At 53.1% G+C, this 120,674-nt stretch overlaps 8 protein-coding genes across 12 annotated transcripts; 4 read left to right on the forward strand and 4 right to left on the reverse strand.

Moving 5' to 3' along the window:
• Positions 1–21,858: 21,858 nt before the first annotated feature.
• TMEM59L (transmembrane protein 59 like) lies at positions 21,859–27,308 on the reverse strand. Its single transcript, XM_050910682.1, has 8 exons — positions 27,159–27,308; positions 25,661–25,766; positions 25,274–25,368; positions 23,256–23,402; positions 23,036–23,144; positions 22,584–22,695; positions 22,316–22,433; positions 21,859–22,045 (listed from the first exon to the last, which is right to left on the reverse strand). The coding sequence occupies exons 1-8, from the start codon at positions 27,306–27,308 to the stop codon at positions 21,884–21,886; spliced, it is 999 nt and encodes a 332-aa protein (XP_050766639.1). The 3' UTR covers positions 21,859–21,883.
• A 5,502-nt stretch (positions 27,309–32,810) lies between these two features.
• CRLF1 (cytokine receptor like factor 1) lies at positions 32,811–40,546 on the forward strand. The gene is given in 10 exon segments (XM_050910626.1): positions 32,811–32,883; positions 37,123–37,401; positions 38,067–38,196; positions 38,584–38,753; positions 39,050–39,207; positions 39,292–39,460; positions 39,745–39,934; positions 40,083–40,180; positions 40,183–40,235; positions 40,238–40,546. Coding segments are annotated over 10 exon segments (1,497 nt in total). The 3' UTR covers positions 40,415–40,546.
• A 353-nt stretch (positions 40,547–40,899) lies between these two features.
• On the reverse strand, positions 40,900–43,320 carry REX1BD (required for excision 1-B domain containing). The gene is made up of 5 exons (XM_050910785.1): positions 43,303–43,320; positions 42,713–42,795; positions 41,956–42,160; positions 41,764–41,852; positions 40,900–41,462 (listed from the first exon to the last, which is right to left on the reverse strand). The coding sequence occupies exons 1-5, from the start codon at positions 43,318–43,320 to the stop codon at positions 41,390–41,392; spliced, it is 468 nt and encodes a 155-aa protein (XP_050766742.1). The 3' UTR covers positions 40,900–41,389.
• Positions 43,321–43,564: 244 nt separating this feature from the next.
• Positions 43,565–48,719, reverse strand: UBA52 (ubiquitin A-52 residue ribosomal protein fusion product 1). 3 transcript variants are annotated; one of them, XM_050910496.1, is made up of 5 exons: positions 48,696–48,719; positions 44,249–44,351; positions 44,054–44,140; positions 43,844–43,946; positions 43,565–43,730 (listed from the first exon to the last, which is right to left on the reverse strand). In XM_050910496.1, exons 2-5 carry the CDS (start codon positions 44,349–44,351, stop codon positions 43,637–43,639), a joined length of 387 nt encoding a protein of 128 aa, XP_050766453.1. In that variant the 5' UTR covers positions 48,696–48,719; the 3' UTR covers positions 43,565–43,636. The 3 variants fall into 3 exon arrangements, with proteins under 3 accessions (XP_050766453.1, XP_050766451.1, XP_050766452.1); XM_050910494.1 differs by lacking the exon at positions 48,696–48,719 and having other exon boundaries at positions 44,249–44,368; XM_050910495.1 differs by lacking the exons at positions 44,054–44,140; positions 48,696–48,719 and having other exon boundaries at positions 44,249–44,368.
• Positions 45,288–47,442, reverse strand: KXD1 (KxDL motif containing 1). 2 transcript variants are annotated; one of them, XM_050910493.1, is made up of 5 exons: positions 47,383–47,442; positions 46,938–47,038; positions 46,690–46,842; positions 46,121–46,167; positions 45,288–45,735 (listed from the first exon to the last, which is right to left on the reverse strand). In XM_050910493.1, the coding sequence occupies exons 2-5, from the start codon at positions 47,030–47,032 to the stop codon at positions 45,500–45,502; spliced, it is 531 nt and encodes a 176-aa protein (XP_050766450.1). In that variant the 5' UTR covers positions 47,033–47,038; positions 47,383–47,442; the 3' UTR covers positions 45,288–45,499. The 2 variants fall into 2 exon arrangements, with proteins under 2 accessions (XP_050766450.1, XP_050766449.1); XM_050910492.1 differs by lacking the exon at positions 47,383–47,442 and adding an exon at positions 47,306–47,366.
• FKBP8 (FKBP prolyl isomerase 8) lies at positions 48,110–53,445 on the forward strand. Its single transcript, XM_050910491.1, has 8 exons — positions 48,110–48,447; positions 48,622–48,791; positions 48,971–49,059; positions 49,368–49,585; positions 49,658–49,830; positions 49,941–50,018; positions 52,340–52,477; positions 53,074–53,445. The coding sequence occupies exons 1-8, from the start codon at positions 48,174–48,176 to the stop codon at positions 53,158–53,160; spliced, it is 1,227 nt and encodes a 408-aa protein (XP_050766448.1). The 5' UTR covers positions 48,110–48,173; the 3' UTR covers positions 53,161–53,445.
• Positions 53,446–54,769: 1,324 nt separating this feature from the next.
• ELL (elongation factor for RNA polymerase II) lies at positions 54,770–110,510 on the forward strand. Of its 2 annotated transcripts, XR_007767687.1 has the most exons (13): positions 54,770–54,904; positions 81,014–81,061; positions 86,571–86,692; positions 86,988–87,151; positions 90,086–90,339; positions 93,276–93,400; positions 96,811–96,907; positions 100,004–100,499; positions 103,423–103,489; positions 105,498–105,669; positions 106,587–106,631; positions 107,663–108,313; positions 109,131–110,510. XR_007767687.1 is itself a non-coding variant. In XM_050910688.1 (12 exons), exons 1-12 carry the CDS (start codon positions 54,770–54,772, stop codon positions 107,765–107,767), a joined length of 1,830 nt encoding a protein of 609 aa, XP_050766645.1. In that variant the 3' UTR covers positions 107,768–108,795. The 2 variants fall into 2 exon arrangements, 1 of the variants encoding a protein (XP_050766645.1); XM_050910688.1 differs by lacking the exon at positions 109,131–110,510 and having other exon boundaries at positions 107,663–108,795.
• Positions 110,511–115,835: 5,325 nt separating this feature from the next.
• Positions 115,836–120,460, forward strand: ISYNA1 (inositol-3-phosphate synthase 1). Its single transcript, XM_050910689.1, has 11 exons — positions 115,836–115,889; positions 116,726–116,850; positions 116,937–117,098; positions 117,303–117,432; positions 117,515–117,708; positions 117,803–117,952; positions 118,040–118,255; positions 118,341–118,505; positions 118,579–118,692; positions 118,791–119,008; positions 120,188–120,460. The coding sequence occupies exons 2-11, from the start codon at positions 116,737–116,739 to the stop codon at positions 120,402–120,404; spliced, it is 1,680 nt and encodes a 559-aa protein (XP_050766646.1). The 5' UTR covers positions 115,836–115,889; positions 116,726–116,736; the 3' UTR covers positions 120,405–120,460.
• The last annotated feature ends 214 nt before the right edge of the window (positions 120,461–120,674 follow it).

Below are 120,674 nucleotides of genomic sequence, written 5' to 3' on the forward strand. Positions count from 1 at the left end.
GCGGGGCCAAAATCTCCAACGAACATTGGTGTCCCCACACTACAACTACCCCAGAGTCCACCCTGACCTTGACTTCAACCACGAGACTGCATCACAGTTGCTTATTCTTCTCACCACCTATCCTGACTGCAGCTGTTAGATACTCTGTACCGTCCAAGGACAGCCCTGCTAGCCCTATTTGATCCTTTCCTTATGCCTGACCCTCACGAGAAGAGAAAAAGCAAAATATTACATAGCACTGGCTGCTCTAAATAACGTCAACTGTTTGAACTGCACTGTAAACAGTCCCCTCCCAGTGTAAATATTTCCTTGGTTTTCCCAATGCCTCTCACACATGTTCCCCAGTGCGGAGAACATAATTCTTAGATTCACTTGGCCTCAGATGCACTTGTCAGTGAGAATGCTGCATTTGGAGGTGAACATCAGCAGTATCTCTGCACAAGTGGAAAAGACTATTAGATGCTCTGTGCTCCTCTGAAAATAACGACAGTTATGCTGCAGATTTCCTGAGCAAGGCGACAGTGGGCCAGCACGCCCTGCCCAGCAAACGTGGGTCCGCTCACGCCAACAGAAGCATGAAATCCTAAATTCATTTGCAAATTTAATCCCACTCTGAACTACTTTTCAGGGTCAAGATCTGAGTCCTTCTGGGAAGAAAACATGCACAAGAACCAGTATTCAGGATGGGGTTTATGTTTTCAGAAGCATCCTGCTGTTTGGTCTCTGCCTTTTAAGAAATATTTTATGGAAGCGTGACATAAAAATTCCGAAGCAGATCATACTGACTCTGGAAAGCTGCATTACTTGCTCCCAAGTCCACAGTGGGAGAGTGCAGTTAGTACTGTACTTAAAGGGTATTATTATTATTATTTAGATAGAATATACCAACAAAGCCAAAAAAAATAGTACAGAGACTAGGTCCCAGTGTGCTAGGGGCTGTATAATCCCATCGTTTGCTAACAACTGTCCCTAAGATTTCACTACCTAAACAACAACAAAAGCCACACACAATGGATGAAACAAGTAGGCAAGGTCAGAGAAGAGTCAGGGAGATGGGATAACAAAAAAGGGGATGTAAACAATCCTCAAACAATAAGGAACAATGGACAGGACTTGCTACTTGCCTAACTTATCGGATTGCAATTTCCTGCAAGCTTTACAGAAGAGGCGAGTTAGGGGAAATCTGTGATGTTCATCAGAGCACTGAGAGGGCAGCCGCTTTGTGCGAGTAGCTCTAGAGCTCTTTGGGATGCTGCAGGATGCAGATATCATATCTTTGCAGTCTGTTTCAAAACTCCTCAGGCTTGGGAACGCGCCTCAAAATTCATAGAGTTCCTACTGGGATGACTGATACCGGTCAGCTGTGCTTCTTATAGCACAGATCTGAAATTCCTACCTTAAAGTCAAAGCATACTGAAAAGTCTTAGTTCAGAGAGTGGAGTCCAGCTACAACATCCTTCCTATAATAAAAAGGATTAGCAAAAAGTCAGTTGCTGACAAGACCTTTATCCATTACTCCGCGAGCCAAGAAACGTCTATCCACTCCAGCTCTTCCCATGGCGAAAGAGGAAAGAGATTGGAGGGAACGAGTGCATGAATATTCATCACATCAAACTCATTTTACTCTCCTCTCTGGAACAATGGCTTTGATTCGCTGGAGTCAAAAGGAGGAAACATCGAGCATAAGCAAGGAAATGATCTTGCCTCTGAACACAGTATCGTTCACCGAGCAAACCCATTTTGCTTCACGCTGGACAGGTAAAATACACACAGGCAGCTCCGGCGGCTCATCTGGGAGATGGTAACTCCTAAGTTTACCGTAACTTCGTTAGACTCGATCTCCTGCAGGATTCTTCTCATGGGAATGTTCTTCAGCGTTTTTTTCAGACCAATTTTAAATATTCTTTTTCCCAGCCTAAGGGCTTACCCATATATGATTGCTTTCACTATATCCACAGCCCTCCCAGTGTGGGTGCCTCTTCAAACAACAGCTTTACCTGAACAAACATTCCTTTTTTTTCCCTTTTTCTCAATTAACTTTTACCGGCACTGTTAATAACCAGAGTGTAAGTTTAAAGTAGATGGAGGACTAAATCTGGGCAGGTAGATATTTCTGTGCTGGAATAAATGTGTTTGCATGTGTGATTCACTTCAATAAGTAATTGTGAACAGCTACCCCTGAAAAACTCCCTGTACTAGTTCCTTTGTCTATTTACAGCTATAGAATAAAAGGATCCAATGATTACACAATCCTCCAGGGGAGGAAAAAAACAGACAAAACAAAACAAAACCTAACAGTAAGAGAAGCATAAATAATGTCCAGTTTTCTTCAGTCTGGAAAAAAAGAATTTTTAGAAGAAACACACAAGCTGGAAGCAAAATAAAATCCACACAAAGCATGAGAAATCAAGTAAGAGACTTTACAAAAAACAAAGCGGGGTGAGGAGAGGTGAGAAGACAGCAACAAACGCTGTTTGCACCGCGGTTAGTAAAAAGGGATTTGTGATAAAAGCAGGCTTGGCTCAAACCAGGCTGCCGTACCGCGGGGCACACCGTAGCAGCGGCGTGCATTATGCTGCACGGCCTTGCTTGCCACTCCTTGCGCTGCATTAGGAACAGAGGAAGAAGAGAGGCAGCAGTTGGATGTCAGGGACTAGGGGGAAAAAAAAAAAGGCACAAAAGGAAGCCTTGAACATCTGAAAGTGCCTTTGTGAGGCCGTCCCTATCTTATTTGAGATCTGAATATGCCGTGTACTTGTTGCTTAACAATTTGTTACAGGAGAAGCAGCCTTGCAGACAAACTTTGGAAGAGTCGCATCTACTCCTCAGCAGTTCAGAACATGCCTTCAAGATAAAAGCCTTTCATCACACAATAGTGAGAAAGTGTTTATTCCACTCCTTCCCCCTTCCCTTTCTGATGGAGGCAGGGCTGGACAGCTTCTGGAATTTTCCTCGGGTTTTGTCTTTGTCCTCGAAACGACAAGCACTGAGTGAAGTCCTTCCCCGGCCGCAGAGCTTTGCGGAGGTTTCTGTGGCCGGAGCGTCCTTCGGCAGGGGCCGAGCACGCTAGCTCGGTGCGGGCTGCACCCAGTCAAATTTATCCTTTGAAAAAATGTAAAGCATAAAAATCACATTCACATCAAGCAGCACTTCCACAGCATGTCCCACGGGCTTCACAGTGATCTGCAAGGGGATCTGAAAATGTTTACATGATCGGGGCCTCTAACATGAATATATTGGTATAAAGGTGACTTTACAGGAACAGAAATCCCACTTTCCATATGGAAATAGCTGCAGCAGTGAAAGGCAGCTTTATATTCATGTAACTGCATCCATCGCATGAATGGTGGGGGCAGCTGGAATTCAATAGACACGTTGATTCAGAAGGGCGATCCATTTTGGGCAGCAGCCTCAAAGACTCCGATAACATCACTGGTACCCGATTTTCAAAAAGGGCTGCCAGGGAACAAGTAATGGGATTGAGGATTTGTCTCCAAGCCGCTGCTCTGAAGCCAGATTGCTTTCAATCCTCTCCAGTCACTGCAGGATAAGAGTTCAGCATGGTATACGTGACCGTAGCTTGGGGTAAATCAACCCAAAGCCGTACGCACGTCGCAGGCTTGTAAAAATGTTAAAGCAAGGGTTAAGGGAGTGGTTCCAGCCAGACAGCAGGCAGGTAAGGCAAACAAGCCCAGAAATTCTCCTTCGGCTGCTGCACCTATTGCAGGAGCTTGGCCATGTGCTCATCCTTGCCTCAAGCACGCTGACCACATCCTTAGCTCACATGTTCCTGAGCAAGGACTGCTTGATTTTTGACCTGAAATAGATGCAGTGAGGAGGCATCTGAAGGCAGGCTGGACACCCAAGAGGCCTCTAAAGCTGGCGGGCTGAGAGATATTTAAGGGCCATACTTCAAGAATCAGTTCAGATGAGGCACAAAGAACATCCCAAAGAACAACCATCCCCTGTCTCTGCCTCCTCGATTCTCCACAACATCACATGTAATCCAAGATGCGTTTCAAGCTAATGAATCATTTTTACCAAATCTGTACTGATGATTAAAAACATCAAAGCTGGAATTAAAGGCTTACCAAGCATGAGTTCATATTTCAGCATGTTTGCAACTACTGCACAAGTACAAATGGAGAGAATTATACCAGGCCAGATTATAACATTTCAGTGATTGAATTAAATAAGAAAAATCTTGTGCTACACAACTGCCTGTCCTCTTCCTCCTCTTCTTTTATAACATGGTCCTTCTTGGAAGGAGGGATAGTTCGCTGCTAGCGAGGCTCGCTCTCCATCCCAGTTCAGCATCCTTGCTAATATCCACCCACGTTTTCCCACTCTCTGGGCAGGTGGTGCTTGGTAATTTTTCATACAGGAGAAACTCAAGGGGGTTGGCAAGATTTCTAAGCAGGGCAAACTTCCAACAGCCAGCCTCTACAGTAAACACAAGCTCTAAAGGTAGGACCCCGCGGGGCATGGCTGGGGTACAAAAGAGGAGGGAGGCAAAGCAGCAGCGTGTGTGTGTGTTCGCATGCATCAAGTACGTAGTGCCACAGCTTTTCTGTGGATAAACAAAGGACTTGGGATTGCAAAATAGCCAGCGAGGCACCTTCTGAGCACTCAAGCCTGCAAGAAATTTTTTATGGTGAGAGCAGCAGAACTAACATAAAGCTGAAGAGTAACTTTATTTAGAACATAGGGTATGAATATTAAGGACCTTCTTTAAGAACCTTTGAAAGGCAGCATTATAGATATTTTAATAATGCAAATCATTTAATGCCTTTAGTTTCATGCCTAAGTAAAAAACACATTCAGATTCTGATTTTTAAACTACAATTAAGACACTTAAAATCAAAACAAAAGTCAAACTCCCTCAGATAAGTCACTGGTAGCCATGGTTACTGTAATATTTCAGATCCTGAGGCTTTATATCACATGCCCAAATGATGAAAATGATTTTTCAGCACCTCACGCTAACAAATGTTACGTTAGGGCAAAAAGGCTAAACCCTTTACTGTAGATTTGCTGCTTCACGGACTCTTGTCGGGACTTTTGGACAACGCTCCCGTGGCCTTTGCACCCCCCTACGAAAAGGCATCGAGAGGTTTCCTTGAAGTTTGGGTGCAAGGAAGATTAGATGCTGCCAGGCAATGAGACTTAAAAATACCTGTCCTGTTAACCTACTTACATTCCCAGCAGCAAGCAAGATTGTCACCAGCACCCCATCAGAAACAACATTTACCATCGCTTCCCTGTCCAAATTAGCAACAACAATAAGCACTTAATGATCAGCAACTAATTAAATATTAACACATTGAATGAAGGGGATGTTTTCCAGAGAAACATAATCATCCTTAGGAAAGATATGCGAGCAAAATCATTTAATCGATTTCTTTGTTCCCTTTTCCACCTCCTTCCCTTAATTTCTCCTATTTCTCTCCTCTGCCTCCACTCATTTTCCTCTCCTGACACCCTCTCTTTCATCAAAAGCAATAATACAAGTAGAAAGCCTGAGACTAATATCTCTATTTAAAAGTGACTGGCAATTTGGAGTGCTCAAATAAAGAGATTATAAATGGGTCTGGGTTTTGGAAGGAGTAATACTCTGTGTGAAAAAAATGGTCTCCTGTAAATGCCTGACGTTGAATAGTGAAGTTTGAAAAGTCTCGCCTTTTATCTTTTACACTTCGAGTCTCAAAATTTAAGGAAAGTTAACATTTGGCAAAGGGAGAACAAGTAACATTCACTATTTTAAAAAAAGAACAAAGCCCAACAAGCCAAGCTTTTTTATTTGTATTACAGGAACCCAGTAGGCTTGTCCCTCTCACAAAGAGGGAACTGAGGTCTCCAAAGACGGGCTGCCCGCCGCTGGGATGGGACTGGGCACCACTGAGCTTCCACGCTCTCCACTGCCGGACAACCCACGCCTGATTCAGCCTTGCATTTAGTGAAAATGGCAATTAAAGACATATTTCACAGAAGCCAGGGGGTACCTTAATGTTTCATTTTTAAGTGTTTTCTGAGTCAGGTCCTACTGACCCCCTTATTTGCTTATCTGCATCCCACTTCTCCCAAGCTGGAACCAAGGAAACCCTATAACCCAAAGGTAAGGCAGCAAGTTGAAGCAAGAGGCTTTTCAATTTTTTTTTTTAAATATTATTTTTTGTCCCCTGAGAAGTCCCAGACACATTTCCAAATTTCTGTTTTTCTTTTTTTCCAAGCTGGGCTCACACGGGGCCCAGCAGACACACACACACACACACAAAAATATATTCTGCTCCAGGCTTCAATCGGTAGGTTGTTTGCAAGCCAAAGGAGGTGGGATTTTGGTTTCTGCTAAAAGCACTAATAAAACTGGGTGTCTGTCAAAAGCTGGCTGGCCTGGTAAAATGGAGCATTGGAGCAACAAAAAAGTGGAGGGTGAAATATCTGAACACGTTAAACTCTGTGCCACCTCATGGAGTTTCAACGTGAGGGACTGGTCAGTACATGCTGTACCTGGGACAAACTGGGGAGGGGAGGGAGAAAGAACAAGATTCTTAAAAATGTTTCTGTCAGAGCCAGAGTCATCTTTATGCTGGTGCAGGGACAAATGGGAAAAGCAGTTTGGTCCTCTTCATTCAGCAACCGAAGTGGCCAATGCAGCTCTCAGGTAAGGGCTCCGTGAGCCCAAATTTGCACACTGGTAGCATTAAGGTCTTGGAGGGGCACAAAATGTCAGGCTGAGAAGATCATTTACCAGGATCTGCCATTTCTTTTCTCTCTACCCATATGCAGAGCTATCGCAGAGGATCTTGTCCTGTACGGGGATTTTCCTGGGGCACCCTCAGTCCCGCCCCAAACCTCCTCTGGCAGCAGAGAGCACGGAGCAGGCGCAGGCGACACACATCACCCATCACTAACAACACCCTGCCCTTCCACAATCTCAACCTGTATTTTTACAATGACCAAGAATGGGAAGATACTACCCCACCCCCCAAACTTTACCATGATTATATTCTTGTCAGCCCCAAACCTAATCCCGCTGAGCCAGGAACAAACTGAGCAAATATAAAAATCACTCTAAGCATATAAATTACTCTGGCAGCCACAGGCAGTATCACAGCAATGAAAAAGTCAGCTGCTCTCTGTTGCTCCCGAGCTCAGCCAGCCACACAAGGACCCCCAGAAGGACGGTGGATTTTACACCACGTAAAATTTGCCGGTGTATCCACGGTACACGGCTAAGTACAGGCTCTTTATACACTCGATACTCCTGCTGACAGCACTGCCTTAAACAGTTCCACGTTTCCCCCACCATATGCCCATATGGTCAAACCCTGCCAACCCCCGGCTCTAGAAAAAGAAAAGCTACAGTGATGCTGGATCAAAAAAAAAAAAAAGAGGCAAAAAGCAGATCCATCCTTTTACAACGCACCACTGCAGTCGTTTTAGCAGCCAGAAGCCACGGCGGGTATTTTCTGCGCCCGCCATCCCCCGTGCACCTCTCCCAGCAGCACCCGTGGCAGAGCCGCTGTGCAAAGGCCGAGAGGCACCTAGTGGTGTCGGGAAGCACAGCAGAGCCACCAAGGCCACCCCAAAAGTGACACCCAGCCCAGTCCCAAGCACTGCTTTGCTGCTGGCCTTCTAGATACCACCCTGCTCTTCCCTCCACCCCACTCCAGCATCACGTTTTCACCTTTGGAAACAGAGCGAAGCTGATCCGTGGCACAGCTACCGCCGCTTTCAGCCAAAAATCCGTCGGGACCTGTCTCAGCTTCCTGGATCGTCACAGGTCAGCAATGGCGGGGTCGCATTCCCGATGGGGACAGCTCGTTTCAGCTCTGCTAGCAGCTCCCAGCAGGGCAGAAAGTTCCCCCCTACCAAGCAAATCACTCTGCGACCTTCTCCCACACAACCATACCGGGCCCTTCGCTCCACGCCTTGGAAAAACTTAGAAAAACTTCAAAATCAGACTACCAGGTACTTGGAGCAGTGTTTGTCTCAGCCTGTTTCTGTGGCATCCGATTGCATCGTCTGGGCAGTGTTGCAATAAAAACGACAGGACTAGTTACACAAAGAGTAGGTACTACAGCATGCAGTGATCCACAGCACGCCTCTCCTCTCCCTGTTCCTCCACCCTCCAGATTATTGCCTCGGAGCAGCTAGGGATCTCAAGCAAAAGCAACATAAAATGATGAAACAGCAGACAACAGAAGAAAAACCCACCATCCCTTTAACGCAAACTAAAGAAATCATGTTTTCCAGCAGATGCGAGCAGCTGCCCCGGCACTTGGCATCGTAGCATCAATTCCAATTCAGTTCCAGGATCAAATCCTCTTACCGCCACGGCTGTTTGTAGCCCGTTTCCCTCGTTACCTAAATCCTCCGCACTTACCTTCTGACAGGCTTGCGCCCATCCTAAACATCATTATGTTTCCCAGCTCCTGGGGCAGTTCGGTTCTGCACAGGCTTCATGCCACCCTCACTGAGTCACCTGAACGGAATAACCCAAGACCACCAGAAGTGCAGCAACAGCTTTTCTTAAAGGTCACTGATTTCTGTGCAAGTTCAGCATTTATCTTCCATGTAAATGAGAAACTGGAACAGACACCTTAGCCATCGTCCCATGATGCAAGGCTCTTCCTTACAAAGCTGTTAATGCTACGCAACACTTGGAGGTAAGACAGAAACCTTTAAAGAATCAGTGAAGTTTATTTTTGGTCTAAATAAAACCTCCAGCTCAGAAGTCTCCCAGTGTTGAAAAAGAAAGCAGCAGTTATTTTTACAGTGATTCAATTAGAGTGTAAACATTTACACCACGTCTACCAGATCTAACAACTAAATCTGTTTTAAAATTGCCATGTGGCAGAGCATAGAACATAGAAACCACACAAAACTAAACTTCGAACAGTTTCAAAAGGGAAAAAAAAAAAGTCTAATTGAACGCTGAAGCTCTATGAGATTACAGGAACATGAAACCAAGGCAGACTCACAGCCCTTATCATTATCTTCCCCCAACGCAGTTTTACTCCATCCTCCTGTACATGTGCTCTCTCTCCCACCACTTTCTTCAGAAGAAATAAGGTTAGGGGAGTTCAGGTCAACCTTCTCTTGATGTGAACCCAGACATATGTACTTTTAGATAAGGAAGACCTGCAGGTCTCCCTCGCCCATTCATTCTGGTTTTGACAGGTAGGACCGCTTTCAGCAAACACACCAGCGTGTGACAGTATTAGGGAGGTTTTTTAAAAGTGTTTTGGCTGCCTTCCTTTCTTCAAGGGATTATTCCCAATTTGAGAGACACACAGCTCGCCTCAACAGCTTGTCTGGACACCACAATTAATTCCCGCTTAAATGCCTGCATGATAACATCCTCTCCAGCATCTGAAAAGATGTTTTTCCTAGATCTTTGTCACCCTGCTTTGTACAACCCTACCTCACTAACCAGGCAGCAGAGTTCACGCGCCTCACTGTCTAAAGCAGAGAGCTTCTCTTACTAAGGGTACCGATGGATTTCACCGTTTCCTCTGTACTTACTTGCTCACCAATCTCAAAGCATATCTTCAGGAGCAGCACAGTATTACAGAGTGAATTCTGTAGCCTGAAACTCTCCCTCCACATGATATGGAGGGCTGGGAGTAAAATATGAAACCCATTTGTAACTCACGAAATTCTATCCATAGAGGAAGGGAGGGGGGGAAAGCAAGTTTATTTCAAAATAGAAGATTTGGGCCGTTGCTTTTCAATGCACAGCAATGGCCTTATCTCACGCGATCAGTGTGTCGAAAGCCTTTTGTCTATACCACCTCGCACAGCGTGTTCCTTATCGAATGAAAGCACAGGATCCCCAGCAGATAAGTTAATTTTCTTGCTTTGGGGAAGCCAGCATACTTACGGGTAACGAGCATCAGCCATGCGGTAGCAATTCCAAAGATGGAAATTCTGTCCGTGCTGTTTGAGTAACAGTGCACCAACGAAATGGCATGTGTGTAACACCAAGAGAAGACTTTGTCCTTTTGCCTTAGAGAGTAAATACTCAGTAAGTGCAAAAAAGTCACACGGGGAAGCACCTAACAAGGAGTCATTGTTGACAGGGAATGCCCTTGAAATTCTCTATAGAGACGACGCGGCATGTGCAACGTCCCCCATCAGGTTTCTCCCCTGTATTCTCCAATAAATCCATCCTTTAAAACAAAAGACTAACGACCAACAAGAAGCAGTATCGAAACTTCAACGGGCTTTACTTTAAAATTAACAAAGAAAATAAACACGCAGCAATAGGGAACACGACGGAGCTACAGCTCAGGGAACAAAACTGCTGCAGCTCCAGTCTGGGTGATTTATCACAGCCCTGAAACAAATTACTTCCATTTCTCACTGCTACACACCCAGCACCGAGAAACTCCCGAGCGCCAAGCGAGCGGCCCTACCGACATCTGTGTGAAAGAAGTGCTGCCGGTCCTGTTCTGAGAGGGAAGGAAAAGGAAGTGCAGAGAGATAAAATGAAATGCCCCCAGCAACACACCATATAGTTTACACAGGTGGTCATTAGAAAAAAAAAAATTATATATATATATAAGGTGAGAATTCAGACAGGCTTCTCCAGCGCTGAACAATGACTGTAAGAGCTTCCCTCTCCGCGGCGTGACATACAGGAGCGAACACAGAGAGAGTTAAGTTGAGGATAAATGATGCTTTGAAGCGAAGTGACAGGTTGACAGCGTAACATCCGAGAGACAGACAACACAACTTTCTGAACACTGACCAACACGGTAACTTTTGGACGACGACAGACAGAAAAGCCCTGGGAACAGAAACTCCTCCACGAACAGGCACCAGCTACAACCGTGCACCCACCACCACATCCTCCCAGGTACCACCACCAACTTTGTGCTGCCTTCGAAGCCTGAGTGACCCTGTAGGGACCAAAACCAGTGACCCAAGGGGGGTCTGCAGCCTGGGGGGACGGCAGAGGGGACGGGGCGCAACAGAATGGCCCTGAAACACCAAAAACTTGGTGTCTCTGTAAACCTGTAAACCCAGTGTCTCTATAAACCCACAAAGCCGGTGGCTCTACAAACCCTAGGTCTAGGTGCGATTTACAATATTCTCTATTTTAGAGCCTCCCTCCTCATGAAGTCCACCAGAGAAAGCGTTATTATTAATTATTATCGTTATCTTTCAGAGGACCCTCAGCCGCCGGGCCCTGCTCAGGACACCCCCCCCCAGGACACCGGGCCGGGCTCTCTGCCTCTCCAGGACCCCGGGAAGCGGCAACGCCGAAAATAAAGGGAAAATAAATTAATACAGGGACACTTCTCGGCGCCGGAGGAAAGGCGGCGAAGCGCCGCGGCCGCCGCCGGGCCCACCCGGCCCCCGCCCGCCACCGTGGCCCAGCCGGGCCGGCCCCCGCGCCCCGCCCCGCCGCCGCCCGCCCTCGGACCCCCGGCCTAGGCCGCGCCCGGGCCCCGCTCACCTGCTCGGCCGCTCCGCGGCGAACTCGGCCCCGCCGGACTCCGCCATCTTCGCTGCGCCGCCGCCGCCGGGCCCCGAGCTGGGAGGCGGCGGGAGCCGCCGCGTTAAAGGCGCAGGAGCGAGCGGGGCCCGCGGCGGGCGGTGGGGACCGGGGAGCTGCTCCGCTCCCGCCGGGCCTGACACCGCCCCGCCGCCCCCCGGGGCCTGTCACCGCCCCGTGGATGAGGGGGCCCGGGGCTGTCGCTGCCCCACGGCCGCGGGGTCTCCGGGGCGGGCTGTCATCACCTCACAACTGAGGGGGCCTGGGAGTCTGTCACTGCCCCACGGCTGAGGGGGCCCGGGGGGCTGTCACCGTCCGATGGCCACGGAGCCCAGGGGTCTGTCACCTCCCCATGGGCACGGGGTTGCTGAGGGCTGGCGTTGCCCCATGGCTGAGAGGACCTGGGGTCTGTCCCCGTCCCTTGGCTGAGGGGTCCCAGGGCTGTCGCTTCCTCATGGCTGAGGGGACTTGGGGCCGGGGGGGGTCTGTCACCGCCTCACAGCTGAGGAGGTCTAGGGGGATCTGTCACTGCCCCATGGCTGAGGAGTCCCAGGAGTCTGTCACCACCCCACAGCTGAGGGGTCCCAGGGGTCTGTCACCACCCCCCAGGCCGCCATGGGCCTCCTCATGCCAGCACCCTCCAGGCGACCATTATCCAACAGCAGCCGACGGCCCCTGCCTGCGGCCTGCGCCCAAGCTTTTAACGCCTTCCCTCGGGATTTCGCATGCAACTCATTAAATGTCTCCTGCAGGGACCATCGTGTGTGCAACCGGCCCGGGACTGCGGGGACAACCCTGCTCCCCATCACCCTGGGGACAAAGCCTCCCGCCCGCGCCATCTGGACGATTATGGACCAGGTTTTATTGCCATCAGCGCTTTGTGCAAGAGCAACAGTACCCTCCAGAGGGTGCAGTCTTGTCGTCGGAGATCGCAGCGCTCCGGCTGCGCCGTCGTCTCGGTGCCAAAGATGCCTTCGCCACCCCGCGTCCCCACACATGGTCCGCATCAGAGTCGCTCCCGGCTCTCCCCAAAAGCGACCGGTGGAGACGAGGCCAAGCGTCGCAGGGTCCGTGTAATTTTTAAAGCCGGCACGCATCTGGAGAGAGCGGACGGTCTAGAGGGCATTCCAGTCATCAGTGGAAATCAGGAAATTATTCATAGCGGTGGCTCTGCCAACGACCGGGGGTAAATTTCTTTGATTTCCCATGCCTCGGTGTCCACATCTGTATAAGGGAAAGGGGGAATTCGTACATGAGAATAAACGCACTTGGAAAGCCGTGAAAATACTCTTTCAAGTCAGCCTGATGAAAACTTCATGTTCTGGAGCCCTCTGCTTCAAGGAAAGCAATCTGTTTCCGAGGCAAAGCTGTGTATTTTTCTTATTTAAACCTTCTAAATCTGCTGGAGCATTAAAAATATTTGGCATTTCCACAGCACATTTCATTCCCAGCTCCAAATGCGTTTTACAGACATTCATTAATTAAGCCTCATAAAACCTTTGGGAGAAAGGGAAGCAGTACTTATTAATTTGCTATTTGTATTGCTGCAGCGCACGGAGACCCCAGCCAGGACCTCGGGGCCCTGTTATTTTAGACCCGACCTACACAGAAGAGGAGATGTCAGCGTGCCGAGGCACGGGGAGAGCGGGAGGAGGCGCGGGAGAGGCAGCGGATGAAAGTTAATGCCGTAAGTCATCGGCGTTTCACCACGATGCCCTTTCCACCGGGCAGTGCTGCCTGCAAGACAGAGCTGCGGGAGCAAGTGTGGCTCCCACCCCAGCTCTCCCCCCGCCTCTCTGGTTTGCGTTTTGCTGGTGTTTGGGGCTCCTGCCCCTCCTTACCAAGCCCTCGCGCTTGTCCTGCTTCCTCAGCCACCAGCTCTGCTTCATTTGATACCTTCCACTTTCTCCTGGGGCCGCTTTCTGTAGCTTTAGCTTTGCAGCACACCCCGCTCTTTAAAAGGTTTGAAGTAAACGCTTTCCTTTTATTATTTTTAGGTCCGTATAGATATTTTAAGTCCATCTATTTCAGTTCAATAAATGCATAGCAATAAAGCAGCCCTGCTGACGGCTAGCCCGGCCGGGCTGCCCGCTCGCTGCGGACCTCTCCGTCCCAGGTGGGTCAGCGGATGGGAGCTGTGAACGTTACACCTCTGCTTCCCCTGCAGGAAAAACCAGGCTGTGCTGCATGCTGTAAATGCCTTTCACATGTTCCCCAGATCCCAGTTAAATCGAACCCCAGAAGGTCTCTCAAAGCATGAAAAATGCATTTATAAGACGCTGGAAGGAAGATGTATTCCATAACTACTCTGGTGACCAGGCGTGCTGACTTGTGTCATGCAGAGAAGGAACCAAAAGGGGGTATTTCGTGTTATTTCATACCGCTGATGGGATTTTATCTCTCACAGCAAATCCAGGAACTTTTTAGTTACCATTATTGTTTGATTTTATGGGCCATCTGATATTTATTTTTATTTCTATTCATTATTTGTTGAGTGCACTTAGCCCCTTCCCCAAGGAGCCTGCCTTATATCTAAGGTGATTTTTACAACCAGTGTTAGCACAGCATCTGAGCAACTCGCACAACTTTAATATATTTATCCCGCACACACAGTATATCACAGCAGTCCTGGTATTCCTACTGTGGAGAGCGGTGGTCTGCCCGTAAAATCACAAGTCTAACTTACTGGGTTAAAAAAAAAAAAGAATAAACTCCAAACTATTTACATTCTTCTTCTTTCTGATCTTCATTTTAAGCCATCAGGATGTATTGGAGTCATATTTTCACTTTTTCCCCCCCCCCTACAAAACATGAGGTCTAGCAATGTACCTTTTACTGCAAGCCAAGCTCTCGCATATCCCACGACTCCCACAGCTGGGGCTTTAAAATCTGCGTCCAACACTGTGAGACTAATGACAAAATCATGAGCTGGCAGCGCTGCCTTTTCCTCCGACCTTTTCATTTCATCCTGCAAGCGCTCAGAAACAGGAATTCCTCACAGCTCGCAGCACTGTCGGTCCACGCGGTTTGTGTTGGGTGGAGGAGGCGGACAGCTGGCCGCAACGAGCTTTTTTTCCCAATTCTTGCTAGATTTTCCCCAGCACAACAAAGCCTCTCCGTTCCTTTATTTGCTATTGTTATGGAGGAGTCTGCGAGTGACCTCCCTCTCGCTCCCTGCCTCCGCACAGCATCAGCAACGAACGCTGCTGCATCTCCTGCTTGTCATGCGTGTCCGGAGGGTGCTGTGAGCTTTTTCGGTGCCTGTGCTTCTGGCTGGTTTTATTCCCTCTCGATTTCTGGTAGACTGCTCTCTGCTAATCCCCGTGTAATCCCGGGAAGCGTGTGAGCCCGGGGAGGGGTCGAGCATGCGGGCTGGGGTGCGTCTGCGTGTGCTGGCGGAGCCGGGGCTCTCCGTGTAAAGATGGGCCACGGCATCGCGTGAGCTGGTCCTTCTCCTTCCCTTTTATTTTGCCCCGTCAGGGTACCCTGCCTGCATCTCCCCACGGTCGCGTTCAAGCTTGGAGATGTTTTAGCACGCTGAGACATTATCGGTCTCTCCTGGGAGGCTGGTGAAGGTGAGATGCTCTCTCCTTCCCCCCTTGAGCACCACCTCTGCCAGTTGCCACCGCAGATGACTCCGTGGCCGAGACCGGCCGCCAGCCCCGGGGGACGTGGGACTCCCAGCAATGCGGTGGTACCCGAGCCCCCCGGGCAGGATGAGGTCTGTCGGACTCCCACCCATCCTGGGGTGCAGACCAGCCCTGCAGGTCCCCGATCTCCTGCTGCAGAGCCGAACCGACACAGCAGCCGCTGCCGAGGTTCGGCACGACCCACCGCCAAGCAGCATCCCCTCCCTGCCGGGATGGAGATGACCCGGCTCTTCGGCCGGGCTCCCACCCCCAGGCAGCGTTACCCACCCCGTGGAGCAGCGGTGCCGTCCCATCCAGCGCAGATAACGCAGGCGTGCGCGTACGCCTGTGCTGGGAGGTGCAGGTATTGCTATGCCCTGCGCCGAAGGGCAAGCGGGAGGAGCAGGCGTGAGCGGGAAGCAGACAGCAGAGCCACGCGGGGTCTGGCTTGGGGGAAAGCTGAACACCTTCTGTTATGAATCTTGGGCTCCTTCCACTCCCACACACACAGCGGGGCGAGCTGACGCACGCGGCACCCACGGGAGCCGGCTCCCACGCCAGCTGGAGGCGTTGGCCGTCCCCAGCGCCATTCGGCACCGGTGCGAGGCCACGGTCCAGCAAATCCCCTCTGCACGTGCTGCGGTGTTAAGCGCACGTGTCGTCCCCGGGAAACCGGCGGGATGGCTCCAGTGCCTGAAGGTGAGCAGGTGCTGCGCCGCGCCGCCGCGTCGGCACTGAAGGGAGCCCGATTCCCACCCGCCCGGCCAAACCGCAACCATACATCCCTGCTTTCCCTGACCAGCTTGGCTGCGCTCCTCACCTGGCAAAAGAACACACGGCAGCGAAAATAAACACGGAGGGAAGCGAAGCCCCTCATGGCCCGGCGAGCGAGGTCTGCGTTCCAAGAAGTAATGAAGCCCAGGGAATGGAAAATGCATGTCACTTGGCGGCGGGCTGGATGCGCGCAGGCGCTCCGTGCCGGCTGCCGAGAGGGTGCTTCGCCTCCACACGGCATCGCCACGGCACAGCAGCTGCGCCAGGTCCGGCCAGCGGCACCGTGCTGAACTCTGACATTTGAAGACGGAGAATAATTTGGCTTCATTAGCCTCCCCTTCCCCCCCGCCTCGAGCGGTCCCTCGAGCCGGGCTGGAATGTGCGTGGTAGGGACAGAACCAATCCCATTAGCACGAGGAGATTGTTTTTCGTTTGGTTTTGTTGTTGTTGAATCACCCGTGGCTCCGCTTCTTTGGGGTAGGTCGTCGGAAGGACGACGGGGAGAGGAAACCCATGGATGTGTTTTCCCGGGTGGCCGTCCACGGCACGGCGTTCCCCTGCCAGCCTGGCTGCCTGATTTCGGCAGCACCGTGAGGCTTCCATCTTTGAAGGCCACGTGAGCTTTGCTGCTGGCTCCAGGATGGTGCCCGGCGTGGTTCGAAGGAGCATTTGTAAGGGCAAGGCCTCAGCTCCCACGCACGAGGTCGGGAAGGTGCTGCGAGCCAGCGGCGCTGCCGGAGCTCGCTTTGAACCCCTGTCCAACTCCCCACCCCGCATCCTCATCCTCGCTCCATCTCTGGATGAAGACTTACCTCCGTTGGGGTTAAAGCTGAATTTACAGCTCTGTGTGTTGGTCAGGACAGCACCAGATTGCAGCCATGCGCTCGCAGGAGCCGGGCCAGGGGCAGCGAGAGGCAGCTGGAGCAGCTAGGAAATATCCTTGCCCCAGCTGAGATAGGAGCCCAGGCTCTTTTTCCATCATCTTCTAAAGCCCTGCTCTGGCAGGGCCCAAAACCGCTGTTTCACCCGATTGTGCTTTCTCATGAAAGACCCTCGTTCCTCCAACACGAGACAAGAATAAGAAACCTCCCCCTGGCTGCTTTGCATCCAGCAGCATCTCCCCGGGACGTGAGTGGGAAGGGGCTAAGGGGAGCAATGGGTCCGCACCCCGGTGAACCAACACCGTGTCCACTCCGAATTGGGAGAATCGGTCACAAATCATGAAAACGGGGGTTGGCACGCCTGTGTGCAAGGCAGGGACTTCTCGGAGTCCTTCCCCACCCTGCTGTCCCGGTCCTGGGCTTTCTGCCCTGCGTGGCATCCCTGAACCATGAACCCTAATTCTCTTCCCAAGCAGAGATGTCCCGACAGGACACGGCACAGGGCTCTGGGCACCCGACAGTGGGACAAGGAGCTGCGGGGGCTCCTGAAGTCATCCTCAGCACGGGAGAGCGCGATGAGAAATAGGGGCGAACGACGCCGTTGGGAGCAGACGGCAAGAAGGGAGGGAAATCCGTGCGCAAATGCATTCGCCGCGTGGCCCGGCTCCTCAGCTGGAGTGTGCGAGCGGCGGTGGAGCCGGGCCAGCTCCCGGCAGCTGAGATTTCCAGGGAGGGGGGAGAAAGGAGGGGGCATTTTCCAGAGGTGAGAACAGCAGCCCAACGCAGCCACAGAGAGAGCGGCCGGGGGGGGCTGCTGACCCCAACCGCAGCCGGCGAGAGCCCCCCCCCCTGCCCCCCGCAACCCTTGGCACCCGCTGCTGGCACGGAGGCCGAGCCACGGCATCTCACGAGCGGAGAGATGCTGCGGGGGTCCGTGGCGGAGGCGTGGGGGGGCAGCTTGCTGGCCTCCCCCCGCTTTTTGAGGCCGCTTCTTGCCGCAGCGTGGCTAACAGTCCCCACCTACCGGTCTGCGATTTCTTGCTGACCTGTGGCTGGACGCGCGGGAGGCGAGCGTGGGCGCGCAGATGCTCGCCGGGAGGACGTGACCCGCCATGGGCTCCTGGTCCCCTCGCCGCCGGCCATGGGCTGGAGGGTGCGATTCCACCGTGGGCTGGCTTGCCCGTTGCCGATGGGGCCACACACCATGAATTTTGCTTCCCCCGTGAAAAAATAAAAGAGGGAGCGAGAAGGAAAAGGCATCGGATGGAAAACACCCCGGCTGCCTGCTGGGGGGAGTGGAACCAGCTAATTTCATGCGTCTCCTTCTTGTTAGAGTGGGGTCCCTCCTCACCTGCTCCTGGGCATGGTTTCCTGCACCCCGAGCCAGCAACAAGGAATCTGACTCCAGTTTAAAGGCAAGGAGCTTGTCCACGGTTTGTAGCCCGGCTCCCAGCCCAGGAGGGGACCCGCTCGGAGCCGCTGCCCGCGGCGGGCAGGGTTTACCAGCTGTCCGCACCCATCTCGTGCCTTGCCACCTCCCTCTGCACCAGCCCGTGGCAGGGGGATGCAGAGAGCCCTGTGTTGGGGGTCTCACCTCCAGGCAGCACCATCCCGGGGCTTTCCCTGTTTGCTCCTGCTTGCACCCAACCGCTGCTCCGTCACCGCAGGGTGTCTGGGGGCGAGTGGCTGCCAGCACCCTCGCCCAGCCCATAACGGGGCTCAGCGCTGATGCCCTGGGCTACGGACGGAAAATGCCGGAGAAAGACACCCCCGGACATGCCATCCGGGGGGCACTCGGTGGCTTGGCCCTGGCCGGGGGGCTCTTGCCTCTAGGTCATCAGCTTGCACCTACCCCAAAGGCTGCTCAGCACGGGGCTCCCATCTCTCAGCCCTTCCCTCTTGTCCTGTGTCCTGGTTTTGGCTGGGATAGAGTTCATTTACTGGCTGGGGTTAAACCACAACATCCTGCCAGCCCCCGACACCCCTCTGCCCACCCTGGAACCCCGAGGCACCCAGCTGCCTGCTGAGGACACCGCGCAAGCCCCCACATCCCATCGCCCGGGCAATGCGGCCATGGCACACACTCTGCCTCCCACGCCGGCCCGGCACAGCCAGGGCTGCCCGGAGCATCCTCCGCACGGCTCCCTGCCTGCTGCACAGGCAGGGCAGGCAGCGAGCTGAAAACACCATCCCTCTCCTCTCCGTTTAGCGAGCTGAGCCCAGCCCGCAGAGCACAGCATCCCCCTCCAGCACCCGGCATTGCCGCACTGCGTGGGGGTGACGTCGCACCCCCAATTTAGGGACAGGCGGGGGCCGTGCTCCGGCAGCAGAGGCTGCTGGCAGGCAGCGGACCGGGCTCTTCGTCCCTTTTGGAGATCCTTCTTTGGCTGCAACTCATGTCGAGCACCCCAGCATCCATCTGCAGCCCTCCCCGGGGGTCGGCCAGCACCTCCTCGTCCCTGGCTCTGCATCCCAGAGAAAACAAGCAGCTGAGGCCAGCACCAGTCCCGGCTCCTCGGGGGCCCCGCGCTGCTGCTGGCTCCGAGGACGGGACCCCGCTGAGCTACTGAAGAGCTAAAAACGAGCCTCCAGGCCCTTGCGTGAGCTTTTGTGTCGTGCTTGGCATGGGGAGAGCTCGACTGTGGTGTGGACGCGGGCGCCGCGCCAGGAAAAACACACGCCGCGGGGGAAAGGTGGGTGCGTGCACGTGCGAGCGCGTCCCAGCCCTCGAGCCCGGGCGGCCGCAGCACGTCACGCTGACGTGTCGCGCGCGTGCACGGCCCGATTTACGCTTTCCCTCCTCGAAATGGGCGCCTGGGTGTCGGCGGGCGATTTTCAGTGGGAAAAGCCCTCGTCCCCCAGCCCTTCTTTATATGCACGGGCGAGCACGTGCATGCGGTCCTCCCCACTGCTGTCTCAGCCTCCTCCTCCTCGCAGCTGACGGGTGGACGTGTTGGGGTGCGCAGCCCCCTACCCACCCCGTGCCCTCCCAGCACCCACCGAGCCCACCCACCCCACGGGCGTTGGTACCAGCTCCCCAGGGAACACAGCATCTCCTTTTACGCTTGATGCTGAATCTCTCGATCCGGCAAATCTGCCAGCCCCGCAGCCTGCAGAGGAGCATCGCATCGCTCCGTGTCCGTGCAAAACAGCCCAAGCAGGGGATTTCTCTCCGGTTTGCCGGAGGTTTCATCCTGGCTCAGCTTGCAAAGACGGGACGGCAAGCTGGGAACAGACCTGTGTCCTCCCGCCGGCCCCATGCGGGGGCTCAAACCTGCTCCCCAGCTGGTGACGGGCACCCCGTGAAGCCACCAACTCATCCGGGTCTGGTACAAACCTTTTATTTCCCCTCCACCCGTGCTGCCCAGCCAGCTTGGGGCTGGGTTTGCCCTTTGGAAGCGAAGCCGGGGGGGGGGCTCCTTGGCCGCCCTCTCCCCCGAGCTCACGGCCCGGTGCGGTTGCACCCCGGGGCCGGGGAGAGCCGCCGTGGCCAGGACAACACCACAGACTCCACCGAGCTTTACACTGAGCCGAGTGGCCAAAAAGCGACAACAAAAAGTGTACCCCAAAATGGACACGAGACCCCCTCCCGCCCCCCCCAACCCAGTTCCCCAAACCCAGATATGTTGCACGGGTGAAAGTGATACGGAGCAGCACAAAACCGGCGGGGATGGGGACGAGAACCCCCCGCCCCACCACGCCACGGCCCCCCGAGACCGCTCAGCGCCAGGGAGCGGCCGGCACACGGAGAGAGCCTAAAAACCCAAGGGTGGGGAGTCGCAGGTAATAAGTTAATCTGTACAGACGTGTTAGGTGGACGCGGGGATGGCAGGGACCGCTGCTGCCGAGCCGTCCCTCCCGAGCGCAGGGGTGTCCCCACGGGGCGCCGGGAGCCGATGAACCACATGCCGGTGCAAATCAAACCACGAAACGATGCATGAAGTCAAGTGATGGAGAACGGCGGGGAGATGGGGAGATGCCCTGGCTCGCACCGAGCCCGGCTGCGGGAGCAGAGCCCTGTGGAGCAGGGGGAGGGAGGGGACCCCTCCACGCCGAGAGGCTGTGCCGGGGCGAGCCGAGGGGGTCCCCGCTTGGCTGAGATACCAGGGCTTGCCCCCCACTTCCAGGGCAGCGCTGTGAGCCCCGGGGACCCGGAGGCTGGCTGCTGCTAGGTCCTGCCATCAGCTACAGCCCCGCAGGCTGAGCCGCTCCCGGCATCGGGCAGGGATGCTGAGCCCAGGACAGAGGCGTCCCGGCAGTTCCCACCTCCTGCCCGAGCTGGGACGTGCCGCAGCAGCACGAGGCAGGGAAATGCCGCCTCGTCCCCTGCTCGGTCCCACCAGCAACCCGTCGCCATCGGGGCCAGCCGCCCCAAAGGCATCAGGGAGCAGGGAGGGGAAGGAGCCATCCCGGGGCCCCTCCGCAGCTCCGGGAAGGGGCCGGCTGGGTCCTCGCGTGGGCACGGAGGCAGCGAGATCCGCTCCTCTCTCCGGCTGCCAACGCCAAATCCATTCGCCACGTTTCGGTTCCCCAAGGCAATCGGCTCCGGCCGGCGGAAGGGAGTTCCCAGGGCCGGAGACGGCGCCTTGGAGGCTCAGCCCAAGGTGGGAGGCCGGGGATGTGCCGAGCCAAAGCCCAGAACACTGCAGACACTCTCCATCCCCCACCGCAGCCGGCTCCCTCCTGCCCAGCGCTGGACCCATGCCCGGAGGGCTGCGGGGCCCCGGGGGCTCCGGTCGGGAGGAGACGGACCGCCCTGCTACGAGGACGGGCTCCCCCCGGCCTCCCTGCTCTGGCAGCTCCTCTTTTGGCTCTCGAACGCTGGAAACCAGGATCCCAGCAAACAGCACATCTACGGAGGAGGCAAAGCCACTGCCCGGCTCCCGGGAGCCTCCTCCGCAGCGGCCGTCCCTGGGGAGGAGAGCGGGACGAGGCAGATCGTACCCCCGGTCCCCCCCGTGCCAGAGCCAGAGATGCCCTCGAGGAGCCGGGGACATGGAGTAGCCGGAGGGGCAGCGGAGCAGGACCGGGGACGATGCCATGGGGACGGTGACAGGGAGGTGGCATGGAGGTGATGGGAAGGGGTGGGATCGCTACAGGACGGTCTTGTCCAGGTCGACTTTGAGGGGCAGCGGCCCCGCGTCCTCGCCACCGTGCGCGGGGCACAGGGTGACGGCGATGACGGGCGGCAGGGGGAAGGCGCCGGGGCCGTCCAGGTCCTCCAGGTACTCCTTGTCCCCATTGATGCTCAGAGGCTGGAAGAGAAGCAGAGGGGACCGTGCAGCCCCGGAGCAGGGGACAGGACCCCCTTGTCCCCAGAGTGGGAACGCCGCAGGGCTGGCTGGGGACGTACCGCACAGCGTGGACATGCCGGCGAGCCCAGCACGGTGGCCAGGGACCACAAACCCTGTACGGCCACGTCTCAGCCCCGCAAGGCTCACCAGCAGTGACAGGGAGACCCAGGGTGTCGGGGACCCCTGTAGGACCCCCCCCCCGGGCTGCGCTGAGCACCGCTCACCCCATACCTGGGTCTTGACGTGCTGCTCGGGGGCAGTCACCAAACTGGCACAGCTCAGCCACAGCATCACCATGATGGAGAGGAAGAGGCAGGCAGCCAGGATCCAGCGAGGAAGGCCCGAGCGCCTGTAACACCCCACCACCCCCCGCCAAAGAAAAAGGACGAGTTTATGGCAGGGCACGGGGTGGGAATTGGAGGCGGGGGGAGCATCTGCTCCGGCGTGTCCCGGCAGGTCCAGGCCCCCCCGGACCCCCGCGCAGCCCCGCTGCACCTACTTGGACATGCAGCCGAGGAAGTCGTGCTCCGGCGGCGGGGAGTCTGGGCGCTGCGCCTTGGCTTTGCCCTGCGGCTCCTTCACGGGGGGCTTCTCCCCCTTGGCCTGGGGGCCTGGTGGGGGAGAGGCGATGCTGAGCCCCGGCACCCACCGTGGACACGCCTGCCCCGCTCCCCATGCCCTTGCCAGCACACGATCAGGCACAGGGGTGCCGGGTGGTCCCCTCTTCCCTCAGGGACCCTCTGCCTGCTGGGGGGGCACAGAGGATCCTGGCAGCTTCTTGGAGCGGGTCCCGAGGCCGGACTCACCCCCTCTGCGTGGGTGTGGGGTGTGGGAAGCTAATCAGACCCGAGAAGCGGGTAATTTGTTTAGCTCTGGAGAAATCGGATGAGAGCCAGGAGGGCTCGGAGGCTCCCGGCTCCCCCCCGCCAGCAGCCCGGACCCCCCCCACACCTGTGTGAGGCTGGGGGATGCGGGGGCTGGACCCCGGTCCCGGCTGCGCCGGCCGCTCCGGCTGGGTCTCCGGCACCTCAGGTACTGGATACTCCATCTCGGGCTGGGACTGGTGGGTCAGCAGGGAAAGAGGAAGAAAGCGGTGAGCAGGAGGGTGCCCACCCCTCTCGGCACCCAGCAGAGAGGGGACAGGGGACACCCCCACCTCAAACACCCCCACCTGAAACACCACGACTTTGCCGTCGTCCACCTGCAGGTAGAAGGTCCACGTGGAGGAGATGAAGCTCTGGGCAGAGCTGACGATGCCGTTGCAGAAGGTGGAGACCAAATCGAACAGGGAGAATGACGGCGCCTTCGTCTCCAGGCTCTGCGAAGGAGCGGGGACATCGTGCCACCACCGTTCCCTCGTCACCCACCCCAGCAGACAACGTCCCAACCCGAGGATGTGGCCAGGTTGAGCCGGGCGCTCAGGTCTGGGGCTCAGCCTGCTTCTCCCAGGGATGGGGATGTACAGGATCTGTGGTCCGGCCCCAGGAGGGTCCGGTCCTCAGGGCCATCACCCAGCCCCAGGGCCATCACCCAGCCCCTCCGCAGCCCCGCACTCGCACCAGCTCTTTAAACAATAGGAGCGGAGCGGCCGAGATGCCGAGGGCGTTTCTCTCCTGGCAGCCTCTCCGTGCCCTGGATTCTTGGCCGTCGCGGCGGTTTGTTATTTTTAAAGCATCCCTGCTGGAATCCGCTTGGCTGCTCCCTGCCACTGGCTTCGAACATTTTCCGACAGCCCCTTGCACGGTCAAACCAGCAAACAGGAAATAAATAGGTCAGATTCTGTATCTAATTATTATGCTAAATCTGCTTTGCCTGCTTGTCTGGGAACCCGAAGGAAAAATGCTTTGGGTGGGTGAAGGGGGTGACGGCCCTCCCCATCAGCCGGTTGCCCCCCGATGCTCATCCCCGACCTCGGAGAGGGGCTGGGAAACGGGATCAGACACCAGGAAGGTCTTAAAAACAGGCTGCCAAGCCGTTTTTCGAAGGAGCCGCAGCTTTCTACAGCACAAATTCATCTTCGTCTGCACGTGTACAAAGCCAAAAGCCTCTACCTTGGGCCAAAGTCTAATTTAATTAATTGGGCAAAAGCTGAATTAATTAAATGTAGGAGGAAAAAGCGTTGCTAATTGCTGGGAAGGATAACAGATAACTGCGGGAACCTGCAACAATCACCGGTCAGAACCTCTCACCCCGGGAATTCGGCGTAATAGCCCTGCCTGGCCCAAATCTGCAGCAGCCCGGGTCGAGCCCAGTTAATCTGCTTTTTATGCTTTGGATGAAGCAGCGCGACGGGCCGGCGGCGGGCTCGTATCTCCCCAGCACGCCCAGAGCACCCGTCCGCAGGGGCATGTATAACAGGGGACATAAAATAAAGCAGGATGCAGCAGGCATCCCGCAGCGTGGGTTTCGCCGGGCAGTGGGAGCGTATGGGGAGCATGCCTGGTCCCAAATCCACCCTGGAAAAGCACCGAGGGAAGCCGGGTCCCGGCGCTGGGGCTTGCCGAGCCACGAGGCTGCTGGCGGGGGCGGCCGGGAGGCAGCGAGGGGAGGGATGGAGCTGGATGCTTGTGCTGGGGAGGGAGGGAGGGATGGAGGGATGGATGATGGATGGGCTGCACATGGGGGGTGTTACAGCCTCCATCCCCAGGGAGAGGAGGGACTGGGCTGAGCTCCTGCAGGAGGAAGGGGTCCTTCCTAAAGTGGGACCCAGGGGCCAAGCCACCACATCCCAGCGTCCCCCCGTGGGGTCCCGGGCAGGGGGTGGCCGGTGGGCTCAGCAAGGTCTCCATTGCACTGGCGTTGCCTGCTCTGCCCGGCAGTGGGACAAACTTTGGTCCTTGCCATGCCCAGGGTGACCGAGACGCCCCATGTCCCCACGCTGGGGGTCAGGCAAGGGCCGAGGTGGCCGGAGAAGCCACCCCGAGGGCAGCCCCACGGCTCTAGGTGCCTTGAGGAGGCGAATGCCTTCCCTGGCTGGTCCCCGGCAGTCCCACGGGGTGACAGCACAGGGACGGAGCAGCCGGGGTGCCCCGGGGGGGGCACATCCAGCCCGCACCACCTCCTGCCCACAGACCCTTTGGGGAAGGAGCCAGATGCAGGGAGAGGGCAGAGCCATGGCCAGTGGCACCAGGGACAGGCTGGGCGGGTTCAGGGGGGGAATGGGGGCTCCCCATCTCCCCTGCCCCTCACCTTCTCCTTCCTGCTCTCCACCTCGGGCAGCTGCTTGCGGCACCCCGTCACGCAGCCAAACTGCTCCTCTGCGTTGCTGTAGGCTTCGGCGCACGCTGCGAGGCAGGAGCGGGGGGGTCAGGGTTAAGGGGTGCTCAATTCCCCTGATGAGCCCCGCACCCCCAGGGCCCCCCTACCCCTCCCGATTTACACGCAGCGGGTGTAAATCTGCACCCCGCTTGGTCTGCAGCGGGGTCTGGATGCGGCTCTGGGGCACAGCGTGGGGCTGAGCGGAGGCAGGATGCTCGGGAAGGTGGAAGGTGTCGCGGTGGTGCCAGCGGTATGAGGGGAACCCCCCCCCGGGATGGTGTTTGGGGCACGGGGGCTGCTCGGCCGCTGGCTCCTCACCTGCTTCGCACTCGGCTCTGGTTGTGTTCAGCTCGGCGCTCGCATCCACGAAGTGACAGATGGAGAACAGCCGGCAGCCCCGGTAACAGGCGTTGAGAACAGCATCCTGCAGGGAGGAGGAGGAGAGCGTGGAGCTGGCACAAAGCTCAGCCCGGTGGCTGCGCCGGACCCCCACCGCGGCCCCCCCGCACCCAGTTGGGGGGCACTGGGAAGTGCCACCCTCCTGGAGGACCACGGCCAGGGCTGGCACCCCAAACCCGGGGCGATGGCATCCCCAGGGGAGGGAGAGCTGCCTTCGTCCCCTGGTTTGCACCCGATGGTGGGATTTGCATGTGGCCTCGTCCCCATTGAGGACGTGGCAGGTCCCCCCATCTCTGTTGGGGTGCTTGGCACCAGCCGGGCCCCAGCATGGACTGGCAGGAGGTGGTGGGGTGTGTGCATGGGGGGGTGCATGCATTGGGGGGGCTGGGAACACACTGGGGGGGTGCACGGGGGGGCACTGAGCCTACGCAGGGGTCACTGCATGCATCTGCATGTGCAGGCTTGGCGGGAAGCGGGTGCCCCCACCCACGGGGTTCTGTGCACCCGCGGGGGAGTGCGGGCAGGGCTGGGTGCTGGCAGGGAGGCAGCTCAAGCCCAGATGGGAAAACAACTCCAACCTCAGCCCCGGCAGCAAAGGCCGCATGGGCTCCTGCCAAGGCGCTGGCCTAGATACAGCCCTGCCACCGCGGGGGCTCGGGGACGGTCCCGGGTGCCACCGCGTGGCCCCTGGCACGGCACGGCTATGGCAGCTCTGATCCGGGACTTTCCGTGATGCTCCGGGTCCAGCAACCAGCACTTGGCAACCCGCGCTCGGCTCCATCTCAATCCCCGCTTGCCGTGGCTCGGTGCTGGCCCACCCCGCCGCCGCGGTGTCACTCGCTCGCCCCGGCCATCCCCAGCCCCGCTGGCCCTGTGCCACCGCTCCCGGGGACGGCTCTGCCACGCTGCCGGTGATGGGGTGCGGGAGGGCGGCTGGGGGGACAGGGCGTCACCAGTGGCACCCCCAACCTGGGGCAGCTGCCACCACCGAGGGCACCCCAGACCCAGTGCGGGTGAGACCCGGGGGGCACCCCAAAGCTGGGATGGGCGAAACCGCTGTGGGCACCCCAAACCGGAGCAGATGCCCTCACTGGGAGCACCCCAAAGCCACACTGGAGGAGACCACCAGCGCTCCCCCGGTGCCCCCCATGGTGCTCCCGGTGCCCCCACGCTGCTCCCCGCGGGGGTGGCCCGGTGTGGGGCTGTGTGGCAGCGATGCCCGCGCAGGGCGGGCTGGTGCACCCGCTGCTCCCGCTGCTCCCGGTGCCCCCGATGCTCCCAGTTTCCCCTGGTGCTCTTGATGCCCCTGGTTCCCCCCGATGCTCCCGGTACTCCCGATGCTCCCGATGCTCCCCATGCTCCTGGTACCCCCGATACCCCCGGTACCCCCCCCCCGGTGCCCGGCCGGACTCACGGCGGCGGCTCGGCGCGGCAGGCTGCGGCCGCACTGCCCGCGGCAACCGGCGGTGTCTCCCAGCTGGGGCGAGAAGGGGTCGGTGGCGGCGGCGGCGGCGGCGGCCAGGGCCAGGCCGAGGGCGAGCAGGGCCCGGGGGCGGCGGGCCGCCATGGCGGGCGCGGGGCGCGGAGCGGCGCGGAACGGAGCGCACCCACCTCCGCCGCCGCCGCCGCCGCCGCCGCCGCCGCTGCTGCTGCTGGCCCCGCCGTGACGCGCCGTACGCCGGGCGGGGGCGGCGGGGGGGGAGCCGGGGGCGGGGGGAGCCTCCGCAGCCTGCCGCAGCTCCGCCGGCACCGGCACCGGCAGCCCCCGCCAGCGGTACCGGCGGGCAGCGCGGACCGGGGATGCTGGGAGCGGGGGGGGGGTTGCGGAAGGATGGGGGGGTGTACGGGCACCGGGGGATGCGGGAGGATAGGGGGGGTGCCCAGGCACCGGGGGGGTGCAGGGGTAACCCCGGGATGCGGGGGGGGGCGGGCCCTGAGGACGAGGGGATGCACGGAGATTGGGGGATGCGTGGGCACCGGAGGATGCAGGGGGACCATGGGATGCGGGAGGATGGGGGGGGGAGCTGGGGACCGGGAGATGCTCGGGCACCGGGGGATGCAGGGGGACCGGGAGATGCTCGGGCACCGAGGGATGCAGGGGGACCGGGAGATGCTCAGGCACCGGGGGATGCAGGGGGACCGGGAGATGCACAGGGACCAGAAGGTGTAGGGGGACCAGGGGCTGTAGGGGGACACTGAGGGATGCAGGGGACCAGGGGATGCACAGGGATCAAAGGGGCACAGCAGGACAGGGGGATGCAGAGGGATGGGGGCAGCAGCAGGACTGGGGGCCGCGCTGACACCAGCAGCACAGAGGGACTGGGGAGAGCCGGGGGAATAGGGGGGACATGGGGACGGGGGGACACATTGGCACTGGTGGCACACAGACACAGGGGCGCAGAGGAACGGGGCTGCCCTGGCGCTGGGAGCACATCAGCACCAGCGAGCAGCAGCACTGGAGCCTCACTGCCCCCCGGGCCAGCACCCCCACAGGGACCGTCCCCCCAGGGAGGGGACGAGCCCCTTGTCCCCAACCAGCGTTTGACCCAGATGTGGCAATCCCCGTGGCCCTCGGGGCCTCCCCGAGTCGCCTTCGTGCATCCCAGCCGCACCCTCGCTCCACAGGGCCCCTTCCCAGCCGGGGCGTTGGGCTCTCCCTGACACCCCAGATTTACAGCTTTGATTTCCCAGGGTTTAAAAGACATAAAAGGCGCAGGCTTGGCCCCGCGCTCGCCGCCTCGCCGCTGCCCTGCCCATTAGCCTTATTTATGGCAGCACCCCAAAGCGGGCCCGGGGAAGGAGGAGGAGGAGGAGGAGGAGGAGGGCTGGGGGCTTCACTAACCTCCAGCCCTAATGGGGAACACATGGCAAGACCCCGGCACGGGGAAGGGGGGGGTGTCTCCCCATCCCAGCTCAGGATTGAGGGGTGCTCCACACCCTGGGGCAGGGCGAGAGGAGCGGGGGTGGCCGGATCCCCTCAGGGAGGGCTGGGGGAGCGTAGACCCGTGCCCCCCCCGGGAGCAGGGAGTGGGGCCTCTCCTCGCCCCGCTGCGCTCCGCCAGCTTATTCATCTTGTTAATCAAACCAGGGCCGGGAGAAAATGTGCTCCGGCCGGGCTGGCGGGGCTGCCAGGTCGGCTCCGCTCCCCCCTTCCCCCTCCTGGAGCCCATCCAGCCCCTCGGCCTCGTGTCCGGCACCGATGACTAATGGCCAAGTAAATGGGATAGATTGGAGGCTGTCACCGTAAATCACAGCACCGTGCCGCAGGTGAGGTTTCCATCGGCTGGGAGGGACAGAGCCAGAGCCCCGTCCCCCCAGAGGGACCGAAACCCACCGGATCGAGTGCCGGGAGCGCTGGGAACGCCGTGCCGCAGGCTGAGCAGCCGGTGGGCAACGCTCCTGCCGCACCTGCCCGCACTACACCGGCCCATACTCCATCCGCTCACCTTTTAATAGAAAAACCCCTTCCCAGGCAATAATATTCAAGTTGGCAAATATTTACCGCCCTCCCTCCTCCCCTCTCCAGAAACACTCGACGCCTTTTGCATTTATCGCTACCGACCCACATTTTTTTTCTGGAGCTTTTTGTGAAGCCGCAGGCTCCTCACACGCTGGCCGGGGTGTCCCCGCGGTCCCCCCATGGCCCGGGGACCCGTCACCCCATGTCTCAACCCTGCAGAGCCCATCCCTTGTGCTCAAGCACCCCCTCGCCATCAACCGCATTTTTTTCCCCCCTCTTAGAGATCAGCAAACTCCGCCGTGGGACTTTTTGTGCTTCCCAAAGCAAACAGAGGCGGGAAGGTGCGGCCGCCCGCTGCGAGGATGCTCTTGAGCGAAGGGGTTGTGCTGGGGGGTGGCAGGGAAGGGGTTAAGCGGGTTATAAATTACCCATGGATGTGGAAATGTGACTGAGAGGAATATAAAGAAAACTCTGACTGCTGGATTCTTTGCATTTCTAGCCTCTTTATTTTTCCCCCAGGTCACTTTAAAAGGATGCAGGCAGTCAGAGGCAGCTCCGCTGCGCCTCTCCTCCCGCTTTTTCTGGGTTTTTGGGTTTTTTTGTTGTTTGTTTTTTACACCCTGGCCCTTGAGCCAGATGCTGTCTCTGTCCAAGGACTTTACGGAGCGAGCTCTGGCTGGGAAATCAAGTAATTAGATTAATTCAGGATAGATGTTCTGGGCCCGGCCCCGGTGACACATGATGGAGGGCTGGCAGGAAGGTGATGGCTGGTGGGAAACCGGACTGGGGATGCTCAGCCCAGGCTTGGGGACATCGCCAGGGCCACCCCAGGGTCCTGGATCTGTCCGGGGGGAGTCACATCCCGCCTGGGCAGAGCAGGGAGCTCGTGGCTGTACGGGCTCTGCCCTTTGGGAGCTGGGCCCCACGGCCAGATCCTGCACCGCAACAGGGCAAAGAGGCCCTGGGAACGGAGCCACGCCGGGGGGGGGCAGCCGGACCGCGCCAGCCCCGGGGGACCACCGCGCTGACGCCGACAGCCCGGTCCGGGGGTCAAAGGGGGCTGCCGGGCCGGATCCTGCCTCCCGGCTGCCTGTGGGAGCCCGGCCGGTGCCTGCGAGCGCGGTGGCTCGTGGGCAGGAGGGAGCAGCCCTTTAAAGGTCACTGTCAAAGGGCAGCGCTGACCACATCTGCCTGCTGACCGCCGCGCTGACTCAGAAAGCGGGAGAGCGGCTCTGTCATCTCCGGCTGCTCCTCAGCGCTAGCTGCCAGCCGGATCCTGCCACCACCCCGGCACTGCCCGGGTTTGGGGACCACAGGCACAGCAGGGCTCGCTCAGGGCTGGCTTTGTCCCCATCCCATCGGGTCTGGATGCTGCCGTGGGTCGGGGAGGGTGAACGTCCCTGAGCCACCTGGGGTGACACTGTGGGCACATCCCAGGTGACACCAGTGGAGACCAATGCTCCCCTCTCCTCCCAATGCCACTGTCCCCACACCTTCCCCCTGACCCCCCCAGCAAAGCCTCAAGCCACCTTCTGATGATGTCTTTGCCAGAGGTGGCCATGTCCCATCTGCCAGCGCCAGGACGGGTGTCACCCCCCTGCCAGGAGCCCACCCATCCCTGCTTCCGTGCTAAATCCCACTTTATCGTGGGCTCCGGGTGGAAGCTGAGGGGCTTGGCGGGGGGAAGGAGAAGGCAGATGGGGGAAGCAGTGCAGGCAGGCAGCCATGCAGGCAGGCAGCTGTGCAGGCAGCGCAGGTGGGCAGCTGGGGCAGCTGCTGGTCCCGACTCCGGCTCCAGGGGGGCAATTTCTCATTGCCACCCCCCACCACCCCCCCCCCAGCACCCACCGCTGGCTCCCACCCCAGGGTGGCTTCCCGAGGGGGATTCAGGCGGTGGGTCGGGATCGCGGGCGGCCGCCAGCCCCCAGGGCGGCCGTGATTCACTCGGCCAGACTGCGGACGCTGGGGCTGAAGTTTCTCAGGCTGGGTGGCTCCCGGAGCCTGACATTTTTGGGAAATTTCAACAAAAACAGTTCAGAAGCTTCCAAAAAACAGGATGATGGGAAAAGGCATTGTGTTGTCTCCCTCCCGCTCGCTTTTTTTATTTTATTTTCTAATCTGTGCAGTCCCTTCAGCCGGTGCCCAACACCTCGGAGCCCCACAGCGACTCCCACGCAGTGTCACCCCCCCTGTCCCTGCATGGCCGCGGGGCTCAGCCCCCCTCAGTGCTATGGGGCAGGGGCTGACTCATGGTGTCACCCCTTTGGGAGGGGGACCCGAGGCCACCCAGGTGTCCCCTGCCACCCCCGGCTCTGTCCCCCCACGCTCCATCCCCTGCAGGGAGCGATGTCCCTGTCCTCGCAGCTGAGGGGATGCAGGGCGCAGAGCTGGGACGGGGAGCAAAGGGACAGGGAAAGCCACCGGACAGTGTCCCCATGGGCTGGAAAAGGCCCCCCCAGCTGTGAGCCCCCAGAGTCACCCACAAACTTTGGCCACGGAAGTCGAGGTCCCACGGCCTCGGGGCTCCCAACCCCATCCCAACCTCAGGGTCAGGGCCACCGGGTCCCTCCGTGTCCCCTCTGCTGGAGGGGAACACGACCCAGGCACCCCCTGGCATGGGGTGCTCTCAGGGCACCCCGCTGCGCCCCATCCCGCACCCCAAGGCTCAGGCAGATCTAAAGGACACACGGCCAGGGACAGCCCACGCTTGGGGACAGTGGCCTTGCCACAACCAGGACCTGCTATCCCAGGGCCCTGCCACCCACCCGGGGGTCTGCGAAGCTCTTGGTGCCACCGAGTCCCGGGCAGGGGGACGGGGGGAGGCACCGGGACGGGAGGAGGCACTGGGATGGGGGTGTGATGCCCGAGCGGACGGCTTCGCCGCGGTGCCGGCGGCACAACTGGATGTGCCACCACTGCTGAGCTGCCCGGGACCCCCGGGAACAAACGCAGCCCCAACCCGGCGGGGGCTTGAAGCCCCTTGGGGCGTTTTTCCCACCTTTTTGGGTTCTTTTGGGGGGAAAAAACAGAGATGTTGGGTTCGATAGAAAACATCGGGATTCACGGCAAGATATTCCCATTTTCACCCCCCCAAAAATGTAATAACAGGATTTTGGTCTCCTAAAGAGACCTTTGATGGAGCGGGGTGGGGGGAGGCCCCCGGGGGGGCCCGGCCCGGCCGCGCGTGCAGCCCCGGGGGCACGGGAGGGTCCGTGGAGGCCGCGCATGAGTCACCCGTGGGAAGGCGGCCCCGGGGCGGCTCTTACTCACCTACCGCGGGGCTCGGGGGGAGCGGGACACCGGCCCCGGGGCGGCGGGGGGGGGCGGTGTGTGTGTGTGTGTGCGCAGCATCCCGCGGCAGCACCGGGAGCCGCCGGCCGAGCATCGCGTGTCGAGGGTCGGTACCGGAGCCGGTACCGGAGCGGGGCGGTGGGGCCCCGGGGCCGGTGCCTTTCTGCCCCCCCGGGGGCGGGCCCGGGCCGGGCGGGGCGGGGCCAGGGCGGCATTTAGGGCTTTGGTAACCGGGGGTTGCTCAGACTTGCTCGGGACTTCCCCGGACGTGCCGGTGCGCTCCGCCGCCCCGGGCACCGACGGGCACCGGAGCCGGCCATGCCGCCGTTGCCGCTGCTCCTTTCCCTGCTCCTGCTCTGCCTGCGCCTCCTCCGCGCCGAGCCGCTCGCCTGTGAGTACCGGGAGTACCGGGCGGCTCCCGCAAGGTGGGCGCGGGGGGGGGGGGGTGGGGGGTGTCGATGCGGGGGGTCCCGTCGGGGCCGGGGCGGGTGCTGCGCGGAGCCCCCCGGGGCTCCCCCGTTCCTTGTGGTGCTGGTCCATGGGGGGGGGGGGTTTGTCCCCCCGGCCCCGGGATGCGGAGCGGCCCCGGGAGCGGCGGGGGCATCGCCGGGCGCACCTCGGGGCTGCGCGTCGCAGGGTAACAGGGACACCACCCCCCCCCCCTCGCCCCCCGGCAGGCAGCCGGGACCCCCTCCCTCCCTCCCCGTGCCCGCAGCCCAGCCGGGACCCCCCCCCCCTCTCCCCGCAGAGAACAATAGAGGAACCTTTTTTTGTTCCCCCCATCCCCGAGAGCAGCAGGGACCCCCCCCTCCTCCCCTGGGAGCAGCGAGTGCCCCCTCTCCCCATGGACAAGAAGGACCCCCCCCCGCTCCCCGGGAAGGGTCGGTGCCCCCTTGTCCCGTCCCCCCCCGCCGTGCAGACCCCCCTCCCGGAGAACAATGCGGCTCCATTCCCCACCCAGGACAATGGAAACCCCCGTCCTCCGTCCGGAGAACAATAGCGAGCCCCTTCCCCACGCGACCCCCTCCACCCCCGGGAGCTATGACCCCCTTTTCCCCCGCCTTGAGCCTCTGAGACCCCCCTCCTCCTGCTGAGAACAACGGGGACCCTCCCTTCCCCCCCCCCCCCCCCGGAGAGCTGTGCCCCCCCCCCGCCCCAGAGAACAATGAATCCCCTTTTCCCCACCCAGAACAATAGGGAGCTCCCTCCCCACGGAGAACAATGAATTCCCTCCTCCCCCACCCCCCCAAATACCCTTGGGGGGGCTCCGCAATAATGCCCATTTGGGGGTCCCACCCAGCGGTGGCAGGTCCGGGAGGTGCCACCTGTGGGCTGAGCTGTGGGCAGCCTCAGCCCCGCGGGGATCGGGGTCCCCCCTCGGCGTGGGGGGACACGGGAGAGCTCCCCCTGCTCCCCACAGAGCCCTAAATCCGAATTAGCCTCCGTCCCACCCGTCGCCTCGTTGCTTCCCCTCCGGCCCGAGCGAAGGGGAGGCGAGAGCCTGTTCCCCGCAGCAGGAAGTTTGGCTTCCTCCCTATGATGGGAATTTCTCAAGGCGATGGATGTTCGCTCCGACGCGCAAACGGGTCCCACCAAGAAAAGCCACCGCTCGGCAGCTCCCGCCTCCCCGGCACCGGTGATGCCACGGGGTCCCGGCCACTCGGGTCTCATAGCCCCTGACCCATACGTGTCGTTAACGGGGAAGTCTCAAAGAGCAATAATTAGGGCGGGAATTGCAGAAGCAGTGAAGGGGGGAGGAAAAATACTCCAAAAATCCCTTTAGGAGCCGTTAACAAGAGCCTCCGAATCAAGGCGGGTTTCGGCGTGCCCACCCCGGTGCCTTCCTGGGGGCCGGAGGGGTTAATCCCACCGGGGACAACGTGGGGCCGTAGCCGGACCCCCGTGGGGGCTGACCCCGCACCTTTCGGCTCACCCCAGTAAGAGGATGCCCAGTGCCACTCGCAGCCAGTTTCACACCCACCCCCCCCCAGCCCTGGCCCCCGGGACCCCCATTTTCCGCCCCCATCGGGGTCCGGTAGAGCCGAGCGGGGCGAGCGCTCGCCCCACGGCCCCTCGACGTGCGGCGCTGGGGAAAGGCGAAGCCAAATCTCCTTTTAGAGAGCGAATGTTTCCCCTCGGTTCAGCTCGGTCGCGCTCGCTGGAATGCCTGGGCTTTTTATAAATCCCTCCTCGAGCTGAGGGATGGGCACGAGAAATGCCAGTTGGAGACGAGAAGGAGAAAAAGATAGCGGAGAAGAGGGATAAAGCGTTTTCGGGTGCCATGTCCGCCTGCAAACCTTGTTGCTTGAGCTTTAGAAGAGCTCTAAATGTGTATATATATATAAAATTTATTTTTCTTGCAGAATTCAGGGCTACCCAAATTTCCTTTTGTTCTTCAGGGCAATTATTTATATTTTTCTTTAACCTCCTGCACGTCTTAATAAATCTTTTTTAACTGCGTGATCTCCGACACTTATCGGAGGGTTTTTTCTTTTCTTTCCCAACTCCTTAAAACGTTGATATAAAAATAAAATGAAATCCGGCCCTTCGGAAGAAAAGCATAAACGTTCCCGACACCTTGGAAATGTGGTTTTACTTTATAGCATTACTTAGCACCTGATCAGCATTTTTTTTTTTAATAGGAAAGCCATAAAACCCCCAAGCAGGTATTTTCGTTGCGACTTGCACATTCCACAGGCTGCCTGCGTCTCTCCGGCCCTTTCCTCTCCGATCTGAAAACTTCACACTTTTCCCTTTTAAAACACATGTTCGGCGCTGTGTCTGCGCAGAGGGGGGAAAAAAAATTGTAGGGGGAAAAAAGAAAATAAATATATGTATGTAAAATTGGCCCCTCCAGAGACTCCTGCTTGGAGGAGGAAAAAAAAAATTGCAAGAGGGAAAAAAAAATAATATATAAAATTGGCCCCTCCAGAGGGTCCCGCTCGGAGGACGGGAAACGTGTCTGTTTTACGGCGCTCGTGTGTGTTTCTGGTGCTGTTTAGATTAAGATTTAGGAGAATTAGGGCCTGGAGCGCCGGGTCTGTTATCGGCAGAGCTGGAGCAGCCCCGGCTCGGCTAATGGAGGAGCGGGTGCCGGGTGGGCTCCTTGGCAGAGCCGGGGATGCTTTTTTTTCGGAGGCCTCGTTGGAGGATGGGGCGAGTCGGGGGCTGAACCCCCTGGGGAAGGGTTTGCTTTGGGGGTGGGTGGGATGGATCTGTGCCATCACCCACGGGTGCTCGGGGTACCCCGGGGTACCCGGCACCGACGTGTTCCGGATGCTTTTACACCCGGATGCTTTTACACCCACCCCAACAGCATCCCCTGAGCGACGGGAGGCACTGCTAATTAAGATATCTCCAGGGTAACGAGGATTTTGGAGCATTAATTGCACCGGGGTGGGAGCCGGAGCGGCCGGCGGGCGCTGAAAGCCGATAGGGGCCAGGAAGGTCGGAGGGGAGAGGAGGTCGCGGCACTTTCCGGGAGGTAATTTGGGATATTAGCCTGGCGCGTGCGGATGGAGCCGATAAGGCTGATGGACACGGAAAACCCCGGAGTGGGGTCAGGGGAGCCTTTTCTTTGAAGCCTCGTGGCGGAGGGGGTCTCAAAATAAAGCAGCGTGGGGGGCTTTCCCATCACGGAGGGGCTCCCCAGTGTGGACCACCCTCAGGGAGGGGGGGGCCCTGTGCCGGCTCCCGGGGCGGCCTCTCGGGGTGTCCTGGCGCAGAGACCACGCGCCGAGGTGCGAGCGATGGGTTTTGGCAGAGCCCGGCGGCACATGGTTGGGATTAGGCGGGTGGTCAGTGCCAGTCTCAGCCAGGAAGCGCTGTCCGGCCCTCGGCGGCGTGCTCCGGGGGGGGGGGGACTGCCGGCCGGCGTCGTTGGAAAAGGGGGGGGGGGGGGGAATACCCCCCAAAAACTTTCCATAGTTGCTTTTGAAATCCTTTTGTCGTGAAAAATTTACGAAGCCACGACCCAGCCCCCACCCAGCCCTGGAAAAACCACCGCCTCGCCGAGCCCCCCCCAGCCTCGCGCTGCAGAGCTCCCCAAAGGCTGTCGGCGCTTCCCGGCTTGAACCCCCCCAGCTCCGCCGAGGAGCCCCTGAGCTCGCGGGGAGAGAGCGGCCGAGCCTGGCGCCTCGTGTGCTCCTGCCTCCGCTTCAGAGGAGGGCGAGCACTGCTGCGAGAGGCTGTGCCGTGATAAATAAACATATATATATATATTAAAAAATATATATTTAAGTATATATAAAATAGATAGAAAATATATTTAAATACATAACAATAGATATAAAATATATAAATAGATAGAAAATATATTTAAATAGATAGAAAATACATTTCAATATATTTAAATAGTTAGAAAATATATTTAAATATATAAAATAATTTCAATATATAAAAATAGATATAAAACACATTTAAATAGATATAAAATGCATTTAAATACATTTAAATAGATATAAAATATATTTAAATATATAAAAATACATTTCAATATATAAAAAAGATTTAAAACACATTTAAATATATATAAAATAGATCTAGATATATAAAATTATATATAAAATTGCCTTTTTTTTTTCTTTTTTTTTTTTCTTTTTTACCCCCCCTTTTGTTTCTCCGGCTGCAGACCCCGCAGTGATTTCCCCCCAAGACCCCACCCTGCTGATCGGCTCCTCGCTGGTCGCCACGTGCACGGTCAGCCCGGACTTTCACCTGAAAGCCGAGGACCTGTACTGGACCCTGAACGGCCGGCGCCTGCCCGCCGCCTCCTACGCCGCCCTCGGCCCCACCACGCTCAGCGTGGCCCTCGCCCGCCTCAACGGCTCCAAGCAGCAGTCGGGGGACAACCTGGTGTGTCACAGCAGAGACGGCGGCATCTTGGCCGGCTCCTGCCTTTACGTTGGACGTACGTCGGCGGCGCCGGCGCGGTTGCACGTGCCGGGTTCGATCCGGCGCTGCCGGGATGCCCTCGCCGGCCGGGCTGCGCCGGTTCAGTGGGGAGAGCCAGGGCTCCTGGCGGAGCCGTGGGAGGATTTGGGGATCCCCGCGGGGATTAACACCCCGGTTCTTGCCAAAACGTGCCATGAGCCTGCAACGGTTGCTTGCGGCTGCTCAATTTCAACCTCCGCGGTTTGTGCCCCAACCCGCAGCCGCAGCCTCGGGCTCGCAGGAGTGCACAGCAGAAAAGCTGTTTTGGCAAACCCTCGGTAAAATTACAGTTGTCCGAATCAATAATCGTAAGATTTTTATCTCGGGCTATTTTAAGGACGATGCTACGTCCTACGAATACAGAGGCTTAACTGGGAATGCAGCTTGGATTTGTTTTGTGGGTTGCTGTTGCTGAAAGAAAACAGCTCCGGAGCTGGGTGCAGGCAGGGGCGGGCAGGAGCCGGGTGCAGGCAGGAGCTTAAACCCCTCCAGCAAACATGTTTGCAGCCGCGGGGCTGGAACCTGGGGACCGTGGTGGCATCACCCGCCAGGACTGCGAGCTGCGTTTCACTGCTGTGCCTTTTCATCCCCCTCCTCCTCTTATTTTTCTTTTTTTTTTTTTTTTTTTTTTCCCTCTCCCAGTACCCCCAGAAAAACCAGTCAACATCACCTGCTGGTCCAAAAACATGAAGGACCTCACCTGCAAGTGGGCGCCGGGGACAGAAGGGGAGACCTTCCTGCACACCAACTACACCCTCAAATACAAGCTCAGGTGGGGTGCCCGCCTTCATTCCTGTTATTCTTAAAAACACCGGCACGGGATTTAAAGGCTGGTGGGGAATGGGGAGCCCGACGCCTCCGGGCTGGCCCCTGTTTGGGGATGGTGCCCGGTGCGATGAGTTTCCTCGGGTCTCAGCCACTGCAAGTGCTGGCAGGCAGCCATGCCCCGTGCGTGCCGAGGAGGAGGAGGGTGAGGAGAAGCGGCCGTGGGGCCAGTAACCCAACACCTTGCCAGCGCGATGCTGGCGGTGTTGAGCGGCAGATAAATGAGGCACGGTGCCTGCCGGGAGCGGCCGTTTCCTCTGGGGATGGGTGAGCATCCCTGGCTCGACCGCGGCAACCGGCAGTGCCGGTACCCGCACTCAGCGCCCGCCCGCAGGTGGTATGGCCGAGACAACACGTGCCAGGAGTACCACACGGCCGGGCCCTACTCCTGCCACATCCCCAAGGACCTGGCCCTCTTCACGCCCTACGAGATCTGGGTGGAGGCGTCCAACCGGCTGGGGGTGGCCGTCTCCGACGTCGTCATGTTGGACATCCTCGACGTGGGTGAGCGACGGCATCGTGATGTCACCGCCATGCCGGTGACCTCACGGGGGGAGCGGGCGGTGGGTTCACGCGGTGGGATGTTGGCGGAGGCCGGGGGGGGGCAGCAGGAAATGGGCGATATGTGAGCAGAATTGCTCCTAATTGAATTAGGCTGTTTTCTCCGAGGTGGTTTTTTGGTTTTGGGGTTTTTTTGGGGGGGTTGTTTTTTTTTTTCCCCCCATCTGCGGCTCCTTAACCCCCGCGGTCCTGCGGCGCTGCCTGCGCCGGCCCCGCCAGCCCCTGCCCTGTCCCCGCAGTCACCACCGACCCGCCGTCGGACGTGCACGTCAGCCGGGTGGGGGACCTGGAGGACCAGCTGAGCGTGCGCTGGAGCTCCCCGCCGGCCCTCAAGGATTTCCTCTTCCAAGCCAAGTACCAGATCCAGTACCGGGTGGAGGACAGCTCGGAGTGGAAGGTGGGTCGGCATCACCCGCCGGCGGCGGGGAACGGCACGCGGGATGCCCGACCGCGCCGGCGCTGCCATCTCCTCCCTCCCCAGGTGGTGGATGACGTGGGCAACCAGACGTCCTGCCGCCTGGCTGGCCTCCGCCCCGGCACCGTCTACTTCGTCCAGGTGCGCTGTAATCCCTTCGGCATCTACGGCTCCAAAAAAGCCGGCATCTGGAGCGACTGGAGCAACCCCACCGCCGCCTCCACCCCACGCAGCGGTGAGCACCACCGGCATCGTTTGGCGGGCAGGGAGGGGATGCCGGCGGCGCTGCGCTCCCCCTCCCCTGCGCACACGGGATGTGTGTGGGGGGGGGGCCCCTTCCCCGCTCCGTGCCCGGCACCTGGATTTCTTGCAAAGGAGCCAATTTGGAGCTCGGCTTTCCCAGCAGGAAGCCAAAAAGCCACTCGTTTTCCTCTCGCCCGCCATTATTTACGGCGCGGCAGTGATGGAGGGGTTGAGCCGTGTCCCCCCAGGGCGGTGCTGACCCCCTTGTCCCCGCAGAGCGAGCGGCGGGGGGCTGCGACCCCAAAGGGGGGGAGCAAAACACGACGCTGCGGCGGGAGCTGAAGCAGTTTTTCGGGTGGGTGAAGAAACACGCCTACGGCTGCTCCAACCTCGGCATCAAGCTCTACGACCAGTGGCGCGTGTGGCTGCAGAAATCGCACAAAACACGCAACCAGGTAGGTAAGGAGCCTTTCGCACTTCTTTTCCCGGGATGGGTGGGGGGATGTGGGGTGATTCCCCCACCCCTGGGATGCTGGGGAGGGGGGGGACGCAGGGTGACACCGACCCCGGGGCGCGCGGCCGGTGGCGACGCGGGGCTCTGCTCCTCTCCGCAGGTTCTTCCCGGCGATAAGTTGTAGCCCCCGGGGGACCGAGCGCCGGCAGGATGACATGGGGCGCCCGGCGCCCACCCGGGACCACCCGCGCCCGCCCGCCCGCCGGGGGGAGCAGGAAGGCGGTCGGGGCGAAGCGCGGCCCCGCAGCCCCGGGGAATGGGATGGGATGGGATGAGGTGGGGGGGGCGAGCTGGGCCAGCCCCGGGAGCCCCTCACGTGCTGCTGGCCCCGTGGGACCGCGGCTCCCCGCCACGCCGCTCGTACCCCGTGGCAGCGAGGGGACCCCCAAGCCTTGCCCGGCTGGGGGGGGGCACGGAAGCTTTGCTCCTTAAGCACCAGCTGGAGCAGCCTCTGGGATGAAGGGGGCGGCCGGGGGCTTCCTGGGTGTCCCCCCACCCTCAGCGCAGCCCCCCCCAGGAAGCGATTTTGGCTGTTTTCTCCCTGGGGACCCACGTGCGAGCGCACGGGGGGGGTCTGTCCCCGGGGAGCCACGCGGGCTGGTTTGAGGCTGCTGGGGTTTGCCCAGTGCCTGCTCCAATTTTGATTCAAACCAGCCTTATTTTGGTTCCATTTCAGTCAATTAGGAACAGATTTAAGCTTAATGCCAATAAACCTCTGAAACCCCACCGGGGTCCGCGTCAGTAGAGCGGCAGCAGTGCACGGGGACGGGGAGGCAGCGGGCAGCCAAATGGGACCGGTGTCCCTTGTCACCCCACCCCGGGGCTCCCAGGGGACCGAGCCAAGGTGGAGGGGGTGGCACTGGGGTGGGGGGGGGACACGACAAGCCCTTTAGACCACACAACTGGGGGCAGCTCCATGGGGACAGGTTTATTTTGGATGAACATAGAAAGGGCACTTGTGGGGCACCAGAGCTGTCATGGGGCTGGGGGCACAGCTGATCTCTGAGAGGTGGGTTTGGGGGGGCTGCTGCCTGCGGGGCTCCAGCCAGCAAAGGCAGTGCCCGGCTTGCTGGGGGTCAAAGCAAGGCAGCCCCTTGGCACTGCAGGTTGTGGTTTTCCTTGGGCAAAGCTCTGGCACGGCCGGTAGAGCTGGGGAGGGGAACCAGCGCCACGCTGGACCCCTCTTGCTGAGGGATGCTCAGGATTTAGGGGGACCCCACTTCTCCCCGGGGGGGGTTCTCCACCCCTTCCAGCCTGTGCTCAAGAAAAGGGGTCGAGGGGAAGATGCCCACCTTGCTGGGTGCCCAGGGTGCTGCACCAGGAGCGGGTGGGGGCCGGGCCGGGGGGGGCGAGTGGGGCCCCTGTTCCACTGGCTGGCCCCTCCAGCCATTCCCACGGGGACACCCGTCACTCGACTTCTTCCGAATCGTACTTGAGGTCCTGGAGAATTTCGCTGATTGCCTCAATGGTTTTAATTAGCCTACGAGAGCGGATGGAAACTATAAATAAAGCCCATATGGAGCGTATTATCTGGGCCGCCTCGCCTTCCCCGCGCTGTTTATGAAACACTCAGCCCGGGGAGGCCGAGGGGACCGCGGCCGTGCGGCATCGCCAAACCCTCCCCGGGGCTGCGGCCGAGAGCGCTTTTGAAGGCACCATCTGGGCCCCCCTGGGCTGGAGGAAGGGGAAACGTGGGGAAGGGGCTCCTAGCCTGGGGGGGGGGATGCCGCCATCCCAAAATGGGGGGAGAGAGAGGGGACAGCAGCGGGGCCACCACCTACTTGTGCTTGAGCTCCCGCACCTCCTGATGATGGGCATCCACGTCGGGCTGGTCCTGCGCCTGCTGCCGGGCCAGCTGAAGCTGCGCCGTCTGCGGTGGGGACACGGCAGGAACTGAGACACACACATCCCCCCCAAAAACAGCCCCAGCTCTGCCCCGGGCAGCGGCAGGACCCCCGCAGCCCCGCACTCACCAGCTGCAGCTTCTCCTTCTCCCGCTCCTGGAGGCGGGCGAGGTGCTGGGCCAGGTCCGGGCGGGCGAGATCATCCCGCAGCCGCCCGGCGATGCGCAGCACCTCCCGGGAGATGCCGCTGAAGGCCAGCGTGATCTCGTGGACCAGCTGCCGGTAACGGGGGAAGTCATAGTGGGGTGCGCTGCTCAGGTACGCCCGGTGGCCCCTGGGGACAGGTTGGGGGGGGGGGAAGAAGCCACCATCACCACACCTGGGGGGCACCGGGATGGCAACACCCCCTGGTTCCCCGTCCCGGCGCTGAGCTCCCTTTGCCACTCCGCCGCAGGCAGCACCGGGAGGGTTTTCCTGCCCAGATTTGGCAGCTCTCAGTCCCCGCGGCCAGGCAGCTTCACCCCTCGCGCGGGAGGGGCTTGGCAGCTGCTTTTTTGGGGGGGTTTTGGGTTTTTTTTTCCCTTTTCACTAGCAAGGCTGTGTCCTGGGAACTCCATCATCTCCTGTCGGATGCTAAAATAGGATACAGGTGTCCGGCGCGGGCGTCCCCCTGCCAGCTGGAGCTCATCAGCCGCCCCGACGGCCGCTGCTCCGCCCCGGCAGCCTCTTCCCATCAGGATGCAAAAAAAAATCGGGATGGGGCATTCGATTTCTTCCTGGGGATCCCCCCACACACCGGGAGATGCCGCGTGCCCCTGCCCGCCCCGGTGGGTCCTGTCCCCATCGGTGCCCATCCCCGCGGTGCGGCGGCGGTGCCGGTACTCACTCCTCGAAGAGCCGGTACGCCTCGGCCCGCTCGCCCTGGAGCGCCTGGAGCCGCCGCAGCAGCGCCTTCACGGCCTCGCCCGTCTGCCGGGAAGAAGGGGACGGTGGCGGCGTGGGACGACGGTGCCACCGGCACGGTGCCCGCTGCCTCACGAGGTGACTCCGCTCCCGCTAACGGGCTCGGAGCAGAGCTGGCACCGTCCGGGGGGGTCTCACCCCGGTGCCAGGGCCTCGAGTCCCGTCCCGTTTCCCCCCCCCGGTGCCAGTTCTGGGGGAACCCAGGCTGAGCCCAGCCGCGGTGCCTGAGCTCAGTCCAGCACCGGCACCGGCACCCCTCCAGCCACGCACGCACGGACCGGCACCGGGACCCCCCCCACCCCGCTGCCCATGCACCAGGACCCCCCCCCCCCGCCATGTGCACACAAAACAGATCGGCACCAGGTTTCTTCCCCCCCCCCCGCCGCCATCCCCGGTCACACGTGCACGAACCGGCCCGGCCCCGGGACCCCCCCCAGCCACGCGTGCACGAACCGTACTGGCTCTAGGAGCCGTGTCCCCCCCCCCTCCCCGGCCCCAGGGACCCTTCCCCACCCCGGTACCGCTCACCATGGCCCGGCCCCGGCCCCGGTCGGAGCGCGCAGGCCCGGCGGGGCGCGGAGGCGGAGCGGAGCGGCGAAGCGCGGTTCCGCCGCCACCTGCAGGCACCGCCCGGTACCGCCGCCTCGGCGGCTCCCGGTCACCCACCAGCCCCCCACGCTGCTCCAGGTCACACCCACGTCCCCTTCCCTCCTTTTATTGAAAAAACACGCCAATTCGGGAAAAAAAAGAAAAAAAAAAACAACACAAAACGGGACCGGTTTGAGCGCTGCGATGCTTTATTGGAAGGGTGCAGGCAGGGGTGCAGGCAGGGCCACCGCTGCCCGCTCTATTTGACCTTCTTCTTGGGGCGGAGGTTGTTGGTGTGCCCGCACTTCTTCTTGCGGCAGTTGACGGCACGGGGGTGCAGGCGGGCGTAGCACCTGGGGAGGGGGACGAGGGACACATCACCAAAGCCCCCGTTTCCCTGGGGAAGGGGAGTGGGAGCAGGGGACGAGGGTCCCCACCCCGCGGGGGGGGGGGAACAGGGACATACTTGCGGCAGATCATTTTGTCGCAGTTGTACTTCTGGGCGAGCTGGCGGAGGGAGGGCTCGATGATGCCCCCCCGCAGGCGCAGCACCAGGTGCAGGGTGGACTCTGAAACAAGAGACAAGTGTCATGGCGGGGCCAGGCCTGCCTTCCCCCCCTCCCCAAAAAAAAAAACCACCCCCAAAAAGCCCGGGGCCCGGCCGCTGCCGGCGTACCTTTCTGGATGTTGTAGTCTGCGAGGGTGCGGCCATCCTCCAGCTGCTTGCCCGCGAAAATCAGCCGCTGCTGGTCAGGGGGGATCCCTGCGAGAGAGAGAAAGCATCACGGTGGAGGGGGGGGGGGGGGCCGATCGTGGCAGGGGACGCCCGCGGTGCGGGGGCGGCCCCGCTGCTCCCCCGTCCCACCGGTACCTTCCTTATCCTGGATCTTAGCCTTGACGTTCTCGATCGTGTCGTTGGGCTCCACCTCCAAGGTGATGGTTTTGCCCGTCAGCGTCTTCACGAAGATCTGCATCTTGGCACCGTTCGAGTCTGCGGAGAGCGGCGGCCTCGTCAGCCCCGGCCGGGACCTGAGGAAAGGCCCCGGTGTCCGTACCCCCCCACCCCACCCCCCCCACCACCACCACCAGGGCCCCGCCGCCGCCATGCCCGCCCCCAGCAGGAACACGGTTCCCCCGCTCCCGGGACTGAGCCCCCGCTCCCCCCGCCCCGGGATCCAGGCCCGGCCACAGAACCGCACCGCGCACACCCGCCGCCTCGCTGCTGAGGGGAAAAAAAAAGGGCGACCGGAACCGGAATCCGCCCGCAGCTGCGTCACAACCGGCGCGTCATCGCCCCGCCCCTTTCTCCGCGGAACCGCAGTGCGCAGGCGCCAGCGGCCACCGCCAGGTCCCCGGTACCACAGGGCGGGACCGGGCCCAAACCGACCCCACGGCCCCGGGACCGGGCCCACGCTCCTCCCCAGCCCCAGCCCCACTGCCCGGGCCTCCAGCCCCACACTCTCCCCTCAGCCCCGGCCCCCTCAGCCCCTGGCAGGCGGCAGCAGCAGGCCAGGAAGAGCCCAGGCCGATGCCCCGGATACCGTGAGGAGCCAGGGAGGGAACAGGCCGATGTGAGCCTGCCCGTGCGGCGACAGGCAGCCCCGTGTGAGGGGCTGAGGGGCGATAAGGGACAAGCGAGAACCAAAGGGAAACCCGGCACAGGCTCTTCCCAGAGGCGGGAAACATGGCGGCCGCAGGGAAGCAGGCGGCACGAGTCCATTAACGGCACGGATAGACCCGCAGGAAAGCCGGAGCGCTGGCGGGCACACGCGTGAGCCTCAAAGACAACGTTCCTTAAGAAAAAAAAAAACCACCCGTGCCCCAAACCGGCTCTTCTGCGCCAAAGTCTGCGTCGAAGGTGGGGTTTTGCCGCTCTCCTGACCGCACAAATGAGGAAGGACAAGAGGCATTTCAAACCCACGTTTTACTTATTTACCCCGAAGCGAGACGCGGGGTTTACACTACGGTGGCAGTTTAGAGGCAGAAGGGCACCCTTCTTCACTTGGCCATCGCTTCTCTCAGCCTTCGCTTCCCTCTTCCCAAAAAAAAAGAAACACACAAATATAAATACAGGATAGAAAGTTCTCCGGGGGCGGGCGGCGGCAGCGCAGGACCCGCACACCTAGTCCAGGTCGTTGGCCGTGTCTTCGTCTGTGAGACTCTGTCCGTTCACGGCCGGTAAATCGTACTGGCCTTGGGATAAATCCTCAAAATCCTGACTCATGGTGGGAGAGATGATGTCAGGGCTGGTGTCGCAGGACTCGGTGCTCTGCTCAGAGGTAGCGATGGTGGTCGTCGTGCTTTTCGGGACGGGGTCGAAGTCGTCGTCATCTTCTAGGATGGGAGATTCGTGGATGTCTGGAAGGGAAGACGCAAATGTTAGCTTTGCTGCTGCGGCCACGCGAGACGAGGCGCTGCCGGTGCGACACCAGGTACGAGAGACGCCCCAGCAGAACAATTTGCTAATTTCTAATTCTAAATTTTGTCTGCTTGTAGCAATAATCAATAAAAAAAACCCCGATGCCACGTAAATTAGCGGCCATTTATAACTTCTTGCAACCGCATTTAATATAATCAAGCAGCTTTCCAGGCTTTTAGCGCAGCAGCCACGCGCTGGCGCCTGGACATCTCGTCGGCTTCTCCCGACTGCCGAGAGCCGCCTCACGCGTTCTTAGGAAAAGGGACTTTTTCGCACGGGAAGAAAACCGACGGAAAAATCCGCGCGTCGGAAGGAATCACTCACTGCTGAAAGCCTCCGGGTACTGCTTCGCCAGCTTCCCTTTCAGCGTCCTAGGGGAGGAGAGAGCGAGCTAAGTCCACGGGGAAGCTGATCGATCCGGAGCTGAGCTGCTCGGCCGGCTCCCTCCGCTCTCCGGCGTTTACGGACAACGTAAAGGAATCCCAGGGGGTTCCTTGGGCCGAGGGGCTCCCTCCCGGCCCCCCGAGCGCTCCTGTCACCCCCTCGCAGCACATCGGCTGTTCCTCAGAGTCCCACGTTTCGTAATCCCCCCGGCAGCGCCAGCGCCGTGTCCCTCCCGCCGCCCCCGAGGGAGCGGGGACCATCCCAGCTGGAACAGGATGGAGGGATCCTAAAGCTCCGGCCTCCACGGCTCCTCTCCCGCTGCCTCCACGTGTCGCTTGGCCGCACGTTTTCCTCTCTCCCACTATTTTTACTTCCAAGACCACCCCGAGCTCCTACTTGTGTCCCGCTTTAACACCCCCGCAGCCCACCTACACCGTGACGAACCACCCCGCGCTCTCCGCGCCGTCTCCCTCCCCGCCGGCAGCGACGTTCCCGTTCCCGTTCCCCACCGGATCCTCCGGAAGATGCTGTCCAGATCCTTCTTCATTTCCACCAGCGTCTTGGTGTGGTGGAGGAAACGCTCGTTCATCTGCTGCATGCGGATGCTGGAGAGGTTGTTGAAGTTGAGCAGCATCTCGTTGGTCTTCTCGAATCGATCCAACCTGCGTAGGGGAAGGAGACGGAGCTCAGCAAAGATCCCGGGAGGTTCCCGGTGCCGGTACCGGGGTCCCCGTGGGCCGGTTCCCCCGGGACTCACATGTTTTTCTGGGCCAGGATGATGGCGTTGACGTCTTCGGCGTTGACCATGCCCAGCACCCGCCCGCAGAACACCTGCGAGGCCGTGGGCTCCATCGCGGCCTGCGGGACCGTGGGGAGGCGGCTCAGCTGGGGGGCGGGAACCTCCCGCGCCCCCAGGACCGGTAACGGAGACCGACCCCCCCCGCCACGTCCCCGGTAACGGGGCTCCCTCCGCCCTGCTATGCCGCCGGTACTGCAGCTACCCTCCCTCCCTGCTGCCATGCCCACTCCCGGGGTGGCCCCACACGTACCCGATGCCGGTAACGAGGTACCCCTGCCCGCCCGCCGCCTCCCGGCCCCGGTAAGCGCCCACCCCCCCCCCGGTACCGGGCTCCCTCGGGGGAACGTGGGTCCTGGGCCCCTCCCGGTGACCCCGGGGCCTTCCGCCGGCAGCGCCCGCACACCTGGGGGAGCCCGTCCCGCCGCTTCACATGACGGGAACGGGAGCGGCACCGGGGGCGGCACCGGCAGCCGCACCTCGCTTCCGGGTGCGGGGTCACGTCGAGCGCGACCCCGTAGCGTCACCGCGCCCTTGCGTCACGGCGCCGAGCCGGAAGTAGTGGCGGTTGGTGGAGGGAGAGGGCCGGGACCACCCCACACCCCCCCGGGCATCACGGGGCACCCCAGTGCCAGTACCGAGACCCCCGCACCGCACCCCGGGCACACACGGGCTCCCGAGCCATGGCTCGGCGGCGGCCCCTTTAAGGCGGTGCCGAGCCCCGTCCGGCGCTTCGCTGACGAGCGTCCTCACCACCCAATGGCGTCAGCGCGGTGGGCGGTACCGACCCAATAGGAGCGACGGGGCGGGGCCGGCGGCCGCGGCTTCGCGGGCCAGGTGGGAGCGGCGGGGGGCGCGCGGCGGCGGCCGTTGCTAGGGGGAGTCCCGGCGCGTGACGGTGACGTGGGTGCCCCGCGGGCGGGGGGAAGGCACGTGGCGGCGGCGGCGGGGGGCGCGCGGGGCGGCCCCTCCCGCTACCGGCACCGGGGCCGGGCCCGCGTCTTCCTCCCGTGGGGCCCGTTCCCTCTCCCGGGGCCGGCGGGGTCTCCACTGCCCGAGCCGCGCATCCCCCCCCCCCCCCCTTCCCGAGGGCCCCGGTGCTGATCCGGGCTGACGGCCGCGTCCCCGTTCCCCCACCTCCGGTAAGCGCGGCCCGACCCCGGTTCTCTCTTCCCCCCTCCAGGTTGCTCCGCCGCGATGGCCTCCAGCGGGGAGGAACCGAGGAGCAGCTCCCCGGGCCGGGCAGGCACCGGCACCGAGCTGTCGCCGACGGCTGACGCCTCTCAGCTGGACACGGCGGAGGATTTCGAGGTCCTGGAAGAGGAGGAGGAGGAGGAGGAGGACCTGAGCGAGCTGCCCCCGCTGGAGGATGTGGGCAGGCCGCTGGCCCCGCCGCGGGAGGACACCCGGCCCTTGGAGCAGGGAGGGGGGGAAGCGGCTGAGGACCCCCAGGAGTGGCTCGATGTTTTGGGTGAGAGCTCAGGGAAGGAGGGCGCTCGGCTTGTGGGGGCCTCACGGGCTTCCCGCAGCTCTGCCGGTGCTCCCCACGCCACGAAGGCCGGCCAGGAGTCGGAGCAGGGTGGTGGGAGTCAGGCTTTTCCCTCCCCGCTATGGGCTGACGTGCCTCCGGCTTCTCCTTGCCCAGGGAGCGGCTTGCTCAAGAAGAAGACGCTGGTGCCGGGCCAGGGGGTGGACACCCGTCCCCGCAAGGGCCAGGACGTGACCGTCCGCCTGAAGGCCACGCTGGAGGATGGCAGCGTGGTGGAGGAGAACCCTGCCCTCACCTTCACGCTGGGGGACTGTGACGTCTTGCAGGTCAGGGCTGGGAGAAAGCTTGCCCGGCTTTATCGCTGCCTTGTTTTCGCCCTGGGGAGCAGGACCTCACCTCAGGGGGCACAGGGAGGGTTTGGGGTCGGCGATGTCCCCGTTTGTGGGACGGAAGCGGCCCCTCTGCCCTTGCTTATGCTCCCTCCCCACGGTGTTGTTCCCTGCAGGCTCTGGATCTGTGCGTGCAGCTCTTGGAAATGGGGGAGACGGCTTTGATCATGTCGGATGCAAAGTACTGCTATGGTTCTCAGGGCAGGTGAGTGGGGAGGGCTCAGGGTAGGGCGGGATGACCCCAAACAGGGCTGTGAGAGCTGTCCCCTGCTCTCCTGGTGACAGCCCAGCCAGCAGGCCACAGCTTCATGGGCAGGGAGACCCGGCTCACTTGCCATATGCAGGGGATGGCAGCGTGTCCTGCCTGGGGGAATGATCTGCATCACGTCCTGTCCCGGGGAATTTCTGTCGCTCTGACTTTTGGGCTGCGGTGCTAAATCTATGTGGCCCAGTGGCTGGTGGGACTGGCAGAGGTGGCAACGGTGCCACGGTTTTGTGCCCTTCTTGGCGCAGGAGCCCTGACGTCCCACCCAACGCGGCCCTCACCCTGGAGGTGGAGCTGCTGGCGGCTCGGGACGCGCCGGACCTGGAGCTGCTCAGCGGGAAGGAGAAGATAGGGCTGGCCAACCGCAAGCGGGAGCGCGGCAACTTCTTCTACCAGCAGGCAGATTACGTGCTAGCCATCAACTCCTATGACATCGCCCTCAAGATCATCGGCTCCAGCTCGAAAGGTACCTGCTCCCACCCAGCAAGGGCTGCCTGGGCTTCCTTCCCGCTGTAACCCGGCTCTGGGGTCTTTGCAGTTGACTTCAGTCCAGATGAGGAGGCTGAGCTGCTGGACGTGAAGGTGAAATGTCTCAACAACCTGGCAGCCTCTCAGCTTAAATTGGACCATTACGAGGCGGCCCTCAAGTCCTGTAACCTCGTCCTGGAGCACCAGCCGGGGAACATCAAGGCTCTCTTCCGAAAGGGCAAGGTGAGGCTGGGTGCGCGGCAGGCGCTGCCGTCCCTTCTCCACGGCGTGACGGAGGGCAGGACGAGGGACAGACCTCAGCCGTCCTGCTCAATCCGTATCTCGCCTTCCAGGTCCTGGCTCAGCAGGGTGAATACAGAGAGGCCATCCCCATTTTAAAGGCGGCGTTGAAGCAGGAGCCTTCAAACAAGGTAGGCTGCTGTTGTGTGCTGCCGGTGATCCTGCTGAGCTGGGCGTCTGCAGGACGCTCTCCTCTTGTCCGTGTCCCTGCAAACCTCGGTGTCCCCTGCGGAAGGCTGAAGCCCCCCCGTAGCTGTTCCCAGCTTCCTCCATGAAGGGAGGCTGGAAATAGCGCCCGGGGCCTGGGCAGCCGTGGGGTGATGCACCCCGTGATGCAACGTCTGAGCTTGGCTGGGCCGATGGGTCCCTTATCTCTGGGTTGCGAGACTCCCTCTTCGCCCTTTGGTCCTTACGGTGTCAGGACTGCCTGCCAACCTGTCCCTGCTTCAGCAATCCTGTGTGTACAGTCCTGGCTGCTCCGGCTTCCCCGGGTGGCTCCAGCGCTTCGTGCCACAGCTGCGGGAAGTGGAACAGAGCCGAGTCCCCGCAGACTCGCTCAACAGCCCAGAGCGTGATTCACTGGGCGGCGGGAGCAGCCCAGACCTCGGTCCAGCGCCCAGGCCAGGGCGAGCTCTGGGTCAGGAATTTCCTGTTGGTTAATGATCAGCTGCAGGACTGGAGCCTCAGGAAAAATCAAAAGCCAGCACTAGGAAATGGCCCCAGCAGGAGCGAGCCTGGGCGAGCTGGGGGAGAGGCAGGGAGGTGCTGCCTGCGCGGGGTCGAGGCAGGGGGCTTGCTTCTACAGGTGGGCTTTAGTCCCTCGACTGGGTCTGTTGTTTTATCCACCTCTTCTCTGGGAATTTCACCAGACCATTGTGATTTGTGTCGTGATCTGGTGCCTGAAGGTCACGGGTAGGATGGGGCACGGAAAGCAGGTGCTCGGTGGCCCTGCAGCACCTGCAGAGCTCGTGGTCCGAGATCACCCACGGGGAAGGATGAGCAGGATCTCAAACCCTTCGCTTCCCGGCAAGGTTAGGGTGGGCAGCCATGGTGAGTGAGCCGCACAAGCAATGCAGGCAGCACCGGGAGCAGCTCCCCCTGTGCGTCTCCGGCACGTCACTGTTGGCAGGGCGGCTGCTCGCCAGCCCATTCAGATGAAGCTTTTAATTGGAGAGGGGTGAAAAATCAAAATGCCCAGCAGTGACGTTACCAGTGAAACCACAAGTACAGCAAATTACTGGCCTCTCCGGCTGGCTGCTGGGACTCCTGGGGAAGTGGCGTTGCCGCTCCAGACGGCAGCGTTAAACACGCGTCGGTGAGTCACGGGCTACGGCTACCGGTGGTGAAAAGAGACTCGAGAAATGCTCGGCTCCACCTGCCTCGGATGAGGAAACCTGGTTCTCTGGGGCTGTCGGCACCTTTCGGCTGATACAGACCATCAGCCGCTGGGCTCCCTTCTCCTGACCCCTTGGAAACGCACGTTCTGGGAGCAGGGAGGGATGCCAGCGTTTGTCCTACACCGACATGCCAGCCCCGGTGAGCTCGGGGGTGCCTGCAGGTGCTTTGCTGCTTTGCACCCTCCAGACGTCCAAAGTCTCATGTTTGAGGCGGCGGTGCTGGGCATGGCATGGTCTGGTGAAGTCCTGGCAGGGCTCCAGGCGAGCTGACGTGGGCTGGAGCCGGTGTGGGTCACCGGTGGCGGTGCCGGTGTTTTTGGGGAGGCGTCGGAGCCTCCCGGAGCGCGGCGTCCCCAGCAGAGGGCACAGCACGGCCGCAGCGCCGGACGGCTGCGCCACCGCGGCCACCGCAAAGTCCTTCCTGCCACCGCGGGCTCGGGGAACGGCTGGCGGTGCCGTGCTCGGCTCGCCGGCGCTTCTTGCTGCTTTTTTGGGAGCCTGTGAGCTCCGTGCAAGACGCAGAGCTTTCTCCTGCAGCGCTCCCTCCAGCCGTAGCCATCACTGCCGCTCGGCACAGCCGGGCAGGTACCAACACGCTCCCGGGTCTTGCTGCAACCCCACTTCAGACCAGGCTGAGTTTAAGCCCGTTTTCCCAGCCCGCTTCCAGACAGAAAAGTGGGAGAGCTCAGGCATGTCTCTCCCCAAGGCAGACACTTTTCCATCTCGACTAAAGGATAAAATCCTCTTCTCGATGTCTGGCATCAGCCCTGGGCTCTGCTCCCCGCTGCCGGGTGGGGGACGGCTTGGGTGGCCAAAAAGGACAGAGGGGCACTCAGCCCCACGGGACCCCCAGCCTGGGTGTCCGATGCCAGCCTGGTGCAGCCCCTCAGCGCAGGCGAGTGGGGCAGGATCAGGCCATCAGCTGTTCCATGAAGCTCCTGCCCGGCCCCGGGTGATTGGACCTGCTGTTGGTGGCACTGCAGTCCCCGTCCCCTCCCCAGCACCGCAGGGATGGTGCGGGGCCGATAACCGCAGCGCCGCGCTCTCCTCCCCAGACCATCCATGCTGAGCTCTCCAAGCTGGTGAAGAAGCACGCGGACCAGAAGAACATGGAGACGGAGATGTACAGGAAGATGCTTGGGAATCCCAGCGCCGCCGGCACCCCGGGGAAGTGCAAAGACAAGCTGCCCTGGGTAAGGGCTGGTGCTGACCTTCCCGGGGGATGGCAGAGCGGGTGGGGGTCACCCCTGGGGTGGGGAGCGCTGGGCTGGGCACAGGGGATGTGTTCGTGTCCCCCGGGTCCCTGGGGGTTGACGCAGTCCTGCTCCCAGGTGGGGGGGATGCTGATGTGACCCACAGGGTGGGCTGTGGCAGGGCACTAAGCCTGCCGGGAGCTGGGGGCCCACGTTCCGGCAGCCTTGCCAGGAATACGCCGATAGCTGCGGCTGCGCTCCTGGCTCTGTCCGCCAGGTCCCGGCGATGCCAGCTGGAGGGTCCGGACTTTGCTCCCAGCTGCTGCGCTTGGAAGCCCGCTGGCTGCACCGGTGGAAAGCGCTGTCAGCCGGACTGCCGGCGGCACACGCTGTCCCCATGGATGTGCCGGCCACGTGCTGGGCAGAGCCGACGCAGCACTTGCCTTTTTGGGCTGTGTTATCTCGGATGCATGTTGGAAGCTCGGTGCTGCCCCGTGGCCCCGTGCCAGCGCAGGCAGGGCTGCACGTCCCCGCTGCCGGCGGGGCTCGCAGCATGCTGCACGCATCCCATCGGCTCGCCGGTCTCTCCTCCTTAGTCCATCCCCTGGAAGTGGCTCTTCGGTGCAACAGCCATCGCGCTCGGCGGCGTGGCCTTGTCCGTGGTCATCGCGGCGAGGAACTGAGGATGGCGGCGGGGCGGCCCCGCGCACAGGACCTGCGCCGGGATGTGCCTCTCTCCTGCCAAGGGGCTTCCCTAGGGCTCCGCCGACCCCTCCCCATGGACTCGCAGTTGCAGAAATACGGATGCTTTCTCTGCCGGAGGTGCCGGATCCCCCTCCTGACATCCCCCCGTATCCCTCCCGGCGCAGGCGGGGCACGGCTGCGGGGACGGAGCCGCAGGCAGAGCAGAGACCCCCGAGCATTCTCCCGGCAATCAGGGGCTCAGCCCCCAGCCCCACACGTGTCGGGGGGGGGGGAGCTCCTGCACACCGGTACGCCGTGGCTGTCCCCAGCCCGGTGAGCCCCCACGGGCGCCTTGGTCCTGCCAAGCATGGCGAGACGGGCAGGGGGAGGCACACGGAAGGAAGCCGCATGGGTATGAATGGGCACAGTGGTTTCTGCGGCTGGGCCCAGCTGTGGGAAGGGAAGCGGTGTGGACGTGCCCAGGGACATGTGCAGCGAGATTCCCCTTGTCCCGGGGGGGCTGCCAGCAGCTCAGCCCTCCCGCAGGCACCCGCTCCCCTCCTCGGCACTTCCCCAGAGCGTGCAATATCCAAAGGAAGCCAAAGAAACCTGCGGTGGGAGGGATGCGGGAGGGGAGCGCTGGAGACCTCCTCTCCGGGCTCTCTCTTGTAGGTCCAAGCTTTTGGGGGTCCCTCTTTGCCCTGCAGCTCTCTCCAACCCCGGGGCCATCCCCAGGGCCTGCTGCTGCCCCGGTCTCAGCTCTGCTCATGGGGTGGGGGGGTTGTAGCACTGTCCTCCCACCCCAAACCGACTGTGAACTTCCCAAATAAAGGACAATTCCTTCACGCCCAGGCCTCTTCATTGCCGGCGAGGGCCAGGGGTGAGGGACGGATGCTCCTCTCGGCTGTCCCCCCTCTTGCCGCACATCCGTGGCTGCAGCGGGGGGGCCAGGAGCGGCTGTTTAATTTGGGGGGCAAAGGGGGAAATTTTTACAGACCCTGCACATCTCTGCCGCAGCCGTGGCAGGGGAGAAGCAGCCTCTGTGGCAGGGGATGCTCCACGGCCAGGGTTGCTTGGCTCTGGAGGGACTTGGCAACCACGGAACTGCACCCTGGGGTACCCCAAGGCCCTGCTGGGGAGGTGGGGGGGGGAACCTGGGGCCTGCGGGCCCTCGCTTGGGGGGGGGATGCCCAGGGGGAGGCCCGGGCCTACAGGCCCTGCCTGGGGCGGGGAACCCACAGCCTGCAGGCCCTGCCTGGGGGGACGCCCGGGCCCCCCAGGCCGTGCCCGGGGGACGGGGGATCCCCGCCCGCCGCCCCCTCTGCTCGGGGTCCTCCAGCGATGGAGGGCTGCACCAAACCGCCCTCCCCGTCATGCCCCGCGGCCCTCGTTTGCATATCCCCGCCTTCTCTTCCCATCTCCCAATCTGACGCGGCGGCCGGCGGGACCTGGCCAATGGGAGCGCGCGCTGCCCACCTCCTCGCCCCAGCAACAGGCGCCCCAGGTGGGCGGGGCGGTGGCCGGACGGCTCATGAATAATGCATAAGGGGGCGTGGCGGCGGCGGGAGGCCCCGGCGGCCCAGGCGCGGAGGGGGAGACGGTCCCAAGATGGCGGCGCTGCAGGCGGAGCGCGGGTACGGGCTGTCCTGCGGTCGCCTCGGCCGCGGCACCCGCGTCTCCGTCTTCCACGTCAAGCTCACGGAGAGCGCCCTGCGCGCCTTCGAGAGCTACCAGGCCTGTAAGGTAGGGGCGGCGGGCGTGGGGCGGTGGGCACGGCCCCGCGGCGGGCAGGCGGGCGGCCGCCACGAGGCCCTGGCCGGAGCCCCGCGGGCGGCACCGGCGGGGTTGGCACCGGCGTCGTTGGAGGGGAAGGGAGGCCTCCTCACGGGGTGGGGCGGGGGGGGGGGTCCGGTCCTGCCGCTGCGGGGTGTGTGACGGGGGGGCGGACCCCGGCGGATAACCGGGGAAATGGGGGGGGGGGGGGGTGTCGCTCGGTGTGAGGCCCTCCCCGGTGAGAGACTGAGGAGATGCGGGGGGCTCCCGGCCCCCCCTTCTGCGTGAGTGACCAGGGAAACTGGGGGGGAGGCGATCCCACCTGAGGGAGACCGGAGGGGGCTCGCTGTGCCCCGCCGGTAACGCCCCGGGGGTACCCCGGTTCCTTCCCCCCCCCCCCCGCGCTGGTGTTTGAGGGGCCCCTGTGGGCCCCCCTGGGTAGGTGACCGGGGAGGGGTCATGATCCTCCGGTAAGTGCCTGAGGGGGACCGGGAGGTGTCGGTGTACCCCCCCCCAGTAACTTGGGGGGACCCCAATGTCCTCGTTGTCCGTCCCCCCCTCCGTGGGTGACTGGGGGACCCGGGAGCCGAGGTCTCGGTGCCGCCCCCCGGTAGATGCAGGGGGGGCAGGGGTGGGTTCTCGGTGTTCCTCCCGGTAGGTGACTGGAAGCCGCCGTCAGTTCCCGGTAAGTGGCTGGGGGGGGGAGTGAGGGACGTCGGTGCCCCCCCCCCCCAGCCGGTGAGCGTGTGAGAGGGTGCGGCCCCCCCCCGGTGAACGTGACGTGGGTTTCCAGGGCCCGGGGGGGCCGGTCTCGCCCCGTGTCGCGGTGGGGTGGGCTGGGTCCACCCCCGGTGCTGGCAACCTAGGCTGGGGGTGGGGGTCCCTCCCTCGCTGCTACCCTCCCCGGGGTGCCCGGTTGTGTGTGTCCCCCCCCCCGGCCCGGTGCTCCGCTCCCCAGGGGGAGGTGGGTTCAGGCTGGGGCTGTATTTTGAAATTTCCAGATTGTCTTTTCCGAGATATTTTCTTGAAATGCATCCAGAGAGCTTATTAGTCATGTAAATAAAGAATAATGGCAATACTTGGCATCTGTCGTTAGGATGGACCCGAGAGGGATTAAAAGCTGTCCTTTTTCTTATAATTTTATTTTTTTCTTTCCACCTCTGATCCTGCGAAGAGCGTATCTGTCTCCTCACCTTGCCAGGGAGCTGGGGGAAGCTGGGAACCTAACCCGTTTGTCATTAGGAGCGTCCTGCCTGCCAGCTTCTGTAGGATAAACCATATGTTGTCACAACACTATTTTTAATTTAGGGTGTTGGTTACATCACATCACTGAATTGGGCAATTTCTGTATGAGGACGAAGGTAATTACTGTACCAGGGTTTATCAACTTGTATTTTAATGAGTGTTTATCAGCATTATGAGAAGTCAGTAGCAATAAGTGCCTTGGATAGACTGAGTTACTAGCTTTTTTCCTCCAAAAAAAGAAAAAAAAATCCAAAGAAATGCTTTCCTATATATTAGGAAAGCCTTTTCTTTTGGGGGAGGGAGAGTAGGAAGACTACGGGCAGCTGTGTTAAATATTTTGGGAAGCTATTCTGAGTCCGTGTCACACATGAATAGTGGTGTTTATTTTCTAAATGAAGTCTGGTCTCTAGATTGTTTGGTGGCCAATGGCCACTAATGAACTTTGCTTCCTTCACCGCCACCCAAAAGAGAAATAGTCAAAGGCTACTGGTGATTAAATGGGCAGGAAAGGATAAGGGCAGAAGAGCTCACTTGTTTGTACAGTGAATAACACAACAATTAGTGGGCTATTAAACACATATGCTCATTCTGCATTTGTTCTATAAACAGTTTCTCCAGCTTGTTGAACGTCTCTGTTTCCTCTGAAACGCTCGGCTATGGCGATGCCAAGAAGCGACTTTATAACACACCTTCGGAGCCTGTGTTTGTCCAGTCTAGGCTCTGATTTAATTTTGGTCTGCAGTAGGTAAATGGAAAAAATTTGCTAAGGCTTCTTCTGCTCGGTTTGGTTTTAAATGTGGTATAACTGACGACAGCATTGTGTAATATGTATAATGGCCTGGAATCCAATACTGTTGTTTGTGTTACCTGAAGTCCAACATGCGTGCAGTCTGACCTGTTTTATGCGCCGGGATAGCACGTCGGTGCGATTTCTGCGACAAGACTCTGTCTCTTTGCCAGAACAGGCAGGGTAATGTCTTCAGTTGCTTGCTTAAGTTTGTTCTTGGTCTAATAATAATGTATTGGGATTACATAATCCAAAAATGATCACCCAGCCGGGCGAGCTGCCATTTGTTTTCACTGTCCCTTGTGCCAGAGCAGTTGCGTTCTTGGTGTGGAGCTGTACCATGTGTGGATCAGGCAGCAGGACTATGGCAAAACAGATATTTGTCTTCTTGAGTCTCTCCCGCTTGGGTCTCTGCTAAATTGTCCGTATCCTGGTGAAGAAAATGGTCGCGGGTTCGCATATCGATGCCCAACTCTGTTTCAGCAAGCTGTTTCTGTATCATGTACAGAGAGCGTGGAGCTGCTGCTGAAGAGGTCCAGATCACAGGGCTGCTGGCTCCTTGCGGTCCTCAAAAGGATTTCTGTGTCCAGTAGCGGGGGGTACACTCACCTGAAAGAAATACGAGTCTTAAAAATAACACCAGCTTCATAGGGGACGCTTTAAGATGTTGCCCGTCTGCTCCTTGTGAAACTTGCTGCCCCTGAAACTGCTTCCACACAGTTGTGAAACTGTGAGCGCTGCCTGCTGAGCTCCACAGCTGAAGGCTGAGCGGTGGAAAATGTGTCCCAAGTCAGTTTGTCCACTGATGAAATGGAGCCGGTCTGGTGTGTTAGCCTAAAACAACTCTTGGTTCTCCAAGGAGTGTAATTCTATATTAGCTTGCCATTTTCTGCGTTCCCTTTGGGTGTGTGTACAGGCTCCGTTTAAGCCCTCCCAACCCGCCAAAAAAAGCAGGGCATGACTTTTCCCCATCTCTTCGGGTCTGCCTCCAGCTTTCTTGCTGGCCGTGTCCAGGTACAAGGGAACTCCTCATGCCCCTGCCTTGTTTTCCTCTTTCATTCTTTATCCTGGACCCTGTCCTCCACGCTTGATGATGAGATGTTGTATCTATCCTCACCTAATACACCTAGGTATGTCTCCGTCCATGGCATTCATCCTTTGCTTTTCACACCCGTTCTTCTTTAGCAACATCGTGGGGGTTTCTGGGTAAGTAGAAATCTCAATGCAGAATTTAAAATGCTACACAGCAGACCCGAATGTCGCTTGGCAGTAGGTACATCTCCTCACGGTATTGTGGTGTAGGTGCCGATGGCATGTAAACAGTGTTAGGCATATTCCTGGAACCCTTACCTGGGAATTTCCTGACTTTCATGTATTTATTTTAAAAGTCTCTTTGTGGCTTGAGGAGCGGTACTAGTGAGCTTGTGTGATGGATTGTCTTTGATAACGAATGACGTGACTGCAGTTGCACACCTTTCTCTATTATCTGTAGCTTATGTGTTGATCTAACCATAGCTGATGGAGGCCAGGCTCAACTCAGCTGCCAGCCCTAGTCCTGGCTTGCATGGTAGCCTCATGATTTTAGGAGGATGTAAAGAGGGTCGTAGCATCCCTGCTTCGGTCAGTGCATGATGCACCAGCTGAACAGTGCCTCCTGCTCCCGTTGTACCTCTCTGCCCCTGCTACAAGGAGTATTTTGAACTGAAGCCACCGGTTGATTCACTGGTGAACTTTGGCAGATGCACAAATATTTATTGGGGGCTAAGCTGAGATAACCAAAGCACATTGCCCCTGTGCTCTACGAGCTGAACTGAATTTTGGAACCGTGGTCTGACAGACATGGCTTCCCAAGTCATCTTCCCCGTGCCTTCTGTGCTCTTCTTAAACCGACTGTGACAGAAGTTATTTCTCAAAGGTTAGGGTTAAACCGACCCCTTGTAGTCACCGCTTATTGGAAGAACTTTTTCAGACTTTGCTTTTAGAGCAGGTTGTTACAGATGCCTTCATCTTGCTGTGTTTAAAGCACGAAATACAAAATGAAGGCTCCTGCTGTCATTACAGGGTCTTTAGGGTAATGCGTATTCATGCTGACTTGGGAATTGAAAGCTGCTTGCAGGTGTCAGGAGGAGAAGAACAATCCGGCTTTCGAATCAAAATTCATTGAATTATCTTAAAGCTTTTTGCATCATTCCTCCTTTCCTGTAACCTGTTTTTTCCTGTCCTATTAATTCACTGATGCCGTAGTCCGTCAAAATTGAAGCTATTACGACATCGGGAACATGAGTCGGTGACATGACTAAATGAATCAGAGGAGGCTGGCTGGAAAGGAAGCTCATTGTACACGTACATCTCCTTGCAATCAGCAAAAATGGGACAGGATATGCAGAACATACTGAACTGCTAAACTCCTGCTAAATGTTCTTAATGTTGACCTGAATGTGGCACCTCCCATTTGAAGGAAGGGGACAAAGAGACATTTAACATTGTGCATGAGGAATGTTTTGGCCTGTGGCAGTTTCCTTTCAATTATTTAGGGTAGCTTTTTCTCTCAACCATATACCATTTGGATCTGCTCAAATTACAGATTCATCTCTATAGTTTTCAAATTGCATGGGAAAGAATTGTCTGTAATTTACATCTAAAGTGACGTACAGTTGCTATGGGTTTCGGTGGCAAATTATAAACCCATTATGCTTTTTTTTTTTATACTGGTGGTAGCAGACTACAGAAGTAGGTCTAATTGGTGACGTGCCAAGGGAAAATAGAAAGTTTGTGACAGAATCCTTGTGACCGATGGTGCTTTTTTTCAAACGTGATTTGCTTTTTATCAGCAGATCATACGACACCATTAATCGGAGAAGTTGAATTTGAGCATTAATTAACTTTTTGCTCTCTAGCAATACTGGGGGAAGCAAGCTTGAAGATTAACCCCTTAGATTATTTTTATGAGGCCAGGGTTTATTTTTAAGATATGCAAGTGGAGTGTTCTGGCACTCATATCAGTGGCTCTAGCAGCTGGATCCTGGCGATCGTATTCATTACCCAGCAAGACTAAACCCTTGCTCCTTTTCAGCATATTCTATAGTTGGTTTCTTCTTCCACTTAAACAGCAGCAAAGGGAGAAAGGGAAGCTATTAGAATTTTTTTTACTTCTGTCTGTAGCATATCTGATCAAACACAGTGTGCAGACGAGTCTCTTCAGAGCGGTCTGTCTCCCAGTGACCTCTTACCTGGCCAGCGTGTGCTGCAGCAGGTCCTGCCTCGAGTGGCTTCTGCGCTCGCTGTGAGCCAGTCAACTCGCAGAGCGTGGAGTCTATGGGTGCTCCTCCAACATCAGGGTTTTTTTCTGAACCCGTCTGAAGTGCTCTGTCCTGTTTAGTTAGTTTTTGTCATAGTGCTGCTTGGCAGAGGGATGGTGACTGTTGAAATAGTTCACTTGCATAGTGCCGACTCTGTTGGGATAGCAGAAGAGCCTTTATTACTGGTGAGGGAGGGGAAGTTTTGTTTGAAAAAGTATTTGAGGTCTCGTTAGTAAATGAACGTGTTATCTCCTAAACAGTTTGCACATTTCAAACAATTTAAACTCGGTTCTGCCTGTAAGTTGTAAGCATAAACTTGTGAAGCATCTCCAAATCCCTGGTGTTTGTGCATGTTGAAAAATGGGAAGGGACAGACCGCATGCGTCACTCTTGTACTAATTTGTGCCAGCTAATCCATGGGAGAAGAATACATTTTGGCTGACTTAGTGGTTTTGCTGCTAATGCACAAGAGAATGCATTTGAATGGATGGAGTGGCTGCACGGGTTTAGGCAGACTTTGAAGAGATACCATATGTCTGGGATCCTGTACCAGATACCCTAATTTGTGAATACGGTCATGTAATATACTGACTTTATGTGGGTTTTGGGGAATGAGAGGAGAAGTTGAGGGGCGAAAAGTGGTCATCAGCTCAGCGTCATAACCTGCATGCCATAACGTCAGGGAGTTTGAGATCAAGTTACCTCTGAATAATTAAGGTTAATGCTGTTTCTGGAGGAACCATTATCTGGAGTGAACTTAATGCTAATGAAAAAAAAAAAAGCCTGATAACCTGAACTATGCTAATATTTTATACAGGGTGGGTACAGAGGAGACATCACCAAAACTAGGCTTCTAAATTCAACATGCCTTAGCTTGACCTAGATGTATTATCCAGGAAAGGAGCTTGGATTTGCTGATAAGAAGAGTTTTCTATAGTAGCTCATGTGTTGCTTAGAAACATCCCATGTACATAAGGCAACTTTTGCACACCATGGTAACCTAGTATTGCCTTTTGACTGGCTTTGGGGGGGGTGTTCAAATAATTTATATAATAAAGAGCATGATAAACCCTTCAGCAGCTGGCTTGCAGAGTGGTGGTGTGTATCCCTGCTGCACTGGGAAAGCAGACTTCCAAAATCCAATCCTTTTTGCATTGCTGCAGCGAAAAGGCAGTCTAGAAAAAACACTGCTCTGTGCACTTGGTCTCTCCTTTCTTTACATTGGACTAGTGCCTTTTTTAATTTAAAGAAACCAGCATTTGTTTAACTCAGAAAGAGGTCGCCGCTTGTGAGCATGACTTTACTTAGCTGCCCACCTCCACCCACCTTGAGTCTTCCCTTATCTGATACAGTCTGACTGCTGTTAACCCCCTGCTCTATGCAGCAGAACTTTTCTTGGCTTTTGTTATGCAGGAGAGAATACTTTAGCCCAAGGCATTCATGGAAAACCAAGATGTTTTACTTTTCTTCAGAGTCTCTTCAGGCCAGCTGCCACCACCAGTTACTCTTTCTTCTTATAGGCAGAACCTGCAACCATCCAGGGAGGGTCTGGGCATGGTCCCGGGGCATACTGCTCTGCAGGAAAGCAGGTCATCGCAGGAGAAGGCTGGAGCCAGCGTCTTGAAGGAAGATCTGTGCATAGCGCTGCGAGCAAAGGCTTGAGTCGTACTGCTGGCTTTGGCCCCCGTTCCAGACCACGTCGTTGGGTTTAACGGTAGACGCAGACTTTCTGCTTTAGGTTCCTGTCCGTATGTGATGGGGTTTAGCACGTGCCGTGAAACTTCCTAAAAACAGCTAGTCGCCTAAACCTTTGTAGTATTTAGGTTTCATCAGTACAAACGTCCTCTTGACTACTTGGCTCAAATATTTTGGGGCCCGTGTAGTTTAGCTGATACTCCATGCTTTGATAAGAGCAACCACCTGACACCCATGGCAGTTTTGTTCGTACAGGATCAGTGCTGCGAGGATGGTTCAAGCTAACTGTCATTATTTAGCAAGAGCAGACGTGTTACTTAAAAGCCTAGCAAAAAGCCCAGCAGGATGGAAGAAATGCTAGCTCAATCCGTATCACTATGCCCAAAGGATCCATATTTTCTACAACCGAGGTGGAAGACGCTAATTTAATCTTTCTTCTATATTCTTACCCACTGAGGGCCTGTTCTGTGATGGGCTGCAATCAATACATTATGTGCCAGTTGTGGTTATTTGAATCATATTTCCACATTTCAGTGTCTAGACTTTATGTTTGTGTGAGTTTTGTTGTACCTTTCCAGCTCCGGCGCTGATTTCAGTTGTTTTTGGCTCCTGGTTTCTATGAGAAAATCAAATGGACTGTGTTTCTGTCTTTCTCAGTCCCCAAAAAAGAAGGGAACAAGGGAATTGGCAGAACTTAATTTTTTAAGTTCCTTTGCCACCATTTTTCTCTCTTCTGAGAGAATCTGTGTGTGGATGAGTTGGGTTCTGCCATTTGGTGACTAGCAGACGAAAGCAAAGACAAACCACTGATGGCTGGAGATAAATCTCTACCTGATTCTTGCACTGAGAAAAATCTGCTGTGAAAAAAGGTATGATCTTGGTATAGGCAATCAAGGCTAGAAAGAGTGAATATGCACACATGTTTAGAAATTAAAAAACTTGATAATCCACAAAGAAAGAGCATTTGTTGAGAGTGAAGCAGCCTTTTAATTGACTGCAGCTCCTGTTCTTCATTTTTAGCCAGCAGCTTTCTTGCACTCGCAGATATTCAGGACTATAGAGTGACTCTATGTACATTCAGTGAACAGGAGGGTTGGTCTGTGTTCAGTAAGTCTGAGTTTCTCTGTGATGCTCAGAGAAGTTGATAATGACACGGACCTAGATTACATTAACCTCACTGTGACCAGAAGGTAGGACAGGCTTCAGTAACGTTAACAGTAACTACCAGAGGAAGTACTGACTTGTGCAGAAAATAGTGTGTAAACCTGAGCCGAGACTGTATTCATTTGATTCTGAAAACAAAGCTCCTGGTATATAGTAAAGTGTATTATGGATAAATTGGTGAAAGGAAATAATGTTCCCAACTCATAATTAACTTGTAAAGCTTGCTGCCATGAAATTTAAAAGGCTTAAGTGCATCTGAATAGCATGAAAAATTGGTCATATGGTATGCAAAGAATAAAGGCTGTGGTTACGACTTCTCTATGCATCTCTGCCTGCGTATCGGCTGTTTGGCTCCCATTTCTCCCCTGGTGATTGAGGTGATCCAGCTTGTTGCCAAAGCCATGGCTTCACCTCTTCCAGGGAGCTGAGCTCCATGCAAACGTCAGTGTAAGTTCTTCCATTCCTTTCAGATCCAGGATTCAGTGGATGCTTTTCAGAGCCCAGGATGGGCGGAGTAGCAAGGAAGCAAATTTTTCCACCCTGCCTGAGCTTGGGCAAGCAGAAGCCATATAAGGCAAGTCAGTCAGCTCTTGCTGGGCTCACCTTTCCACGGGGAGGCTGGAGAAGGGAGCAGCCCTTGCTCACAGGGAGAGCGTAAGGTCTGCTGGTCCTTTGAAGTTGTTCCCTGTGCATCTGACAGTTGCCGGAGGTGTGGTGTGGCAGGCCTGATTAGGTCGCAGCAACTCATTAACTCCCTGACTTGTGGGGCTTTAGCACGCTGTCCCAAAATGAAGGCGTAAACTCATGATTCAGAATGAAACTGCTATAAAATGACTGGATCTGGGAAGAGGTTGAGGCAGGTCAGAGAGTGGAGCAGCCTTCTGTCACGGGGTTTCTTCATTTCCTTCAGCTGCGTCTGATGCGGGTGCTGCTGACGACAGACTGGGCCGAGCAGGACTTTGCTCTGAAACGATAGTTCCTATGTCATTAAAATAGATTTTTGAAAATACCGATGGCACCTGGTCACGCTTCCAGGGGCGTTCAGCCGTCGGAGCCGGTGAAGCCCGAATCGTGACCTCTGCTGCTGCTTCTCGCAGAATTAAGAACAACTTCTGCTCCCATAAATAGTCTCTTAAGAAGTGCGTAGGAGCTCTGCTGACCAATTTCTTTTGAAAAGTGCTTTCAGTGACACCTGCAACAGCGACCTCGCTCGCCGTTTCCCCTCTGCGTGCTTGCCAGGGCAGCCATGTTTTGATGGGAGCGTGGTGGTCCTGTCCACAAGCTCTGCTTCCTTCTCTCCCTATAGATATTCAATAATAAAAAGAACCTTTAGTTATCTGTGTACTTACATGCTTTTCATGGTCAGGATTTTTTGGTAGGGAAGTTGCTACGTTGAACGGCCATCCTCACCTCTACATTCCCTAATGCTGTTGAAGAGGTGAGGATGGCTACCCTGCAGTTTCTGAAAGCTCCTGGGTTCTGTGCAGCTCAGAGATGGTCTGACACATGTAATGGATGGCTACCAATCCTTGTCTTTATTCCAGACATAAAGTGTGGTTTTCCAAAGGAGAATGATGCAGCTGAGCAAGTGTATTGTAATAAACCAGTTCTCCCAGCCTGGAGTCTAGGAGCGGACCCATGCTGACGGAGAGTCCCGAAACACACAGCTTTGCTAGGGAAGCGGCTTTTTGTTTAATCTTTAGAAATGTGGAAATGGGAACAGGGAGGTAGTAATGGATAAAGGATAAAGTAAAACATACTTAACCTTTATGAACGTAAATGGGATATCTTAGATCTGTTTGAAATATGCACTTTAGTTGACATGGAATGTAATGGTGATTAAAACCAATTGCAAACATTTTTCTGGAGGCGTGATTCTGAAATCATTTATGAATTGTTGAAGGACTTTGTTCTTAATGCATTAAAATGGTGCAGTAGGGATCACTGCATTAAAATCTAGAACACTTTCTTTTTGGGTTTCTTAACATGAAAGAAAAAAAAAATAGATTTGTTACCTAGAAGATTTGATATTACAGTGTCAGGCATGTTTCCATGACCTTCCTACTGAATCTCTGCAGTCATTTGCACTGGAGATGTATCTAATGTAGGTGCCGCCTGCATCTTGCTGCAAGCTTTAGCTCTCATACAATTAAGGCCATTTAACTCAATATAAAGGCCTTTTACTTGTCATTAAGACTAAATTTACGGACGCTGACAGCAGGAAGAAACACACTTTTATTCTAACCTCAGATGGGCTCAGTTAAGAAAGCAAAACGTTTCAGCTAACTAGAACTTGCACGGATTGTTATATTTAGACCAAAAATTCTGGTCAGACAATTAAGTGCCGGCTCAGTGGCGATACCACTTCTTTTGCATGTATGAATTAGATTAACTGCCTCGACTCACTCTGTCAGGCAAGAGAGATTCTCTATCTTAATGTATGAAATCTCTCGGGGCTTTTGGGCTTGGACCCAGGGAGTCTTTTTGCAGCTCTGTGGTCAATCTCTATTTAGTCAGCAGAGGTGGTATGTTTTTACTGCTCTTATCTGAGAATTTTTCATGTTCATTTTTGGAATTTGTTATAACCTGAACTTTCACAGGTGTCCTTGCGGGGAGCAAAGAAACATCAGACTTTTTTTTTTTTGGAGGTAGATTTTTGCCAGTTTAGAAGAGTATGTTCTTTCTTTTACTGTTTGTCGCTTTATTTTTGGAACAGGTTTGTTACCAACCAGCCTGGCAGTGCAAATAAAGACATAGCTGAAACAGTGCGGGTTCTGTGCTTCTCGCTGAAGGAAAGGGAGTACCTCATTTAACTCGGTAGTGGCTTCTTCAGGCGGCTGCCTTCACTTTTCTATCGGAGAAAGCTAGCACCCCTGGAAGATGGTGTTTGCGAGGAGGCTGTTAGCAGCACTGTGTTAGCAGAGGGTATGTAACACTATGAGGTTATAACGTGGTAGAAAATCTAGTGGGGTTGTCTCGCTCAATACTTTCAGCTGGATTTTTTGTGGGCAGCTTCCCTGGGTGATGGAAAGAAAACTGGCATTTGTGATTACTTTATCACTGACTGCCCCGTGAAGACAGTGAGATGGCAGGAAATTTCAGTGACTCGGTGGCGTCCCTGGTGAATAGTGAGTTTCTGTTGGGTTGTGTTCCCAGAGTCCCGTTCAGCGTTGGAGCACCTCTGTTTGCCTGAAAGCCAAAAGAAGCCGTGTCTCAGCATCTTGCTTTAGCTTTTGAGGTTGGTCTGGCTCGTGGGGTGTTGGTGGTCAGATTTCTCTGAGATGACTTTAGGATCCTGACTCTGCTGACTTTGGTTTATCGTAGCCTCTTCCAGCAGGGCTGGCTCTGACTCCGTGAGGAACGTCTGAAGATTGTCTTAAGTAGAACTTTGGCAGACTAGTAATTACGCTTCCCTTTAAGTGTCAATAGGATATAGTTGGGCACAAGGAGAAAACTGGTCCAGGCTTGTTTTCCTAGGCTCAGCAGTGTGTATGTTAGGTGAGATTTGTTCTGGGATGGCTGAACGAGTTCGTCAATCTGATCTCTAAATTGCCTTTCTATATTTTTCTCTTGCAAGAAAAGTAGTAAAGCTGTGTGGAAGATAAGGATCATACTGATGTTTCAGCAGCTCGTTTAAGCCATCTTATGAGCACATAGGCAAGTGAATCAGCCCTGGTGTCTTAATATGTCCTAAAATAAATTAGACTTCTGTAAGCAAATTTGGTGAGTTAGAATTGCTGTATTTTCATTAAAAGATTGCTGTGGAGAAAACACTCTTTAAAATTCAGCCTTAGGGTTGTGTTGTTCATTAACTGATAGTCGCTTCTGTTTACCTTGTGTGATAAGTACAATGTTAAGAATGGCTAACAGTGCTGATGCCGTCACAGCTGCCCTTCAGAGAGAATTGCTTTCTTTTTTTATGGCTTGGTTTACTGACAAGTGGGTTTTCTTGAACTAAAATAAATGCAAACAGCCAGAACGTACCTCTCCTAATCATGGAAACCAACTTTTTTTTCTGTTCTTAGCAGCTTGGTAACGCTGTTCTCGGTACAAAGGTCATTTAAAAATCTGACATGTCAGGCCAGCAACATACTGCTTCTTAATGAGGCTTAAAACCAGCGTGTAGCTGCCTGGGGGAAATACATTCAACTCTGGAGGAGCAGAATAGAGGAGCAGGAGGGAGACATCTGAACAGGTTATTGGGATGGGATCACTCTTCTTTCCTGCACCAAACCCCCTCTATCTCTAGGTAGCCCTCCGTACCCAAGTACTTGCAGTTCACTTGCGTAATGGGGTTTTAATTTTTCTCTTGTTATGCAAATGAGCACAGGTGTTTGACAGCACATTCGCGTTCTCAGAAGAAAAGCAACTAAAATATCTTCCAAAATACACACACACGCTGTTTTAAAATGATTTCTTCCTGTATTTCAGAACTTGAGATTATCTCCTCCTAGCCTTGGCTTCTCGCTGCCCCGTAGCCACCATTCAGCAAGACAGCGAGGAGGTCCTGCAACGCCTCTGTTACTTCATCACCGTCTTGCTTAAACCCTCCCATCCTTCCTCCCCAGGATGTCACTTGACATTGAACTAAAGCTCTTGAACCTTAAGTTCCTTGTTCTCTGTGAAGCTTCGTCAGTAGTTTGAATGTCTGAGGGCTTTTGCTCTAATCCTGTTCCCCAGCACTTCAAGCTCCAGTACTGGAATTTCAGCACCTTCAGCCTCGCCTCAGTCTTTTCGGCTCTTTGACTATTCTCCAGTTAAAACTAGGTCAGAAATAACTGTCAGCTTCTGATATTTCACTATTCCTGTTTTATAAGTTGTAACCCAGTGTTCCCGTGTCTAATCGCTTGCTTTAATTTTAACGTACTAAGTGTCTCATCTCGCTCTGCATGAGCAGCCTGACATAGTAGAGCTGGTAAAACTCCTCAAAATAACGTCTTGGCTATAAATGCAACGTTACCTTGATGGGGTCTGAAAAGGTGAATTATCTGTTTGTTACATATAATGCCTAAGATGCCAAACTGACAGATATTTTTCCACAAGCACTCTCTAACTGTACATTTGCTGGCAGTTTGTGTACAGCCAGTTTTCTAGCTGTAATTAACCAGCTTCTCTTTCTGTCTGAGTGGCTTTTTAACCTGATGGGTGAAAGAAAAATAGCTTTAAAAAAAAAAAAATCAAGTAACTGGAAACCCGCAGATTGGCGAGGAACACAGTAAAGCGGGTATGTTGGAAGTCATTTAAAATATTTATTTTTAACTGAGAGTTCTAGCTGACTGTACCCATTCAGCGTTTTTATAAGACTATTATTGGAATGGTGCTTGAAGTCTGAGCCGGAGTGCCTCAGTATTCAGTAAATCCACCTGGTGTAATTTAAGAGTATCCTTACTCCTTTCTTTTAGACAGACTTTGAGCTAGCTAGCAATATTGGAATTCTTAGGCATTCTTGCATAAGTGGTGTTTAAATGAATTCTTACTTTTCAGTATAGCTTAAAGGTTGTGGTTTTTAAATTGTGCCTGAGCTGTCGTTTCTAAAAAGTTTTCCAGAATGGCAAGTTGTTTTATTAAGCTGTTCTTAATATACTCAGTTTTCTTCTTTCATGTATCTCCTGCTGCTCTGTGAACCTCGTCTAGGGTCTAAGGATCCCTGGGTTGGAAACCCTTGGCGTGGAGGTACCAGTGCAGTCTACCTCTTGCTTACAGACCTGGATGGTCTCCAGTAAATGCTGCATGAAGTGGCGGTGTCTCCGTATACCACCTGGGAAATATTAGCTGTGTTTCACAGATGGAGGAGTTTCAAGCCAGAGGTGAAATGCTTTATATAAGGTCACAAAAGGAAAGCTTCTGACGGAGGGCAAATAGAACAAGTCTCAACTCTAAATCTGTAGTCACTTTACATCACTTCCACAGCATGGCCTTCAGCCTCGGATGCAAGAGCTTGGGTGTTTTAATCAGTTATGGAAACTTTCTTTATTTATGATGGGGATGAGGGGGAGTTGTTTAAGATGTGCTATCGTGACACACTTTTCTGTATCAATTTGGGAAACATTTTCTTCTGATAATTGGGGATTTTGTACAGTGCAAAAGCTAAAACCAAAATATTTGTAGTACATATACTTGATACAGCTGGTTATGGAAGAGCTTTCTTTTAACTATTTAACTACTCTCAGCTCTAAGCGTGAGGCTGACTTTTTCATCCACGTCTTAGGTCTGGCCAGCGCAGTGGGAATGTGTGTGCTTTATAGTTGTTAAAGGTAAAGACTGGTCAGATAAAGAATTGTCCATAAGCAGCTTTTGTAGGGTAGCAGTTCAGAAAAAAACATTAACTCTTGTCTTGGGTTAAGAATGATGATTTTATGGCCTCTTGGAAGATGCTTGGCTGGAAAACCTTTGTATTATATTTATGTAGCAATATGAGAACTAAAGGTGAGTTGCTTCAGTTACCTCTGCAGTGGTACAAGCCCTCTCCAACTTCAGCTGCTGACCCACATAGCAGTTCAGGAGAGGAATTTGGCAGAATAACGTGTGAAGTTTGAAATAAGAGAAGCATTTAAACAGAATGTAGCTGGCCAGAAGAGTAGGTAAGTATTCATGGTGGATGTTGTGCTTTGAGCAGCAGAAATAGGGAAGTCTCATCCCGCAGAACTGGGTCCCTCGTTGGCCCTCTCTTCATTATGTGGGTGTCTGGATGCATCCGTGCTGAATGGCCAGCTTGCTGCCGCTGCCAGGCGAGTGCATATCAGCCAACTTCTGCTTCCTATTCCCCAGTGAGGGGAAACAAATCTTGGTCTTCCCTATATTTAATAGCTAATTCTAAATCTTTTCAGTGAAGCTTCTTGAAATCATCATTTTTCAGTGTATCCATGTTTCGGGTTTGAGCCCATCGAGGGTGGGAAGGGTCAGAAATCGAAATGCTTGGTAGTTGCTGTGATCCTTTTTGGGAAATCAGACCAAAAATGCCTCCATCTTCACATTTCACAGACCTGATTTCATTGTCAAAACAGACTGAAAGCAGTATTGCTTGTATTGCTTCAGAAAGGCTAATCGGTGAAAAGTACCATTTCTAAGATAGACGATGGCGAGCCAAGTGATTTCCATGATTGAAACTGTTTTCCTCAGCATTTTGACAAGCTTTTTGGTTTCCTTTGAGAGGTGGCCACATCTCCAGCATCTGGTAAACAGTTAGCAAACCTCCCTCTTCTTTCAGAGGAAGCACAGAAGCCTTCTTTCAAGGTATCTTGTAATAGAGGAATGGCTTTTAAAATATTAATCTGAGAAAATCTAAAACCCCTTAATGATTCTTGGCTCATGAAACTGTTTAAGTAAAGCCTGTAGGGAGAACCAGAACTGCTGTTCACCTTTAGCAGACTTGGGAATTTTGGACGATTCAGTTTCCTTCTGCCAGTTTTTTTTTTTTTTTTCAGTCCTTTCCCAATTTAACAAGATCATCTGATAGCTACAATAAAATTCTGCTGCAAAAACAAGCAGTGTTGCATGCAAGAGATGATTACCCGGGGAATTTTGAGCATGGATGTCTTAATGGGATTCTTGCCAGACTAAGGTCTGTCTAAATTGTCTTGTAATGCAAATGTGTACAGATGCTGAAGCCATACTGCTGAACTTTTCTTAAGAGAATATTTAATAATTATTACACTTATTAGTATTTCCAATGTATGGAGGCAGAACAGGAAATTTCTTTGTGGAATAGTGTTTCTTGTTGAAAACTGTTTCAAAGCAGATCCACGTGTTCAAAAAACAAATCTAAGAGGGTTTGCTTTCCTTTGCCTGCACTTTAGAAATACCAATATTTACCTTCCTTTTTTCTACCCTATCTTTAACTTACAGTATCTGCTAACAGATTTAGCCATGCTAAAAGATATGCAGTACTGCTCTGTAAGAAAGGGACAGATTCAGGCCCTATGAGCAGACTTAAATTCCGACTTTATTTTTTTATTTAAAATGGGTTTTTTTCCTCCTCTATAAGCAAGTGACTACAGGGTTGCTATTTTTAAAAAGAGGTGGGCTTTGGGATGTGTTAATTTAACTTTTCCCCAAACTCCATACAATTGCTTGCAAGTAACAAAACAATGGAACTTATTTCTAGGTTTGTGCTTCAATTTTTGTGATGAATTTGCCAGCACAGCATTATCTTTGTACAAGTGCTTTGGGAAATGTTGTTTCAACTTGTTTTATGCTTTCCCGGTTTTACCTTCTATTGCTTTTAGTCTGAGTTACGGAAGAAAAATCCCTTCAGGAAAAATGGTGATAAAAACAACTGTTTGTACAGAATTTTGTTGATTCCTAGTGTGCTTGTGAAAAAGGGGAAGGGGTACTTGAACCTCTTGTCTTCGGGATTGGGTTGGGGAGAACAGGACGAGACCCTGAGAGAAAGGTAAGGGCGTTTAAGTGAATGGATGGTTTTGATTCAAGAATGCAACGCTGACTAATAGAATTAAAATAGCTTTGAGGGCTACTGGTTCTCAGTTTCAGTGAGGGTCTGGAACACCCTTTTGTAACGAGTAATGGATGCAGAAAATCCAGTAACACAAAGTGGAACTTCCTTTTCAGAGATGCAGTAATTGTATCAGAACTACTAGAGTTTTTACTTGAAGTGAAGGAGACCTCCTGGGTTATTGCACTAAAAAATGTGCAAGATGTTTTGTGATCTGGTAATTCTTTCATTATGGACATATTTTTAATTGATTATCAGACTGCTTTGAACAGTTGTACTAGATGCTGAAAGCTGCGCAGGGATGCAAAGGTTCTTTTTTCCCCTAAAAGCCTTTCATTTGCAAGCCTTTGGAAATCGTGGGAGTTGGCTGTTGGTCTTCTGACAGTAAAAACTCACTAAGTAGCCCCGTCTTGTTAATAGTGAAATTGGTGGGAGTTTGTAATGATGAAACTGCAGATAATCATCCTTTAAGCTCTTGTGGCAGTCTGGTGTCAGGTATAAAGACTTGAGACTTTATGATTATTGCTTCTCTTGCTAGACTTAATGAGTAGGTCTCCCTCAACTCCCTGGAAAAGCAAAGATAAAAAACACAAAGTAAAAGAAGGAGTACTGTACCATTGGGAAATGTGCCCCTAGTCTCCGAACTTGGATTCCCAAATGAGGCTGACTTCTGCATCAGTGCTGAAGATACGTAACTGTGTCTGAGTTAATTGGGAGCTAGGGGCCCTTGATGCCACGAACCCACTTTTGAGCTTTTCCTGTTTCTCACAATACACATTCCCTTTGACCTCAGACTGCAAGTCACCTCCCGTTTTGGGGTGGAATTGCGCTGCTTTCCAGCTTTGGCCAGGTGGAGAGCTGCAGCCGCTTGATACCGATCACATCGAGCAGTGATGTTGGACATCTTGGAAGCAGCAGCAATGGGATCCAGTGACCAACTGGCCATTCAAAACGGAAGCGGTATTCAGAACAGAAGTGTTGTGGCTCTTAAAATAAACTAGGCTATGCCTGTGCCTGTCCCTGGGGCTTATTCTCCTCTTGCAGTGTCTCTCTCTGCAGTAAGCTGTCCCCTGACAGGTGAGCCCTTCTCTGGAGACAGGTAGATCTACCTGTTCAGTGTCCTCTGGAAGTCCCAGGTCCATTGTCTGCAAAAACAAAGCTTGCATTTTCTTTGGAGACAGGCCATTGCATCCTTGCAGCATCTCTTGCAGCCATTTCAGATGGTATATTTGTTCGTATTTATTACAGAACGGTTCTGTATCCATCTCAGTGTTCATGAAAAAGAGTTACTTGGTTACTATATTTGCATTGCTGTAGCAATGTAGGAATAGGGATTGCAAGAAGTCATTTGGTGGTTCCTGCTCTTGGGAAGGAATTGGTCCAATAGATATGCTTGTCTGTTTGCCGTAGCCAGGTTCTCCTGTTGCCAGACAAGGTCGCCTGCTCTACAGTGATCAAGTAAACTTGATACCAAGTGACAATACTTTAATTATTTCTCCAAGGAATTGAGCCTCCTTTAAGCTTTCTTCCTGAAAGGCATTGCCTAAATCACGTATATGCGTAGCTTTCCTTTCTAGTGGAAAACTACTGTACCTTGTGCTAGCCAAACATCTTGGCTTAATGATCGCAAGCGATGTGTGGTTTATCCCAGGATTTTTCAGTGTACGCAGCGAGTTGGAGCTCCCTTACCAAAGCTACCTTTCACAAGATTTGTGGTCTGGTGCTAAAGATGATCAGAGTATCAGACTTCATGTCAGAGGCATCTGTTCTTTTGGAGTTTAAAGGTTTATTTTTGCAAATACAGGATCAGAAAAAACATAATTTAGTTCTGCACTAGGAAGCAAAGACTCTTTTGAAGCACGTCTGGAAAGTTTTACTTGAAGTTACCAAGTTGCAACAACAAAATTTCACTGGGCTTGAGCATAAAACTTAAAGTACCCTGTATGTAAAATGTCACTGAAATGAGTTTTGCTTGAATTTTTTGGTGCTGTGGAGGGCTTCAGAGATGAGACCCACCAAGGAGCTTCATACTTGGAACAAATGAAGAAGAAAGATGGGTTTGAAAACCTGGGTGACCGCTCTCATAGTGGCATAGTAAAAAATACTGGCAAAGCACCGTGTGCTGCAGCCTGTTGCTGTGAGGCTGGCAGGCATCAACCTCTGTCTGCTGTCCTGAGTTTTGAGGGTGCAGGATGGGTGTTTGGGTAGCCGGTCTGGTTCCATATGTACCATTTCTCTCTCCGTCTCTGCCTTCCCCTAGTTCCTCTTTAAAGAAAACTTTCTGGCATCTGCTCGAAAGCTGCCGTGCAGCAGGGAGGTGTACTGAGAGGTTTTGCCTTGGCCGTGTATTGCTGCCTGGGGAAGCAGTGCTCAGTTGTTTCGGTTTAAGTTTCCAAATGAATTCTGCAGCTAAGAACCATATCAACAAATACATTGCGTTTTATTCAGGAGGATCTTTTTAACCTGGATTAGACAAGATCAGAACATCCAGGCACGCGTGAGAGAACAGGCTCCATGGCTAGCTCAGCTCTCGTGCCTGTGGGGTGACATCTTGATGACAGTGGAGTTTAATTGCGTTCTGGTTTGCTGATACAAGCTATTGTCCATTTAGGGACTGAGTTACGTTGCAGGCACAAAGCATTTCGATTAGGCTACACGTTGTTTTGGTTTTTAACTTAATCGTGTCTTACTCTCTAAACTTACTCAAAGGTAGTGGTTTTCTGTATTTCAAGTGGGACGGTATCTTTGATGCTCAGATTGTGCAGTGACGTAGAAGTCTGTATGCTTACAATGCTTCCTTAATAAGGAGCTGTGAATGTTGAAATTCTGTAACTCGGCCACAGTTTCAGTAATGTCAAGTGTTTTTTGAGCTGATATTTTTAATAAAACTTGTTTTCTATCTTATAGGGGCACTCTTGGTTTTTGACCCTGGAAAGTTAAACTGCTGAGAAAGTGACATTTGTGCTCTAATAGCCCACTTAAAATTATGCAATTATAAACAAGGAAGCCAGTATGTATTTTGCAGTTTAGCAATTAGAAACTTTAAAATGTACAGCTTAGCATTTTGGCTGACATAAAAGCTCTTTATCATTTTATTGCTGCTTGCACCATGTTATGGCTAGGATTTGTAGGTGCTTTAATATTACAGTGATAATATGCATCCATTAATGCATATTAGGAAGGTGATAGATTATAATAAATACAAACTACAATTCACAGAGTAATTGGTAAGTCTCCAGCTCCTAAACCTTCATCAAAAGCACCCTTTTAAAAATTATTTGTATTAAAAGCTCGAGTACTCACTTCTGCCTCAAACAAATATTTCTTTTAAATGTTGGGGAGAGGAAAATGGGGTAGAAGAGCAGGGAACTGGGCCCAGCAGACAGATGCGGTTTCACCGTTTGACAACACTTCACTCATCAAAGTCATAAATGGGGTAATCTCAGAGAGTAGGAGTGAGCAAACGCAGACATCGGTTAATTCGGGGATTGCAGCCCGAGGAGCGCCTGTCATACCCTGTGGTGCCACGCTGCTCCTGCACGGAGGCTGCTTGTGCACGGTGGGGTTTGCAGGTGCCGATCTCTGCATCACTGGAAGGATGCAGGGGGACCCCGAGTCCTCCAGAAGCATCCCCATGGCTGCGTTTCTCACCTCAGCAGCTGACCGTTGTCGCCGTTGGCCGCTGGCACCTCTCTTGAGTAGAAAGCTAAACTTTTGCTTCAGTAGTTGTGGATTTACATGGAATTTCCAAGACTCTTTCCCTGAGAATGTTGTATTTGAATAGCAAAACCAGTAGCTTGTCTCTGAGGCATGTGTAGTATAAAAAGGTCTGGAAAGCTTTGTAGTTTAGGTCAACAAAAATTATATACGATCTATAATTTTCAAGTCTCAGCAGACTCGATCCCATCTGCAGTCTGTTAGTGTCCTCGACTTCAAATGAGATTGTTGGGAGGCCTTAAATTGCAGATGGAAATTGTGTTGCAGGGAGACCGTATTTTAATTCCGTAAGTAATAGATGTGACATAAAAAAGAATATTCAGGAGGCTTTTTACTGCTGTTTCTGGTAGGAGGTAAATATAAGCCTTGAAATAGTGGAATGTCTTGGGAGAAGTCTTTTGTCTCTACCTAATATGCAGTGGTTCTCTCTTGGGCCAGCTTTGGCTAATTGACTGCCAGTAAACTTCACACAGAGTCACTTGAAGTTGTGGGTATATTCAAAGGTATTTATTTCCCCTGGGATTTATATATGTTGCTACTAATGAACTTTGGGACTCTGAGGTGTCTCTTGTGAGTCTGTCACAACTGGATATATTTGCTTTGGTTTTGGTCTCTGTTTTACTTCGTGAAGTGTGCGTGGCGTGTTTAAAACGAAAACATAAGTGTAAACCTAAATCATTAAGTTCTGTTCAGGTCTGCAGGACACCTTTTTCTCAAGCATCCAGGTCTGCTCGAAAGGAGTATCCTCCCGAATTGGGATCTGACTGGGTTTTTTTTATCCTTTGCCCAGTTGTGCTGAGAAGCTGGAGGAAGTAGAGGAGGGAGTATGCCTATATTTGGACTATGTTGCGTGGGCAAAAGAAACATAAACTAGTCATAACCAAAGAATTAAAGAGGAACTTTGATGAGTTTGGGGTATTAGCTAGTTTGAAATCTATGAATTTTAAGTGATTTCTGTTTGTTCTCATTTTTGTAACTGGCTTCTGAGGTGCAGTGGCTTTACCTGGCTGGAATTGCACGTGACAGTTCAAAATGTCCTGTTGATGCCAGCCTTGGGGTTAGCATGATTTTATAGTTTCTCTGTATATTTATTGGAATTCTTGCTACTAATTTTAAATGTTTGCAAGAAGCTTTAAATTCTGAAAATAATTCCCTTGTTCCAACATAAATAAGGGTAAGCTTTCATTTGCTCTGTTTGCTCGGCATTTGTGACTCTTAACATTCAAGAAAACAGACAGATACACCAATACTAAGTATAGGCAAATATTTTCCATATAACACTGCCTCCAGTATAAATTCCAGTAAATGCATAACAGAATTTCTCGAAACAACGTATTCTTTAATTATCTGTATTTCCCTGAAGAAACGGGGAGGTTTCCAACTGGTTACTTGACCTGAGGATTTCAAATGTCCTTTCTGGTCCTGTGTAGGAATATTCCATCCAACTTTTCCACTAAATGTTTTTAAAACCTCATGCCAGCTTTGATCATACCCGATAAAGTACTTTATTAGTTTTACATTCAATTTTTGTGTGTTTTATTGACACTTTCTTGTTCCTCCTACTCTTTACTCAAGCTTCCATGTGCCAGATCTGGAGTATTTAAGTGCAAGGAACTGTTTGCACATTGCCACCACCTCTGTGAGCTTTCAGAGTATGTATTAAGGGTTACTAGCTCTCCTCTAGCCCTGGGAAGCTAGAGGATGAAGATGAGCATAATACCATGCTAATAAAAGACAAATGTTTTGTGGGAGCTTTGAGGATGAGTTTTTGGTTTTTTGGTTTAATCTCATGACTTCTGAAATAATCTTACGGTATCTGGAGGACCATCTGACAAAAAGCACTTGGATCTGTGGGGTTTGATTCATGTCGGCATGCCAGAGCAGAGGTTTAGTGTTTGAAAGCTTGCTGCTTTATTTCTCCACCATGCCCAAGGAGTACAGCAGGAGCTATGGAAGGCAGTGAACTGGGCACAGAAGCATGCAAATGCTCTTTCCAGATAGCAAATAAGTGAATATTTATGGAGTAAAATGCTGGGTTGTCACCCAACATAACTGGGGTCTATTCAGGCTCCTTTTCAGGGTCTGTTTGCAAGTCAGGTAGATACAGTGAAGCTGGCAATTTAAGTTTGGGTAGATCTCTGAGAAGTACAGCCACGCATTTGCGATTTGAATGTTCCTTTGGAAGTTATTCCTATAGAGCTTTGGGGCATTGGTGAGTTCAGCTGCAGGAAGGACGCTCCAGTTTGTTAAAACAGTTCATTTTCTCTTACAGTAAGATGGGAGGAAGCTTGACGCATTTTCTTAAAGGTCTATTGTAGGAACTAGCAGACGTGGTAATGATTTGCTAACCTTTCAGTCCTGCGTCAGGAAGCCTTTTGTTGAAACAATAGTGAGCACGGAGCAGACATGTAATTCATGCATCTGAGGTGTGTTTAAAGGGGCTTTGCTTGCTCTTAGTGTATGCATAGTTTAGAAATTCGTTATTCTAGCATGGCAGTCGTTTGTTCTCTGGTCCCACACGTCCCAGCAATCATGCTCATTCACGCTTGGACCTCTTCAACAGCGCCGTCACCGTTATGGATGAGTGTGGTGACTGCAGAGGTGAATGTCTGGTACCTGGCAGCAGCAGAAAACCTGTTGAACTGACAGCTGGCTGGTTTAAAATACTTGAACGGTTGTTTTCTTGCTTAGATTTTTGTCTCTATCCTAATCAGCTTCCAGTAGCTATTCTTAAATATAGTGAGTCTCATGGAGCAATGAAGCTAGAATTTGTTAGCTGGAAGATAAGGCTGTGCAGGTGGCCCAGTTGCTCAGACAGATCTGTCTTGTTTTGCCTCTTAATTGAACACAAAGGTGAGGTTTCATCAGCATCCTTGATTTACCAAAGATCTACTGAACCCTGTAAGTTGGTGTACTCTGGAGAAGGCAGACTTGTACCCGCAGCAGTACCCCAGTCCTGTCCTAGGGCTGAGGAGATGTCTTTTCTTCAAATTAAACCAAGTTAGAAAGAGGAAAGACCTTGTTCCCACTAAAGGTGGATGGGATGGCATTTCTAGGAAACTGTAACGAAGGAAGTTCACTGTCTTGGCATCACTAAGGAAGAAGAATTTGGTGACGCTTTAGAAGATGACAGAGGGATTTTGGAAATGGTACCAAGAACTCTTTAAAATTGGGGTTTGTCCATACAAGAACATTCAGGAAAGTTAATCCAAATGAACTGAAGATATAAATTGAAATATGGTTTTAATTTGGTTTAGCTTAATTCATCTGTTTGCTTTTGTTCTGAATGAAGGTGTCCGTGCAAGAATTTAATTTCATCTAATAAAAGTACTGAAATTCATATCCTTAGTTAGGTTAGGGTGTGCATGTTTTCTCCTTCCATGAGCATTCTCAGACGACCTGTAGCCAAGGAATTGGGCATCAGCAGAAGGGAAGCGATGCCTGTGTAGGTACAGGGGTGGTGTTACTGAGAAGCCAAGAGCCTTCCCCTTCTCTCCCTAAAAGGGGAACTCGGATGGTGCAGTGACTCGCCAATATCCAGCTCTTCCCTGCGATCCCTTCTGTGGAGTGTGGCAGGGAGTTATAACACTGATGTTCCTACACAGCAGATCCCAAAACCCAGCAAGCCCCCAGGCACAGACAGCTCGGGAGCCTAGAAATACTGTATTTCAGGGGTTCAAGGAAGTAAAGCTAAAGTTTGCCATTTAACTCACATGAACACTCGTTTTTGAGTTTGAGATTACCCGTTTAACTTCAAACCATTTTTTATGTAGATTAGGGAATTTATAAGTTCTGTAATTAAAGCTTGTCCTGATTTGTGTAACAGTACTTTTGTATTGTTACTGCCTCGTTATTCTACTTACATGCTTCATATTACCTTTTTATTCCACTTAAGTAATTTTCCAAAATTAATTGCAGAGCTTCACAAATCTGTAATTAGCTGTACAAGATCTGCATTGAGTTTTTTTTTTTTAATCCAGATTTTTTTAATGTTTCAAATGCTTGTTTGCTCAAGTATGTTCATATGAATTTCTGGACACATTGCACAGTACATGCTGACACCGTGAACAAAAAGCTGGCCAGTCTGTCTATGAACAGTGTGCTGTGGTATGCAATGTCGTGGCACTCAAGGAATTCAGTGATCTCTCTATGAAGAGCAAGATGTTGTTTATTGTTTCTTTATAAAGGTTGTTTTGGGTCTATAAAACTTGCTATACAACACAGAGTGAGTGCTGTCAGCTTCAAACATATTCTTGCTTTACCATCATAAATATCTTGTAACGATCTAGGGTGTGATGCAGATCTGTTAAATCGCATTGGTTGGGCTCTTAGAAGACTCTGAAGAGTGTTTCTTGGTATGAGCTTATTCATCTGTGCTAGAAGGATATTTTCTTGCTCGTGATTTTTTTTTTGTTAATGTCAGCGTATTGTGGCTTAGATTCTTCACTCCTGGGCTGAAAGCATTTCTTAAGGTTTTATGAGAGATGATAAACTTAGTGGGCTTTCACGCTGTTAACTCTTTTGCTGCTAAATGTAAATGTCTGTTTCTGTAATCCTGTGGAAGTCGATGCGATGCTTTATAATGGTGGGAGATGCGAGAACTGTGATACAGAAAGGACAATACAAATGCACCATTTGGACTTTGTCTCCTAAACTCTTCCTGGCGTTTTTCCCATTGAAATGTGTCTCCCGTATATGTGGCAACGTGTTCACTCCTAAATGACATTTCAACCTATTTGTAAATTCTTCCGTCCCTTTGGAAGGCTTCACAATGGGATCCCACACGCAGCGTGTTTTTTCCACCCCGTGGAGCACAATTCCTGTGCTGCAGGAGGGTGTCTTTTAGTGTGTCTTGGAATGTTTTGTGTGACTTAGGAAATAAAACCAATGCAGCCACAATTCTCCTGAAATTTAAGAACTAAAAACTTACTTTAACTTAGTGTGGCTTGGGTTGCGTACGTTATTTCTTTCCCTGTAGTCGAAACCTCAGGTAAGAGTTTGCATTCCAAAGCCTTCACGATCTCTGTAAAATCACAGGAAAGTGAAAAGTGCAATCACAGTGCAAAAAGGCTGAAATGCAGTGGTGTTTCTGTCTTGAGCAGATTTAAGGGGTTTTAGAGCGAGCAGGAGTATGGCTTCTTGAAATGTAAGCAAATTAGTATGGAGGAAGAGGCTGATTGTTGAAATGGGCAACGTAACAACAGTATTTTGCAATGAAGTTGCAGTTTGCTTTTCCAATGAATTGCCAGCTTTCTATTGGAAAAAATTTGCTTAGCGTGTTCTCAGACCTAGAACTGTAATAAATTTTCCCCTCAAATATCCACTGTTTAACTCAAAACTTACATAAGCACTGAAGATACACAGCTAAGCTATTCTGTGCCTGAAATGTGGTTTAGGGGTCAGGAAGAAACTAAGCGTAGCCCATCTGGGTATCATCTCAGGGCTGTTCTTTTTCTGAAGTAAGGGTACCACTGGTGACGTTACAGTTTTATCCCTTTTCTAGGTACAAATTGCTCTTTCAGGAGTTTTTGTATTTTCTTGCTTGGAATTCTGTATGCTTCCCTGAACCTTCTTCCTTTTTTTAAAAAAAAAAAAAAAAAAAGGATAAAAAGTATAGGTGAAAAATCAAGCTGAGTATTTTTTGGCAGTGAATGTTGGAGCTTTAAATTTCTCTAAGGTAATCTTTTTTTTTTTTCCCCTCCCCCCACTTGTTTTTGTAGGATGCTGTGACATCAAAACCAGTAATCCAGTTTCAAGGAAGCCAAGGGGTAAGTTTGTATGTGGGTTGCCTTGGAAAGTTCTTTACTGGCTTATACAATTAATCTGAGTAAGGTATTTGTTCTGTATGTCTGTCCTATTCCAGTTCAAAGAATGATGCTTTGATTTCTGAAAGTGAGAGATGTAAAGTTCAGATGTGGTCCAAGAAAGACTGTTTGCTCATTGATCGCATGGATTATCTCTCTATAAAAACTTTTCTCCCTCTTTATTTTCTAACCTTGCTAAATCCATAGCACCAGCACCGCCAGTGTTGCTGGTGGTGAAATTTAGTTTTGTAAGGCCATGCTGTCGGGTAGAACAAGGAAACAGAAAGTTCACTGATGGCAGTACTGTGGTGGGTGCAGCCATCCATGGAAACCTTGCCTGTGTCCCGAGGAAACGTCATGCCCAGCCCGGTAAACTTGGTGTAAGACTTTATGGGTACCCATTATTTACAGTAGCAGTGCTTGGAGGCTGCTACGAATGTACTGAAGCTTTATTTAATATGCATGTCTGAACAACTGTGCAGTTTCTGTGAGTATCAGAAGTTTTTTATATTTAGGAGTTTTATTTCTTTCACTTCTGTTCCAATGACTGAGCTCCAAGATATTTATAGATGCTTGAAACCGTCTGTCATGCCAGTTACTGACAACGTTGAGATTTAATTGGTAGTGTTTCTGGTAAAGTAATGCAACTCTTTAGTGAACATTAAAAATGTTGTTTATATACCTTTTAGATACAAGAAGGTGTGTGTTTAACCTTGGTGCTCTACATAAGGAAGGGGAATTTCTTTTTTTTTTTTCCCCAAGAATCTGAACTCAGCTGTAAATAACTTCTTAATTTTTTGTGGCGGCACAATGAAACTTTCAAAAAGGCTTGAATTAAGTAGGCATTAAAGTCTAGCACATTTCTCCTTGTCCATATTTTATCTTGTGATATTAGTCTCACTAACAGTACATAGTACTCTAACAAAATGTAGCAGGAAAGACATGATTGTTATTGTAAGTTAAGAAGAAAAATACAAACCATTTTGTCCTGGGAAATAAAGAAAGGAGCAATTTCCAGGTTTTTTACTTTGTTTACAATTAAACTTCCCAGAAAGCTCAGCATGAAAAGTTAGATAAAAATCTGCAACTGAAGTTTGGCGAAATTAGAAGCAAGTGACAAGGAAAACTTTTAAGGGTGCATGATTTGTTGCTATTAGATGAGCAAACAGCTTTGCATGTAATAAAGAAGCTAAAGACTGCAAATGCTTTCCTTTCCCTTTGTAGAGCACCTTGTGAGGATCGACACCTAACTTTTCCTGTAAAGCTGCTTAAGTTCTAGAAATGCCTCTTCTCTTATTCTTCCTCCTCGAAGGAAATGTAGCAAAGCGAATCAGAACAGCTTAAAACGCTTCACTGCCCTCAGCCGCTGTGCTCTCCTTGTAGTGGGTTTCACATGGATCCGATATGGACCCAGGCATTTTCAGGTTAACCAAAAGAAAACCTATTTTAAAACGATGCAGTTCCTTATAATAATTAAAAAAAGACCCTATTTTAAGGTGATGCGGTTCCTTACAATAATTAAAAATATTTTCAAATTATGCAGTTCCTTATAAAAATTAAAAATAAATATTTAATGCACTTAATTATATTTGAGCCCTTAACTTCCAGAGAAGAGTTTTTGGTGAAAGAGCTGCCAGTCACCTGTAATTACAGTCTGGGCTGAATAGAAAAGGAGCGAAGCAGCACAATTGCGTCTGATGTTGCCATTTAAAGAGCGAAGCGTTGAGCCCTGCACAGTGTGAGCAGCGCCGGGGCGTTGCGGGTGGAAGGAGGATGTTGGCAGCACAGAGCTGACCTCTGCTTGCCTCGTTTTCAGCTGTTTAATTAATTGCACTGTCGAGTAAAGGCCAAAGGTAGAGCTTTGAAGAAAGCGAGATCGAGTTCAATTGGGGCAGATAGAAAGAGCTCTTTGTCCTTTTATTATTATTTTTACTGGGTATGACAAGAAGCTGGCAGCTGCGTAACCATCTGTTTTTAAGTGTAGTACTCGTATATGTCATGATTGTGCCCTGCTTTAAAGAACTGACGACAGGGCTTTAAATGCTTTCTAGTGAGCCTCCTATCAGTTGGACTGAAAAGATAATTTCAGTCATTTAACAAGTTCTCAAATTCAGATGATGACATTAAAACATATTTGTTTAGCTGTTTATTTTTGGAATGCGCTTTCTTTCACTATACCTTAATTCCCCAATTTGTTGCCTTCCCATTTTGCTTCCTAATAAATGTTGCTATGGAGAAGATTTCTCATTAACTTTTGAGGGTGGTAGGTTTTGTATGTAGCACAAATGTCAGAGTGTGATTTAAAGCAGCGTCCAGTGATACGAGATTTTAACAGTGTGACTTTTCTGTGTAAATATCCCTCTCGCAAGAAGGAAAAAAAGGTAAAGTACTCGATGATTGGGGGAGGCAGGACATAAACTAAGACTTTAAAACAAACTGCTGCTTCCTTAATTTAATTCTCTAGAAGCCTTTAAATTACTGTGTCCGTCTTTTGTTTTGTTTTGTTTTTACTTACCTATTCCTGGTGTTAGTCTAATGAATGCTGTCAAGGATACTCTCAGCTTCTAATACACAGAAAAAAACTTTCATGTTTAATACTCTAATTAACTAGAGAAGGGAATTGGCCAGGAATAAAGCACAGGGTCAGCAAGGTGGCAGCTCTGTCGGGCAGGTGCTGAAAGGAGGGTGTCGGTGGTTCTAGCCCAAAATAAACCAGCTGTTTCGGTGACAGGGGACGAAACCTCCTGCATGGATCCTGGTCTGGATCGAATCCCACGAGAGTTTCTATAAACTGTGGACTGTAAATGATCTTTGCCTTGGGATGCATTTCTTTATATGCATCTAGTGCTAGTCTCGTTAATTACTTTTTCAGTGCAATAATCTGTGTAATAATCAGAATTTCAGTAGTAGTAACTAGGTTGTAATTAGCAGAGTGTTACTCTGCTTTGAGATGCTGAAATGGGACTATCTGGATATTCCTTAAGAGCAGCACCTGTTTGTTAGTTTTTCATCATGAACTGGATCTTCTTGGATAGTTTTGTAAGTTTATATGGAGTCTTGAGCATTTTGCTTGTTTCGACATGCACGTAAATTAGAATTTAAGAGCTTGAGTACCAAAGCATTACAAATGGTGGTAGTTGTTGGTGTGCGTAACTACAAGAAAGGCTGAAGATGCTTCTGTTTCGGTAGAAGCATGTGCAGAATTAGAGCTTAGGTTGGATCAAATTTGCAGGTGCTCGCTGGGGGGGAGCTGAGATCGGGGGAGTAGGGAAAGAACTGAACTGGGGAAAAAAAAAAAACCCTTCAGGTGCCAAATACATGTATGTTCATGCAGCTTTCTTAAATATGACTGTTAGGAACAAAATGTCTTAACTTTACGTGATTGGAAAATATGACGTTTTCCCCTGTTTCTTGGGATGAACTTGTGCTGGTATTAATAGAGGAAGGTGAAATTGCCATTCAGAATGAGCTGTACACAGATGAATATTACTTGAAAGAAAAAAAACAGAAGTCACATCTGTACTGAGCTATTTTTAAGTGTCTATGGTTACTGGTGTAATACTCAGCACCAAAATTAGGGCTCCCTCAAAGCAGTTACCATGCTGATTTGGTGGCTTGAGAAACCTTCTGTTTCAGCTAAAAATAATTCCTAGATAACGGCCAGTTTGCATACGATACACTTTTCAGTACTGGAACGAGCAACATTTAAGGCTGAAGTGACTCTCGCTCTTGTCTCATTTTACGTCCTTTGAAGAAGCTGCAGAAACTCCACAAAAATGCCAAAGTCAGGGTGCTCAGAGCAGCTGTTTTTTACAATGGTAAATGAAGAGCTAGAAGCAAGTTATTTTAGTGTGTGAATATATGATTTGGTTACATCCTCCAGGTTTTATTTTACAAACCCGTGGCGTGCAGCACAACCCGCTCCCCCAACGAACAGCACTAGAAGCTGAACAGACCCGTTGCATTTACCTTCTTGCCCCGTTCCCAGCAAATTAACTAGCGGGTGAACGGTGCCAACTGTAAAATACCCACAATCTACTGTTTACATAACTTCGACTTTGTGCATATTCTCAGCTCGCTTGTAAAGCAGAAGAGAATTTTATTTGTTCTGGATGGGTGGGGGCAGAGGGTGCTGGGACAGATTAAGGGCTCAAGGCTGCGGTGCACGTTTGGCAGGGGAGATAACAGGGTTCAGCTGCCGCTGCCGGAGGGTCAGCGCTGCCCGTCAGCGCCCGGATCGCCACCAAATCTGCTCCGAGTATTTTTAGATCCGGATCCTGGGACTGCACGGGGGATAACTTGTCCTTCTGTATAAAACATGGCTCCAAGTCTGGGTTTCTTGGCTTGCTGTTTCGAAAGAAGGGAAGTCTGTTTTGAGGGCTGGCTGGAGGATAGCTGGTCTTTACGGAGAGTAAATGGAAAATGCTGCACTGGCTCAGATCGATGCAGGTCACACAAGTGTTTGGTGCCGCTTCTGAGAACATCTCTGTGGTTTAGCAAAGTGGCACAGATGCACTGGGTTTCCAGGCTGCTGTAGACGTCTGAGGTCAAAGGGAAACCACCTAGAAACCCTTCTGTAGCAGCAGTAATCTTTTATGGAGCACAGTCATATGTGGATGCCACGAGTTGGTTTGCTAGGCGTATATATTTTGTGCATATATGTGGCAATCTGGGTAAATATAAATCTGTGTGGTAGAGTGTAGCCTAAAATAGGTTGAAGCTGATGTTCCTTCTGTCTCATTTTCTGGAAGCCATCTTAATTATCAAATATTGATGTGATAGTAGAGCTCAGATGCTGAGATTTATGTTGGATCTTGAACGCAGAGGGGAAACAGTTTCCCTTTTGAAAAATGAATGGCTGGAGGGAGAAAAACAGTGCAGATCACTGTAGAGTTGTCTGCGGAGCACACTTAATGCTTGATTAAATATTTAATTTAGCGGCAGTGTCACACTCTACTGTGAGCCATGAAATCTCGTTATGGAATTATAATCTCTTAAAAAAGAATAAGCATGCTACCTAGTGACCTGACTTGTACTATGTTTAGTGCTGGATCACTAATTCTAAAGAAACAAGTCTCAAGTGCTTTAAATTGAATATAAACAGTGGTAGCAAGTCTGTTTTGAGCCTGAATCAATAGAATTGGGTCAGATTCCTAGAACAAGATCATTGTGGGCTCTGCTCTGAAAGGCAGCAAGCCACCAGCTCAGATCTCTGTTCTGTTGCAGACATAGCTGTCTTTTTAGCTGTTCTTTACATCTGTCTACCTCTCACCTTATCTTTCCAGTGCGTATAGTTTTGTTAGCTTGAATCCTTCTTGTAACTTCTTGCTCTTCATAGTCTCCTATGGAGTAATCCATATGCTTTACTTATAGTGGGTTGCAAAATGGCTAAAAGCATAGTGACTGCTGAAAAATTGAATTTTGTGTTAGTGTGGGCTACCCAAGTGACCAATATTTTCCTCCTTCCAAACAGCACATCGCAATTCCAAGGCCTGATCGACCTACGGAAGTGCGGACTTTCACATTTTATCTTTCAAATATTGGCAAGGACAGCCCCCAAGGGAGTTTTGACTGTATCCAGCAGTATGTATCTAGGTGAGTGGTGCAGCAAAAGAAAATCTAGCCTTTTCTTTTTATATCTTGTGTGGAATCTTCTCCCTAACAAACCTGAACAAAACTTAATACATGTTCCTTCTTTTTAGAGTCTTTCTAATCTGTTTGCGTGTGTATATTTGGGTAAGGAGGCACTCACAGAAGAATCTGTTTACCTCTCAGCTTCTTTCTGTCCTCTCCTATTATTTAGATAATGTAACCTCAGTTATTCACCAGTGACAGAGATGTGTGCATTTGCAGTGTTGGGAATATCTTTTCCATTGCATTTCTTTTGCAGCAATGGCAATATCCATTTGGATTGCCTTGGAAGCATACAGGATAAAATCACCGTGTGTGCTACTGATGATTCCTACCAGAAGGCAAGGCAAAGCATGGCACAGGCAGAGGAGGAGACTCGCAGCCGGAGCGCTATAGTCATTAAACCTGGGGGGAGATACGTAGGTAAGCAGCAACTTGATTTGGGGGTGTCTTCACTAGCTTCTGAAGTCAAATGCTGACGTTTGTTTGCTTGACCATGAAAGTCTTTAACAAGTACCTGGCAGTTCCTTATGGGTGTCTGATTTATTAGGGTGCTACTCTCCTTGTATTGTGACTTCTTCATGGCTTCCGTCTTCACCCTAGAACATGTGTGGTGGTGTTCGTGTGGCCTCTGAGGATTGCCTGTGTGCAGTCACATCACTCTCTGGCATTGTTTCATATTTGTCACGCGGTGATGCTGAGAGAATACTGCTGATCCATCAGAAGTGTCTGTGCTCGTAGCGAAGTCAGCTAAAATGTACCACTGCTGTTGTCACACATCTGGTGTGTGCCTGCACTTCAGACCATAACATGCAACATCTAGGATGCAGATAGCAGTGCCCTTGTGTTAATGAACAAAGAGACTAAAGCAGTGCTGCTGACTGCAGCCGTAAACAAACCATCTTACTGTGACAATGAAAGGAGAATCTTAGGAAATAAAACTGTGGCAAGTATCAGTGGGCTCCAGAAGGAGCTTGCAGAGACCTAGCTTTGGGCTCAGGTCCCTGCTTAACCTCAGTCTGGTCACAAACTCAGGGCACAAAGATTAACCAGAAAGCAGAGTTTTGGGGGGTTTTTTTGAGCCAGCTGTTTTTTCTGCAGCCCATGTGGTCTATAGCCAGTCTCTTCTCAGAGGATGTCTGTGATGAAAATGTTGAGTTGCAAAATGTAGAACTGACCCTGACTCATTGTTTTATCAGCCAAGTGCTCGAAGCTGAGAAATAAGATAGTAATCAGGAAGGAAATGCATTGATTTCCTGTAGACTAGAAGATTATTTTGTTTAGCTTATATTTGAGAACATTACAGTAAGTGGATGAAGTTGTTAGGCTTGTGAGGGAGAAGATTCTCAAAGCAAATTGCTTCCCGGAAAGATAGAGCAAAACTTTTGATTTAAAAATACTCTTGCTGAAACGTTTACCGCTCTGAAATGGAGGTACAACCATGTAAAAAGCAGTGGAGTGCATGCTGCGTATATAAGATGTCAGTGTTTAAGACAGGAGGAAAGCACTGGTCCAAGAAGGAAGAGCCTGGACAAGGACAGTCCTCTTGTGGGATACGCACGTGTTTGGTGTGCCAGCACCATCAGCTGATTCACTTGCAGGCTAGTCTGGAGGGAGAAGCCTGGTGCTCACATTTCCATGAGAACACGGAGCTCAGCACTTAAACGTCAGTGGAGACGTTCCAGGCAGCTCAGATGTGGAAGAATTTATATGAAATGTTGAAATTGGAGATCAACGGAACAGTATGGATGTGAACTAACACTCGAACGAATATATATGTAAATAGGTAGCTGATATGTCTGCAGGGGGATGTGTGTGCTTATAGACACACTAAATATGTGTGTATACATCTATATATATGCACATGTATAAATATTTTAAAAGGCTTCGTGTTCTGGCTTAACTTAGTTTTTTCTTTTCCTATCATTGCGCGTTTTGGCTCCAGCCTTAAGTGGAAATGTCCCAGTGCGTTTTTGCTGTTCATGACCTGGCAAGAGTTAAGGGAGTTCTAGAAAGCTGACGAATCTTCTCTTGTCCCATTTCTGGAAATGAAGTCCAGTTGACCTCTGAATTTTGGGATGTTTAATGTGTGAATTGTTGTTTTTCTCCCTCTCGTCTTAACTCAGCCCTGCCGACGATGGGTTGTACTTACTTGCATCAGCATGGTGCGTAATAAAAAGCCAGGAAATGGGGACTCAGTTATGCAATCTACATTTCAGTAAAATAAACACTGCAGACAATCACCAATATCTTCAGATGACTCAGTTGAAAACATTGCTTCCTAGCAGTGGAGAATTGCCATGCTGAAATAAACCTCCAAAATTCTTGCAGTAAATGCTGGATGTTGTTTGTCCTAGTGAAGGTCAGTCTCTTGAACCGAAGTGATTATTGATTGCACCTCCATGTTTTAGACCTTGGAACCTACAAATTTTCTTTTTCAATTTGCTGGTTTTGCCTTTGGTAGCAGGAACCTGCCTTTGTGACCTATTTCTGTATTGAAAATAGTAAAATTCTTTGATTTGCGCTTTAAGTGATGTGGGATTTGTGTTAGGTTTCTAGTTAAAGCTGTTTTTCAATAGGAATGGGAAAAATGAATTGTTGTACAATGCTGTCAGAAACCAAGAACCACATTTGGGACAGAGTTGAGGAAGCTGCCTCTGAGGGCTTGAGATGAACTTTTGGGACAGCTTTATGTTCTCACATATACATAAATGTAATTGGAAGGCGAAGCAGTTATTACTACAGTGTAGAAGGGGTTATTCTATTAGAATAGACAGCACACTAATGAATAGGCTAATGTATCAGTGTTAGACCCCATTCATGTGGCTGTGTTTGGCAGGGGGAAGGGAGGTAGACCCAGCCCCATAAAGTTTCTATTGTTCTAAAAGCAGAAACATCTGCTGGAGTAGCATTTTTGCTGAGATCAGCAGCAGGGAGCCGCTCGTTGACCAGTTCTGGTCTTTCCACTCCATATTTCGACTCTTCTACATAATAATGCAGAATTTCTTCTCATAGGAAGGGAAAAAATGGTTAGATTAACTGTGAGGATACACGCACTTGGGATAAATGAAAAGCTGGCAAACAAAGAGAGCTTTATGTGAGCTTGTGGCCAATAATACTCAGGTTTCCAGAGCTTGGTGTTGCTATTTACTTGTTACAAGCTTGTCATGAATCATAAAACTCATGGGATACTCGTCCCGGCGGCGTATCGGAACGGATGGGGTGTGCTGGTTGTGTTTGTCCTTCATTGTCATCTTTTGGCACTTCAGATGGTGTAATGAACTCCATATACGTGTTGACAGACCACTGGCCTTTGCAAGGTGACTGCTGCAGTTCACTATTCTCATCTCATTTTAGGCAAAAAGGTTCAGGTGCGTAAACCTGCACCAGGAGCTTCCGATGCTGTTCCGTCCAGGAAGCGCCCAACGCCAGTCAACCTTGCCAGTGCAATAAAGAGAGGCAATAGTGCGATTTCTCAGAGACCCTTCAAAGATAGGGTTGTGCATTTACTGGCACTAAAGCCTTATAAGAAACCTGAACTTATTCTCAGATTGCAGAAGGATGGACTTTCTCAGCAGGACAAGGATTTGCTGGACAACCTTCTGCAACAGGTTTGTACTCTGGTGAAGGCAACAATTTAGGTAAAGGGAAACGTCTTCTCAGAACGGTAGTACCTTCTGTATTGGTCTGAACGTAACCTGTGTATCTCAAAGCTGCAGCTGAATGTTTCTCTAAAGGCCGTGTCCCACAGAAGTTTGCAATTCACGTTACTATTTTGCTAGACATAGCAGAAGCTTCTCGTGTATACGCCTCGGCTTAGGTGTATGCAACTGAGCTGTATGATTTCGGTTCACCGGATCAGTCACATAAGAGGAACACTTTTGGTTGGTCATCGGGAGAATTATCTAACAGAGGATTTACGAGCTTTGTTATAACATATAAATCTATTTTATGTATTTTTATTAACGTGGACATAAAGGAACACGTTCTGTATTGATACATGTAATGTTTCCTATGTGAAGGAAAAAATATGTCCCTCCACTAAGCTTTGCATCTTCTTTGTATTGTTCAGACCCATGCCTTTCCTGCTTAGAAGTGCAACTGGTTAGGTGTGAAGATCATGCAGCTTCTTGCAAAGCATATTATTTGTATGTCAAGTGTGAAGGCTGTCTCCAAGCTGAATCAGTTCTTAACACTTTGAGTCATGTTGAAGGTGCCATTTTAGGAATTGCAGTAAATACCTTTATTGCTCTCTCAGTGCAACATGCATCATGGATATTTATTTAAATGCTGCAGCTGCCCTCTTTGGTATTGGATTTTTTTTTTTTTTTACTCCTTTCCATAGCTGAAAAGAATGAGACAGTGAGGAGTTAGTTTGCCCAAGGGCACAGGGCAGGTCATACTGAAAATGGAGTTATTGCTGGCACAACTTGCTCTTTCCCTAATTTTAATCCTGTAGCCCTCAATTTTCCAGCAGTGCTAGAATTCTTTTGAGCACCCTTTTGAATGCTATAAATAGGTTTAATACTAGAAATACTGTTTCTGATAATCACCTTTTATTGATGCTCTCACAAACCCCTAGCAGGCAAGTGGTGTGTTCGGCAGTGTCCACAGTGTGAGCCTGATTGGGCTAAATGCTGATTTGGCTGTAAATGTATTGCTCGTAAACTTAATCTCCTTTCATCGCTACCAGGGCTCCCATCCACAGGCAGACGCAGATAAGCTAAAAATTACAGGCTGCGTTAAAGCTACATGCCTAAATACGTCTAGGTGTGCGTTTCATTGTACTCTTGCATCTCTCATAGGACTCTGTGTTCCTGCTGGCCTTTTTGCCTCATTTTGCAAGGTTTCTATTTTTGGGAGGCCTGGGGTGGAGCTTGCAGAGTCCTACACCAGCAAAACAAGGAGGTAGCAGCTCTCAGCCTATGTGCAGAGAAAATCTGAGTTGTTCTTCTGCCTGGGCTACAAGCCTTGCCGAGCAGCGTCTCCCGCTGTAGAAAGCAGCAGTAACCGGAGAGATTCTCGGAGAGTTTTTGAAAAAGAACCTGGCTTTGCTTTTGTCTCTTGGGCATGTTTACTGGGATATCTAAATGTAAAACACAGCTCAAATTCTTCTTGTATTTTGGCTCAGGATTTTGGAAAGCTGACAGAACTGAAAGGAAAAACAAAGTGTTCGTCATGTAAACTGATAAGTGAAAAATAAAAAGCACAGTTATCAGGAGAGCTTTGCTCTATTAGTTCTGCAGCTTTTTGCTTTTCAATTCATAGATTTTTTAATATTAGGTTGTAGTCTCCCTAAAGCAAAAGCAGAAGAATTAACAACATCTTCAGTTAATTCAAGACTTTCCACTCCTTCACGTGCTTTTCTGAGGCTATCTTACTGCTGCGTGGATAATAGAAATTCATAAGCACAACCATCTCCTGAATGGAGCGAGCAGTGGAGAACACTAATCCTTAAACAGATGCACGATATCTCCACTGACTGAATAAAAGCAAATTTAAGGCTTTGTTTTCTTTCTAAACTTGCAGTGCTCTACAATCACCTAAGAAGGGTTCACTAGGACAGTAGCTGTGAAAGCTTAATTGGGGCTCTTTGGTTTGTGCTAACACTGTATTTTTCAGATGTGTAACCAGCAGCAAGAAGTTAAATTTTCAGTCAAGCTGTGGAAAGACTGATTAAAGTGGGATAACTCTTAGCAAGTTGTTTCCATTCTAATACAATTCTGCTTGTTCCAGCAGTGTTTCCTATCCGTGTAGGCACCATGCAGAGTTCTGTGGGGAAACTACACATGATAGAATTGGATAAAATGTCAGAAAGCTTCTCACGCAAGTGTACCGAGCTAGCTGCAGCACATGATTTAGGTGCAATGCTTTCTTGTAAAACCCTGGGTTATAAGCTGGTAATCACAGGTTTTGTTCTTGCCCTGAAGTAGTCCTCGGAAAAGTTCTCCTCCATGAAATCCAGCAGATGATCCTAGCGCACTGAACTGCACAGTGTAACCTGCAAGCTCCCTAATGCATTATATTTGCAAGGCATTCTCTTCACTGCTCTTTGAGAAAGTAGCTGTCACCTGTTTTACTGGCTTGTTAGTGAGAAATTATCTTCTGGCAATTGTTAACTAAGCTATCGCCGCAATAGTTCCTCTATCAGCTAATAGACTGCACCATTTTAGCTATCGGACAGGCGTGATAAGTGAACTGCCTGTTCCCACTAGGGTTTATTTCCAGGTATTTCCATAAACTGATGTTGTACTGCTCCAGACTATCCAAGCTGAATAATCTGTTTAGATATGACTTGTTTCCCAGTAAACTGGATATGCTTTGAAAACTCATAATAAACTATTGCAATGACAAGGCAAAAGGAAAGGCACAGTTTGATTAAATAATCTAAATAATTAGGAAATGAAGTATAAAGTCTCTCCTTGTGCTCTGACACTACTGACTGCCGCCAACTCTGCTGAGGTTTTGCCTACATCTTAGCTCTCTTTTGTTAGAACAAGTGAGAAAATTAAACCTAACAATTTTTTGCAAATTACTTTTGTTTCAGGTGGCAAATTTGAGTGCCAAGGACAGCACTTTCACACTGAAAGATTGTGTATACAAAGAAGTACAGAAAGACTGGCCTGGCTACTCTGAAGGAGATCAGCAGTTGCTGAAGAGGATACTTGTTCGGTAATTATTCCATCTTCTCTGTAATATCATCTGGAGCTTGAAAATACTGGGCCAGGTCAGTTGCTATAAATCAGGGTAACCGAAGTCAGTAGAACTATGGTAAGTTGAGTGTTTGACTTATTTTAACATAAAGTAAATCTGTTTATCATCCAGGCAGCTGTAGAAGTTGACACAACTTGAATATCAAAGTGGACGCACTCTTCAGATCATCCTAGGTTGCCTTTAAATCATTATACTAAAAGCTAGGGGAAGAATCTGGATGGGGAACAAAAGCTGTTACATTTAAAAGTTAATGGTGGCTTAAAATCCTGGGAGATGAATGGATTAAGGCAAATGTGTCCAGCTCAACTCTCCATTGAAACTCTCCTTTCCTTTTTCCATATCTTCTTGTACGTGGCTTCCTGTGCAGACTGCCGTGTTTGTTGAAGGCAAGGAGAGAGACGTTACTGTGCAGCCACGTCCCCGGCTGTCTTGCTCAGCCGCTTCTGTGCTCTGTTATGTGGATGTCCATATCCCTCTGGAGCTGTTTGCTTTGGAGACTTTGCTGCTTAATTTCTGTAGTGTTATTTGGATGTTTGTTTACTGTGTTTTTCTGGTGTTGCAAATTCTGTTAGTATCACAGTCGCCCTGCAAGATTAAGATTTGATTGAGGTAAGGGATGCATGAAAAAGCACGAGGCAGTTCTGTAGAGATAAGTCCCCTAAAACGCGTGCTGGATGTCCTGCTGCCCGTACAGTGTAATCCTCGCTGTCCAAGGGATACCTGTTCTCATGTGCCTTCCTGAAAATAGCCCTTAACAGAGTTAGTTGAAATGATAGCTTTGTCTCATTGGTTGCTAAAGGTTTTTTTCCTCTACAGATATTTTCCCTTAGGTGAAGCCTCCAAGCTTGGAAGCTTTTGGCTGGCAGGCAGCAGGGAAAGAGAACATCTCTCTCAGGTTTCTAAAGGAGAATTCTGCTCTGAGTGTTTATATTTCCTTCTCTGGGTTTTCAGTGTGTTTATACTGACTTGGTACAGATTTTGTAATGCAGGTAGATTTTACTTGACTTCTTTTTGGACTTATTTTACTGCGCTTTTGGTTAAGATTAAGTAGAGCATGCTCTGTTTGAACAGTTTCCATGATTTGAAAGCACAATTGGCTTGGAGATGAGACTTTGTTAAACCAATAGAAACTTGCACTTAAAGTGCTTTGGCGTGCTAAAGAAAAATCAAACTTGTTTAAATGGCCTTGCTGCTGAATTATAATTAAAAGGAAAAATACAACTGCCATGCAATCTTTATGGCTTTCAAAAAAGTTAATTCCTCCCTGTAGAAAGCCATGTTTACTGCTTTTTCTAGAATTGTGGCATTCAGTTATGCGAAGGTCTAAAAATAGACCTTGGAAAGGATGTATTCAACTGTACAAACAAAGACCCGCTCAGCCAATGCAGGTAATGAGGCTACAAAATGGAAAAAACATGTAGGGTTGAAGACAGTAGAAAAACATTCACAAAAAGGGCACAGGCACCAGACGTAGGGCTTTTACGTAGCTGGCTGTGGTAGTCTGTGTGGTTGCCTAGATCCAGCCAATTGTTAAATGTCCTCTCAGTTTTCAGGTCCGGTTACCACTCGACGGTTCAACGGCTGCAATAATTAGCACGTCTGCAAATACTAAAACTATATCTAACAGTGCTCGTGTCAGACTAACTCATTTTTCCTCATGTTGTTTGTGTTTTCCATCCTTCTTTCACCACTGTAGTGAAATGTTTTTCTGCTGTTACAGGAGCCGCTGAATTGAAAGTAGTCGTCTTTCATTCACTTTTTTTTAAATCCGTAATTAACGTGTTAGGACATGTGACAAGGTTGCTCAGTCTAGTCAAACGGCATCCAAAAAGCCACTTTCACTGCGGTGTTTATGGAATATCACTGTTCCCCTTCCTGTTTTCACAGTCTCTGAGTACTTTTCATGAGTTGATCCGTGGCTGTTGAGATTGTTCTAAATAAAATTAAACAAAGCAGCAACTGAAGCCAGAACAGCGGTGAAACTACAGATGTCTAAATGTTGCTGCAATACGGCCGAAGGTTCAAGCTCAGGTTAAAAGAAAATCTTGTAAAAGTCATGAGCGGTATCTCTGAAATAATCTTCCCAGTGTTTGAAAAATATGTGTGCGCTTTAAAGCCGATTACAGCCTCTTGTGGAAGAATTTAGACGTTGGTTATTTAGGCTGTACAGCTGGTGACAAAATGACTGCAGAGGTAGTTTATTAAAACCTTTAACCCTGAATTTTTTTTTTCAGCTTGACAGCTGCAACTTGATGCAACAGTAGTTTTTCCTGGGTGATTAATATATGGGCAATCTGGCTGGTGTCAGAAGAGTAGGGCAAAGCTGGTGCGCTGTGAAACTTTACTCCGAGATCTAGAGAGCCCCTTGGGCGGTGGGGGAGTGGAGATACCCAGCGTGAATGTGAATTAACGCACTTACGTGATTAGAATGACTTGCATTGTACTTTTCTGCTACAAGAGGTTTCTATTGTTTGTCGAATACCGCAAATACAGACCAGAGTAGTGCTATTTTGCATGATGCAACTTAAAAGTATTATTATGAAGCCCTAAATGTAAATCCTAGTGGACCAATAATACCGTAACGGTTCCTGTTATAATCCTGCTTTTCCTGGACCCAGAGGGGCTTGCTTCTGAAAGAGGACTGCTGTTCCTGTAAAATGTTGTTTTAATGGTCCTAATGAGTGGGAGAACTTATTCCTCAACATCTGAACTTGAGTTTCAGCCCCTTTTCAGTGTGCTTGCTTTCTGAATTGTCTCATGAAGTCAGTTGTAACTGGGTGAGGCAAACTCAGCAGAAATTAGTTTAAATAATGTCTTGCTTATTAAGCTGTATTTCAGTCAGTAGCAAGAATATATATATGCTATACGCTTTAAAGTTCAGTGCCAGTTTTTACTAATCTGTATATGGATTATTTTTCTAAGATTGTAATTCATTTGCTGTAATACTTATGTCGCCAGTTCAAGAGAAAAGAGGTAAAACTGTTGGAAAATAAGTTCCATGCTCAGTAGGGAATCCTCTCGTGTGTCTGATAGCTCAGCCTGCCTCCTCCCTCCCTGCCACAACACCGGCAGTGTCTGTCCAAGGTGTTACCTCCATTCACAGAGAATTACAAAAATCATGGGAAGGCAAGAAAGAGATAAGCAATTCCCATATGTTGTTGATTGATAATTTCCTGTAGTAGTTTCTTTTTCCTAGATTTTGTCTGAGATTGAAACTGTAAGTGCCTGAACGAGCTACTCTCATGGCATCTTCAAGCAGTCAGAATTTGAGCCCACAAAAAGGCTCTTTGCTCTGCAGGAAGATTTGAAATACCATCTGTTGTCTTGTCAAGCATGGGATTTGAACAGCCCTAAATTCTGTTTTTCAGGAAACTCTGTCAGCCACAGAACAGTAGCGGTTTTCAAGGAGAAGCGCCTTCCCTGAGTCCACCAAAAGACAATGTGAACTCCAGCTCTCCTCCTCAGGTAGGTGATCCCTCTCCAAGGGTGTTGGGTCTGGTTAGCGCAGAGCCAGCAATTGGCTCCATCTGCTCTTGATGGAGTTGGTTGCTGGACGTTAGGTCCAGGCTGAGCTGTTCAGCCTGTCTGCACACTGTAATCACCTGCTGCTGGAGGCTGTTAGGTCAATAGGTTGTTGGGTTTTTTTTTCTATTTTATTAAGTTAGAGTCTAATTCTGGGTTTCCTCAGCATCTGTTTCTCCTCTGGATGTGGTTCGGTGACAGCCTATGGGGAGGATCTCTGACAGTGTGTCTTACGTTTAGTTTTAAGGGCTGAATTTTTTTCACGGTGCCTACATCCCTCTTGGAGTTCCTGGGAGAATGAGCTTGTGTTTTACTCATTACTAATAATTGACTGGAACGAAGCAGTAATAAGTAGCTCCCAAACACAGTTGAGTTATTAAAAACCTTGACCTTTTGCAACCTAATTGCTGTGACAGATCAGGGGCAGGTTGGTCTGCTCTTTGATTTGTTGAGATGCCAGTGCATGGAGCTGTGAAAAGTATGTTTTGACTGTTTTTCCGTGATAATAAACTGCGAAGGAGCTGCATTTGCTTGTGTGTTAAGCAGAGTCTGTCCCCACTCTTCTCAGTATCTCTTAGCGCAGGCATTTCTTGCTAGCATTGTGAAATGCCGGCTTCCCTTCTCTGCTGTGGGTCAGCCCAGACAAGTTGAGTATTTATTCTCCTCCTGCCAATGGAATGTGTAATGCCTACTTGTCTGGACAGACGCACTGAGGATTAGTGGCAAAGAATATTAACAGGTAAAGAAATTATGTGCTTTCTGGCAGTGAGAGGGAGGCAATTCCCTATTGAGAACAAGAACTGTGCAACTTGTTTGCCAGGTAGCTAATTCCAAATCCTCTCATGCTCTGCTGTGGGCATGTTCCTGGTGAATAAAGAACGATCCCCTTCGTTCGAGTTAGCTTGGAAAGACACAATGCTGTTAAGAGGCTGGTCTTGTGTTTTTCTTAACCTGACTCTGGAAAAAATGTAGGTTGAAAAATCATCTTGCTTCTGGCTGTACATATTTTGAAAGACTCAAAGGTCTGTAGGGGATGTTTCTGGTCTCTTGAGATGACCAAATTGAAACTTTGGGTGGTTGATTGGCTTGGATCTAGAAAAGGCTAGTGAAACAGGGGCAACCGAACATGGAATATAAATGTTTCCAGCAGTGCTTCTAACGTGGCTTGTGTCAGGCAGCAAACCACAGACTGCTTTTTATTGTAAGCAGTCATTTTTTTTTTAATACTCTATAGCTGTAGTTTCTATTTAGAGAAGGGACGCCTGCTAATGGTTGCAGTCCCAGCAGAGGACTGGGATTTGGTAGTCGGGAATGCAAAATATTTTGGGAAAGTTCAGTAGTGGAATGAAGGTGACGAAAAAGATTGGTCTGGTAATTCTAAGGAAGCATGGCAGAGCAGGTATCGCATGCATATACCACCTCATAGCCAAAGAGGTAAAGTTGGTGAAGCTGGTATTTGTTGGCTTTAGAGAAAGGATAGTAATAGACGGCAGTTCTTAGATCTGTCGCCTGTTCTGAGACCTGTAGTCAAAGTGAATGGCCCTTCCTTTTGGGAGATGGACGCTGCTTGTGTTCTGCTGGGAAGGCAGTGATGTTGCAAAGCTGGTTCGACGTGCTGTCCTTGGCCCTTGAGCTCTGTGGCAGTATGAGCAGCTCCTCTTCGTAATTACCTTGTCAGGTGGAAAGGCCTCCTGCCACTGAGCAGTGTCCTTGAGACCCCTGGAGTCAGCAAAGAGAAATAATAACTGGGGGGGAAAGGAGTGAATTGGTGGCTCCCTGACAAAGCAGCCGTGCATCCAGCTGCACTTCTGCGACAGAACAAAATTTCCATTTGCAAACATGTCGCAGTCCTGCCTGAGACATAAAGAAAACAATAAAATATCCAAAAGAAATAACTAGAACTATCGCTTGTTTTCCTCTGGGCACTAAATAATCTTTCCTCAGAGTTTCTGCAGCCCTGTGCTGCCAGGCAGGCACACACCGCTGCACTGATGGCTGTCCAAGGTAATTTTGGCTGGCTCGGGCTGGACTGAGCCCGACAGCCGTAGTTCTGGCTCTGCGTTGAGCTGCTCTTTCTGCTGACTGATGGACGGGTTCTTCCGCGGTGCAGCTTCCCCAGGCTAACCCGCAGTCTGTAGGCAACTGCTTACTGGGAGGTATGGGCATGCAGAGCTTCTCCAAGCCCTACCTGTGACTGCCCAGGTAGGGCTGATGGGGACAGTTGGGAATCACTTCTCTCTCTACACTTCCTATTTAAAAAAGTGATACTCTGGTCATGTTGGCCTGTGTGACGTGGCTTTTAAAACTGCTGCAGATGTCCTCTTTTGCCTTAAATTCTGAGAACAGTTGACACTGTCTTGCCTCTTCTGGGAAATGCCTCTTTGTTGAGAAGAGGAAGGAGTGGTATTGCAAGGGTAAAGTTGTTGACCGCAGAGTTGGTAAAATCAGTTGGGAATAAAATGCAGAACTTGTGAATCCCTCCCTGCTCCAGAGGTCTGAGCACATCTTTCCTTCGCAGGGACTTTGAGGTGCTCTAAATGTCATGCCAGGACCAGAAGGACGGATGTTTTTATGGTTGTTTCCGTTCTCTGCCAAGTGGCTGGGACAGGGGGAGGGTGAAGGACAGCGTTTTACTTCTAAAGGGCTAGATTTGAAATAAGATGCAATGAGAGCAGGCTGGGTTGCATGGCCTGTGTATGAATAGTGCGGGAGATCAATAATTGCTGATGTGATGGTGGGTTCCTGTAAGCTCTACCACCGAGCCGCGGGCTCCAGAGTGGCTGTCAGGATTGTCAGGAAGCGGCTTGGGATGGATCAGCTTCTGTAGGACCTGGCGGTCCTGGAGCCTGTGTCCAGGACCAGCCTCTGAGCTGGGACACTTGCTGGCAGCTCTCATAGATAGCAGAGCTCTTTTTCTGGGGATACTTCTGTGTTCTCTGGTATTGCACCACCACCTAGTGGTAACAGCATCCAAAATTCTGGCCTCAAGACTTCAAGTTTTTTGTTTTTGTTTTTGTTTTTTTTCTTTTTCCTCCCCAGAAACGATCCCAGCCTCTGGAGTTTATCGATCCCCTGGCCAACAAAAAGCCCAGGATCTCGCATTTGGCTCACAGAACTCAGCCCACTTTCAACGGGAAACTGAATTCCTCCAACGGGAAGGACGCTCCTGCCCCTGCCCTGCCGCCAGCTCTCCCGGAGTCGGTGAGCTCCAGCTCCAGCCTGCCGGTGCTGGAGCTGCCGAGGCCTCACGATCCCCTTTCGGATGTCAGCAATGACCTGACTCACAACGGCAGAGACTGTGAGAACCCAGAGACGGCTGACAGACTGACTCATCCTTTGTCAACAGACTGTCCCCAAACGAGCAAGCACAATTGCAGCTCGTATGTAAAAACCAAGAAAAAATCCAAAAAGCACAAAGACAAGGAAAAGGAGAGAAAGGAGAAGAAAAATGAAGAGAAATGCAAAGAGGAGAAGCAGGACTGTGAAGTAATAAAAAATGCTGACTTAGTTAGTGTTCCCCAGGAACAGGTCACAGGTATGTACGGTCTGAGAGGTCCTCCTGTACTGCTGTGCTAAGATAATATTGGTATCGGCTGTGTATGATTTCTGCTCCAAATCTATTTGAGGAAAGAGGTTGCGTGTCCACTTGCAGAGACTGTGTGGTTAACGAAATAATACCGCTGTCCCTACCTGCAAATCAACAAATGTGCTTCCTCTCGAAAGAGGATATCAGGTTTTTCCTGTTTAACCTTTCATGCTGTTTGGAACTGCCTCAGACCGTGTCATGTTTCTCCTTGTTAAATTAAAAGCCGTATTAATATATGGGGATGAAAGGCAGACATCAAGATCTGTTGGAAAAAGCAGTGCTGCTTGATTACTTACGACTCTTCTGCTTGTGTTTGGTATTGTGATGACTCTTGTATTGATTTTTAACTCAGTAATGAAAAGTTAGTCACAAAAGCTTTTAATATTGGCTACAAAAGAAATGATAGATAAGTCTTGTGATAAATGCTGTTAGAGTAGTATACAACCAGCTCTTTCAGGGTGAAAGAGCTTCCTTGTTGTATCCCGCTATTACTCTGAATTTCTTTCTTCGAGGACTAACACACCAGTGAATCTGTTACCCGTTGAGATGTGATGAAAATGTTTCCCATCAAACCAGTGTATGTCTAAGTCAGTTCTCCATACTCTCAGAAGTTAGAGCAGAGAATATATGTTGGCTAATCCAATCCATTCCCCTGCCTGCTGCTTTCATTTTTTCTGCTGTTTCGTTAGGCTTTGTCACAACTCTCCAGAGCGCTGGGACTTCCCCTGCAACCTCTAGGAATATTGTAGTCCCGATCTGTTGTTAAATTTCTTTTTGCATCCATCTTGTTTTCCTTTGCCCCGTTACTACTTTCTAAGTTCCTCTTCATGCTTGGGGCATGAAAATCTTCCAGTTTTGGCTCAAAGGACAGTAACTTGAAATGGAAACTAATTTGTCGAATTCCTGGAGAGTTTCACAGGGCATTGGGGTTAATAGGATATTAGCTCTCACCTTCCCCACAGTCTTTGTAGCACCTACCAAATGCATTTTGATTGCTCACCAGTGATTTTTAATGACAGTCCATAGTTCTGATCGTTGTGTGGCACTGCAGAACCACACTCTTCAGATACTACTTCTGCTTTGATCTTACTTTTGTGTCAATCCTGGGTTTTTTCTGTGAATGTCGTTTTTCTTCCCCATGTACCTTGTGTCTTGAATGGTAGTGGATAGATACACACACATTCTCTCTCTAGATGTATATTTTTGTTAGTGTTTCTTATAAATACCAAAATACCCTGAATTCTTTCTTTGTGAAGTTGGATATATGCGAGGTAACGAATCTGAGCTGGACTTGGGAGTAACCATAAACAGGATGTGGTCAGTGGCTGCTCAGATCTCGTACAGCCAGCTCGCATCTGAATTGGGATCTTTTCCTTCTGTGCCTTACTTCATGCGGATAGCATGGGCCTAATCCTGCTCCTTTTGCCTGCAGCAGAGGGCTGACAGCCTTCCCTAAGTCCTGCCTGGGCCAGGGGCTGCAGGGAAGCAGAGTTTCTCCTGGGAGGTTTGTTCAAGAGGCGGTGGAGGGACCTTTGGGGTCCTTTCAGCAGTCAGTAGGTGGCACTCATAGGCAAAATAAACCTTTTTTTCCCTTTCTCCTCCATGATCTTCCTTACCCACGTTCTGCATCTTTCACGCTGGTGGTCAGGTAAGGATGAAAGCAGAATTGTCTGCAAACATCTGCAGTAGGAATTTGAGACTGGGGTGTTTATGATGACATTGTTTTTTCTGCCATTCTTCCATTCTGCTCGGGAAAGCCTTTCCATGGAAATTCAGAGAAAAAACGATTTTTAAAAAGATATAATTAGGTTATTGCTTTTACATGCCTGTGTTTATTACTGGGGCGTTTCATGCTCCCTACAGTTTGTCTGGGGTAATAACTGTAAAGTAGTAGTGTAGATGAGTGTAGGGACGGGTGAGTCTTGAGGCTCGCACGTACCTTTCCTGTGCATCTGGGGAAATTGTGCAATCAAGGTACTGCTTGCTCCAAGTAACAGACCTGGAAAGAAGAGGAAGGAAGAAATACATTTTTGCAAAGCGGATGAGTTAAATCCTTTGCAGCCTTCTCCACTTGCCTCTTATTTTGCTGCCTTCTCATGGATGCAGTTAACTTTCTGATTAGGGCTTTCAGTATAATACACAGTTTGAGAAATATCCCTTTTCAAACCTGTATCCAACTGCTTTCTTCATCCAAACTAATAATGCAGTGTTTGGTTTAGGTTGAGGATGGGGTCTGTTTCAGGCTCACGTTCAGAATCCCGTTCCTCCTGAGGTCTTTGGTCCCTTCACTTAAACTCCTAAACATTCTTAGTTGAGCCTTGCTTGATTCACGCTTCTTCAACTTCATAGAGCAGAGGGCACTTTGATTTGTCTACAGGGCAGTAGGGCTATGTGAGGAAAAAGCTGCATGCCTTAAAAACCTCTCTGTTGTACCCTCTAGGAATCCAGAGTATTAACAGTAGGAATCTATATGGTGTAGAATCAGGAGAAAAAAATGTACACCTTGCTCAGCTCTGTTCTGCTCATCTGGACTCATAAATTTGTTTGGCAGTTTAGCCGTGGTGATACCAGTGTTATCCCTCCCTGCAGGCAGTGTTTATAAACCAATTAAATTAAGATTTTTTTTTTTTTTTTTTGCTGTTCAGTGCATTGGCTAAGGTTGATATTGTTTTGCTGACAGACAAATATTAGAGATGCCTTGAAGTTTCAACCACCTTATTGTGCATCTTCTATCTTTGTCAGTTCAAAGCAAAACAGAAGTGCTTTAGAATTTGACAAACCGTATATTGCAGATAAGTTTGTGAATTTGAAGTTTAATTGCATAGAGCTTTAAAGTTTAAGAATGTCTATAAACAAGTTTTTATTTTTTCAGGTTTAAATGGAACATGCAATAATTCTAGTGTACCAACATCAACTTCAGAAATGCCAGATTATTTATTGTAAGTATATTTATCAGTTGCTTCATCATTTTGAGATCACGTTTCAAGCTAAAAATCACAGTGTACTGGGAATTTTTGTTGGACTTTATTGTTACCTGATAGAACTATGTAAGGTGGGTTTAAAATAAAAAAAGGACTAAATCCAACTTTGCAGATAGTTCCTGAGACTAAACTTGATATCAGATCCATTCTTTACCTCCTTGTGGAGTTCAAGGTTATCTTCCTATAAACCGATTGTTGAAATACTTCGAGAAACATTGCATACCTTGAAGGGGTTTGAAAGGATTAAACATCTCCATGTTACAGTTGGAAACTTTGAGAGGAGATGATCTGCTTTAATGTTATGGAAGACAGGGCATGAAAGGATTTTGAGAGGTTAGCTAATTCTTCCTCTGTTCAGAGCCAAGATCATCTACATAAACCAGTGAAATATTCTTCATGGGGAGGTTATAACCCATGGGTTAGGATGTGAGTTGTTTCACCTCTTGACTTTTTAATCAGATCCCCTTGAGGTTAATTAAACAATATAGTTGTCTGCTGAAGCACAAAAACCCCTGTGCATAAAGCCAAAAATCTGCATAAAGCCAAACCTGTTATAAACAAAGCTCTATGATAGCGAAGAAGTGTAGCTGTGGGCGACATTCCCTGTGCGCGTCTCGGCCTGGGTTTTTAATGCCATCGGATCTGGTTTGGCTGTGCTGTGATCACTCAGAGTGAAGAGACGGAGGAGAAGGCATCCACTCTTGGCTCTGCAGGAGCAGTCACTGGAGCTGACTGGAGGATATATAGGGTTCTTGTACGGTTACAAAGCTGTGGTTTGCTGGGCTGTATGAACCATACAAGCCACTGCCTCGAGTTGGCATTTCTAGTACCATTCAGAAGAATGCGGATGGCTGGGGTGGTTTTTTTTCTTGCAAGAGATGTGCTGACCCCTCCTGTAGAGGGGTATTGCAGCTCCTCGGTCCATCTCCAAAGAAATCCTGTAAGGTTTATGAACTCCTGTAAGGTCTGTTGTCTCACCTTTTTGGTACGATCTGACTGTTTTGGTGGTCAGCTCCTTAAATTACAAGAGCTATCGCTGCTGTTTTGATCAGAGACATATGTTTCATACCAGTAAGGACAACTTCCTTATCTCATAGTGTAGATGCTCATTTCTACTGACCCCTAGCAAAGACTCAGTTCTTGAAGGCTAGAGCGCATTTCAGTTAACAGAGTGAAAGTTTTCCCTTAATTTGATACCTAGGTTAGCTTAGGCATGTTCACGCACCAAGCTGGCACTGTTGCAGACAGAGTAAGGTGGCAAATTAGAGTCATCACCTATGAAAAGATAGGTTTTGCCACCAGAGAGGACTGGTTGCTGGGCTTTCTGCAAAATGTCAGGTTTAATGGCTTTTTGTTGAGCTGAATAACTTTCAAAGGATCTCAAAGGCGCATCTGTTAAACATGAGCTCTTGTGTGGTGTTCAGTTCACGTTGGGTATCTTCAGACGGTAGTGGAAATATGGTCAGTCTGTTCAACACGGTTTCTTGTCATGCGCTTGCCACATAATCGTACTGTGAGCATTTTGCAACGATAGCTGAATGCTTTTTGTGTTCCTTTAAAGACTCTTAACACTGGAAGCATCGTATTCCTGCTGTTCCAAGGTCTGGCACAGATGCAGAACTCCATGTTCTGCGGGACAGCAGGAGTTAGAAAAGCTGTAGCAGTACTATCTGAATGTCCTCCTACACCCTCAGCTGCTCCCGGGCTTTGCTGTACCTGCATATTCCACCCTATCTGGCACAGATAGGAAATTTTGGGAGCAAACATTGTCTTGTTTTACGCAGAGGTCAAGGCAGTAATCCTGACAGTTACCTCCGTGCTACTATAATGCAAATCGTAGGAGTCTGTATTTGTTTTCAAATGCAGTCACCTGGTAGACTTATCATCCTGGTTTTGGCATTGCGGTATTCGTGCTGTCTGGAGAGAAGACTTACTAAATCAATTAACTAAATTATTCTCCCTGCAGAAAATACGCAGCCATTTCCTCTTCGGAGCAGCGTCAGAGTTACAAAAATGACTTCAATGCAGAATACAACGAGTACAGAGACTTGCACGCCCGGATAGAGAGGATAACTCGACGGTTTACGCAGTTAGACGCCAAGCTGAAGCAGCTTTTGCAGGGCTCTGAAGAATATAAGGTAGAAACAGAAACAGATCTTTTGAAAAGCTAGTTCTGCAAGTGGCAACACTACAACTAGTTGCTCCGTATGTGGGGCTGTTTGGGATGGGTTGGTGTTTAAAACGTACTGCCCAGAGCCCAGAACTGGTGGATGCAGAACGTGCACACAGCTGACAGCTTTGTAGACTGTTCTTAAAACAGCTCTGTGTTCTTTCGTTTTCGAGCTGGAGCACACATCATGGTACTTGTTGACAAGGAAAGGCCTCAGTGAGACAATTGGCGTCTTTAGCCAAAAGCTGCTGGAAGCTATTAGTGTATCCCAGCCAGAAAACTCATATTCGCACATATGGTAGCCTATCGGGGCTGGAAGGGGAGTTAGTATGGGGTCATCTGTTTCTCTGGAATCTTTGATCTTAATAATGTAGCATTATTCGACTTGTCAGACTGATTTTAAAAGAGCTTTAACTATTCATTGTCTTGAGAAAGTAAGTCTCACTGAGTATAATAAACAGATTTTTACAGAGTACCTATTGTACTAAGCACTGTTTCCTCCCTCAGACATCCTTCCCTTCTCTTTGAGAAATTCAGTGATTCCTCACTGAATTGTTTTTATATCTCGGGGAAAAACTAGTCTGAGCTGTGGAGGAAATGTCAGTTATTCTGCCAACCCAAGTGCCTGTTACAGGTAGTTCTCATGGCTGGGGAATGGGGCCTGATCCTTCCAGTGCTTCTGGTGTCAGCACCAGTATAGTCACGGAGTCAAGTGAGGCTGGTTGTAGCCATCGGATCTCACGGGGGAAGTTGTGGAGGGAGTAGATTTTGGTCAGTATTTGGAGGAAATGTGTACGTTGAGCCATCAGTAAATGCTTGCCTACCGCAGCAGGTTGCAGGACTGTTGGGTCTTTTGAAAATAATAAGCTATCTTTTCCTTTTTAGACCATCCATGATCAAATTTTACAGGAATATCGGAAAATTAAAAAGGTAAGTAAAAATAGTCGGCCACAAAAAAGGCTTTTGGGTGGTGCCCCTAGTGACTGAAAGAGATGGGTCCTTGCCAAGTGCAAAACCCAGTCTGAAGCATTCTAGCAGATCTTTGTTTAGCTCGAGCTTGTCCAAAAAGTGGTCCCTTCCTGGATCAGAAAGGGTTTGGGGGGAGTTGAGTCTTCTCCTTGGATCCCGGGGAGCATTCAGCTGTGTTAGTGGCATGCTAGCACAAGAACGAAACGTGTTTAAATTAGTGCCTTTATCCCATCAAGGAAAGAACAGTTTGTATTTCAAATACAATTCTGATAACAGGGTCCTCCAGGTCTTGGGGTCTGCCGGTATATTTGGGATGATTTGAGCGCAGTCTCTAGTATGAATCACTTGGGTACATAGTCCCCTGCGGGGCTCAGCATGGCTTTTTGGTGTGTGGGGCACGCAGAATACTTTGCATCTCTTCATGTATATGTAAAGCAACAGTTGTTGACTGGAGGGATTTATGATGTAGCTGGATGAGGTAGAAATGCTGAGGCAGGCTGGGGCATCTATCCACTAGGGCTGGGTTTGTTTTTTAAATCTACAAGTATGTCCCTGAGCCCTGTTGTCCCTGAGGGATTTAGGAGCTTTTTGAAGAGATTCCCTGGGTGTTGCAAGTTCATCTTTGGTTTAAAGCTCCCAGGCTTGCACAATTCAGTGCTAACATAGGGGCAAAGGGCAGGTGATGCTTGCTGGAAGCTACCACGTGTGGCCCAGCTGCTCCGAGTTAGGCTGAGCCTTGCTCAAGGTACACTCGTTTCCCTGTGATGAGGCTCCTGGAGCTGGTTATTGATGAAAAGGGATTTTGTTCTTTGCCTTGTTTGAACAGAGTAGATCCATTTTCAATGGGTATCTACTCCTCCAGCTAGAAAAGCTTCATTCCTTGGTCATATGCTTATGCTCTGAGGTCTGATAGCCTCGTCTGGGTTCAGCATAGGTGTCGCTGAGTTCTGAAGAATTGCCTTCCGTCACTGCATTTTCATTTTTCTTTGCAGACTAACCCCAATTACAGCCAAGAGAAGAACCGCTGCGAATACCTCCACAACAAACTGGCTCATATTAAAAAACTGATAGCAGAGTATGACCAACAGCAGTTTTAGCTGGCACTAATCTGGACTGGGTAGGGCAAAAAAAGTCACCTGGACGTTACGTTCCCTTTTATACAACTAGATTCCTTTCAGAGACGAGCATTAATTCATCGTGGTTGAAGAACTTGGGGATTACTTACGATGCCGAATCTGTCGTGTCCACGTCTGAGCCGGGTCGCAAGCCCAGCGCCCGGCACGGTCCTCTCGAGTTTTAGCCGCTCTGAATGTCGGAATGTAACAAATGAAAAAATCTGCTTATTTGAAGCCAGCGTTTGACACTTAAGGGAAAACTTGCCTAAAGTGAACGAAGCTCCCAAAGGTTAAGAATCAGTAGTTTTCATGGATTAAAGTTTGGCATGAAGTGTAATTACCCCTGGCCCAGGTCCACTGGGTTACAAATTGCCCTTCAAATGGTGAGGAACTGGAATGCTGCTAGGTTACCTCCTTCTCTGGCACCTGCGACTGTTCATATGCAAGCTGTCTGCTCTACATGGCACCGCGTTAAATACACCAAGTACCCAGAGCTCTCGTTGTTTGTTCCTGCTTTTGTCATCTCCGGTGTGTGCTCTCTTGAGGTGGTTGTGTCAGTAGGAGGGGATCAGCCCGGGGATCTGCACTGAGTGCCTTGTGCAGTGCAGAGGTGGATCTTTCATGTAAAAAAAAAAAAAAAACCCAATTTTTTTTATCTGCTTGTGCGTTTGGAAGCAGCGGGCATAAACGTTTTGCAGTGGCCTCTCCAGCATGCGCGGTCCAGTCTGCCTGCATTAACCTTCACGTACCAGTGCTGGGAAGATTGAGACCTGTCTGTCTTTGACTTTTATAATTTTATATCAAGGCAGCCAATTTTATTGATTGCTAATGAGACTATGGTCTATTTTTGTATAAAAAAAAAAAAAGCATCTTTTTCTAAAACTGTGCCTCCCTTTTCCTTTTAGGCCAAGTGTTTCAGAACCTTTCCTATCTTATAACTGCAGTATTACTAAAGCTTATCGGATAGTTACCCAGAGAAGTTATTTTATTACCTGTACTGACCCATAAGAGAGGAGAGGGTGGGGGGGCGGGGGATGTGATGCTTTCTTCTTCTGTTTTTTGTGTATTTCCCAAGAAGCAGCAGCAGAAAATCATTCTCAGAACAGGCGCCCGAGCGTGAGAGAAGTAAGGTAGCGTTTTCCCATGCGGGTCACTTCCACTGTTGTGCTTTATCTAGCCAGCTTCTCGGTGCAGTCTTTCTTCTTGATTTTTTTTTTTTTTTTGTGGACTTGAAGGGAACATTTTTAGAGTATGGCCAGGGTGTGAGAAACACGCCAAAAAGCACAAAGGTGTCCTTTAACTCTGCTATTTCTTTCTCTCCCCTCTCCCCTTTTAATCCTGCCAGCCTGTGTGATTTGACTTCTTCCCGCTTCCGTTTATCTCAAAGTAAAGGATTACTTTCCTGTGGCGTCTCCTTCCCTTGGAGGTTGCACTGAAGAGTCTTTCACCCTTTGAAGGAGCGGAATGGCAGAGTTAAGGAGGGAAACAGTTCTTACACAAGGAGTATTTTATTCTTTTCCGCCCCCCCCAAAAAAAAGTGGGTCCATCTGCTGTATAAAAAAAACAAAAAGAAGAAAAAATAATAATAATTCCATTCTGGCTAGATTGGTTTTGCTGCGTCGTCGGCCAGGGCCACCGCTTTGCTTTGTCACTTGCAATGTTCTGAGTTTCTCTCCCTGCCGCGTTGCATCCAGCGCTCACCAGGACTTTGCCATCCCGTTCTTCAAACGAAAGCCTGCGGCTGAAGGGATGCGGCTGAGCTGCACGTTGCTGACCCGGCAGCCCTCCGGCCGTGGTCCACGGACTGCCACTGGACAGCCACGTTTTTCTGCTGGTCTGCAAAACCCAAACCTGTTCAGAAGCGGAGCGGTGAAGGAGTTGGGGGGGAAGAGATGTGATGTCCAAGCAGCGCGGTGGTCCATAGGGTGAGCACCCCGGAGAGCCTCGCTAGGGAAGTCCCAACGAGCATCTCGGGGCCTGGGGAACACTTTGGTCCCATCTCTTCCTCTCCAGATAAAGACGACTGGAGGTTAGGGAGCCATTTCTCTTGTGGGCATACCTGTTTGTGTAACGCTGCCCGCCTCCGATGCTTCTGCTCATCAGGGAAAGCTGGAAAATACACGAGAGTTAAAGGCGAGGAGCTTTTGTCCAGAAAACTTTGTCCTCCTGCTCGGTGGGGTCTTGCACCTGGTTGGTGCATGAGTTTCTTAAGCAGTAAGCGGCGGCTGGTGGCAATGTCCGAGCAGTGTCCAAGCTCAAGCCTCGCGTGGGCTCTGATTCCAAGAAACCTCCCGGAGCTGCGAGTTTGTGCACCCAGGTGGATTTCACCGGAGCCGCAGGGATCTGGGAGGGGGCGTTAGGCTGCGTGGAGGAACCGGGATGCCACGCTTTCTCGGACCCGCTGTGAGATTTGTCACTGCAAAACCTGGTCGGTGCCAGACCCGCGAGCGGCATCGCCAGCCGGCGGTTACAGATTCGGTGTTCCCGGTGGCAAGGCTGCATTTCCCAGCACCCACCCACCCACCCATCGCATCCACCCGGCAGCGCGCCGAGCCACGGGGGCTTGGTGGGACTTCATCTCCGACTGCGGTGCGCGAGGAGCCCGAAACTCAGGCGGCAGAAGAGGCAGCAGCTACAAACCCAGGATGAGTAATTTCTTCCATGGAAACACTTCTCCTTCTGATCCTTAATATTTTGAATGGGATTTTTTTGTTGCTTTGGGGGGGAGGGGGATAGAGATGGATCTCAATCTTTATACATCTGCTATAAGATATTTTTGGAAACAGAGTTGTATACAAAGATGTATTGTGTACATTTACATGTATATTCTGGAACTTCTAAAATTTGAATATAAAAACTGAAAATATTTAATGAATATCCAAACTGTGAGACCCAATTAGCATTCAACAACTTTCTGCTTCACTCTTCTTTTGGACTGTGTTAAAGAATTGTAGTCGAATCTGCCTTTTTTTTTTTTTTTTTCTTTTTAGAGATTATGAAGCTAGGCAAATTTTGTGCTTTTTGGGTTAATAGAAACCAGTTCTAGGTGATTAAGTATGATCTTAACTTATTGATACTGTGTTTTACTTTGTAATATTGTACTGTGGATAAAACTATATTGAGCCATGGAGTTGGAGTTTACAAAAGAGCTTTTCACTTTGCCAAAATGTTACAATTTAAAGGCAGCATAGTCTTCAGCTTTCCTAATCTTTTCTTAAGAGCTAGTGTCTTTTTTGTACACTAAAAAGCTGAATGCTGATTTTGCAACATATAATAAATTCACTGTATTGGAAAACAAGCAAACAATAAGGTTGTATATTTCTTTTCAGTGCTTCTTACTGCAAGAAAACTCAAAAAGGAAAGGTGATAAATGGCTGGCGTGGAGTTTGAAAGCAGGAGACTTAAAGGAACTGAGTCAGTTGAGTGAGTTAAAGTATCAGAGCAGTAGGTAAGAAACATGAGAAGGAAAAGGTGCTCGGTGTGGGCCATCCATTTTCTAGCCGCTTGCTGCGTACGGGGAGAGCTCTCGCCCAGAAACGCTGCCACGGAGCAGCCTCGCTCTTTGGGGAAGCTTTTCTGGTGCTCCGGTGGGATTGGCATCTCTGTGCAGCGGCAGGAGCTGGGGGTCTTCCCACTCCAACAGCACTGGCGCCCAGTTTTTGGGGGGGGAAAGCTCTTTTTGAAGAGGCACCCATCGCTGGTGTCGGTGTGGAGGTTGGCTTTAGAGGGATGTCCTGGAGGGTGCACGGCCCCGGGCTTGGCAGGAGCAGCGGGAGGGAGGGCTTGGAGGTGGGCGGGAGGTGGTGTTGGCAAGCGAGGTCCTTGCTGCTTCCCTCGGGATCGGCGATGCTGGAGCTTCCTAGGTTACGGTGGCTCTTTCTGACAGCACGTAACTCCCCGGGAGAGTCCAGAGCTGGTTCAGGTGCCTCCCCTCGGCTGCTCTGCAGCTGCGGAAGGGGCTGCTGCGCTTCCCTCCCCGTGAGCTGAGCTGGGCTTGACGTCTGAGCTCGCTCGCGTGTGGGGTGAGTCACGTCCGTGGGGAGCTGGAGCAGGGACGTCGATGCTGCCAGAGCAGGGAGGTGAGGGTGAGCCTGGCGTAGACGCTGCACTGCTTGTCCGCGCTGCTGGAGCTCCCACCTCCACCCGCGGGTCTGAATCATTCGGCTAAAGCTCAGGGTACAAATAGCATCTGGGTTGTATGGAGGCTCTGTCCCTTTTTTCTGCTGTCACGATGGCTGCTCGCTCTGATCCCGGCTTCTGCAGCATCCCTGGGTCTGCTGCTCGCTGTGGCTGGAGCAGGCAAAATAAAACAGGATAAAAACACTCCAGTAACTGCTCAGTAGCATAATATCCTCTGAATAGCTTCAGTAGCCACTTCGGTAGTTGCTGCTTTCGAATCCCCTCCTCTAGCAGTGGATGACAGGCACAGGTTCACTGGCCTGGAGACCAAAAGTGCTGGCGGTAGGTCTTGCTTGATCCACCCGTGTACATAACGAGCCTGTGTTTGTCTGCAGCTCAGTTTGCTTTAGTGCAGGATTCTGGATTCTACCTCCAAAATAGCAAAATATGGAGACGGTGAAAATAATCCAGCAACCAAATAATGTCTTACAGATGTCCTGGCTTGTTTTTTAAAGGTGGGGGGGAACAGGGAGGGCTCTGCTCGGTCCTGTCTCGCCAGCCTTGACCTTGGAGTTGACACAACAGCATGAGCACCCGTGCAGGGAGGCAACGCTCCCATGGCCGGCGAGGGTTTGCTCCCACGGGGCACTCAGTTATGGAGCAAGAGCTGAGACGCGTTGGGTGAGCCGATGCTCTTGCAAATCCCCAAATCATCGGGTTTTTAGTTTCAAATGCCGCCTCTGAGCCAAGCTACACGCCCCAGGCCCCTGTTTTACCATCTTTAATTCCTCACTTGTATGAGCTTCACCCCTTGGGGCTGCCCTGGGCTGTTCATCTGATTAAAGGCTGGGTCCTGTCCCCTGGGACCTGCGTGGGGACGTGCACGGGGACGCTCACGCAGGAAGGGTCCCCGTCCCCTCCTGTCCCAGCTTTCCTGGGGAATTCCTCTCAACCGCTGGCAGCTCTTGCTCTGGCCGGGGTCACGCACTGAGCTCATTAACTCGGAGCTGCCCCAGTGGAAATTTACTGGCTGTGTCTGCTGTGCCAGAGCCAGCCGGGCTCCTGCCGCTGCCTCCTTATCTGCACCCAGCCAGGAGCCCGGCTGCTGGCCCTCCCTGGGGACCGCGGCGGGGGGGTGGTGACACAAAGAGCAGCATCTATTTCAGGTTGTGTCCATGTGTGCCTCCTGCGTGCCGAAGCCGAGCCTGCCGTGCAGGTTCAGGAGGAGCCTTGGGCTCCGATAATTCAGGTCACACCTGGGAAAAGTGTCACTTTGCACCGTATCAGGCACAAGCTGCCCTTAAATGAGGGTCGCACACGCGTGGGAAGGCAGCGATGACCCCGCAGTGTCCTGGCGGCCCTGGCCAGCTTTGAGGGATGCCTGAAACACGGCAAAAAGCACCGTGGTTTTTTTCCTGTGCACCTTTTGCTTGCGGCTCGTTTACAGGAGGAAGCTCATTAGAATAATTTGTCCTTGACACGGACCGATGGCGCTGGTCCCTCTTGCAGAGCAGCTGCTGCACCTCCACCGCTGAGCACGACCATCCCGCATCCCTCATTTCTCTGTCCCTTTCCGTGCGTGGAGCCGTCCTTGGGCGCGCAGCACCCCGAGGGTGACGGCACAGGGATAGGGAGGAGAGGACGAGGAGCTGCGAGCAGCTGGCGCAGGCGAAGATAACGAAGGGTCAGAGCCTGGGGATTGCTTTACACGAGGGGAAAAAACCCAACTGTAAACGGAGGGGAACGTGGCCAGGGAGTGCTGGGGCTGTTTGTAACACATAAAGCTGGGGCTGCTTGGGTTGGCCTTGACCTGCTGGGGGGGGGGGCGAGGGGGGCTCCTGCCTGCATCCCCCTACAGCCGAGCCCTTCCCAGCGCACGGAGCATCTCCCCCAGCAGCGCCGGCTTGTGCACAATCAGTCCCTGAACCTGCTTATAATGAATAAGCGGGGAGTTTGTACCACCCCAGCTCCCGCAACGGGGGCTTCACGGCCCGGATGCCTGTCCCTAGGGAAGGGGGGGGGGGGGGGGGTGTCTGCTGGAATAGGGGGGGTGGGCACCATTGCTGGGGGAGCGGGCCGGTCGCTATGGCTCCGCGGCTCGCCTGGCCCCCCGCCAGCCCCCGGCAGCTGGGGAGCGAAAGGCGCTGGGCGGCCGGCCCGGGCTCCCGGCCCATGAACGCGTTGGGCGAGCGGGAACAAGGGAGCCCCGCTCATGCGGTGCCGAGCGTGGGAGGAGTGGGAAGGGAGTGGGGGAAGGAACAATGGTGGGAGTTACGGGAGGGGGCAAAAAAAAAAAAAAAAAAAAAAGGAAAAAAAAAAGAAGAAAAAAAAAAAAAAGGAAAGCAGTGGAAAAATACCAGTTCTGGGCCCCTGGCAGCGCTGCCCGGACCCTCCCCGCCCCAGGATTATTGTACAAAGAAATGTTATTTTTGTTTCAATAATTTGCTGAGGCACTGGCATTCCAGCGCGGGGCTCGTTTTGTCCTCCAGCCCGGCACCAAGGGATCATTGTTCCTCCATGGCCAAGGGGCCGGACGCGGCCCCCCGGCACCACCATGCCTGCCGCCGCCGCCGCCGCCTCTCCCCGCGGCCTCCCCACTCCCGGCCGGCGGCAGGTGCCCCCCGGGCTTGGCCCTGGTGGGTCCCATCCCGCTCCGTGCCGGGAGGATGGGTGGCGATGCCAAGGGTGCCCCCACGGAGCCAGGGCCGCGGGCGAGTGGGTGGCGGCGGCGGCGCGGAGCAGAGCTGTCCTCGCCATGTCTGCGGGGAGCGAGGGTGGGGAAGGGGCCGGGGCCCGCCCGGGCGTTGCTCCTGCTCCGGGGGTTCCTTTGAAACGGGGCCTGCCCATTGAAAGGCAGAACCGGGCCCCCGGGGGCCACGGAGCGGGGCGCCAGCCACGGCCCCTTGCTGCCACGCTGCCCTTTCTCTGCGCCCCCCCGGGCACCCCCAGCGCTCCCATGGCCGACATGTGGGGTGAGGCCTCACACAGGGCCTGGCTGCCCCCCGGCACCGCCGGCGGCGGTTACCCGGGATGGGGGCTGCGGGGCAGGGGGTGTGCTGGAGGGGTGGCCGTGGCAAGGGGCGGCGGGGGGACCGTGGTGGGGGGGCTGCGGCAGGGGATGCGGGGTGCCGGTGCCAGGGGCTCTGGGGTGTCCGTGTGGGGGGCTGCAGGGTGCTGGTGACATGACCTTTGGGGTGCCCGTGCTGGGGGCTGCAGGGTGTCAGCATGCTGGTGCCATGATCTTTTGGGTGCCCGTGCTGGGGGCTGCAGGGTGTGGGCGCTGAGATGCCTGTGCTGGCAGCAGCAGGGTGCTGGGGGGCCGTGGGGTGCCCATGCCGGGGGCTGCAGGGTGCCTTTGCTGGAGACAGCAGGGTGCTGGGGTACCGGTACCGGGGGGGCTGCAGGACACCAGTGCTGGGGTGCCGGTACCAGGGCAGGGCTGGCAGCACCGTGGGACAGTGCCCGTGGGAGGTTGCCCGTGGGAAGGCACAGGGCCCCGGCAGCGCAGGAAGCCGCCGGCCCGGGGCACTCAATAGCCGGAAGGCGGCGGCGGGACCCCCCGGCCCCGGCCCGGGCCCCGGCCCCGGCGCCACTTCCCCTTCCCGGGTCAGCGGCCGCTCCCCTCCGCCTTCGCCTTCGCCTCCCGCCGCCGCCGCCCCCCCCCCGTAAGAGCCGCCGGCGGGGCCCGGGGCCGCCCCGCACCTGCCGCGGGGCCGGGCCTGGGGGGGGGGGGGGGTGTCCGGGGGGGGGGTCCCGGGGGCGTCGGTGCCGGTGGCGGCGGGGCACGTGCGGGGGGGGGGGGGGGGGGGGGGGGGGGGGTGCGGGGGCCGGTTGGGGGGGGCGGGGCCGGCGGGGGGGGGCGGGTCCTGGGAGCCGATTAAGCGGCGGGAGCCGGGGCGGCCGCAGCCGCGATCGCATCATCCCCCGCGGGGCAGCACCGGCACCGGCTCCGCCGCCTCCAGCGCGCCCGGTGCGGCCCGGCCCGGTGAGTGCCCGCGGGGAGGGCGGGGGCGGCCCGGGATAGGGGTTTGGTCTTTCGGTCCCGGGGAGCGGGGGCGGCCCCGGGCCCGTGTCCCCCCGTGCCCCCAGACACGCCGGGGCGGCGGGGTCAGCCCTCGTCCTCGTGTCCCCCCAGCACCCCAGGGTGCGGGGACAGCCCTGTCCCTATATCCCCGGCACCACTGGGACCGGGGACAGCCCTTGTCCCCACGTCCCCTGTGCCACCCCAGGGTGCAGGGACAGCCCGGTCCCGTGGTCCCCTGCACCCTCTGCCACCCCAGGGTGCAGGGACAGCCCCGGTCTCCGGGTCCCCTGCACCCTCTGCCACCCCAGGCAGCAGGGCCAGCCCGGTCCCCATGTCCCCTGCATGCCAAGGAGTGGGGACAGCCCTGTCCCCATGTGCCCTGGGAGCATCCCTAGTCCCCCATGTCCTCCTGTGCCCCCTGCCACCCCCAAGGAGGGAGGGGACAGCAGGCACAGCCTCCTGCCTGCCCCGAGCAGGACGGGGACCCTGCACCCTCCCGGTTTGTTGGGGGCTCAGTGAGGTCCTGGGGCCGGGAGGGGGGTGGTCACCCCCCTGCTCCCCGCCTGCCCCGCGGGCAGCGGCTGGTGCCGGGGCACGCGTGGGAAGGGGCCGCGGTGGCAGCCTCACCGCCGCCGCCACGCTGGGAGGCCGCGGGGCAGGGAGCCAACGGTCCCCACCGGCGGCACAGCCTGGCAGGGAGCGGTGCCAGAGCCGCGTCCCGGCAGGGCGGGGGGCCCTGGGGGGGGGGCCCAGCTTGCCAGGCCTGCGGGGCTGACACCCATTTCCTCCTATTCCAGCTCCAGGAACAATGGCAGAGACATTCCTTGTGGAGAGCCCCGACGTCACGTACAGCAAAGACTTCATCGAGGCCAAGTACACGTACAGCACCGTGCACGTCTGCAAGGAGAACGGTGTCACCAAGGTACGGGCAGGGCGGGCAGGGGGCTGGCAGCGGGGCTTGGCGGTGGCTCTGATCGTCCCCACGCGTCCCCTGTCTCTGTCCCGCAGGTGCGGCCGTGCTCGACCCGCTTCACTTTCCGGACGGGGAGGCAGGTCCCTCGTCTGGGGGTGATGCTGGTGGGCTGGGGGGGCAACAATGGCACGACGGTGACGGCGGCCGTGCTGGCCAACAAGCTGGGGCTGTCCTGGATGACCAAGACGGGGCGCAAGGTGGGTGTCCCCAGTGAGGTCCCAGGACCCGAGCGTCCCCCAGGGATGGGGACACGGAGCTCAGCTGCTCCTGTCTGTACCTGGGTCCTGCACCCCGATCTCCTCCCTGCCCCTGCAGAGGTGGTCTGCAGCCCCGGCCCCCCGGTTTGGGGTGCTGGGGACCCCCCCCGTGCCGGCAGCTCATCCTCGCCTTCTCCATCCCAGAAAGCCAACTACTACGGCTCCCTGCTCCAAGCCTCCACCGTCTGCCTGGGCACCGGCCCCACCGGCGACGTCTACGTGCCTTTCCGGGACCTGTTGCCCATGGTGCACCCCAATGACATTGTCTTCGACGGTAGGTGGGACACGGGGGGGGGGGGACGACCCCGCAATGGGGCGGGGGACCCTGAGCGATTGGGTCACCCCTTGTCCCCCAGGCTGGGACATCTCCTCGCTGAACCTGGCGGAGGCCATGCGGCGGGCGGAGGTGCTGGACTGGCCGCTGCAGGAGCAGCTCTGGCCCCACCTGGAGAAGATGAAGCCCCGACCCTCCATCTACATCCCCGAGTTCATCGCCGCCAACCAGGAGGAGCGGGCGGACAACGTCCTCCGTGGGTCCATGGCTGAGCAGGTCCTGGTGGGGCAGTGGTGGTGGTGGGGGGGGGGGACAGAGGCGACGGGGGGGATGCCACCGCGCTGATGCGTCCCCCTCGGTGGTGTCCCAGGTGGAGCAGATCCGCAAGGACATCCGGGACTTCAGGGAGACCAGCGGGGTGGACAAAGTCATCGTCCTCTGGACGGCCAACACGGAACGCTTCTGCGATGTCGTGCCGGGGCTCAACGACACCGCCGACAACCTGCTGCGGGCCATCGAGGTCAGGGGACAGGGGAGGGGGCCGAGGTGCGGGGGGGGGGGGTGACAACACCGCCCTGCTGTGCTGAGCCACCCCGTGTCCCCACAGCGAGGCCTGGAGGTGTCCCCGTCCACGCTCTTCGCCGTGGCCAGCATCCTGGAGGGCTGCGCCTACATCAACGGCTCCCCCCAGAACACCTTCGTGCCGGGGGCGGTGGAGCTGGCCGCCCAGCGCCGCGTCTTCATCTGCGGCGACGACTTCAAGTCGGGTCAGACCAAGCTGAAGTCGGTGCTGGTGGACTTCTTGGTGGGCGCCGGACTCAAGGTACGTGGGGGACGGGGTGGCTCAGGAGGGACCTGCCCGTGATGGGGGGGTGATGGGGGTGACCTCCCTGCACCCCCTTGCCCAGACCAAGTCCATCGTGAGCTACAACCACCTGGGGAACAACGACGGGAAGAACCTCTCGGCCCCGCAGCAGTTTCGCTCCAAGGAGATCTCCAAGAGCAACGTGGTGGATGACACGGTCCAGGCCAACCCCGTCCTCTACGGCCCCCAGGACAAGCCTGACCACTGCGTGAGTTGGGGGCCGGGGGGGTGGTGTGGGGGGACACGATGACGACGGGGGTGACGGGGACGTCGCTTCGCAGGTGGTGATCAAGTACGTGCCTTACGTGGGGGACAGCAAGCGCGCTCTGGACGAGTACACGTCGGAGATCATGATGGGCGGCACCAACACCATCGTCATCCACAACACGTGCGAGGTGCGTGGGGGGGGGGTTGACCGGGGTGTCCCAGGGGGGTGGCACGTCCTCGGTGGGGGGTGGCTCACCCCCCAAACCTGCCCCCTCGCTGCCCGCAGGACTCGCTGCTGGCCAGCCCCATCATCCTGGACCTGGCCATCCTCACGGAGCTGTGCCAGCGCGTCACCTTCTGCACCGAGGCTGACCCCGAGTTCCAGGGCTTCCACAGCGTCCTCTCCATCGTCGCCTTCCTCTGCAAGGCCCCGCTGGTGCCCGAGGGCACCCCCGTCGTCAACGCCCTCTTCCGCCAGCGCAGCTGCATCGAGAACATCCTGAGGTACCCCGGGGGTCCCCGTGCTCGTGGGTGCCAGGGTCCCACCCACCCTGGTGCCCGTGGTGGCTTACAGAGGTATCCCGGTGCTTGATACCTAGGGTGCCAACACCAGTGGGTCCCAGTGCCCGTGGGTGCCCAGCACCTACGCGTGGGGTGTCCAAATCCAATAGGTCCTGGTGCCCAACGCTGGTAGGTGGTGCTGGTGCTCAGGGCCTGTGCCACCCGTGGGTCCCAGTGGCCGTGGGTGCCCAGCATCTACACATGGGGTGTCAATCCAGTGGTCCTGGTGCCCAACACTGGGGGGGTCCCCGTGCTCAGGGCGTGCAGGGGTCCCAGGGCGTGGGTGCCAGCACCTACGCGTGGGGTGTCCAAATCCAATAGGTCCTGGTGCCCAACGCTGGTAGGTGGTGCTGGTGCTCAGGGCCTGTGCCACCCGTGGGTCCCAGTGGCCGTGGGTGCCCAGCACCTACGCGTGGGGTGTCCAAATCCAGTAGGTCCTGGTGCCCAACACTGGTGGGTGGTCCCCGTGCTCAGGGCCTGTGCCACCAGTGGGTCCCAGTGGCCATCGCCCATGGGTCCCTGTGCGCAGCACCAGTGGGTCCCAGTGCCCAATGCCAATGCGTCCTGGTGCGCGATGCCCAAATGTGATGGTCCCAGTGCCCGGGGTGTTCAGTGCTGGTGGGTCCTGGTGATGCCCAGCACCAACAGGTCCCAGTGCGGATGGGTCCTCGGTTCCCAGTGCCTGAGGCACCCAATGGGAGCGGGTCCCAATGCCCGGGGTGTCCAACACCCACAGACCCTGGTACCTAATGCCTGGGGTGCCCAATGCCTGTGGGTCCCAGCACCAGTGGGTCCCAGTACCTGATGCCCAGGGGGGTGCCCAACACCAACGGGTCCTGGTGCCCAACATGATGGGTCCCAGTACCCAATGCTTGTGGGTCCCAGCACCTGTGGGTCCCAGGGAGGTGCCCAATGCCAGTGGGTCCCAGTACCCAACACCAGTCAGTCCCAGTGCCCAATGCCCAGGTTGCCCAACACCGATGGGTCCCGGCGCCCAGCACGCCGTGTCCCCAACACTGCTGGCTCCTGGCGCGTGGGGTGCCCTGCACCATCGAGTCCCCCTTCCCTAGTACTGGGGTGCCCATCCCTCAGCCCCCCCTTTTTTTTTTTCCACCCCCCCAGGGCCTGCCTGGGGCTGCCCCCCCAGAACCACATGCTGCTGGAGCACAAGATGCAGCGGCCGGCACCCAGCCCGAAGCGCGCCTGCCCCGGGGGGGCCGCCTGCCCCCTCGCACCCAAGAAGGCACCGGCGGCTGCCCAGCTCAACGGGCACCCCTGCCCCGGCGCCCCCCGGCCGGGACCCCCCCGGACCCCCCTCCACGTCGATGGGGCTGACTAACGGCGGGTGCCTTTTTGTATTTCATATCAGCTTTTTAGGGGGGGTAGGGGGGTGGATTTGGGGTCTGGGGGGGGGTCTACGATCTGTCCTGTGTCTCCCCCCATCTCTCTCCCCCCCCCCCCCCAAGCGCTCGGTGCTGCCCGGCTCCGACGCCAAGTCGAAACTGTGAAGCTTTGTACCCGCCAATAAACCCGGAGCACGTCGTGTGTCCCCCGTCTCGCCTGGTTCCTGGGGGCCCCCCCGGCCCCCCCCAGCCCCAGGCAAAGCGAG

The sequence above is a fragment of the Gymnogyps californianus genome, chromosome 24, assembly GCF_018139145.2.
Source record: "Gymnogyps californianus isolate 813 chromosome 24, ASM1813914v2, whole genome shotgun sequence".
Classification (NCBI taxonomy): Eukaryota; Metazoa; Chordata; class Aves; order Accipitriformes; family Cathartidae; genus Gymnogyps; species Gymnogyps californianus.

Excerpts from the sequence above, each read along its gene's own strand:
- UBA52 (XM_050910496.1), bottom strand. The coding sequence starts at position 44,351 with ATGCAGATCTTCGTGAAGACGCTGACGGGCAAAACCATCACCTTGGAG. Across the intron at positions 44,141-44,248 it reads TAAGATCCAGGATAAGGAAG|GGATCCCCCCTGACCAGCAG; the intron begins GTACCGGTGGGA and ends TCTCTCTCGCAG. Across the intron at positions 43,731-43,843 it reads GACAAAATGATCTGCCGCAA|GTGCTACGCCCGCCTGCACC; the intron begins GTATGTCCCTGT and ends CCCCCTCCCCAG.
- ISYNA1 (XM_050910689.1), top strand. The coding sequence starts at position 116,737 with ATGGCAGAGACATTCCTTGTGGAGAGCCCCGACGTCACGTACAGCAAA. Across the intron at positions 117,099-117,302 it reads TGACCAAGACGGGGCGCAAG|AAAGCCAACTACTACGGCTC; the intron begins GTGGGTGTCCCC and ends TCTCCATCCCAG. Across the intron at positions 118,256-118,340 it reads TGGTGGGCGCCGGACTCAAG|ACCAAGTCCATCGTGAGCTA; the intron begins GTACGTGGGGGA and ends CCCCTTGCCCAG.
- ELL (XM_050910688.1), top strand. The coding sequence starts at position 54,770 with ATGGCGGCGCTGCAGGCGGAGCGCGGGTACGGGCTGTCCTGCGGTCGC. Across the intron at positions 86,693-86,987 it reads ATCCAGCAGTATGTATCTAG|CAATGGCAATATCCATTTGG; the intron begins GTGAGTGGTGCA and ends TTTCTTTTGCAG. Across the intron at positions 93,401-96,810 it reads CTGAAGAGGATACTTGTTCG|GAAACTCTGTCAGCCACAGA; the intron begins GTAATTATTCCA and ends TCTGTTTTTCAG.
- FKBP8 (XM_050910491.1), top strand. The coding sequence starts at position 48,174 with ATGGCCTCCAGCGGGGAGGAACCGAGGAGCAGCTCCCCGGGCCGGGCA. Across the intron at positions 50,019-52,339 it reads AGCAGGAGCCTTCAAACAAG|ACCATCCATGCTGAGCTCTC; the intron begins GTAGGCTGCTGT and ends TCTCCTCCCCAG. Across the intron at positions 52,478-53,073 it reads GCAAAGACAAGCTGCCCTGG|TCCATCCCCTGGAAGTGGCT; the intron begins GTAAGGGCTGGT and ends TCTCCTCCTTAG.
- KXD1 (XM_050910493.1), bottom strand. The coding sequence starts at position 47,032 with ATGGAGCCCACGGCCTCGCAGGTGTTCTGCGGGCGGGTGCTGGGCATG. Across the intron at positions 46,843-46,937 it reads ATCCTGGCCCAGAAAAACAT|GTTGGATCGATTCGAGAAGA; the intron begins GTGAGTCCCGGG and ends TCCCCTACGCAG. Across the intron at positions 45,736-46,120 it reads GTACCCGGAGGCTTTCAGCA|ACATCCACGAATCTCCCATC; the intron begins GTGAGTGATTCC and ends CTTCCCTTCCAG.
- REX1BD (XM_050910785.1), bottom strand. Across the intron at positions 42,161-42,712 it reads GCGTACCGGCTCTTCGAGGA|GGGCCACCGGGCGTACCTGA; the intron begins GTGAGTACCGGC and ends ACCTGTCCCCAG. Across the intron at positions 41,853-41,955 it reads AGAAGGAGAAGCTGCAGCTG|ACGGCGCAGCTTCAGCTGGC; the intron begins GTGAGTGCGGGG and ends TCCCCACCGCAG.
- TMEM59L (XM_050910682.1), bottom strand. The coding sequence starts at position 27,308 with ATGGCGGCCCGCCGCCCCCGGGCCCTGCTCGCCCTCGGCCTGGCCCTG. Across the intron at positions 22,696-23,035 it reads CATCCCCCAGCCTCACACAG|GCCCCCAGGCCAAGGGGGAG; the intron begins GTGTGGGGGGGG and ends CTCCCCCACCAG. Across the intron at positions 22,434-22,583 it reads TTCCTCGGCTGCATGTCCAA|GCGCTCGGGCCTTCCTCGCT; the intron begins GTAGGTGCAGCG and ends GGGGTGTTACAG.